General features: G+C 43.3%; 6 protein-coding genes across 16 annotated transcripts in view; 3 read left to right on the top strand and 3 right to left on the bottom strand.

Annotated features, from left to right (window-relative positions):
- Window positions 1-18,399, top strand: part of PEA15 (proliferation and apoptosis adaptor protein 15) — a 34,501-nt gene extending 16,102 nt beyond the window's left edge. The window contains exon 5 of the transcript XR_014296559.1: window positions 18,257-18,399. The gene's annotated coding sequence lies outside the window, so the exon portion shown is untranslated. The remainder of the gene's footprint in view (window positions 1-18,256) is intronic.
- The window catches only part of DCAF8 (DDB1 and CUL4 associated factor 8), a 44,286-nt gene extending 5,734 nt beyond the window's left edge, over window positions 1-38,552 (bottom strand). Inside the window, exons 1-12 of one of the 8 annotated variants that reach the window (XM_082651893.1) lie at window positions 38,292-38,503; window positions 37,330-37,402; window positions 25,876-25,993; window positions 23,977-24,051; window positions 19,950-20,620; window positions 18,843-18,983; window positions 17,660-17,754; window positions 12,580-12,690; window positions 3,795-3,867; window positions 3,211-3,268; window positions 2,591-2,698; window positions 1,080-1,210 (exon numbers count right to left, since the gene is read on the bottom strand). In XM_082651893.1, the coding sequence (XP_082508019.1) occupies window positions 1,080-1,210; window positions 2,591-2,698; window positions 3,211-3,268; window positions 3,795-3,867; window positions 12,580-12,690; window positions 17,660-17,754; window positions 18,843-18,983; window positions 19,950-20,620; window positions 23,977-24,025 (1,437 nt within the window). In that variant the 5' untranslated portion in view covers window positions 24,026-24,051; window positions 25,876-25,993; window positions 37,330-37,402; window positions 38,292-38,503. Of the gene's footprint in view, window positions 1-1,079; window positions 1,211-2,590; window positions 2,699-3,210; window positions 3,269-3,794; window positions 3,868-12,579; window positions 12,691-17,659; window positions 17,755-18,842; window positions 18,984-19,949; window positions 20,621-23,976; window positions 24,052-25,875; window positions 25,994-34,373; window positions 34,401-37,329; window positions 37,403-38,063; window positions 38,248-38,291 lie in introns of those variants that run through there. The other 7 variants (XM_082651890.1, XM_082651889.1, XM_082651891.1 and 4 more) reach the window with 7 other exon arrangements.
- A 12,449-nt stretch (window positions 38,553-51,001) lies between these two features.
- PEX19 (peroxisomal biogenesis factor 19) lies at window positions 51,002-57,862 on the bottom strand. Of its 2 annotated transcripts, none has more exons than XM_082660753.1 (8): window positions 57,756-57,862; window positions 56,254-56,363; window positions 55,656-55,821; window positions 55,133-55,218; window positions 54,758-54,919; window positions 53,851-54,027; window positions 53,640-53,684; window positions 51,002-53,471 (listed from the first exon to the last, which is right to left on the bottom strand). In XM_082660753.1, exons 1-8 carry the CDS (start codon window positions 57,823-57,825, stop codon window positions 53,388-53,390), a joined length of 900 nt encoding a protein of 299 aa, XP_082516879.1. In that variant the 5' UTR covers window positions 57,826-57,862; the 3' UTR covers window positions 51,002-53,387. The 2 variants fall into 2 exon arrangements, with proteins under 2 accessions (XP_082516879.1, XP_082516880.1); XM_082660754.1 differs by having other exon boundaries at window positions 51,002-53,419.
- Window positions 57,863-60,991: 3,129 nt separating this feature from the next.
- Window positions 60,992-111,491, bottom strand: COPA (COPI coat complex subunit alpha). Of its 2 annotated transcripts, none has more exons than XM_082656635.1 (33): window positions 111,366-111,491; window positions 108,497-108,610; window positions 108,235-108,308; window positions 104,442-104,522; window positions 102,567-102,643; window positions 101,729-101,838; window positions 96,425-96,534; window positions 94,976-95,075; window positions 94,241-94,376; window positions 93,479-93,561; window positions 81,454-81,604; window positions 80,451-80,517; window positions 79,425-79,500; window positions 77,456-77,538; window positions 76,494-76,633; window positions 75,844-75,929; window positions 75,590-75,755; window positions 69,554-69,716; window positions 69,305-69,451; window positions 68,346-68,535; window positions 68,128-68,223; window positions 66,886-66,974; window positions 66,569-66,692; window positions 65,610-65,699; window positions 65,320-65,429; window positions 64,839-64,916; window positions 64,607-64,675; window positions 63,909-64,045; window positions 63,461-63,647; window positions 63,252-63,362; window positions 62,772-62,933; window positions 61,916-62,110; window positions 60,992-61,652 (listed from the first exon to the last, which is right to left on the bottom strand). In XM_082656635.1, the coding sequence occupies exons 1-33, from the start codon at window positions 111,403-111,405 to the stop codon at window positions 61,593-61,595; spliced, it is 3,702 nt and encodes a 1,233-aa protein (XP_082512761.1). In that variant the 5' UTR covers window positions 111,406-111,491; the 3' UTR covers window positions 60,992-61,592. The 2 variants fall into 2 exon arrangements, with proteins under 2 accessions (XP_082512761.1, XP_082512762.1); XM_082656636.1 differs by having other exon boundaries at window positions 75,590-75,728.
- Window positions 111,492-111,576: 85 nt separating this feature from the next.
- Window positions 111,577-126,534, top strand: NCSTN (nicastrin). 2 transcript variants are annotated; one of them, XM_082669541.1, is made up of 17 exons: window positions 111,577-111,715; window positions 112,951-113,055; window positions 117,021-117,144; window positions 117,576-117,697; window positions 118,122-118,267; window positions 119,019-119,169; window positions 119,464-119,573; window positions 119,833-119,985; window positions 120,657-120,761; window positions 120,945-121,022; window positions 121,890-122,062; window positions 123,534-123,636; window positions 123,751-123,846; window positions 124,153-124,240; window positions 124,505-124,659; window positions 124,899-125,111; window positions 125,740-126,534. In XM_082669541.1, the coding sequence occupies exons 1-17, from the start codon at window positions 111,631-111,633 to the stop codon at window positions 125,860-125,862; spliced, it is 2,130 nt and encodes a 709-aa protein (XP_082525667.1). In that variant the 5' UTR covers window positions 111,577-111,630; the 3' UTR covers window positions 125,863-126,534. The 2 variants fall into 2 exon arrangements, with proteins under 2 accessions (XP_082525667.1, XP_082525668.1); XM_082669542.1 differs by lacking the exon at window positions 125,740-126,534 and adding an exon at window positions 125,222-125,506.
- An 11,014-nt stretch (window positions 126,535-137,548) lies between these two features.
- Window positions 137,549-137,950, top strand: NHLH1 (nescient helix-loop-helix 1; the record flags this gene model as incomplete). Its single annotated transcript, XM_082647839.1, has 1 exon — window positions 137,549-137,950. The coding sequence occupies one exon, from the start codon at window positions 137,549-137,551 to the stop codon at window positions 137,948-137,950; it is 402 nt and encodes a 133-aa protein (XP_082503965.1).
- Between the last annotated feature and the right edge of the window lie 4,861 nt (window positions 137,951-142,811).

Raw genomic sequence — 142,811 nt, 5'->3', positions numbered from 1 at the left:
CACTTATATTCAAGCCATAGAAGCTTTGGGTCTATACTGGTCCCAGGTCCCCAAAATTTAGAGGAAACCAGAAGAAAGTCTGAAATAGCCTCACACCAGGATAAGAGACACACAAGAAGAAATGGGATCCCAACTGCAATGAACCATTCTAAACTCTAAAACCACTCTGGATAAACCTCATCAAGAGATGGCTGGGTTCTTTGTAGCTCCCCACAGCTTAAGAGGAATGAAAGAAAGAATAAGCATCTCAGCCATCCCTTAGAAGCTCTTAACAAGACTGTCTTGGGTAGTCAGTAAAATGCAGTTGCCCAAACTGCCTCTTTCTTATCTTCTGCAGTCTGAAAACCTTGTAATAGAAAGCTACTGAATCCTTCTTGACACTAGGTCTCAAAAAAGAAAAAACAAAAAAATTTATGGTTAGCTAGATACATCCTAAGAGCTGACCACCTTTCACTCCCCAACTCACGATCCTCAGGCTTCCTTTTTGCCCTATCTCTATGGAGGCTGTCTGCAGAACTCAGAGGACAGGCAGACTATGATATGATCATGGGTTGTATAGCAGTCAAACAACAACAACAAGAAAAATGGTCGCGGGGGTGAGCACGTTTCTCTCTCCCTATATATACATATATATTATGTGTGTTTGTATCCATATATAGACCATATTCTGATTCTCCCAACTGTCAGAAAAAATGCTCCTTCTAGCTTGTATCCGCTAATCCAGGATCTATTCAAGATCACTACTTAGCTACCTACTACAGTGTGTGCCTTGAACGCTAATGCTTTTGTTTTGGAAAAGGTCCATGCCTAAAGATACCTCACTCAGGCCAGAGGTTCTTCCCTAAAATCCCTTTCTCCTCTTAATAAACCATGCTGTAGAGGGGCAGAAGACAGGAAAGGGAAGAAAATATTCCATTAAAACCTCAGCACCCCCAGACTATACTGTCTTTTTATTTAGCTGGCTAGACCTCTAAGACGTGGTATTACATTGTCAGAGTGAGAATTCAGTGGCCCTGCTAAAGCCTACCTTAATGACTGGAGAGAGCAGAGAGCCAGCCAGCCCAGCACACCATACTCACCACGCCTCCCTTGTCCCCCTCCATGAACTGAATGATCTGGCAGGATGATTTCTCCCAGAGGAAGATGTGCCCGCAGTCACTACCGCTCACCACAAACTCACTCTTGGGGCCATAGAAATTGACGCCTTTTACTGAAATGACAAATGAAGGAATAAACCACATGAGAGTTGGCATCAGGCCGACATATATTTACCTCACAGGAAATTTAGTTATTCACAAATCTAAATCAGCTAAGAGCCAAAGAATTTCTTTCACTTTCACAAAACAAATCAAGGGATTATGCATGTATAATAGACAGAATAAAAATCACACCAGTTCCAGAGACTATTTATATTCTCCTAAAGAGGTCCATAGAGCTGAGGAGTTTGCAGCCCTTAGCAACAGCCTCAGTCTCATTAGTTTGCACCCTACGGAGCAGCCATAGGCCTCACTAATGCCTCACCTGTCCCAACCTGAATGGCCCCAGGTCTGCCCACTCCTAGGCAGCACTGTCCTATGCCCTAGGATTATCCTTGGTATGTGTGCTTCACTGGTACCTTGTCAATGCTTCCTGGGTCATTAGGTGACCTAAGACTGATGAAGGTATATGCCACAACTGCCTATAAGAAGCACCTGAACTGTGCGTGTTACCAAGACTGAACAACAGGGTTCCCCCTGAAATTAATAAGAGAAACCAGGAGTCCCAACTGCTACATCCAGTTCCATACCAATCATGAGACTGGAATACTTCCTTCTGTATGCCCAAGGACTAAGATCCAAGTACAGGTTTTTCCCTCTCCTCTCACCAGCTCAAGAGAAAAAAGGAAAACTAACTGCTCTCCCCAGTCAACATTATGACAGACATCTGACAGGAGCACTAATAACAACAAAGAGCAGTGATTCCAACTTTTCTGTACATTAGAATCAAAGGGAGCTTTTTAAAAATCCTAATCAACGTGCACCCCATACCAATTAAGTCAGAATGGATGGGTATGGAAGCCAGGCTTCAGTATCTTTAAAAGATTGTCAGGTGACTTCATTGCACATCAAAGTTTGGGAACCACAGACAGAACAAAAAGGGCCAATCGTCACTGCAAACTTGGGTGAGGTGCTATCACCATTTCTCCTCTTCTGCCTCATTCAAAAGAATTATTCCCCCCTCTTCCCTTTAAGTACAAGCTCACCCCCCTATTTTAGGCAATTCAGTACCACTAACGAAGGAGGGCTTTCCCAAACTCCCTAATAAGTCTTTTAATCCTGAAGCTACCTGAAATCATAAGAAAAATATAGTCAGTCGAGTCTCCTTACATCCAGACCAAGTAACATCCCTGTAGTGGTGAGAGATGCTCCCGAGCCCTCTCTCCTCTAGCACAGGAGGGACTATGAAAACTCCAGCCCAATTAGGCTTGTTGTCACTTGGTGACAGATGGCCTACTCCTTTAGATAGTTCTTATTTGTACAACCTGCATGAGATACTGTGGTTCTTCAAACCAACAGACTTGGGGTACAGAAACCTAGAAAGACAGTCTCACCTGTGGCGTTATTTCTGTGGCCCTTATATCTCTTAATATACTGGGCCCCATCACTGTGAGAGGAGTTGAAGAGGTAAATGTCTTCATCATTGTAACTGGCCAGGAGCTCTGCCAAGAACAAGCACACAGCAGTGAAGGCAAAGGCTGAAAAAAGCTAGGATCAGGAGTTGGGGGTTGGGGTGGGGCTTCTTGCCAGTAGTGCCCCCTCCTAATACCCAGGTATAGCACCCATCTTACTCAGTTGGAACAGCAGGCACTTCAGGTGTCTAGGGTAGACTAGGAACATGCTGCCAACCCAGGGGTAGCAGAATGCCCAGGAAGATCATACCCATTAATTCAGGAATGAGTCAAAGGCATAAGAACCTGCTCAACCAAATAGCCTGGGCTTTAGGACAAGCCCTGCCAAATATCATCTGCAGCATTCTGCAAGTGCCTGGCATCTCCAAGGGTCATCTGCTGCATCCTCCCGCTGTGTGCTCACCATCAGCAACTACTCCCCAGCTGCTCCACTCGGAGCTATAGCACAGTGGTGAGCACTGGAGGGCACATGCCTCACTGGCTCAGCAGCTCCCTAGACAGAGGGGGCATGCCAGCCTAGGAGCTGGGCCCTGCTCACGTACCTGTGCCGTCGTGGCTGTACACAAGACAGGTGATGTTTGCTTTGGACTCACTGTTCACCTGCAATAAGGAGCAGATACTGACTGATGCCCCACCCCCCCATTTGTTATACCACCTTCAGGAAACAGGTTTTCCTTCAAACTCCCCTATATCCTCTCCCAGAGATAGACAGATAGAGATAGAGACAGAGAGAGAGAAAAAGAGAGAGACAGGGAGAGAGAAGAAGATAGACAGAGAGATAGAGACAGGAGAACAACTGATGAAACTTGACCACCTCGGGGGGAGAGGTCTTTCTACTGGTTGTCTTCTGTGTGCTAGCCATTTCATATATACATTATCTCATTAGGCCTTACCATCATGGTACAAGGCAGTTATCTGTATCTCTATTTTGTCAATAAGAAAACTGAGGCTAACAGAGGTAAGGTGACTGCCCAAGATCACAAAACTGGTAAGTGGTAGAGCCAGGATTCAAATCCAGGTGTCTGACTCCAAAGTCCAAGCTCTTCCCACCATACCAACAAGTTTGGGGGCAGGCTTGGGGTTGTGTCAGGGAAGCCTGGAGCCACTGGCCCTTCATGAATCTTACCAGGTGATGAGGGCAGAATTTCTTGAGTACTCCATTGTTTTCATTCTCATCAATTTTCCTCTGGTCATAAATCCTACGGTGGAAGAAGCAATGAAAATGTCAAAATTTACAAACATCCCTTGAAGAGTTGCAATTTGATGTAGTGGCAGGAACACTAGTCAGCTGGATGTCAGGACAGATAAAGGACATTCCCCAATTAGGCTTCTGGCTCAGGTTCTTCCTCAAAAATCTTCTCCCACCCCTCTTCCAAACCAAAACTCTTATCCAGGTACTTCTCATTTCAAGTAGTAATTCTAAATTATATTATTTTGAAGTGGCTTATCTCTTCTCTCAGCTTTTATATCATTTACTGTTTATCTGCACTGAAATAACATTATTATAGAGCCTTTTGCATGCATGTTGCCTCCCCAATACGGTTTATTACTCTTGGGCAGAGACCATGCTTTATGTAAGTCAGTGGGTCTTGAATCCCTTTTTGAAATTTTATTTGGCTAGTTCTTCCCAAAACTATTACAAACCAACACCTATATCTCAAGACTCACTCTCTCCTTCCTTCATTCTCATCAAGCATCAAACTACCTTCACCTTCCTCATCTTTCCAATCCAAACTTTAATCATTTGTGCAACTATTTATGACACATGGATTAGGCGCCAAGTATTATGCCAGGTGCTAGAAATATAGTGAGGAACAAGACAGATCTAGTCTCTGTCTTCACCCATCAGTCTCCTCCAATCTCAGAGTCTCATCCCTCCACAGCTGCTCTTAATCTCATCCCTCCAAGGACCTTGTTTGATTGATTAGTCCATTTCTCACTGATTAGTCCTCTTCCTCACCATTGTCCCATTTCTAAAAATCCTTCCACTGACCTTTCCTACTCTGGCTTTTCCTGTCCTTCCCCCCTGTAGTAGAATTACTGAAAAGAGCAATCTGCATTCAACATTTTCACTCCCTCACCTCCTATTCATTTCTCATTCCATTCTAATCTAGCTTTGGCCTTCAACTCACTACTGAAGCTTCTCTGGCTAAAGTCATCAGTAACCTAACTGCCAATACCAACAAGATACTTTTTTAGGTCTTTCTCTCATCTTGACATTGTTCATTACTCCTTCCCTGAAACATTTTTTTCCCTTGATTTCCAACCACCCTTTAATGTTGTTCATAGGCTTGTCTTTTGTCTACCCCTTAAATGCTGATGTTCCTCAAAGGTCTGGTCTTAAGTACTCCTCTGATTCTACATAAGGAAATTTTAAAACCTAGAGTTCAAGTATATGTGAATGCCCAGAAACTGTGCTTATGTGTATTTTTCCTGGGAGAAGAGATCATGGTTCTCCTTATATTCTCAAAGAGGCCAGAGACTCAAAAGGGAGGAAGAATTCTGCTCTATACTTTCTTTTGGTAATCAAATTCCATTAACACTTTACCACCTATATGTGGATATGTCTCTTAAATCTGTGTCTCCAGCCCACACTTGTTCTGAGTGAGCTCTAGATTTATATCCACATGCCAAATGAATGTTGTAATGGAATGCCCAAAAGTAAAATCATTCTCCTTTTTAAGCTAAGATCATTCTAGACCTACCCTTTCCCCGAAATCTTTGTTAATGGCACCATCCTAAATTCAGGTGGCCAAACCAGAAATCAGGTCCTTTCTCGATGTATCTAGTTTCTTTCCTGTCGATTTGACTTCCTGGGTATATTTCTTGACTGTATCTGCTTTCTCCACCCTTAGGCATTTTTTGCCTACATTATTTATAGTAACCTTCTGATCTCTTTGCTCATACTGTCACCAGAATTATGTCTAAAATGAAAAATTTAATGTAAATTCCCTGCTTAAATCTCTTCAGTGATTTTGTACTTTCTATTAAATAAAGTCCAGACTACTTAGTATGGCTGCCTATCACTTCTCCAAGATCCTATGCATTATACAGAAAACAAAAAAACTATGCTTCCTTGAACATACCATGTCACATCTTGTTATCCTAATTCTACACATATTGTTCCCTCTACCTGAAATACTTCCCATTTGCCTTTAATATTTCCTCTGTGAGAAAGAACAGCATAGTGAAATGGTTTCCACCATATTTAAGGCATCTGAACTGAGTTCAGATACTATGCTACTTACTAGATGAGCAATACTGGGTAAGTTACTTAATATTTTTAATCCCTATATATATCTGCTTCTCCCAAATCCTCCTTGAAGGCAGAAACTATGTCTAGTCAAGTGTGTACCTAGCACACAACAGATGCTCAGTAAATGCTGGATGAATAAATGAACGAATTAAGTATTCTCCATAATCCACTAATATCTTGCATAAATAGACTATCCAGGAAATGTTTTTTAAATGAACCAATAAAAAAATAAGACAAACAGGAGACTGCTGTACTACCAATTACTACTCTTCAGCAAATATAGCAGCTGATAATCAGATTATTTTCCCTCTAAACTAAGTCTAAATCAACAGCTCTCAAACGTCACTAAGACATCATTATCTTCCCAAGTCATCAAATTAGTAAAAAATTTTAAATATTCAGTATCTTGTTGTATGGACCATTCCATGTTCCTCTGTATCCAATGCTCTTCTTTATGAGGAAATCTTTACCTACCCTCCTCTCCTTTCTTCCATAAGTATTTATTAAGAACCTACTATATTCTAGATATGATGTTTGAGACTAGAGATTGGCAAACTTTTTTTTTAATTTTATTTATTTTATTTAATTTTTGGCTGCGTTGGGTCTTTGCTGCTGCGCGTGGGCTTTCTCTAGTTGCGGCGAGTGGGGGCTACTCTTCGTTGCGGTGCGTGGGCTTCTCATTGTGGTGGCCTCTCTTGTTGGGGAGCATGGGCTCTAGGCACACAGGCTTCAGTAGTTGTGGTGCACAGGCTTAGCTGCTCTGTGGCATGTGGGATCTTCCTGGACTAGGGCTTGAACCCGTGTCCCCTGCAATGGCAGGTGGATTCTTAACCACTGTGCCACCAGGGAAGCCCCAAACTTTTTCTTAAATGGCAAGGCTGTAAATATTTTAAGCTGGCAGGCCATCCAGTCTCTGTCACAGTTTCCAAACTCTGCCACTGTAGCATGTCATGGATATATGTGAACAAATGGCTATGGCTGTGTTCTAATAAAACTTTATTTACAAACACAGTGTAGACTGCCAAGCCCTGTGCTAGACAGTGGTGATACAAATACAAAAACAATTCCCCTATTATCTGCACATAGGACAGGACCTTGACATTAAAAAAAAATTTTTTTTTTAATTTTTAAGACTATTTTCTTAAAGCAGTTTTAGGTTTACAACAAAACTGAGAGGGCAGTATAGAGGTTTTTCATATACTCCCTACCCCCACACATGTATAGCCCCTCCCATTATCAAAATCATTCATCAAAACGGTAGTTTTTTTTTTTTAAACCAAGGATGAACCTACACTGACATGATAATCACTCAAAGTCTATAGTTCACCTGAGGGTTCACTCGTGTACATTCTACGGGTTTGGACAAATGTATAATGACGTATATCCATCATTATAATATCATAGAGTACTTTCATTGCCCTAAAAATCCTCTGTCCTCTGCCTATTCATCTCTCTTGCCCCACCCCACCCCTGGCTACCACTGACCTTTTTCTTATTTCCACAGTTTTGCCTTTTCCAGAATGTCATACTGTTGGAATCATACAGTATGTAGCCTTTTCAGATTGGCTGATTGGCCTTTTTTTTCACTTAGTAATATGCATTTAAGGTTCCTCCATGTCTATTCATGACTTGATAGCTCTTTTCTTTTTAGTGCTGAATAATATTCCATTGTCTGGATATACCACCATTTATTTATCCATTCACATACTGAAGAACACCTTGGTTGCTTCCGAGTTTTGGCAGTTATGAATAAAGCTGCTATAAACATCCACGTACAGGTTTCTGTGTGGACATAACTTTTCAACTCCTTTGGGTAAATACCAAGGAGCCTGACTGCTGGATTGTATGGTACCAGTGTGTTTAGTTTTGGAGAAACCGTCAAACTGTCTTCTAAAGCGGCTGTATCACTTTGCACTCCCACTAGCAATGTATAAGAGTTCCTGTTGCTTCACAGTACTCACCAGCATTTCGTGCTGTCAGTGCCCTGGATTTTAGCCACTCTAATAGATGTGTAGTGGTATCTCACTGTTGTTTTAATATGCATTTTCCTGATGACATATAATGTGGATCATCTTTTCATACACTTGTCATCTGTGTATCTTCTTCAGTGAGGTGTCTGTTAAGGTCTTTGGCTCACTTTTTAATTGGGTTGTTTTCTTGTTGTTGAGTTTTAACAGTTCTTTGTATATTTTGCATAACAGTCCCTCATCAGATGTGCCTTTTGCAAGCATTTTCTCCCAGTCTGTGGCTTATCTTCTAATTCTCTTGAAAGACAGTGTCTTTCACAGAGCAGAAGTTTTTAATTTTAATGAAGTCTAACCTATCAATTACTTCTTTCATGGATGCCTTTGATGTTGTATCTAAAAAGGCATCACCGAGGGACTTTCCTGGTGGCCCAGGGGTTAAGAATCTGCCTGCCAATGCAGGGGACATGGGTTCAATCCCTGGTCCGGGAAGATCCCACATGCCATGGAGCAACTAAGCCCGTGTGCCCCAACTACTGAGCCTGTGCTCTAGAGCACACGAGCCACAACTACTGAGCCTGCATGCCACGACTACTGAAGCCCACACGCCTAGAGCCCGTGCTCCACAACAAGAGAAGTCACTGCTATGAGAAGCCCATGCACCACAACGAAGACCCAACACAGCCAAAAATAAATAAATAAAATAAACTTTAAAAATAATAATAATAAAAAAATAAAAAGGCATCACCATACCCAAGGTCTTCTAGGTTTTCTCCGATGTTATCTTCCGGAGTTTTATAGTTTTGGGCTTTACTTTCAGGTCTATGATCCATTTTAAGTTAACTTTTGTGAACTGTGTAAGGTCTATGTCTAGATTCAGTTTTTACATGTGGATGTCCAGTTCTTTCAGCACCATATATTGAAGAGACTATCTTTTCTCCATTTGTTGCCTTTGCTTCCTTGTCAAAGATAACTTGACTGTATTTATGGGGGTCTATTTCTGGGCTCTCTATTCTGTTCTTTTGATCTATTTGTCTATTTCACCAATACAATGCTGTTTGAATTACTGTAGCTTTAGAGTATTGATAGGTCTTGAAGTTGGGTAGTATCAGGCTTCCAGCTTTGTTCTTCTCTCTCAATACTGTGTTGGATATCCTGGATCTTCTGTCTCTCCACACAAACTTTAAGAAGCAGTTTGTCGATATCCATAAAATAACTTGCTGGAATTTTGATTGGGATTGCACTGACTCAACAGATCAAGTTGGGAAGAACTGACATCTCCACATTATTGAGTCTTCCTATACCCTGGACATTTTAAATCAAATAAAGAATGGTTTCAGCACTGTCTGAACACCCTTACTGCATTCCTCTCCACAGGCCTCCAGGTGCCCACGAATTTGTTACCTTAAGCCTCTCTCTTCCCTCCTCACCTCCTCTTCCCCCAACTTGCCTTTAATCTAGTGTTCTCTCAATGTTGCTGATAAAGATAGGGGAGCAAACTGACTATTTATTGACTGTGTTTTATAAACCAGGGCCTATACCAAATCCTTTAGCAATAAATTTACATGTCAACCAATCACACTGCCAAATCTATCACAGGATTCATTCACCTGATACATTCTCTTTTTCTTCACTCCTGTAAATTCTTAAACTAACCTAAAAAGGATTTAGTGGCAGAAACTCAAATCTATACCACCCTCCATTTGCCTACCTTTTTTCTTTCTCCCTGCCCATCCCCCCATTTTGGTCATATTCAAAAAAGCATGACTCTCTTAAATGCTCCTTCACAATCCTAAACTAAAATTCAGTATTTATGATGTGAAAGTCTTGAGGATGAGTAAGCTATTTCTCTGTATTCCCCTAAAGGAATTCCTTCAAGCTAGTGAAAGCTAATGGTGTTATGATATAAAATATTCAGCAAAAGTATTTTCAAATTTGTACTGGCAGGTGAGCCTAAAGTTCTTTCAAAGAAAGAAACAGAAAAGAGGAATTCCAAAACATTCAACTGGCTGAACTGAAGAGGTGCCAGAGAAATTGAGGATGATCAGAGAAGAGCTAGGGTGTGGAAGGGCCATCTGCTCATAGGCGATCAGTGTGCCTCAAAATATACACATGCTTTTGTCGTGTAAACAGCCTATTACGTGCTGAGAATTTGGCATGTACAAAGGGATAAAGGATATTGAGGCTGATAATAAATAGAAGATCTGAGTATTTCTCCTTGTGATGAAATGCTAAAACTAATTTCCAGCCCCACTCTCACCCTGAGAAAGTATTAGCTCTGGATAAAAACATTATCAATTGCAGTTCTCAATACAGCCAATGCCTCCACTCTCCTCCAAACATCAAGGTCCTAGTGCTTGAATTATCTAGAGACACAGACTTTTCCATGAATCCAGAGCTCTAAGCAGGAAATGCAAATTTAAAAATCAGTAAATGCTTGATTTGGAGGAGGTAGCACCTGAAAGTTCTGACAACTACTACCCCTTTTTAGATCAACAGCTTATCTTAAAAAAAAAACTACTGCTAAACATTTGCTATTGATCAATAGAGGAAAGGAATTTAGAAGGCAAGGGAAACAGGGGAAGAAGAAGAGAGCAACAAAGTTGCCCAGTTCTCTTGTGGCAGGATTCTTCAACAAGTTAAGATCATCTCTCAGGTATTTCTAAAAATTTAGTCCCATCCCTGTGATTATTAATAAAATTAATTACAGAATACAGTTATAAAAATATCCTCTTATTTAAAAAGGAAGATGGGACTTCCCTGGTGGCACAGTGGTTAAGAATCCGCCTGCCAATGCAGGGGACACGGGTTCGAGCCCTGGTCTGGGAAGATCCCACATGCTGCAGAGCAACTAAGCCCGTGCGCCACGACTACTGAACCTGTGCTCTAGAGCCCGCAAGCCACAACTACTGAAGCCTGCATGCCTAGAGCCTGTCCTCCCCAACAAGAGAAGCCACTGCAATGAGAAGCACACGCACCAAAACAAAGAGTAGCCCCTGCTCTCTGCAACTAGAGAAAGCCTGCATGCAGCAACGAAGACCCAACACAACCAGAAATAAATAAATAAAATTATAAATAAATAAATAAAAAGGAAGATAATGCTTTTCATCCACCACCAGGAAAGCATAAAGTCATTCATTCTTCTAGTGATGCTTTCCTTCCTCCCTTTCAAACTGATGATCTGTTGGCAACCAAAGAAAGATACTTAAAAATAGGCCAATTGCACCATCAAAAAATCTACAAACAACAAATGCTGGAGAGGGCATGGAGAAAAGGGAACCCTCTTGCACTGTTGGTGGGAATGTAAATTGATACAGCCACTATGGAGAACAGTATGGAGGTTCCTTAAAAAACTACAAATAGAACTACCATACGACCCAGCAATCCCACTACTGGGCACATACCCTGAGAAAACCATAATTCAAAAAGTCATGTACCACAGTGTTCACTGCAGCACTATTTACAATAGCCAGGACATGGAATCAACCTGTGTCCATCAACAGATTAATGGATAAAGAAGATGTGGCACATATATACAATGGAATATTTTTCAGCCATAAAAAGAAACGAAACTGAGTTATTTGTAGTGAGGTGGATGGACCTAGAGTCTGTCATACAGAGTGAAGTAAGTCAGGAAGAGAAAAACAAATACCGTATGCTTACACATACATATGGAATCTAAAAAAAAAAAAGTGGTTCTGATGAACCTAGGGGCAGGACAGGAATAAAGATGTAGACGTAGAGAATGGACTTGAGGACACCGGGAGGAGGGGGAAGGGTAAGCTGGGACGAAGTGAGAGAGTGGCACTGACATATACACACTACCAAATGTAAAACAGCTAGTGGGAAGCAGCCGCATAGCACAGGGAGATCGGCTCGGTGCTTTGTAACCACCTAGAGGGGTGGGATGGGGCAGGGGAGGGAGATGCAAGAGGGAGGGGATATGGGGATATATGTATGCATATAGCTGATTCACTTTGTTATACAGCAGAAACTAACACAACACTGTAAAGCAATTATACTCCAATAAAGATGTTAAAAAAAAAATAGCCCAATTGGATAGGGATGGGATATAATTGTGACAAAGGGCCAGAAGGAAACTAACTGAATCCATGAACTCTGTTTTCCTCAGGATATATCTCAATAGACAGTGTTACAAGAAATGTTCATAGTAACAAAGATATACTATGAACAAAGATGTTCATAGTAACAAAGATATCACTAAAGATAAAGAAAAGTGGTTCAGGATACTGGGAGCCAAAAACCTGAAGTTCACAATGAGTACTCCCAAGTCAAATTATTTCTGTATCTGAAACCAGCATTCAAAATTTCTAGTACGTGTTAATTTACATATGAAAAATGGTGGAAAATATTTACTAAGAGAGCACTTGCTAGTAAACCTGGGTTTATGCCTAGCTGCTATGTGGAGAACTTGGTCAATTCATCAAACTTCTTTAGAACTTGATAATATCTGTAACATGTTAAGCCATCCCTCAGAGATTGCTACATTAGGGAACAGAATATGTCAGAGGAAGTTTAAAGTCTTTGGAAGATGGCAAAAAATTAAAGATGGTGGTTAATGAACTCCTAGGCAATTCATAGCTTTCCATAAGGTAGTAGTACACAAGCTGGTAGTACACAATACATCACAGTCTCAAACTCTCAAAGACACAAAAGAGCCACAGACTCACCTTACAAACTGATCTCGTCCACCCACTGCAAACTGGTGGGTATTGGCAGGATTCACATAGATTGTATACAGCCCCACCTTCTTCTCCTTTTCTTTTGTCACCACCAGTTTCCTTCAAGAGTAGAAAAGTATAAAAGTTATATTCTCCAAAAGATCCAGATAGTCATGGCAAGTGAGAATAAAGACAGTAACGCACACACAGCTAATAAGAAACCAAACAGATTCTCACTTGGAAAGAAAGAAAGAAGTGGTTTTGTTTGTTCGTACATTGGAACAAGAAAAAAAACAAAACCCACCACCATATATATTTACTAAATGCTACTTTGGAGATGGAAAAAACATGTAGTAATTTTCTGGTGTTCCTCAAGAAGTATAAATTAAAGGTGTATGTAAGTATTGCTCCTCATTAGCCTTAGCTTGAGTCTAATATGATGACAACCAATCATTAAAGAGACAATACTACCCACATCTTCCTATCCTTTACTTGTAAGTACATCTTCCCAATCATCTGGGAGCAGGGAGTGAGGGAAGGATGAATCACAGAAACAGTGGATAGAAAAGACCTTAAGGGGGACTTCCCTGGTAGTCCAGTGGGTAAGACTCTGTGCTCCCAATTCAGGGGACCTGGGTTCGATCCCTGGTCAGGGAACTAGATCCCGCAGGCATGCCACAACTAAGGAGTCAGCATGCCACAACTAAGGAGTCAGCATGCCACAACTAAAAAGTCCAAACGCTGCAACAAAGATCCCACGTGCTGCAACTAAGACCCCACGCGCTGCAACTAAGACCCCACGCAGCCAAAATAAATAAAAATTAAACATTAAAAAAAAAAAAAGGAAAAGACCTTAAGGTCAGAATCTATCTCCCAGATTCCAGAGAAGTGTCATTTAAAACGCAGCTTTAAAAATGCACGATGAAAAACAACAAGCAACGGTTAATACAAAGGAAAACAGTATTAGTCTTCCCTTATTTGAAGCATATTAGGAGCAGAGGTTCTTGTCAAGACAGCTGTTTTTAATGCTGAAAAATTATTTCTAAAGTATTCTTCTGGTTGTACCACAAAAAAGGGTGATTCTTAGGAGGGCATGGGACCCCGAGGAAACCTTTAAAATTTCAGAGTTTTAGCCAGAAGATTTTGGCCAAAGAGCCATAATTTTGTCCCACCTTAAGGGTGGCCCTATTAATACTCCTCCCAGATTGAAGCGTTCATCCTGTCAAATATGACATCATAAAGATTAGTAAATTCATAGAAAAAGGAAGACAGGAAAGGAAGGGACTGGGCTTTAGCTTGCTTGCTTTTTTTTTTTTTTTTTTAACTGCTGAATAATATTCCATTATCTGGATATACCACAGTATATCCATTCACCTACTGAAGTACATCTTGGTTGCTTCCAAGTTTTGGCGATTATGAATAACAGCTTTCATTTTTAATTCTAAGCTTTTGCTCATTTCTGGTGCTTACAGAAAATAAAAAGAACTATAACTATGACAATAAGTTTCTTTGTAAATGATGTTAGCATCCTCTCTGAATGGTCAAAGTCACTCCATCCTAGACTGCTCTAGGCAAAGGAGAAATTTAATTTTAAAATCTCTGCAGCCTTCCGTTAAAAGAATAGTGTACAAAAAAAAAAAAAAAAGAATAGTGTACAAAGGTCATTAAAAATAAATGTCATTAGGGAAAACACAAATACACACATACCCAAAACACAAGGCAGAAAACAAGTCAAAAAAAAGTTTCAGGAACAAAATTAGCAATGGAGAAGAGGCAGCTCTAATTTGGGCTTTAGATATAGAAGAGGAATAGGAGCAGCTGCTGCTCTTTTTCAGAGAAACATCTCATTTCCTCAGCAATTTGGATTTTTAGGAGAGGGTCAGACAAACATAACAGTTACCATGCAGAAGCAAAATGAAGAAAGTGAGGGGATAGATTATGAAGTACTGGCTCCACTGTCATCTAATCCTGACAAAAAACTCAATTTTCTATGCCTCCATTTATTCACCTAAAACAAACAATTCTCTCTCCTAATGCATAAATGCACAGAGCACCTTGAGCCCTGTGGGGAAAATGCAGAGGTGCTATAAAAATGATTGATAGGGCTTCCCTGGTGGCACAGTGGTTGAGAGTCCGTCTGCTGATGCAGGGGACACGGGTACGTGCCCCGGTCCGGGAGGATCCCACATGCCGCGGAGCGGCTGGGCCCGTGAGCCATGGCCGCTGAGCCTGTGCGTCCGGAACCTGTGCCCCGCAACGGGAGAGGCCACAACAGTGAGAGGCCTGCGTACCACAAAAAAAAAAAAAAAGATTGATAATGGCAGCAGGAAAAAAAAAGTTTTGACACCAGAGCAAGGCAGCACACAAACCCATATGAAACAAATTTACCAAATTCTGCCTTAAAATTTGCAGTCTTTAGCGGGCTGGTATGTTCCAGGAAAAAGGGAACAACAATTACAGATCAAACCAACGGATTCCTCTGAAGAATATCTCAAACTAGCTTCCGCTGGCTAAATGAATATCCCACCCACAGCTCCAAATCCAACTCCTCCTATGATGTTAGCCAATATCACCAGATTCCAGAATCTCAGCTATTATGTACATACAAAAGAAAAACTCCCCTATGCCAACTTCACACAAAAAAGTGTCTCTGATATAAGCAGATGTTCAGGCACCAGCTTAACACATACGGATACACATTCTAGCCATGACCTTCACATTCAGTCCTCATTCTAGCCTTCCACTAATTCAACCCCTAAAGCAAAAACTTTCTTAAGGCCAGGATCTGGACCTCCTCCTACTCTAAGTTTCTCCTATGTTCCCCCTTTTAGTTTCTATCCCACCTATTACTGCTTGCACCTAGATCCACTGATCAACTCTCAGCCAGATTTTCTGCTTACACCTTTTCATTACACATTCAATAATCTGCCAGTCATGTACTCTGCCCATTACTTGAACCAGATTCCCAATTTCTTGTGGCCTAACAGTAGTTTTCCTCTGAACCTGATCCATAGGATCTCATTCAGCTTCACAACACTGTACCAGAGCAGACCAAACAAACTCATATCATTTTTTCCATCTTTGCCCTTCCACTCCACTCTGGAAAACTTGCTGATGTTCCATTATCAGCACAGAATCATGGAACTGGAGAACTGAAAATAACAAACATCATTCAGTTTAAGAGATTAAATGATTTTCTCAAAGCTATATAACTGCAGGCTAGTACTAGAAGGCAGATCCCTTGTCACCCAGGCCTGTTTGCTTTCCAGGAGAAATCCATTCATTATCTCTCAATCTTCATCCTCTTAAGTTTTATATAAATAACCAGTATATCCTTTCCACAAGCCAAAAACATTTCCATCCTTTAACCACTATTTTAAATTCTTCACTTTCTAGACAACTTTTTGTATACTTATCTCTCTAAAAATAAAAGTCTAATAATAATCAGCCTTAAGATTATATTCCCTATATTAACTTATATTTTACTTGTATGCTATGTAAATTAGGGACACCCCTTACTCAATATTGGTATTGACATGTAAGATCTAAGATAATTTTTAAGGGGGGAGAGTTCTGAAAAGTTGAAATCTTGAGTTCTTCCTCACTTTGTGATCCTAGAATAAACTTCCAGAATGGCATATTAAAAAAAAAAAAAGATAGTTTTTAAGACTAACAATACAATAAATAATGTAAATAATCTATCAACTAGGCAGTCGTTAAACAAACTGTGGTACACCAATGCTATGACACAGATGTCATGGTTAAAATTGAGGTAGGCCATAGGGACTTCCCTGGCGGTCCATGGTTAATTAAGACTTTGCCTTCCAACGCAGGGGGCATGGGTTCAATCCCTGGTCAGGGAGCTAAGATCCCACATGCCTCTTGGCCAAAAAACCAAAACATAAAACAGAAGCAACACTGCAACAAATTCAATAAAGACTTTAAAAATGGTCCACATAAAAATAAATAAAATGTTTACAAAGAAAAAATTAGGTAGGCCTTTTTGGTCTGATGTAGAAAGCTCTCCAAAATACATCATAATGTGAAAAAAGTAAATTGCAGGAACATATGTGTATGTAAGTTTATATACACGTACAATTATCCCATGTTGGAGGGAAGAGTGTACATGTATATAGTAAGATACATAAATGTATACAAAAAGGATTGAAAAGGTATTCAAAATTTTTAACAATGGTTATCAATAGCTAGAAAAGTGGTAGGCAGGGGAGGTATACATGAGGGAGCATTTACATTTTGTCCATATACTTCATTATTTGAGTTTTTAAAACAAGATATATTTGTTTATTATAAGAGCAATAAAAATGAAAAAAGAAAACTGAAATAATTAGTAGCTACAATTCAATAAGTTCCAACCATGGTGCCAGACACTATGCTGAGGTATCAAACACATTTATCAATAATCCTCACAGAAACGAGAAAAAGAGAGAATAAGACTGACTGATTATACCCATAGTGAGGCTGAAGAAACTGAAGTTCAGAAAGATTATATAGGTCATTACTAGTAGTGCCCAAGTTGAGATTTGATCTAGGTCTGCCTGGATCCAAATAAGATGCTATGCTCTTTCTATGATATCACATAGCTAAAAGGGGATATAATTTACCTATGAATCTCTGATTCAAGTAAAAATGAGCTGTGATATGATAGAGTTCTACTACAACTACCAATATTTTTGTTCAAGAATTATCATTTAATTTTTACATTTCTACACAAAATTGAAGTGAAAACTACATAGGAGCATATCTCTAAGTTGCTAGGAACATGCTTCTTGTGGGGAAGCTGAGTGGCACCCAAGTGAATGGAGAGTGGAAGATCATCCAGTTATTAAAGCCCACATATAATAAGATAACTGAACCCTGCTTTAGAAATGAAGACAGGCGAATAGTATTTTACTGCTGAGAAAGAGACAACAACAAAGAAATAAGGAATTGCCCTAAACTCATCTGTTTCTTATCATAAATACAAAGGAACCATTCTGATGGACCAGAGAGTTGAGCATTACCTAGGACACATGCAATATTTTCAAAGCCAAGAAATCCAGTTCTGTAAAAATACTATTGCTATACTTACGAAGCTGGCCGGTCTTGTCTGAGGTCAATGGTGAAGACAACTGCATCTTCACCTGCAGATAGGAACGTACAGGGAGAGTCTGGTTCCAGGGCCAACTGAAGGAGAAAAAAGGGAAAGCATGAGGTTTCTAAAGATTAAAATTAGAGGTTGTCTAACTCATTCCTTTATCTTTACAAAGGGCTGCATTTAAAATGTCTCAGCAAGAGAAACATCTGCCTTTTTTGTTGTAAAATCCCAGGAAAGAAGATAATTTAATAAGCCCATTCTCTCTTGCTCTGTGTGAATTATTCACAGCTTGTTTATTCTATACAAGTCAAAAGGACAGGTGATTTGCTATTTTAATTAAGTCTCCAAGGGATCTGAACAGTGATACCAAAGGAAAACACCGCCATTAGGGCTCATCCTCAAAATCAATTCCACACTCTCAGGTGGGGAGAGAAATGGCACCCAAGTTTCATTCCCTACAGCTTAGTTCTAAAAGTTAGTTATCTAGTGGGTTGGGGGTAGTCTTAAGAATCAAAGAAATAGGTAATTTTCATATTTCTTGAGCCATGGGGGAGGAAAGCATACTCCAGGTCCACCTACATATTTGCTTAGGGTTTGTAAAAAAAAAAAAAAAAAAAAAAAAAAGAGGACCATCCTCCTTCCACGGCATGGAAGAAAACAGTGCCTACTCTGAGACTAGGCAGCTCTTGGCTCCTCACGGGCTGCCATCATGATTATTTGGCCTATATTCCCAGCTCTAAATAGGGCTTCCAGAAATAGTACTGTTTATGCACTGAGAGTTGTGAGCAGAAAAGCTGGAGCTCTCACATATGAGAAGCCAACAGCTAGCACCTTAGAGCTGTTAAAATGTTCTAAATACAATAGGAGTAAATTTTAAAGGTTTGGAAGGCACAGGAGACCTCAAGGATCTCCAAACCAACCATGGCTCAGCTTAGGAGTTAAGTATTATCAGGTGAATGTTCCATGTGCAAGATCTAGAGACCTCTCAAATACTTGCCTTCTGAGAAGTTTAGTGTGGCTGCTTTTTCTCCCATCTTACCTACAAATCCTAGGACTGAAAGAAGTGATGGAGGTGACCACAACAAAGGGGACACAGTGGACAGAGATACTGGAGGGCTTTGGCTGAGATCCACAGAGGAGTTGAACTGCACAACCTTTGGGGCAAGGGCTTACTTACCTTGTGGGATGCTCCCTTGTGCTGGGCCACACGCTTTGTATTCTTGCAACACTGTGTAGCAGACAACTCTGCTACCCGAACCTGCCCATCACGGGCACACATGGCCAGGGTGGAATCACCACTGTTAGGAAGGAACTTGGCCTGGGATGTTAAGAATAAAAAAAAGGGACAAGAGAAATTGAAGAGGTGAATTTGAGAGGGAAAAACATGATGACAACCCCAAATCATCCACTTTTGCTACACAACAGCTGGAAACTTAGACCTCCTGCTCTTATACAGTTGGCTCAAGTCCAATTTCTTCCAAGGGTTAAAGGAGAGGAAAAGAAAAAATTTCTGATATGAGAGGATTTCTGTTGCTTCTAGAAGGCTGAACTGGTATGAGTGCTCAGGTGAACTAGGACTATACCCAGTAAGAAAGAAAGGTAAGGGAAAAAGGAGAAAATCTTCCTTGACTCAGGAAGTAAACATAAACTTGCTACAAAGAAAAAGGAAACTAGAGGGGATATTGGGGAAGGAAAGAGAACATGCTTAGGGATAAATGGCTAGTACCATATGATGGATGGGGCTGGCAAGTAAAACTTCCAGAGAATACAATAGTAACAATATTTATCAAACGTTTATTAAGTACCAGGCACGGTTCTAACTGCTTAGCTTCTACTGTTATTTAATCCTCATAATCCTGTATGTTATTAGCCCTATACTATAGGTAAATAAACTGAAGACAGAGGTTAAATAAACTTGCCCAAGATCACATAGCTAGTTAAGGGGTTGGACCAAGATTTAAACTCAACTAGATTGGTTCAAGAGCCTCTGCTCTTGTATTATAACGCCTCCTAGCATGGCACTTAGTGCCTTCCTGATGATTTCCAAGCACCCTTTCTATTATAATGAGGCTTCTAACAGTCTCTGTGCTCAAGGAAACAAAAGGGTGCCATGAGTCTTTCAGTGTATTTAACTCCTCTAAGTCATTATGGGAGCCAAGGAAGGACCGAGTCCTGATATCTAATTCCTACCACAACTCACTATCACTCCTACTCCAGGCAGCAGCTCAGGTTTGTCTAACTCGTGCCTGATTTTCTCAGTTGCCAATCTGCTCCCTCGCCTCACCTGGAAGACATTGCTTTTGTGGCCGCTCTCAAAGTCCAATACTGGCTGTCGCCGTACCCAGTCCCAAACCACCACTTTCAGGTCATCGCTGCCACTGGCCAGCCAGGTGCCGCGCTGGTTAAAGTGCAGGGTATTAACACAACCAGTATGGCCCTCAAGCCCATGCTGCAGGCGGAAACGCTGCACAAAGACTCTTGCCCCACAAGCCTCATACACAAAGCGGGCACTTGAACCCAGCTCCCGCTCCCGAAGGGCAGGAAGGGCTTGCCAGCGAGGTCGGGGCAGGACTGAGGTCTCCGAGGACACCCAGTCCTCCAGGGCCCGCTCATCATCTGATGAGTCCTGGTCACGGTTTGCCCGCTTGCGCTGTACACGACGACGAGGATGCTCTTCTTCCTCCTCTTCTTCATCCTCTTCTTCCTCTGAGCGGTCATGGACTTGGTTTTCATCATTGATGGAGTAATGGCCAGTGTCCTCCATGCTGTCAGAGTCCTTGTCTTCACCTGAGCTCTCTGTATCTGTGCCTCGACTTTCTGTGCTGGTGCGGTTGGGGCCACCATCATCCCCGGTCAAGCTCAAGCTCAGGTCTGAGGCCTCCACTTCAATGCCTGAGGATGTCTCCCTCCCCTCCTCAGCACCAGACATCTCCTCTGGACTGCTAGACAGGCTTCCTGCATGTTAGTGAGGAATGGGTAGGTGAGGGGGAAAAATAAGGAAGTAAGATAGTGACCAGAAGGATTCCCACTCCTTAGTCTAAAAAATCATCACACCAAAAGACCCAGAAACCAACTTTGGTCAAAATGTTTTCATTACATATGCTTATAAACAGTACCTTCTGAGAGGGAATCTTGAAAAGATTAAAACCAAAGTCACACACAAATAAAGAACTGCAGGACAACCAAAGATTATAATAAATTCTCAAGAAGCAAAGCACTGGCAGATTTTATAAAAGTATGCCTGATACAACTACCTTAGGCTCTATTTTGCTAGATGGGCATCCATTAGTTATAGCACATAATTAAGCTGAACGTAAGAAAAAAGAACAGCCATCCCTGAGCTTCCCTGGTGGCACAGGGGTTAAGAATCCGCTTGCGAATGCAGGGGACATGGGTTCAAGCCCTGGTCCAGGAAGATCCCACATGCCGCGTAGCAACTAAGCCCTTGTGCCGCAACTACTGAGCCTGCGCTCCAGAGCCCGCGAGCCACAACTACCAAGCCCGCACACTGCAACTATTGAAGCCCGTGCGCCTAGAGCCCATGCTCCGCAACAAGAGAAGCCACCCAATGAGAAGCCCGTGTGCCGCAACGAACAGCAGCCCCCGCTCGCCACACCTGGAGAAAAGCCCGCACGCAGCAACAAATACCCAACGCAGCCATAAATAAAAATAAATAAATTAAAAAAGAACAGCCATCCCCAGCAAGAGTTGGACTATTTACCACTTCGAGAAAGCACCACTACCTCCCACCTCTTAAACCCTACAGTTTCTTCCCCCAAGGATCCAGAAGGAAGTGCAAGGGACAAGTGGAAATTGTGACCATTTGAGTGGCTTCTTGCTCTCTTTTTTGCTGATAAATGTATTCTGCCTTACTTCCATTAATTTAATAATCGTATTACTAGTTTTAGATATAGGAATTCTAGTGAGACAAAGTTTTATCAGGAAGCATAAATAAAATTGATAAAAAGCAGGGCTACTACAGCAGGACCTGAAAAGAAAAGTTCATATTCTAGGTCTGCCATATTGGTAGTTATAAAATAACTGGGTCACTTTGAGCAATATAATCCCCAAAATTAGATACTGAATTCTCCTATCTAACAGCCAAATCATATTCTAGTGAGCACTTTGGCAATTATCTAGGGCCAAAAGGACCACAACTTCCAAACTAAGGTCAAGATGTAAAGAAAGGAAGGGGGTGAATGAGGATTTTAAACCTGCTCACGGCCTCCTTTCCTCAGATGACAATAAATTTTATCTTGCCAGAAGTAAAGGCTATTAGGTAGGAAAGGCTGACCAGCTATGTGTGACTGGTATAAGCTATTCAACTCCAATACCACATTGATGTTTAAGGATTCAAAATGGGAATATCTTCTTGCTTAGTCATCTGGATTAGAGCAATAATTTCTGAAGATCTTTGAAGCAATGGAACCTCTTTTCAATGAACTCTTAGGCAAAGCCCAATAAAGAAAACAGATAAACAATACACACACTTTTTGGTTCAAGTAGTGACAGAAGGTTGGGAGACACACACAAACAGCTCTTTTCAAATAGCACCTCAACTAAGAGCACAGTGTGAAAACGACTAGGAACTGGAAGAAAAAGGGGAAAAGTGCAGCAATTTGCTCCCAGGAACTACATTTGCTGAGGCTGCTGTATATGCTGAGAAAGATTAATAATTGTGGTTTTTGAAATGAAATTGAGTTTGAGATTGGGAGTGGTGAGAAGGGATAAAATATCACACCCATCACTTCTGTGAAGAAGAAAAAAAAATGAAACATCAAAACTCCTAGCATTTATTGTTAAAATTAAGATGACTTTGGGGGCCCTACCACATTAAGATAAGGGCCAGAGCATATCGCAAGCTCAGCAAGAGGACACTAACAGTCAATGACCAAGATAATAGCTAGGGGTTGGCAAATTTTTTCTGTAAAGGGCCAGATAATAAAAAGTTTAGGCTTCTAAACTTTGGACCATATGGATGTATGGCACAACTACTCAACTCCACTGCTGTAGCACAAAAGTAACCATAAATACTATGTAAATAAATGCAGCATGACTGAGTTCCAGTAAACTACAAAAACAGCAGCCTGCAGGCCTGTGGATTTAGCCTGCAGGCCGTAATTTGCCAATCCCTGATCTAGCTAATGGCCAAACTCCAAATCAATTGTATACCTCCAACCCTCTAGAATCCTGTGCCTTTCAACTAAGCCTAGTGAAAAATCTGAATCACTCTCCTTTAGAGAAGATAAATGAACACCAGTGGTAAGAAAAGAACAAAGGGGCAATAAAACATCATGCTGAAAATCTCCCTTTCCCTTACTCACTTCATTGCTCTACCAAACACGTCAACTAGAATTTAGACGATAATCTTAAAACTACAAGGTGCTGAGGAATGCTGAACACTATACTGCCCAACTATATCCATTTGAAGGACCTTCTCTAGTTTGGAAGTTGGCTCAGAGTGGATGCACTGGTCAAATAACCCAGGTAGTAGCTATACTCTACCAGAATCATGATATTCTGCCTTCAAATCTGCAGTAGACCCAGTGATTTAATACTTGGTAGCACTGGTGGAAGGAAGGAAAGGAAGCAGGGAGGGAGGGAGGGAAGGAGGAAGGGAGGGAAGGAGGGAGGGAAAGAAAGAAAGGAAGGAAGGAAAGGAAAAAAAGGAAGAAAGAGAAGAAAAGAAAAAGAAAGAAAAAAGCCCCAACTGCAGCTATTTATAACTTCATCTCTTATCTAATTATCTCTACTGAACTATGATCTACTGTGAAAAGAGACCTCTCCTTATAACTGGGGAGCCTTGCCTTCCCAACAACTCCCTTGGTTCCACCACCAATTGGATCTTCTTTTTCTCCTTTATTAACAGCATCTCCTAGGTTTTGTCCACCCTTACAAAATTCCAAACCACTTGACCTCTTAGAGGGACAACTCTATTATTGATCTTCTGAAAACAATCAGATAAAAGCTGAAGGAGCAAAAGTACCAGGTAGTCCAAGGTGTTTCCTGTGTAGTTTCCTACACTCAAAACAACACAGGAAGAGTTCATTCTTTTTTTTTTTTTTTTTACATCTTTATTGGAGTATAATTGCTTTACAATGGTGTGTTAGTTTCTGCTTTATAACAAAGTGAATCAGTTATACATATACGTATGTTCCCGTATCTCTTCCCTCTTGCGTCTCCCTCCAAGAGTTCATTCTTAGGAAAGATTTCCTTCCCTCCGCTAAAATCCAAGTCTCCACTCTCTTTGCGGGAGGAGGAGAACCTCAGTCGATAGTAAAAATAGCTTCACCTTCATTATGGCCCCTTACCATTAGCTAAGTCTGTTTTGCCATCTGTGCTGCTCCCTTTGCTGGACATCTTGAATGATGTTTACTGCAGCCAGCCTGGATCGAGAAGAGTAAGAAAATGAAACAATTAGGAAACAATCTGGGAAAGATGATAAAAGGCACCAGGAGATTTAACAATGTACAGCCTTTGTCATTTTTACAAAATTGATTTTTGTGTGTGTTCTCAGCAGGGCTTCTCAGCTGCTGAAAATTATGCCAGATATTATCCCCCCATGTCTAAATTCCATAAAGAGACATATCTTTGGGAGGCTAACTGCCATTTCTTCTCACTGAGTAATTGGCAGTGATTTTTCAGATGGGAAAGAAGGAACTGAAATAAATCCTGGAACAGCAGGTCTATATCAAGTGACATGTATTGCAAGCAAGCAGAGTCTTAATTCAAAAAGCTAGCTTCAGCACTACCCTCTAAGGCAAAAACTTTCTGTTGTAAATAATCATCGTATGTATCCACAAACTCTATGAAACACTTGCCTTCACAACATGAAGAGGAAGGTCAGACTCTGAATATCATTTCACACACAGAACAGCAGAGATAGAAGAAACTGAGCTCTTGGGATAACAGCCTGAGCTTTATGGTCATTCAGATGCCTAGCTTCAAACATACAGGCACAGATATTAACTAAGGATTATAAGAAGCAGAGTCAAATTAGAACTCAGGAGTATCCTACCCCTAAAAAAGAACCTAAAAGGTTTTTTCTTCCCTTTTATGACTAGTAAGTCAGTCAAGTGCAAAGCTGGAAAAGAAAGTGCAACATTTCCATTAAAACCATCTCAGTCCATTTCATAAAATGGCAAGCACTATTTCACCTAGTTCCACCAACTTTCACCAGGTTTGTCTGTTTAGCAAAGCCCTAACTAGGAGTTGGGGTACCTAGCTTTATTCCTTTTATACCACTATAATACAGTCATTATTTTTTCAGGGCCTCACTCCCACCTCAAGCAAAGTCCAAAGAGCAAAGAATAATATTATTCAGACCAGAATTTTGTTAAGCCCTTTCAGTGCCTTGGACAAAAGGCACTGAAAAGACAAAGTATGATTATGACTCCAGTCCTTGTACCCAGGCGCACTGGCCTCTAATCTTTCAACAGTCCTTTCATTCCCATAACAATTATCCCAGAAGCAGCCCCATCCTTATCTTTACCCGCTTCTCTCCTCTACAAAAATCCAAGTTGCTTCAAAAAATTTTTTTAAAGTGTCCTCTGCCAAGAGACAGCTGCCCAAAGCTTGCTCACATTAGGCCAGGGTGGGGGAGTAGAAATAATGCAAGAGCAGGACTGAGGCTGAATTTGAGGGAGGGACACCTGGAAGGGTGATGATGAAAGACAATGCCAACAAAAAACAGATTTGTGAAGCCACATAAAGAAAAACAGTGAAGAGCTGTTTGCAGAGCAGGCTGTTTTCCTCCTCCTACTTCAGTGATGTATTTTTGTACAGCACTGCTCACACAACACTTGTTTTTTTCCTCTCAGTAGTCCCTGTTTATATTCTTCAGTAGCTCAGCAATATCTTCTTCCTCACCTAGGGTTTAAATTAATTACATTAATTGCAAAAGTTCTATGAAGCAGGGAAAACAACTGTACTACTTTAAGATTTAAAACTAAGGTCATAGGCATACCTTATGGTCAACTGAGAAGAGAACTGATGCCTTCTCACCTCCAGAATCAAGACTGTCAACCACACCATACTTCCCATCTCACTGTTATCCACTCCTAGAGAAGTATTGAGCAGCTCCAGAGACCCTTTCTCAAAACTGAATCTCATCAACTTCTACAGAAGCCCAGACTGCCTGAACTTTAGACTCATAGTGGCTCTAGAAAACACATTTGCTAGGCAGGAGGTGCCAAATGCCTAATGCTTACCTAGCTCTGAGAACCACTTCTCAGAAAAGGAGAGCCATGAGGTTGAACCTATACCCAGATGTTGTAAAGCTCATCTTCTGGGACACTGGTTTAAGGTTCTTGCAAGAAGCGATCTTTTCTTTGAGGAAAAAAGTTCACAGAATTTATTCCTAAATTCAGAAACAGAACAAAACCTATGAATGCTTATGTCAACTCTGTTTAATCACCAAGCTGATAGGCAGAGAGCTTCTAAAAGTCACATTTTAGGGGCCACAGAGTTTAGTATAAGTAGTCCTAGGCTGAAAATTGGAAGTCCAGGGTTCTAGTACTACCTAAGTTATTAACAAACTTTGTGATGTGACCTTGGATGTGCTGCTTAATCTTCTCTGGGCTTCATTTTCTTCTTTTGTAAAACAGTATTAGTAATTCCAGAGATGGTACAGTTAAACAAAATTATATGTTAAAACTTCTGCAGAAGGACACTCTTAGAGCAGTGATCTCAAAACTGATTATGAACTTCTATCAGTGAAAACTCTGAGCATGAACCCACATTTAATCAATTCACATTAAATATTAAGCTTGATTTTTCTAGAAAAAACTTAAAATTTCAACATTCCCTCCCTATACAGCACTGGATCATCTTCCATATCCCTTGGAGTACATACATTCCCATTTTGGGGGATCACGTCTCTAAGAAGCCAAGAAACTTCGATGACACTGATAAAATACAATTACTTTGGGGATGAGTTGTTATCATATAAATGTCTGTCAAAATGAAGAAACTTAAAACCACCTCAATTCTGGGGTAGAAATTAGAGTAAGTGCCCAAATTAAAGCAGGCTAAGGTGCTATGACTGTGCCCTAGGTCTTAAGTACAGGAGTCACTCTAGAATTTCTTCCATCACCAAAGAATACAACCTTATAAATCTGAGGTAGGGACCATATCTGATCCCAAACTTAAATTACCTTCTTCACTCTTTAATGCACTCCATTCCCAACAAATCCACTGTTTTTACCTTGATCAATTTCCATGTAAAATCCAGTCCAGAGCAAACCAATCTGAGCTTGGAAGAGCTGATGAGCTCACTGCCCCAGGTAGCTGGGGGAGTTTAATTAGATTAGCTCTACTGCCTGTACTCTAAAAATAACCATAACCCCTGCCAAAGTGAAGGTTAAAGAGTAAACTATTGGAGGATGGGGAAAAAAGACCCAGGTGTCATTTTAATTTCTACCTAAGAAATTCCAGTGACCTAGATTCCTCCTGTCTTAATAAGAAAAAGGCCTTAAATTTTAAACCAAATACATGACAAAATATTAACTAAAAATCAAGCAGAGGGGGAGTTAAAACAGGATGTAAGAGTACTTCGTGGAAGAGGCACCAAACATCTCTTGTTTAAAACCAATGGGGCTGCTTTCTTATCCTAATATTGATGAAAGATTTATACAAGAAACCGGGTATACTAGAACAACAGGACATCCAAATTTAAAAAAAAGAAACTCGACTTGGACATTGTACAATATACAAAAAGTAACTAACTCAAAATGGATCATAGACCTAAATGTAAAAGCTAAAATAATACAACTTCCAGAAGAAAAACAAAATAGATAATCTTTGTGACATCAGGTTAGGCAAATATTTCTTTTTTTTTGGCCACACCGTGAGGAATGTGGGAGCTTAAGTCTCCTGACCAGGAAACGAACACGTGCCCCCTGCATTGGAAGTACAGTCTTAACCACTGGATCGCCAGGAAAGTCCCCTAGGAAAATATTTCTTAAGATAGAATGCAAAAAAGCACAAACCATGAAAGAAACAATTAATTAACTGGACATATCAAAATTAAAAATCTAGTCTTCAAGAGACACATAAAAAAACGAAAAGACAAGCAATGAACTAGAGGAAAATATCTGCAAAAGACATATTTGAGGGCTTCCCTGGTGGCGCAGTGGTTGAAGAGTCCGCCTGCCGATGCAGGGAACACGGGTTCATGCCCTGGTCCGGGAAGATCCCACACGCCGCGGAGCGGCTGGGGCCGTGAGCCATGGCCGCTGAGCCTGCGCGTCCGGAGCCTGTGCTCCGCAACGGGAGAGGCCACAACAGTGAGAGGCCCGCGTACCGCAAAAAAAAAAAAGACGTATTTGACAGCAATCGGAATATATTTAATTTCTCTCACAACTAAATAACAATCACTTGAAAAAGATGATCAACATTATTAGTCATTAGGAAAATACAAATTAAAACCACAATGAGAATCCTCTACACACCTATTAGAAGTTAAAAATTTTTAAATAATAATAATGAAAGTTTACTTTATCAAGTGCTTACAAGGAGTAGAGCAACTAATGTCTCACACACTGCTCAGAGAAAGGTAAAATGGTACGTAGTCACTTTGGAAAACCGTTCGGCAGTTTTTTTTAAATAAAGTTAAACATACACTTACCATACAACCCAGGAATCCTACCCAGGTATGTACTCAAGAAAAATGAAACTACATATCCACCTAAAAATCTAAATGTAAGTGTTTTAGTGGCTTTACTTAGATGCATCAAAAACTAAAAGCAAGTGGTTTTCAGCCAGGTCATGGATAAAAATTGTGGTCCATCACACAATGAACTACTGACATATACAGCAACATGAATGGATCTCAAATGTGTTATGCTAAGTGAAAGAAGCAAGACTCTAACAGCTACATAACATGACTCCATTTGTAGAACGTTCCAGAAAAGATAAACTATAGGGACAGAGAGCAAATCAGTCATTTCTGGGATTTGGGGGAAAGGAACTAACTACAAACAGTCATGAGAAAATCTGCTGGAATGATTAAAATGTTCTATGCCTCCATCACGGTGGTGTTACATGACTATGCATTTGTTAGAATCCAAAGAATGGGTCAGTGAAACAAAAGGTAAATTTTACTGTATGTAAATTATCAATCAATCAATCAATCTGGCCAGAAAAGAGAATGAGAGAGTGGGGGGAGGGGGGGAAAGAATCATGCAAAGTGTTAAATGACAGATACAACCCAACAATTAAAAATACTAGATTCTCAAGCCTGTGACTATTAATAGAAGTTAGCTAACACTGGTCAATAGGCCACAATAAAAGAGAGCAAAATGTCTGGTCTTCTTGCTTGAAAATTAAAATGTGGAAGAATTTTTGCTGCAAACAAAGCTGCCTTATCAGAACCACATTAAAGGCAAGATGAATCCTGAACTCATAAAAAGTCTTCAACCCTACTGTCTAGGTGACAACTAAGAATATCAGAAGCTTAAAGTAGTCCAAAGTAGTTCTAACGGTTGTACTATTAATTTGTATACATACGCTTTTTATTTTTATTTTTTAAATTTCTCTCAAGTTCACTTTAACTCCTTTGGACTCTAGGGTCTATGGAAACTGGTCTGATAACTCTACCTTACCTCAGGTTCAATGGAAACATCAACTTGTAAATAATATTTCTGTCCTTGATCCCTTTACTAAGACCTGAACTCATGCTCAGTGAGTTCCCTTGAGTTACATAATCTCAGCATTCTCTTGGGTCAGTCCAGCTGGGTCAGTCCAGCTGCCTCGTTTGGCATGTCTCATTCTGCAACTGAAGTGCCCAACTCTCTTACACAGACACCCATGTTTAAATGAGACAAGGTTTCAGAATTTCCTCTTAAAGTGAAAGGTGATGGTAGAAACTACTTCAATTATTAGTAAGACATATCTGAGAGCCACACAATCCCTGGTTCCTCTTGGGAGGACAGATGTCCCACACCACTCATGACTGAACAGCTGTTCAGGGTTGATCTCCATCCAAAGTACAAATTTGCTTTTCAGTCTTAGGTCCCACAGTCCATCTGGAATCAACCAGTCCTATTTTCTCCATCCCCAGTTTTTGCTTTTAAGCTGAAATGGCTCAATTTAAATTCATTCTCCTTACCTTACTGTTTTTCTACTTCACAATAAACACTTCTCCAAGCCAACTTTCCCAACTCCTGCTGCCAGCCCCAATCTAATAGTACAGTGTTTATTAATCAGAGAACTTCAGACACTGAATTCAAAGGATGACCCCAAGGAAGTTGAAACTCATACTGTATAAACATGTTTACAGGGGGGCAGGCCTTTAGTTCTAGGCTACTCTCTATTAAAGTACTCGGAGGAGTTAAATATACTACACTGTCTCCTCTGGTAAACGGGACAGAGGAGCAGAAACTATAAACGTTTCTGGATCAGGGAAATTAATCTCTATTCCTATCTTGCAGAAGATGTAACAGCACTGGGTAGCCCAACTGTATAGCAGCTCCAGCCTCCCTTTTTTCTCTAAATTATAGGCCTCTGGCACCACCCAGTGGCCCATTTGTACAGAGACATGCTAGTAATGCAACAATGTACAAGGCAATACAGGATCTACAAATATAAATAAGGCAGTCATAATACCTTTTGTAGCCAATAAGCAATTAGGAAAACAGGTATACAACTATGATACAAGAGACACAAGTGTCAGTACCATCTTAAAAAAAAAAAGGAATCTCCTAGCAGTCCAGTGGTTAGGACTCAGCTCTTTCACTCCCATGGCCCGGGTTCAATCCCTAGTCAGGGAGCTAAGATACTGCAAGCCGAGTGGCATAGCCAAAAAAGGAAAAAAAAAAAAGAAAATATAAACAGAATGTTGTTGTAGTTCAACAGAGTAAAGGATTATGTTTAGTCAGGGAGAAAGGAAAAGCTTCTATGGAGAAATTAGCTTTTAAACTGGACTTTGAAGGAAGGAGAGGATTTCAATGGGTAGAACTGAGGAAGCTATCCCATCAGGACCACCATGAGAAAAGACATGGAAGATGAAAAACCTGATTATGTTCAACAAAATACATGGGTAGTCTGGCTTGGCTAGATGCTGGGGTACAGTTCATTAGTTAAGAAGTACAGTAGAAGGGGTGTGTGTGTGTGTGAAGTATAGTAGAAGGGGTGTGTGTGTGTGTGTGTGTGTGCAGGAAGATTTTGTTAAGGATAATAAGATGGACTGAAATGTACAGTTGCCAAAGTTAAGAAGCAATGAGATCCTGTCTTAGGCTGATGGCAGAGGAAATTAAAAGAATGGGGTCAACGTGTGAAACACTGTAGAGGCAGAATGATAGAATTTGGCTCAATAAGCAGTAACAAAGCTCAAAAAATAAAAAAGACAAGTTTGAGTCTGGGTGCACAGAGGAAATCTAGTGCCATAAACGAGAGACTGGCATGTGGGGGAAGAGAGGAATTTGATTTTGATTACGTTTAAAATCCAAGTTGACGTCAGGAAAGTAAGTGGAAAATCAATGTATGTCTGAAATCTGAGAAATAAATTAGGGCCAGAGATACAGGCTTGAGAATTATTTGTACAGATAAGCTTCAAAATCAAATCCCTTGTAAATTATACCTCACTAAAAAGCAAAAATAAATTAAGGACTCAAGAAAGGAAAAAAATCTTGGGGAATACCTATCCTTCAAAAAAAGAAAGAGGGAGAGAAATGCTCAGGGAAGTTGAAAGAGTAACAGTTTTAAATGACTTGGAAGTCAAGAGAGGAAAAGGTTTCAAGAAAGTGGGAATGGTTCTTGTTTCAAATGCTACAGAGTACAGAAAGGTGCAAACTGAGAAAAGGCTGTAAGACTCAGAACTGCTTTTCCATGGAATTACCTCAGGAATGGATGCTGGTTTTCTCCCTATTCAAGTATCATAAAATAAAAGGATTCAGCTATCTCTTCAGTTAAGTCCATTAAAATTATTTCCATAAAAAACTTATTAGGCTACCAATTAATCATAACCTGAGACTCATGTTTAAACAATTCAAAAATGTCTTCATTCATATTGTCATTTGGACAGACCTTTTATACTTTAAATACACTTTTATAAGAAGTACTGATGGACTTCCCTGGTGGCACAGTGGTTAAGAATCCGCCTGCCAATGCAGGGAACACGGGTTTGAGCTCCGGTCCGGGAAGATCCCACATGCCGCAACTAAGCCTGTGCGCCACAACTACTGAGCCCGTATGCCACAACTACTGAAGCCTGCGTGCCTAAAGCCCACGCTCTGCAACAAGAGAAGCCACTGCAATGAGAAGCCTGTGCACCGCAACGAAGAGTAGCCCCCGCTCGCCGCAACTAGAGAAAGCCCATGCGCAGCAACAAACACCCAACACAGCCAAAAATAAACAATAAATTAATTAAAATAAAAGTACTGATCTACCTTTCAGCTCAATTTGCTTCATCACTTGGCACTGAAGAGCCCTGGTTTTTTTTTTTTTTTTTTTGGCGGTACGCGATCCTCTCACTGTTGTGGCCTCTCCCGTTGCGGAGCACAGGCTCTGGACACGCAGGCTCAGCGGCCATGGCTCACGGGCCCAGCCGCTCCGCGGCATGTGGGATCCTCCCAGACCGGGGCACGAACCCGCGTCCCCTGAATCGGCAGGCGGACTCTCAACCACTGCGCCACCAGGGAAGCCCTAGCCCTGGTTTTTAAAGACAGCATATGGTATAAGGGAAAGAAAAGAGGTTTGGTGTCCGTCAGACCTCAGTTTGAATTCTACTTCAACCATCTACCCTTGAGTTTGTTTCTTCTTTTGTAAAATGGGACAATATCATTACCCTGAAGGAGCTGGTTTAGAGGATTAAACACAACATTTGCAACTGGCTGTCTGTACGTGGTAGGCATCTATATTATTTTTCTAGCTTCTCATCTCTGATTTCAGACTGCATTTCCTAGAGAAGACTGGGCTTCTTCACCACTCAACAATGATCCTCCAAACACTGTACACAAATCAACACACAGCTCCAAGTCTATAAAATCTGCTTACCTACTCTCACTGGCCTTTTAAAGAATTCAGAGAACTCTGTTAATACCTTCTTTTGAGCACATTCATGTTCTATGAACTGGGGTAAAGCAATATACACAGGAGCCCACAGCATAAGTCTCTTTAAGTCTTCTCCCTTTCTAAGGTTCAGAAGATAGCCAAGATGAGAACTTCAGAGCAATCATCACAAATGATGATGAGGAAGGTAAGAATTTCTACATCAACTATACTACAAACAAGGAGCTCTGTTCCTCCATTGGATGAATGCCTTCTCTCCCTGTCGGTAACACCAAATGCCCTGTGTTTATAGTTTATTGGCTTTAATTCTACTAACAGTATTTCAGAGTATGTTAGGAATGCACTAAGTGCTATCTCTAGCAACAGAGCTAAGGAATGTTTTATAATAACATTTAAGCACATTCATCTCAATTTAAATCATTTTAAGGAAAACCCATTTCTTAGGAAATTTCATTGTGTTTCCACTATGAAATGATTTATATCTACATCAGAATCCAGTCCCCATTACCAGTTTTTGCCATTCACATTTCAAATTTTTCTTAAATTGTCTGAAAGGACACTACAGAGATGAAAGGGTACACTTATGATAAAACAATAAAGAAAGAGAGGTTAAAAACATCAAGAAGTGCCCTCCTATCTGCACGAGACTAGAGAACAGAGTATAATGTGGGTCCTAAGTAAGGTTAAAAACATACGTGATAATGTGGCAATGCTTAAAGTGCACCAGAGGAATATAGCCTCTTGGCTACCACTAGAGGTAAATCCTATAATAGCTTTCAAGATGGCTAACAACAACAACAAAAAAAAAGATGTGAGGCAAGCATGGATGCTTCACATTAGAACTTGCCCAGACCTCCTTAAATAGTATCCTCAGAGGATAAGAGCAAATATCTAACCTCTCAGATACAATGAAGAAAATTTTTGCAATAACCCAATCCATTTAGACACACTACGATTCATTAATAAGATGCCATCTTTGTCAAATTAATCATTCACCATGCCCTGTTTGCAAACTCAGGGCAGCCTTAATTCATTAGTTTATCTTTGGCATACACATTCCTTGGGTTAAGGCAGTACTTGAGAAACTGGGCTTCTGGCCCAGAAACTATGTCCTGTAGAGGTAGAGATAAAGACTGCTATAAAGAAGTGACCAATTCATAAAATGTATCACACTCTAATTTTTAAAGACCTTTCAAGGACTTTCTTCTCACTCCAAGAATAACTGCATCAGTAAACAAGAACAGGTAGCCCCTTTTTCTGACCAATTTTAACAGTGATGAAGTTTCTTGGATATACTCACAAAAATGAAAGATGAAAAGCTTTCAATATTACTGTAAAGCTAATCTAAAATCACCAGCATTTGGCTCTGAAACTAAGATATACATAGTCACTACTTCCATGACTGTTGCTGATTCAATTCTTTCAGTTGCCTGGGTTCCAAATGGCTGAGGGTAAATAACAGATTACCTTGGCTCACTGATAATCTGCTTTAAAACAAAAAAACTAATTCAATCTTAAAAACTAACACCAATGTGATGCAATAAAAAGCTGTTTGGATAACTCTGTCTTTTATAATCTGGACACTTCCTAGACATGTTTAGAATAACTTTTCTACAGTAGAAATAATCCAGAAATAAATCTATCTACTGAAAACAAAGGTCAACCCGTCACTTCATGATTTTTAAAGCCTGTAACTCACCTGATAGAATACAGGACCTAGACCATGAAACTCTGAAGATCTCAGTCTCCCACAACAGGGCATACTTCTATAGAACGTCTTCTATTGGAGTCCGTTTGCTTTTGAAATGCCAGTATTGTTTTAAACTGGCAACAAAAAGACATTTCTTTTAGCTTTCTCTGAAGACAAGCTTCTGTCTTAGGTTGATCCTAGTCAAAACTTAGGATCATAGCACTGAGGCTGATTCTTATACATTTAACAGGCTGCTGAATAAAATGCCCTGTCAGGTTGGTGGTGGGAACTAAGGTCATAAGCATACCTAGCCTCCCACTGCAGCCACGGTAGGAAATACTTCTTAGTAAGGTGCAACAATTCTTATGCAACACCCTGAAATATAAAATATCTTCAGAAATATAAGAATTTTACAGTTATGGTCTAAAGACTAAAAATATTGATTCACTGTATACACAGGTGTCACCTGGAGCATAAAATGTGAAGCCCTTCTTGGGAGTGGTGATGGTGGGAGTGGGTTCTTACCCAGCACATACAGTAATAAGGAACAGTCAAAATTATGCCTCTTTCAACATACTGCCTTTTCTCCTCCCACACCCACTCTCGCCCTGCTGAACACAGAACTCTAGACCTCATAAATAACACAAACAATAAAATGCACCTCACTACCCTCCACCCCAAGAGTCTTTACCTTTGAACAGAGAGAATTTAGACCCTAGATGGTGGTAATGAAAGTTGGTCAACTCTAAGTTGATCACTGGCCTAAATGAACACAGTTGCTTTCATAGCAATGTTATTATCAACAACTTTCTTAATTTTCATGTGCCCTTACCTCCCTCAAAAAGATGTGAAAGAAAAACCAACAAGAGGTTAAAAACTTTTTATCTGTGCTGTCATATTATTAAGATGGTCCAGCTGGGGAGATGAAATAAAAAACTCTGCATTCCTAACTCCCTAGCCCAGATTTATTTCAGAAAGAAAGGAGACCTTTTCATGGTCTAGTTCTTTGATTAGCTATTGATGAGGACCACTGCAGAGCCCAACAGCTTGGAAAAAAAATGTATTCCTTCTATGGCAAAAAGGAAAAGGCATAAGAGGTAGCTGGAGCTGAGGTGGTGAACAACACTGAAGCTGGAAGGAAAGGAATTACAATACTTAGGTCAACTCTGATTAGGTGAGCTAAAAGAGAGACCAAGAGGCAGGAGCAAAGAACAAAGGAAACTTATTGATGTTTAATTTAAGAATGCATTTAGAAATATACATACATCAACATCTAATATTCCTGTCCTCTGGTCTTGAACTCCCACCAGACTAAACTGAATCATGTTCAGAATACAACCCTAGGTGGGCACCTACAAAGAACACATCTAAGCTGACCAATTAAAAATGAATCTGAAGGGCTTCCCTGGTGGCGCAATGGTTAAGAAGATCCCTGGTCCGGGAAGATCCCAAATCCCGCGGAGCAGCTAAGCCCGTGCGCCACAACTACTGAGCCTGTGCACTAGAGCCCGCATGCCACAACTACTGAAGCCAGCGCACCTAGAGCCCATGCTCCGCAACAAGAGAAGCCACTGCAATGAGAAGCCCGTGCACCACAACAAAGAGTAGCCCCCGCTCGCCACAACTAAAGAAAGCCCACACACAGCGACAAAGACCCAACGCAGCCAAAAATAAAAATCAATTAATTTTAAAAAAATGAATCTGAAAAATTAACCAGAAAAACGTGTTCAAAAGCAAAATGCAAAGAAGTGTAAACTAACGTATAACTTATTCAAAGCTATATCAATGATGTGCAAAGAAAAGAGAAAGTATTTTTTTTAGTGTCCATCTTGGGCTAGGCATAATTTAAGACCTTTATATAATATTCCTCATATAATACTGACAATGACACTAGGACATAAGCAGTATTATCCCACTTTTACAGATGTGGAAATTAAGACTCAGAAAAGTTTAAGTAACTTGCCCAAGGTCACATGGCTAATAAATCTTAGTACAGTATTTAAACCCAAACCTACCCAGTTCTAAAGACTGTATTTTCCCCTTTTTATCTTATTGATACACACACATACTGCCAATAATAATCTTATTCTAGTTCATAATGAGCAATTTCTAATCAGAACACTGTGTGGAATAAAACTCACCAATGTCACACTCAAACTCTTCCTACTACAAATCATAAAGATATTAAGAATCAGCCAGGCCTACCTTCCAGAGCCACTCAGCTCTCCCGTCACAGCCTATGAAACTCAACCACAGCACTATTCTCTGCTACCAGAAATCCAACACCCTTACAAAAATTACGTTTACAAGTATGTCCTAACTCCCTCTGTGGCACTGGCCCATGCTGCTGAATGCACAGGATGATTCCTCTGCTAACCAAGAATTCTTCAGACCAGATATAAAAGAGCACCACTACTTCTTTTTTTTTACCCAAAATTTATCACTGTGTCCTGAAAAGTTGGAATTCTGAGGTGGATTGGACACAGTCACCAACTAAAGGCAGCACCACTCATCACTCACTAGTTTTTAGTTAAAAGCAGCTAAATATTCTCCATAGCAAGAAATGACAATCTAAAGTCCTGAGAGGCAAAGAGACTTGATTTGACAAAAAGCTAAACAGAACTCAGGCAAACTAGTTCCCAGCTTTTAACAGTGTAAGAAACACGATCCGCACAAAGGCAAAACACAAGGCAAATGAATAAAGAAAGAGGGAGATACATTCACTTCTAGGCTTAACTGTAGTCATGTGAAGATATACAGCAATAGTTTAGGACAGAAAGTCAAGAGGCGCAGAGCCAATTAAACTTGTAAAAGTAATTTAACCAGAGCTGGAACAAAGCCAAGAACAATACCCGACTCTTTGGGAAACTGTGGTAGGAATTTTATGACTAGTGGTCAGCACTTGAGCACCAGGGTAGGGTCTGTCTTGCACTCAGGAATTTAAATGCCTTCAACTCCTACTCACCTTTCCTCCTTTATCACTGAAGTAGGGCCAGGCTGAGCTCCTGAGAAAATAGGTCTGTAGATTCACTGAAGGACTGAGAAAAGTTAAAGTTTAAATGGCAAAGGTGTCTCTTCTACTAAACATAATAAAAAATATGTATGAATACGTGTTAGTATTTTTTAGACCTCCTCAGAACTATTCAGAACCACCGTAATTTATCTAATTCTGACTACTGAACAAATAACTTACAGTTACAGAAATTAAAGGAACCAGGCAAGTAATCTCCCAGCTCCACTAAAACGTATAAGTCATTTAAAAGGAAAACCTGAATCTTTTCAACGCTAACCCCTAACCAAACCTCTCAACAAGAAGCCACAGAGCAGGGGGTAAATCCCGGAGAGAACGTGATAGCGCTAATGCCGGTTTGTTTACAGAGACTCCAGCAACAATCATATGAGTCAGAAACTCAAGCCACCAGATGCTTTCCAACTAACAGGGACCAAATGGGACCGTTCTACGGTGTCCTGAAAGATTTAGGGGTGAGGGGAAGCAGGCTACGAGAATTACATTACAAAAGGTACAGGAACAGACAGCAACAACTGACTGCGGGATAATCTTGGACCTCGGCCTTCCGTACAAGGTGCTGGGCCCGAGAACTCGGGATGGGGGAGGGGGCACACTGCGCGGTGGTCCTGAGGTGACGGGGAAACGCAGGGGAAGCCGCGTCCCCCCATCTAAAGGGGAGAAAAGCGCACACAAATGGGTCACCCGACGAGGCAAGACGTCCCTGTAGATTGCGGGGCAGGCTCCTGAGGTCAACACTGGGGCTGACCTGAGGGAAAGGCAGCCAATCCTCCCGGCGGTGACTCAGGTCAGGGGAAGAAGCCCTCAGCCCTGGGAGCTTGGGAAAGGAGTCAAACCTATCTTGAAGAGGAGTGGGCCAGGGGAGAGGGGAGCAGGCCAAGCCGGAACGAGACACGGACCGGGTAGGTCAAGGGGGGGGTGTCCGGCTGGGGCAGTTACAAGCACGGGAGCCGGCGAGGCTCAGCAGCCTGCTTCCTGTCTTGGGTCATCCTTCTGCCAGAGGCTGCTCCGACTCTTCCACGCCCAGCCGCCCCGTCCACTGCCGCCACCACCGCCGCCGCCATCTTACACTGGCCAGCGGCCGCCACCACCACCGCCTCCGCTCTCTGCGCTTGCGCCTGCGCCGCCACGCTTTCCGGCCCCGTTTGCGACGATGTGCTGGAGAAGACTGGGGGAAGAGCGGTCGCGCGAGCTCTCCGCTCCCAACCCTCCTCGAAGGACGCACAGGGGGCGGGGCTTAAGACCAATGGAAAACGGAGCGAGGGGCGCGTGCGCAATACTGAGGAGGCAAAGAAGTTGTTTTCGCAGTGTTTCGGGCGGCTGACTTTGATGCTGAAAAGAAATACGAATTAGACGTCTCCCGGAATTGTGGTGGAAATCAGCTTTATTTCTAACAGGCTGGCAGGCAACCTCCTGGGCGACCTCCATTTTTGCCCTGTTTTTTTATACTGAGAACAAGCAGTTCTCTCCAGAAGATTTTTTCTGAAAACCCCATTTCCTTTGGGGTTGACCTTGTTAAGTGGTTTCTATACCCACGAGAACCATTTACCCCCGAGACCTCCATTTTCCTTTTTTTTTTTTTTTTTTTTGCGGTACGCGGGCCTCGCTGTTGTGGCCTCTCCCGTTGCGGAGCACAGTCTCCGGACGCGCAGGCTCAGCGGCCATGGCTCACGGGCCCAGCGGCATGTGGGATCTTCCCGGACCGGGGCCCGAACCCGAGTTCCCTGCATCGGCAGGGAGATTCTCAACCACTGCGCCACCAGAGAAGCCCATTTTCCCATTTTTTAATAAGGGATTCAGAAGCCTGAGGTGTAGCTAAGCTGTTCAGGAGGTTCTTTCCTCTGAAGGGGGGTAGTGTGTTGAAGTTACCCAAGAATTGGACGGGGTATGTACACTCTGCCTCGTTCTGACACCTGAAGGAAGAGTGCAGAAGGCCCCTGAAAAGGTTACTCCCAGCTGCCAGGCCAGGGGGTTTCTAACCAGTAGGCCAGGGTGAAAGGCTCCTTGTCACCTCTTCTACCGCTACCATCCTATTATAAGTCATTATATATTACCTAGACTATTGCAATAGACACCTAGCTGGTTTGTGTACTTCCATTATTGCCCTGCTAGTTAAATAAAGGCAGCCAGAGTGACCTTTTAAAATGTAAGCCAGGTCATATTATTGCCCGCTCAAAACCTCCAAAAGCTTCCCATCACACAGTAAAAATCAAAATGATCAAAAGGGCCTCCAAGGAAGGCCCTACATGATGTGGCACCTATTTCTCTGATTTCATTTTCTCCCATACTACCTAGCTCTGCTCTAGCCCTTTTGGCCTTCTTGTTGTCACTCCAACCAAAGCATGGACAGCCCCAGGGCTTTTGCACTTGTTCCCTCTTCTTAAAATGTTCATCTACCATATCTTTACTAGACTTGTTCTGTCCACTTAATCAGATATCTACCCAAATGCTACTTCCTCAGAGACACAGCTCTTAACTATTCCAACTAAAATTGTACACTACCATCTTCCTCTGTTCTCTCACTCTGCATTTTTTCATACCATTTTTTACCTATAACACTTAACCTATAATATATTTGTAATCTGACAATACTATTAGAATATAAGCTCTATAAGGGCAGGGGCTATGTCTTTTTTCATCTTTTTAACCCCAGCACCTAGGAGGGCTAGGACACAAACTATCTATTGCCCTACCATTCTATTCATTCTTTCATTTACTCCATCAACAACTATTGGATTCCTGCTACGTGTAAGGCCCTCTTCTAGGTACTCAGGCTGCAGCAGTGAACAAAACAAACCAAGATTCCTGCATTCATGGAACTTATTTATTTGCACAAGGGTTGAGAGTGTAGGGGGAGGAGAGGGGCACACAGACAATATTAAATTATGAAGAGTACTGTAAAGGAAAATAAAGCAGGGTAAAAGTGGGTAACCTGAGTAGGTGTGCTCTTTTACATACGGGGTTCAGGGAAGGCCCCTCTGCTGAGGTGACATTTAAATAGAGATTTGAAGTGAGAGAATAAGTCATACACACTAGGGAAAGAATCTTCCAGGTAGAGGAAAACAGTAAGGTAAAAAGACTTGAAGCTTGAGTGTATGGTGTATTCAAAGAACAGCAAGAAAGCTAATGTGGCAAAAGAGCAGGTAGGAAATTAGTTTGGAGAAACACAATGGGAGCCAGATCACTTACGGAGTTATAGGCCGAGAAGGGGACTTTGGATTTTATCCTAAGAGTACTAGAAAGCCATGGAGGGTTTTGAGTAAGAGTGACATGATCTGATTTATAAATGAAGAGATTCATTCTGGTTGATTCTTTGAAAACTACCGGCAGGGAGGCAAAATAGAAGCTGAAAGACCAGTTAGGAAGCTATTGCAGAAGACCTGCAAGACTACTGCTGCAGTTGAAGTGGTAGGAAGTTGTTGGATTCAGGATGTACTTTGAAGGTGGCAGAGGTGATTTGCTAATAGATTGAATATGGGGTACAAGAGAAAGAGTCGAGATATCTCAGGTTTTTTGACTTAAGCAACAGGACAAATAGTAATGCCATTTACTGACATAGAGCTCAGGGTGGGGGTGGGGGTTCAGAAAGAGAGTTTTTTTGGGAAAATGTCCAGTTCTATCTTAAACTGGTTAAACTGGAGATGCCTATTAGATTTCCAAATGGAGCTACTGAGTAAACAATTGACATATGAATCTGAAGCTCATAGGAAAAGAGACAATTGGTGGTATAAATTGGGGAGCTATTAAGGTATAAATGGCATAGATAGCACTAGATGGGGAACATTCACTTAGTTAATGTGGAAGAAAAGAGAAGCAGTCTATAGACTAAGCCCTCTAATCCTGAGGCACTCCAACTAGTAGGGGTCAGACAGAAAACCCAGCAAAATTTATTTAAAAGGAGCAGCAAGGAAATAGAATTTAAAAACCAAGAGAACAAGGAATCTTAGAAAACAAAAATTTTAAATGTTTCAAGAAGGGCACTATAAACTGTCATTCCTGTTTGAGAATTTGAGGCTAAGATGACTGAAAATCGACCACTGGATTTGGAAACATGGAGATTATTTAAGACCTTGACAAGAGGGACTAAAGTGGAGCTATGGAGATAAAAGACTCTCCCTCTGTGGTGTGCTTTCTGCGCTCACTGCTTTGATAGGCACCATTGCTATTACCATTAAATCAATTGCTATTACCAACTCTTCTTTTTCTTATTTTGGGCGTTCCTATTGCGTTTGAGGTTGTGATAATCATTACCCCTTCTAGATATTCAATCCCACTGATTTCTGTGACACTACATTCCATACTTCTATTTATATCTCTCTGACCATTTATTTCATGAGATTCTCTTCCTCTTCATTCTACATTTTTTTCCAAAGTGATCTTATCCATTCTTACAGTCCAAACTACTATCCACATAATGATGAATCCTACGCCTTTATTTCCAAATCAGGATTCTCCTTCAAGCTTTAGACTGGCATACCTGATAGCCAATGGCACTTTTTAAAAAACAGCTTTGGGGGACTTCCCTGGTGGCGCAGTGGTTAAGAATCCGCCTGCCGGGCTTCCCTGGTGGCGCAGTGGTTGAGAGTCTGCCTGCCGATCCAGGGGACACGGGTTCGTGCCCCGGTCCGGGAAGATCCCACATGCCGTGGAGCGGCTGGGCCCGTGAGCCATGGCCGCTGAGCCTGCGCGTCCAGAGCCTGTGCTCCGCAACGGGAGAGGCCACAACAGTGAGAGGCCCGCATACCGCAAAAAAAAAAAGAATCCGCCTGCCAATGCAGGGGACACGGGTTTGATCCCTGGCCCAGGAAGATCCCACATGCTGCGGAGCAACTAAGCCCATGCGCCACAACTACCGAGCCTGTGCTCTAGAGCCCGCGAGCCACAACTACTGAGCCTGCGTGACACAACTACTGAAGCCCGCACGCCTAGAGCCTGTACTCTGCAACAAGAGAAACCACCGCAATATGCAATGAGAAACGTGCACCGCAAGGAAGAGTAGCCCCCACTCACCACAACTAGAGAAAGCCAGTGCGCAGCAACGAAGACCCAACGCAGCCGAAAATAAGTAAAATAAAATAAATAAAAAACAGCTTTGTTGAGATGAAATTCACATACCATACAATTCATCCATTTAAAGTGTACAATTGAATGGCTTTTGGTACATTCACAGATATGTGCAACCATCACCACAGTCAATTTTCAATCATTTTCATCTCCTCAAAAAGAAACCCAGTCCCCTTTAGGTATCACCCCCCCCATTTTCCCATCCCCCACCAGCCCTAAGAAACTAGTAATCTACTTTGTCTCTATGGATCTCCTTATTCTGGACTTTATTATGAATGGAATCATATAGTATGTGGCCTTTTGTGATGGGCTTATTTCACTTAGCATGCTTTCGAAGTTCATCCATTTTGCAGCATGTATCAGTACTTCATTCTTTTTCAGAGCCAAATATTATTCCATTGTATGTGTTCATCCGTTTATCTGTTGATGGACCTTAGGGTTGTTTCTGCCTTTCGGCTATTATGAAAAATGCTGCTGTAAACGTTTATGTATAAGTTTCTGTGTGGACATAAGTTTCATTTCATTTCTCCTGGGTATATACTTAGGAATGAAATTGCTGGGTCATATGGTTAACTCTATGTTTAATCACTTGAGGAACTGACAGACTGCTTTTCAAAGCAGTTTTACCATTTTACATTCACACCAGCAGTGTATAAAGGTTCCAGTTTCTCCCCATCTTTGCCAATGTTTTTTAAGTTTTTGACTCTAGACATCCTAATGGGTGTGAAGCGGTATCTCACTGTGGTTTTGATTTGCACTTTCCTGATGACTATCAATGTCAAGCATCTTTTCATGTGTTTATTGGACGTTTTTGTCTTCTTTGGAGAAATGTCTATTCAAATCCTTTACTCATTTTTAAATTGGGTTATTTGTCTTTTTATTATGGAGTTATAAGAGTACATATTCTAGATACAAATCCTTTATCAGTTACATGATTTGCAAATATTTTGTCCCATTCTGTGGGTTGTCTTTGCAATTTTTTGATGGTGTCCTTTGAAGCACAAACTTTTTAATTTCGATGGGGTCCAATTTATTTATTTTTTTCTTTTGTTGCTCATGCTTTTGGTGTCCTATCTAATAATTCTTAGCCAAATCCAGAATTATGAAGGCTTTATCCCTATGTGTTATTCTAAGATCTTTATGGTTTTAGTTATTACTTTTAGGTGTTTAAATTATTTTGAGTTAATTTTTGCCTATGGTGTGAAGTAAGGATTGAACTCATTCTTTCCCATGTGGTTACCTAGCTGTCCCAGCACAATTGTTGAAAAGAATATTCTTTCCTCATTGGATGGTTTTGGCACCTTTGTGAAAACTCAGTTGACCATAGATGTATGGGTTTATTTCTGGACTCTGAATTATACTCCACTGGTATCTATGTCTATTCTAGCTATGTGCCATCACCACATTGTTTTGATTACCATTGCTTTTTTCAGGATTATTTTCTTATCCTGAGTCCACTGTGATTCCATATGAATTTTAGGATTAGCTAGTCAATTTCCACAAAGAATTCAGCTGGGGTTCTGATAAGGGTTGCATTGAGTATGGAGATAGGGAGTACAGACAGTCCCCAACTGACAATGGTTTGACTTACAATTTTTTTACTTTATGGTGGTGTGTAAGTGTTAAACATTCAGTAAAAACTGTATTTTGACTTTTGATCTTTTCCTGGGTTAGCAGTATGATCCTCTCTCATGACGCAGGGCAGCAGCAGTGGGCCACAGCTCCCAGTCAGCCACGCGATCACGAGGGTAAACAACCAATACACTTGCAACCATTCTTTTTCACTTTCAGTACAGTATTCAATAAATTACATGAGATATTCAGCACCTTATTATAAAACAGGCTTTGTGTTAGCTGGTTTTGCCCAACTGCAGGCTAATGTAAGTATTCTTAGCATGTTTAAAGTAGACTAGGCTAAGCTATAATGTTTGGTAGGTTAAGCGTATTAAATGTATTGGCTTAAGATATTTTCAATTTATGATGGGTTTATCAGGACGTAATCCCATCATAAGTCGAGGAAGACTTGTATGGACATTTTAACAATGGCAAGTCTTGTGCTCCATGAACATGGGGTGTTTTTCCATTTATTTACATCTTCCTTCTTCCAACAATGTTTTGTAGTTTTAACAGTATAGTTTTGCACTTCTTTTGTTAAATGTATTCCTATTCTCCCCCTCTCCCAAGTATTCCATTTTTTAAAAAAAATTAATAAATTAGTTTATTTTGGCTGCGCCGGGTCTTAGTTGCGGCACGTGGGATCTTCCTTGTGGCATGCGGGATTATTAGTTGTGGCACGTGAACTCTTTGTTACAGCATGTGAACGTTTTGTTGCAGCACGCGTGTGGGATCTATTTCCCTGACCAGGGATTGAACCAGGGCCCCCTGCATTGGGAGCGTGGAGTCTTACTCACTGGACCACCAGGGAAGTCCCCTCCCCCAAGTATTCTTTTTGATGCTTTTGTGAATGGACGTTTTCTTAATCTCACTTTTGGATTGTTCACTGCAAATGCATAGGAATATAATTGATTTCTGTATATTGAACTTAAGTCCTGCAACCTCGCTGAACTCATTAGTTCTAATAGCTTTTTAGTGGCTTCCTTAGGATTTCCTATATCATGACATCTGCAAATACAGTTTCATTTTTTTTTCCCTTTCCAATCGCAATGTCTTTTATTTCTTTTTCTTGCCTAATTGTCCTGGCCAAAACCTCTGGCATAATGTTCACTAGAAGAGCTGATATCCTTGTATTGTTCCTGATTTTTAAGTATGATGTTAGCTGTAGATCTTTTGTAGTTGCACTTTATCAGGTTGAGGATATTCCCTTCTGTTCCAGCCAATGGCACCGTAACATTCCTAAATTGAACTCACCTTTGCTCTTTGCTCTACCTTCTGTCAAACTCAAATCTCTTAGTTGCCGCCACTGTTCTCCTTAGGCTGGATTCCCTAGAAGCAGAGTCCAAGAAAGGAATTCTGTGCAAGTGGTCTATTGAGGGAGTGCTCTCAAGTAAAAGCTGGAATAGAGTGAGTGAAGCAAGATAGGAGAGGGGGCAAGTTAGGCAAAGATATGGGTTCAGCAGATAAGTTTAGCCTCCACTGGAAACTCTTTGCACATAAATGGCACATTTGTCCCACCTTGAGGAAAGCAAGAAGGAATTCTGTACCCCAGTATCATTTGCTGATAACACAATTACTGATTACATATCATCACTGATAATGCAATCCCTATCAGAATCCCATCTGACTTCTTTGCAGAAACTGACATCATTCCATTGGCTGTGGTGTTATCCCTGGGAAGGCACAACCTTCCAGGAGTTTCCAGAAGTTGGTCCTGTTGGCAGAGGGTGATTCTCAAGAAAATGCAGCAGTGAGCTATTAGCAGCTGACACTCACTTCCTGGTAAAGGGGATCTGGACAGGGTACCAACAATGTCTACTACAGTTCACCTCTAGCACCGCTCAGATCCATTTGCTTTGTACATTAAGTTCACTCTCTCTACGCAGTTTCTCCAGCAATCAAGTTAGTCACAATTTCTGGAAACACAAGACGAGTTGCTGCAGTTGGTCCAGAAACTGCAAATGATATTCACCATCTTCCTTCTATGCCACCCATTCCAGATTCATCTCCCTCTTGACTACAACTTCTGTTAGTCTAGATGGCTTACCTAATGGGGTGATCCAGACCTTCATCCCTGAGGGTTCTGAGCCCCTGGAGATCATGCCCTATCAGGCCATAATTGTTTACTTATTCGCAGTTAAAACTGAGTATAGTAGGACCAAAAGACAACCCAGGGATCACATGTGCATCAAACACATTCCTCCTTGCATTCATAATGTAGCAGCAATCCTACCTCCTCATAACAGAGTTAATTATCCCAGACAGTATGGCAACTTCTTCCTTTGCCTGATAGTTTGCTGACATTAGGAGCCCAGAGTGACCAGATGACAGCCATACCTTTAAGTTTATTGAGATTCTTATGCGGTGCCTGGTAGAAGCATCCCCACTCTGAGAAACAGGACCTCCAGACCCACAGAATTTAAAGTTGCAGGGACTCCTAGGAAGTACAAATTCCTCAAGTGGATCACTGGAAGTGATGTTGAATAGGGTCACTCCTATTTCCACCCCTTGGTTGCAGAGCCCATGAATTCTACCTCTTGGGGATAAAGCACCCTATTATGGTCATGTAGGTTTATACTGTATTGTGAAGGACAGCACTCCATCCCTGCTGGCACCACAAATGCACCTTCAAAAGGCCATCTCACTACTGTACCAGGTCAGAGGCTTCTGGGTGATAAGGTATTTGGTAGGAACAGTGGATCCCACTGTCATGTGCCTGTTGCTGTACCTGCTTTGCCATTAAGTGGGTACCTTGTTCCAAGGCATTATTATGTAGGACCCAGTGCTGGTAAATCAAACATCTCTGAGTCCTTGGATGGTAGTACTGGCTCAGGCACTTATAAGCAAAGCAAAATATATATCAGTCCTGATCAGAATACACTGTTGTCTTTTCCAGAATGGAAAAGGTTTGATGTAACCAACTTGCCACCAAGTGGCAGGCTGTTCTCCTTGAGTAGTGGTACTTAACAAGGGGATCAGCATTGTTCTTTGATGCTGACAAGATGGACATTTAGAAATAGCAGAGCTAAGTCAGCCTCGGCTAAGAGAAGAGTCCATGTTAATAGGCCAAAAAACAGCCTCCACCTCTGCCACCGTGGTGATTCTATTTATAAACACACTGTGCAAGAACTGGGATAGCTGAAATTTTCCTAACTAAATTATCCTATCCATAGTTATAATTTAGCACCCTTCTGGTGAATACTTTCATAAGTCCCCCTCTCATAAATCCACCCAAATGCTCTTCACCAGACCCCATTTTCCTATCTTGCTCCTTCTGGGCCTCTGACCAACCAGCCCACTGACTGTGAGTTCATGTATATACTTGCCTCCAGCCACTACTCTCTCCAAAGCGGATGGTCAAGTAAATTGCCTAAAGCCCTACTCATTGAGAGAATTTCCCCTCATCACTGTCTTTCAGGACCACTCAGGAAGAGGCGATTGAGAAGCAGTAGTCCATACTTGGCTTGCCCTAACATGATCAAGACAAAGCATCCACAAACCGGACCTGGATTTTTTCCTCCTCTGTCAAATGGTTGAAGGAATTCTTATGTTGCCATAGGCATGAGCTAAGAGAAAGGTATTAGGGCAACAGATGCAGGTAATATGGAGGCCCGGGGCCCTTTGTTCAATTTAACTTACTTGTGCCAAATTTGCTTGGGCTTCTTCCAAACTGTACAATTTCCATTTTAATATGTATTGCTATTGTATCCACCCAATCTTATGATTTGAAACATCTGACAATAACAGGCTGTTTATATGGGCAACTGGTCACATAGTCACTTGATATTTCGTGGTTAGGCACTGAATCTCTATCAGGACCTAACAGTATGCCAGGAGATGCTTTGCAATGGTAAAACTTTCTCTACTGCAGGAAGCATCACCTTACTCCAGAACCCAAGAGGTCTGTGCTGGAACTCTCCTACTGTGGATTGCCAGAGAATCCACACACATATTTTCCTACCACAGATACCTCTAGTACCATGGAATTTTCTGGGTCTTATGGCCCAAGCAGCAGGACTGCTTGCATCATAGGCTGGACCTGCTGTAGAGGCCTTTCTTGCATTCCCAAGTTCAAAAATATGCTGCCTCCAAAACTGGAATATGCCTACCAAGGTATTTTGCTACTTTCTTATGGTAAAAGACACAAGATACAATAACTTACCTTTACTAGAGAGGATGTCCCAGAATGCTCCAGATCACTGGACACCTAAAAACCTAACCAACATGGCAGGGCCCTGCATCTTTTGAAGAATTTCTCTCTCACCCTCTGGAGTGTATGTGTCTCACCAAGGAATCCAGAATACTTGACACTGCTTGTTCCTCAGATCTGATTAGCATATCCTTAATACCTGAGTAGCATAAGCTTAATAAAGCAAACAAATGTGATATTCTACAGAATATCCAGGTCCTTTTGGACTATACTGTGAAAGAGAGAAAAATTAACATAGCTCTAGATCAAAACCACGAACATAGGGACTTCCCTGGTGGCCCAGTGGTTAAGACTCCGAGCTCCCAATGCAGGGGGCCCGGGTTTGATCCCTGGTCGGGGAACTAGATCCCGCATGCATGCCGCAACTAAGGAGCTGGCAAGCCACAACTAAGGAGCCCGCCTGCCACAACTAAGACCTAGCACAACCAAATAAATAAATAAAATATTTTTAAAAAAAGAACTGTGAACATATACTGTTGCCCATCACTTGCGATTCCAACTGCTTCTGATTCTTCCTTATTAGTATTGAAAGAATATATTCACTAGATCAGGAAACTTTCTGTAAAAAAGGCCAGATGGTACATATTAATAGCCACATAATATATCAGAGGCTGCGTCACTCTCCAGTAAAGAAAATACATCTGGCCTCTTGCCTTCTGAGATGGCCCACACTCTTGTCTGTGAAGTGTGTTTCTCTAAATATATCCACTTTTTACCTATCACTTTCTCTCACTGAATTCTTTCTGTGATGAGACATCAAGAACTTGAGCTTCCTTAAGTCCTGACACCAGGAAAGAGAGCTGATGTTTTCTCAGACTGAGTGTGGACTCAACATGTCTTTGCAGGTAAAGTGTCTCGTTAACTACACAGGCCAGAGATGAAGCTTGTCTGATGTAAAATTGGTTGTGTTCAACAGAAAAATATCAAGACCTACTTGTAAGGGCCAGAACAGCTCCTGCTTGCCAGTGGCTGCTTTTCTATTCTATTTCTCAGAATAAATGTATAAAATCATATTATGAAGTTACAATGCAAAAAAAAAAAGTAAGAAAAAAAGAAAATACATCCATCACAGTACTACAATCAGGACTACTAACTGCTTAAGTTTCCAGCAGTCCATTGTAGTCCATTACATCCCACCCAATGTTTGCAAGGACCAGAATGGTGAAACTAAATGAGGATATGATGGGGACCAACATCCCTGCACCCTTTTAAGTTTTTAAGAGTGTAACGAATTGCTGCCATTTCCCCCAGAATGCAATATTACTTTTTATTTATTATTTTGGCAGAGGTGCGGGTGCAGTTTCAGGGACTTCTACTTGGGCTCTCTGCCAACTACCAAATATGTCCATTCTGATTATCTAGGGAAACTGGAAAAATGACCATAAAGTGGATTTTGGGACCCACTGTGAGACAGACCTAGGCAAGCACTCCATTTATTATCTGACCCTATATTTTCCTACTGTAATTGGGGTGAGGTGGGGCGGGGGGAATGCAGGAATGGGAGGTACTGTGATGGTGCTCTGGGTCCCTGGTATCAGTGTAACGCAGACCCCGTATCCCTGGTTTTCCAACTCAAAAATTTTGGGTAGTCTTCTTTCCCTAGTGTATGATTAACTAAGTAAATTGTGCATTCAATTGATAGATTGAGTCCGACAACTGTCTCAGGTCTATAAACTAGGCAAGGAATTGTGACTTTTCATTGAAGTTACTGACCTCAGCCTTCTGTTCAACCATTCTTGGTCACTCTTAATTATATGTAAATCAATACCCTACTTGACTGTCCATCTATATGGTCCCTAAGACCACCCACGTTCCATTAGCCACCTCCACCTTGACCGTGCTGCCCTTATGGAAATTCACCCACCCTGCTTCTGAGAGTTAGGTGTTGCCATTTGGCCTCTGCTATCAGGGCCAAATGCTAGGATCCTATTAGCCCCACCACTACCAAGGAAACCAGTTCTTAAACATCCTCTTCCATCAGCCTCCACCCACAGAGACAACCACTTCTTAACTTCTCAAACATGCTGGTGACCCCTTCATTAGTGCCTTTCTTTTATACAAAATTTTCCTGAGGCCTTCCTGAGAAACATAGTCAGCAGGTGGGTTTTCCAGTGAAATATACATTCATTCTTGCATGCACACTTCCTCTAAGCCTTTTGATCATTTTTCATATGGTCTGTCATCTCTACTTCATTTACTGTGGGCCATCGTTTCTCCCAAGCTCCCAAAAAGCCATCTCAACAGCACATTATAAGCACCTCATGGGGCCCCTGCCAGGATGTTCCAGAATCATAGGAACATAATTATCACAGTACTAACTTGATTCTTAATTAAACCATCCAAACAATTACAAATTTGTTTTCTAATGTACAGAATTTTGGAACAAAGGGGCACTTCCTTTAAAGTTTGAGAGCAGCATAAACACTTTACAGCTTAAACCTAAGCTTTGTGATGGTTATTTTAAGCAGCAAAGGAAGGCTAGAAAAATACTAGAAACGTCCTTATAGCGACACATTCTTGCTGAAGAAAAGGTTCAGTAGAAGCAACCCTCACATGGAACAAGTATAGAAATGTATCCCTTTGGCTGATGCAACTGTGGAGAGACTGAGGAGGGCCCTAGAGCAGTGCTACTCAGGTGGTTGGAAATTTGTACTGGTCTGTGAACAGTTTTTCACCAGTCTGCGACAAGAATGAGTTAGAAATTAAATGTGTTCAGAAACCTTTTAGCATTTTGTTTTTTATTTTTATTTATTTATTTATTTGGCCGCGTCATGGGGCATGCGGATCTTAGTTCCCCAACCAGGGATCGAACCCATCCATGACCCCTGCAGTGGAAGCTCGGAGTCCTAACCACTGGATTGCCAGGGAAGTCCCTAGCATTTTGACTGCTATAATATCCAAATGCATCATCAGTGGCCTTATCCTGTGGAAGAGGTCTGTCAGTTTGGTGTTGTCAAACTTGTGTGGTGGGTAGCCCACAGTGTGAACTGCACATATGGAACACATATTGGTGGACAAAGGACAGGATACTTATAAAACAAAAAACCTGGTCCTTTACCACAGTTTGAGAAGGACCGCTCCATCTTTCCACAAGTCCTAGAATAATTCAAATAGTATTTTTGGAACAGAGAGTAACCTGAGGTCAATTTGTTCATGTTCAATCAAAATCAAAATGAAAATGAATGGCCTGGGAACAAAACTAAGGTGGCATCTGTTTAGGTTCCTGGCGTAAGCCCTGGCCAGGCCAGCAGAAGTGAGAATGTGTAAAGGAAAACTGGCACATAGCTCAAGGTGCAAGGCCCTTTCGTTCTTCCCTCCTTTTTCTCTTTCCTCATCCAGTTTTTGCTAGTTATAAGGAGAGAATTTTGGCCATTCACGTCCTGTGACCATCATCACAACTCTGCCTGCACTTTCCCATCTCTTGCAGAGGAGTCGAGTCTCAGATTCAGACCCGGGCTCTTCTGTACTTTAAGGTACAGTAGCTGGACCTTCCCAAACAACCTCAGGCCTTAAGAACATTTCCTTCCTCGCCAATACCACAGAATGTGTGGGATATTAAGGGGTGAAAAGTCTTAATCCAAGGGAAAGTGACATGTCAGGAGCTCAAAGTGCCACAAATTTGCTCTGGAAGTTATTTTCTCAGTGCTGAACCAGGACAGCCAGCTGGTCTGATCAGAGTATCCACCAATATGTGGCAGCCAAGGTCTACAGATTCACTGGTTCCCACAGAGAAAAGCAAGGTCAGCTCAAAGAAAAATAATTTAGTAAACATGTTAACAATATATTACTAACATTAATAATAATACTGTGAAATGTTAAAATACAATACCAATCGAAGGGCTTCCCAAATTGAAATATTCAGAGAAAATGAGGAAAGATGGCCATTCAGTCTCCTTTGCCAACTGAGGTGCAGACTGAGCTGGGGAAGGGAAGTGGTGGTAGAACCCAGTAATGCAATGTTATGCTAACATTCCTCACATGGCAGCTTAGAGAAGCTGAGGAAGATTAGGAAAAGACTTGGATGAAAAACAGGCTCAATCCCTCACTCAGAATATTTATTAGTCAGGAAAAAGGACCCAGGCTGCATCCCACCCCCCCTTTCCCAAGCTACCTCCCTGAATCAATGAACAGGATTCAAAGGAATCAGATGTCTCAAATAAGCCAAAATGTATCTGGGGAAGAACAGTAATTCATTTCCTAGACCTGACACTATAATTATATACATTTGCCAGGGAGATAGGGGGGCCAGTGAGGGTGGTGGATGGACTAGATGAGGGGAAACAGGATGGGCCCTTCTTTGTCACAGTTTGGGCTCAGAGAAGGGTTGGAATAAAGAGGTATTTAAAATAGAGAGATGAGAGGAGAGGCAGGGGGTAAAGGAAGGTCAAGGGCTGAGTTCACCCAGATCACATAGCATTATAGAAAGAACAGGGCAGCTACTTGAGTTCTCAGGCTGGAACAGGCAATTGAGGACTCTGTACCTGGAGAGAGGAGAATCCCAGGGCTTCTCTTTCAACCTACTGTGAAAGAGTAGCATTTTTATGCAAAAGCCCCCCCACTTACTTTCCCTTCAGAGAATTCAGGACAGTCTGAAGGCAAGAGGGTGTGGTGACAGACCTAAACCCCCAGCCTAGGCTAAGTTTCTCCCCATTCATTCCCACAGGTGCTGCCCAAGAGAACTATAGAAATATAGAGTCCTAGGACTCTGTCCCTGCTCCCCAGGTCCAAGACAGGGAGTAGACACAAGGCACGAAGACCCTGGGTACAAAAGTAACTCAGTGTGGCCCTGTATAACATTATTTTGGGAGAGGAAAGAAGGTGCATGCCCCAAAAGGGACACCTTCCTTCACCTGGTAGGTAGCTGGGCCTTTGCTAGCAGCAGAAACCACAATGGAAAGGGTTCACAGAAATGATCTGCAGAACAGGCCTTATTCCTAGAAAGACAGAGAAAAAGCCTCCGCTGGTATGGCACAATCTTGGGTGGGATGACAGATGGCAGTGGGCAGACCACTCCTGTAGACGACACTCCTGCCTCAGCTCCCAGTGGTTCTGCTGACTCCAGACGTTCCCCCACGGCTGGGAATCAGGGAAGAAAGCATGTTGTGTTTCACATGATCAGACACTGTTCGCCATTGGCACCTGGTGGGCCCGAGAGATTGAGGGCATCCAGGTCAAAGTTGAGGCCAGGAGGCTGGAGAAGAGATGAAGGGACTCAGATAACTCCTCCTATTTCAGAAAGTTAGAGCTTTTGAAGGTCCATCCCCAGCAGCCACAATTATCACCTTAGGTGAAATCATTAAAGGTTACAAAATACTGGAAACCGGGGCTAAGATTAAAGTATATGAGAAGGTATACTCACCATCTCCCCAGCAAGCTCTTTTGGAGGATGGCCCAAATCCTGTAGCTGGAAAATAAGGAAAGAGGAACAAGAGATAAGACCATGCTATGTGGCCTCTCCTGTGTTCCCTCCTCCACCTTGGCTGGGCAGGGAGGCATCCTTCCAGGACACCTCCTCCACTGAACACGGAAGCAGATAGCAGCAGCGGGCAGACGGCAAGAGGAGGCCTTACCTGCTGCATGAGATCCAGCACCACCTCAAAACGAGCCTTTTGAGTGGCCTCACTATCTGTGGGGGTTTCTGCCTCAAACTGCTCACATATTTTGCCCATGACACTGTGTTGTTCCTGATATTTTTCAAACTGCTCTGGAGGTAGAGATTCTCGGTGAGTCTGCAACCATTCTGGATACTAAGCAAAGAGAGAATGGGTGGGGAGGAAGTAAGTGAACAATGAATAAGTAAGGGCAATAAAATATGAGGAAGAGTAAAACATGAAGGGGACAGGAACATAGGAGAAGGAAAAGCTAAATCAGCGAGTTCAGCATGAGAAGTAGCACTCACTTCAATCAGATCACCTGGCTGTGCTAGCATTTACGGTCACCAGAGGACAGTAAACATTTCTGTGAAGAGCCAGATAGTAAATATTTGAGGCTTTAAGGGCCACATATGATCTTTGTCACATATCCCTTCTTTTTTGTTTGTTTTAACAACCTTTAAAAATCTCTTCAGTGACACTATAAGCTCTGTGATGGCAGAGACCATCATTTAAACTACTCTTAAAAATTGTTAACAGCATAAAGCCAGTAAATCCTCAGTGAAACCTTATTGGAGAAATTAATGAAGTTGGAAATGCAAGAAAGGTTTATCAGACAACAACAGAGACTTAGACCAATTTACAGAAAACTAGAGCTGAAGGATTTCCCCTTCTACCTTAAACATCCTCAGTATGGTAGCTTTATTCTCTTGGAGATGCAACTCCTCCCTAACTCTCCCCCTCCAAATAAATAAAGGAGAAAAAAATAGATGAACCTGTACACTTGAGTTACTCTATCTCTGCAGGCTCTAAATAGACAAAGCAGCTCACAGGAGCTGATACAATGGGGAACAAAGAGGAAAAGCATAAATAGAAGTTCACAAACCTTTTCTGTGATCTCCTTCAGTGACGGGTACAGCACATCCTTGGACAGGAGGTTCTGCATGATACTCTGCATGATGGGGAGGATGGTCCCTTCCCCATCTCCTTCGTCCATGCCCAGCCCTTCCATGGCCTTGGTCAGCTCCTCTTCTGACATGCCAGAGTTCTAGAAAGGACAGAAGGGAGGTGAGCAAGTATACTACCTTCTTGGGATGCTCACCAACCTTTCAGGTGGGAAAGAACTATTTAAACTTGCCTGTAGCAAAGTAGTCAGGCAGGGACAGACTTGAGATGATACCCAAAAGTCTGCCTTTTGAGACTCTGCTGGTGAAGTGTCTAGGAGTGGGCCCCCTGTGGTTCCCTATCTCTTCCCCCTCACCTGAAGGTCAGTGGCATTCTTGGCTAGTCCACTTAATGTCTCCTTTAGGCAAGAAGTGAATTCTTGTTGGGAAGTCGCATCACTGCCTAGGAGAGATGAAAAGAGCCAAGGTCATTTAGGATTTTAACTGTTTGCTTGCCTAGACTGACCTGGTTACCAGCTTGGATATGGAGCATTTATTAGGGAATCACTAGCACTCCACATCTTTGAATACTCTATGGTTATCTTCATAGTTATTTTCATAAAACTACATGAACTGTGTGTCAGTTTGTTCTCCACAATGACACCCACATTAACACTGTGACCCTTAAAATGGTCACTTTTTAATAATCTTTTCTGTTACTTTCCAACTTATCTCATGCTTTTCATTAAACAGGGTCTCATGCCTCCTCCCATCTCCTCCCCCATCCCATGGCAGTGGTATCATAATTGCTGTCAACTTTACAAAGTTTGGTGTCCTCAAGCAACAATGACCTAGGAGGTTTGCTCAGACATGTTCAGTTGTCTGGGGTCCCCTCCTCACCTACTCTCCCAGCAGCCTCTGAGAGCTTTTGGAACTGTTCTACCAGGTGCGGCTCTTCCTCAGCCAACTCCTTCATTGCTTTCTCGAACTCTGCAGTGGCTTGGGAAGCCAGCTCGCTGTCAAACAGTTCCTGGAAAAACTTCTCTTGGGAGGCGAAGAGGGCATCCTGCAGGGGAGAACGTGGCCTAAGTGCATCTCTTACTTGGCACTCCACTGCACAAGGCCTCTGACAAAAGTCACAGGCAGTGGCTCTGGGAAATGCAGTGCTTCCCTCCTACCCACCTTCACTGGACATTCTGACTACCTCTCTTACTAAGAGCAGCAAAAAGGTATCTGGCCACTGAGGGAACGGTATGGAGTGTCACTCCCAATCCAACCATTTAAATCTGCTCTTTTCTTAAAGAACTTCCTTGAGATCCCTCTACTCAATCTGAAGTCCCTGTTTCACAAGGACTGAGGCCTGCAAGAGCACTCAGCAATGTGAGGCCAAGGCACCTCCCCCACCTCCCCTCTGGCCTACAGGGGCCTGCCCAACCTCTGCTCAGAGCTGCATGCCCACTGCCCGCCCCCCCATCCCTTAAGTGGGTGGAACGTATACTTTGGCAGTGTCTCCCGGCGATCTCTTCTGGGACCCCGAAGCATCAGGGGCTGTGGCGGTAGGAGGGGGTGCTGGAGAGGGTTTGGCCTTATCAAAATCATCAAGAGCACCTTCAGAAACAAGAAACACGGCGTGTATTCGGGGATGGATGAGGATGCAAGGCTGGGGAGTTTCTGGGCAAAGCATTAAGAGGACAATCTTTCAAACTGTCAACTTTCCTAAATTTTCTCTTTTTTGAGTCTCCCTTTCCTGACCCACCCCTCAATAAGCCTCCCACTTCCCACCCCATTACCTAATTTATTGTCATCAAAGGGGAAGAAATCTCTTAAGGTGGAACAAGCATCTCTCTCAGAGCTGGGAGGAGAGAGTTAAAACTTCTGCAGAGACATCTCCATCTATACAGTTCCTTCCTAGAAATCCCATACAGATATCCAAGGGGAGCAGAGAACACAAATGTCCTTAACCCCCTGAACTCATTCTGGAGCCCTAAAGGGAATCATCTTTGGCAAGAAAGCTGAAGCCACAAGATGTTTCACCTAGCTCCCCATGGGTCCTGGTACTAGTATGAACTGAGGGACTCCATATTACACTCCATGGGAGGGCACTGAACTCCCTTATCTTCCAGTTTCACTCTCCCTCCCCAAAGCTCTTAGAGCTCCCTCTGGCCTCCTCTCTGCAGACTCACAGTCACTTAGCACTTCTCACAATTTCTGTTCATCTTTCCGCCTGCCCACTCTGTCTGTGACTGAGCAAGAAACAAAAAAATATTCACCTCTTCCCTGAAAAGCCTCTGTCCTCACCACCATTCTGCTTGCCAGACTGTAAGTGTAAGGGGAGGGCAGCGGCCCCACTCTGGGCAAGAAACAGGGCTAAGGAGGAAAAGTACAGCCACCCTCTTTTAAGAGGGTGAATTGTCTTCCCCAGAGGCCGTCTCACCCTGTTTTTCAAAATAATGGGAAGGGAGTGTGTTTGAGCTCTGACATGATGAAAGAACTGGAAAGGGGCCTGGTGAGAGAAAGGTGAAAGGACTGGGAGAAGGAAAGGCGTGTCTTCTGTGTTAAGGAGAACAGGACAGTGCACAGAAGGACGCACTTCGGGCTCGCTAAGAGTTAATGGGAGCGATCCGGGGATGTCCGGTTCGCGGCCCACCGAGGACCGAAGGCTGCTGCCGGCGGGGAGAAAGTCAGACTTTAAGAACTTACTAATCTAAAAAGTAAGGGGAGTTTGGAGTGGGATCGTGAAACATCGTCCTCTGGGTTAGTTTCCCCTCCAGCAAGGAAATCAACAGTCTGGGCCGCTCAGGGACCCAAAGCGAGCTCCTCAGCTCCCGCCGCGAAAGAGAAGGTGACCCAGAGATTATCTCGGGGGTCGCAGACTCTCCGCCGCCGACCAACCTTTGGAGAACCTCTCCTGCTCCGCCCCAAATACCTCAGGTTCACCTAACCCCCTGAAGGGATCCTTACACCCGCCCCCTTCGGGCCTTTCCCATTACGGGTTCTTACTTTCCAGAAGCTCTTCCAATTCCCGGTCGGCTTCAGCCCCAACACCACCATCCTCCTCGGCCGCGGCCATCTTGCCACCTCCGCCGTGCCGTAGGAGGCAGGACTCTGCGCCCCACCCCCCGCGCCCTCCCCCTCTGCCTCGTGCAGCCAATGGCATTGTTGGCCCGTGCCGGGCCGCCATTTTTAAAGGGACAGGAAGCTTCGATTCTTTTTTTTTTTTTTCTTCCACTCTTTCTCTAGGGACGTAGAACCAACAGAGGGGAATTTATTGTTACCTTCTGCCAGGTTTCTTACTGGCTTGGCCTCCTTTCTTTCAACTGCCCGCATTACCTGGCTTATTATTTCTTCCTGAACTGTGGGTAGGCCAAATTGGGACAAACTGCCTACGAACAACCAGAAGCTGTGCATGTGTAATCAATAACGATAGTTAACGGCATACCCAACATGCTAGTTTCCTCTCACTTCCCTCAGTATTTTACTCAAACGTCATCTTCTCTGAAATGCCTTATTTGGCCTCACTAAGTACAATTGCAACCCCTCCCACACACACATATACACTTCCTATCCACTTTTCCTCTTTATTTTTCTCAACACTTACCACTATCTGACATACTATATATTTTATTTATTTATCGTTATCTCCTCTCAAGCCCCTTGGAATTTAAGCACCATGATAGCAAGGATTTTCATCTGTCGTGTTCACTGCTGCATCCCCAGCTCCTAAGCTAGGGACTAAAACTTGGGCACTCATTCGCTGCTCTTTGCTTTCCCAGGCCCTGATGAGGCATGTTTCTCTGCAGAATCTAGTGGATATCTCTGATTTCCCTGCACCTCATTAAAACTGTCACAGTGCCAATAACTTAGAACTCAATGTTGGTTAATTAAATCAGTCAGAAAAAGCGACTCTTGGACCTTGGACTAAGCAAGGAGGCAACTGGAATGTAGTGGTAATAGACCTGCCTTCCCTGACCTATCTCCTTTTCTCTTCGCAGAACTCAGTCGAGTGTAGTTGGAGGACACTCAGATAGACAACTCCAGACATCCCTTCCCTCCTCTGGAATTGTGCTATTCAGATCTGTGAGAATGCATCAACTGCCTGACAAACCTATCTCAGCCCTTGGAAGGCATCTGCTGTTGTTTAATATCCTATGCTGGGCACAGTGGAGGGCAGAGAGAGAAATCAGGACCAGCCCTTGCTGTAAGGTAGTTGACTGGGGATTAGGCTGGAGGTAGGATTAGACATACACACAGTAAGTATGGCACAAGGTTAAGTGTCTTATAAGAAGTAAGGATAAAGTACCATAAAGTTTAAAAGGGAGAAATCACACTAAATGAAAAAAGTTATGTCATGACTTTCATCCTTAGCTTCCAAAACACACACTTGAGTACTTGTGTCAAGCACCAGTTTAGGTACTTACTCTTTCCTTGACATACAGGGCACAGACTTTTAAAATACCTGTGCAAAACCTACTGTGTTCTTCCAGGCACAAGTACTGTGATTTGGGAGAAAACACTCTGGAGTCAGAAGACCTAAATTCCAGTCCCAACTCTTAAATTGCTTTGTTCAAAACCCTTCACCACTCTAGGACTCATATTACAAATATGTAACATTACATTTGGGACTCTAAGGTCCTTCCCTGATTAATCTCTTTCTCCCAAACATCTGTAACATCTATTCCAGGTTAACTTTCTCATTCAACTCCAAACTGCTTACATGTGTAATCTCTAATATGACTATATCAAGCACACATTACAGGTATTTATATTGGCTTTACATTAATATGGTAATATCAGTATGTTAATAAGGAAAACATCAGATGGTAAATAAAAGAATTAAGATGGAGTTGAAAATAAGCACGATTCTTCCTTTGCACTATTTCTTAAACTTGCTTTACTATTGATAAGCCTAACACCTCATCTCAGTATTTACTCACCTCCCACCTTTCACGTATAGTGAACACTGTTGCAAAACAGTATTTTACAACATTTTCTTTATATCACTCTCTCAAGTAAGGACTTAATGGCTGTCCACTGTTTATTAACCAACTTCAAATTCTTTCCTGGTATTTAATTATTTCACATGTATCCATTTTGTTTCCCCAATTACATAAGCTTCATGAGGACTGTCCACTTTTTTCATATCCCTCAGTTCAGAATGTTTATGTTGGTATGCAAAATTAATTTTATAATTTATTTTAAATTTACAGAAAATTTTTGCCATTTTGCCAAATTTTTCATCAACTTGCCTATGGTTACAGAAAGAATGTTTATAACTTGAGAAAGTGTTATGAAAATAGCGTGCAAATTTTTGAGAGGGCAGGCTTAATTTGGGGATTCTGTTTAAGAAAGTATCTTTTAAAGCTAAAAAGATACAAAGCCCTGCCCTCTTTGACAGCAGGAATTACACTTATAGTTTATCCTCAGATTCACTTTCCACATCCGTCCAATGTATGTTCAAGTTGCTCATTGCAGCACTGTATATAATATCCAAAGAATGGAAATAACTCACATATCCATGAATAACAAGGCAACTTAAAATCATTAGTATGCTTCCATTTAGGTATAACAGGGGGATAGGGAAGAACATATTCATAACTGTTTGTTTATACATCAAAAAATCTCTGGCAGGATATAAGGAAGTTAACAATGGCAGTTACCTGTTTTGGGGAAGGCGATAGGAACTAGGTGGCTGACGAAAAAGGTGGGAGGAAGATGTTACAGAATAGCTTTTTACATTTACTGATTTCTGAACTATATGAATGTATTGTTTATTGAAAACATGAATTTAAAATGAAAAAAAGTATATATTTTAATCAAAGGCACAGTACATCACTCTATGGAATTAATCTTAGTACATGACAAGCAAAATTCTGTATTGCCATTGTAATTGCTGTACTATATACAATGTATTACTAATTAATCACATATATATCACATAAAACATCTAGAACAGTACCAAGTACATGGCAGGTGCTCAATGTATACACTCTATAATTAGCAATAGATGGAAGGTTGCAGTCAATAATGGAATAGGGGAACTACTTGCTTTCTACCATTCTCACAGCAATTCACTACATCCTATGAAAAATATGTACTTTAAAAAACATATAGGTATTTATTACCTTTGTAATTAAAAATAATTATTGAAGGAAAGGTATCTGCTTTGATGGGGCAGCTACATGGAGTAAGTAGGAATATGACAGTATCCAGGAAACAAATGGCAAGCCACAAAACTCTTGTAGAAATTTATTTATTTAGTGTGAGAAACAAAATACAAGAACAATCTTTGTAAAGAACAAGTCAACAAAAAGTGATGTCCATTTCTGGAAAATCAAATAGTTTCTTCTCAGATTTTAAGTTTCTGGCCACACAGAGGATATCTGCCTCGGAGTTTAAATGCCCAAGGAAAACGGGGATGGCTGACAGCTTGTTATGACTGAGTAAAAGATGCTATCTTATTTATTACATCTCATTCCTTTCTAACAAAAAGTACACAAAGGTGGTGGGGAGGGAAGGAATAAATATAGCAGGAATTTATTTCACAAATGTTCATCACAAATGTTCTTTGAAAGATCTAAGCTGGGAAGGCAAGGCCAATCGTGACCACAACTGTAGTTACCTTGAGATGAGAGGTCCTCAGAGGCAAAAAAAAAAAAGGTCAGGTTTAGACATTTTGATTAGCCATAGAAGAAGAGAAAAGGACATTAGGTTTTAGGGTAGAGAGAGCTAAACATCAATAATATGAAGGGTAGTTGAGGAAGAAGGAGTTAGAAGGATATAAAGACTAACTGTCTGCGGGAAAACACGGTGCTTAACCCTACACACATGAAGCAGGCCTTAGCGAAACTGCAGAGGGCTGATCCTTAAACCAATCACATCTTTGCCAATCTCTGTCACCTATGGAAGAAGAAATAGAAGAAAGTTAGGGATTTGTGAAGGTGAGAAGCCTAGAAAGCCTACTCCCTCCACACCTCAATGAGCACAGTAGAGTGGTTTGTTATTGTTACTGACTGGAAGGAGCAGTGGGAAGTTCTACCCTCCTCCAGTGTCACTGCCTCAAGGTGTGAGGGGGAAATACAGGAGACAAAAAGGACCAACATGCTAGTTGGTCCTTCCCTCAAGACAGAATTCTAGATGTATTTCTCAAGGACAGTACTTACTGTAGTGACCCTGCAGATCTGACCCTTGAACTCAGGCGAATAGCAGGCCCCACTGAGTGGACATTTCTCCACTGGCTTTCCACGGTAGATGGGCCGATAAGATGCAGCACAGATGTCAAAAGGGTTGTGCATGTCATAATTGAGCTGGTAGGCATCTGTGGGGTTCTTCTCACAGGCAGACAGGATTTTGCGGGTCTAAAAGAGTGAAGGAATATTTTATTTACAAGGACTGAAAGCTGCACACCACAACTCAAATGATCTCATCACCATAGTTTAGTAGTTTCTTTGATGTAGATGCAATTGTACTGAATGAATACAGAACACGTCCTCTGTATAGGTCATATGTGAAGGGGTAACAGTTGCCATTCCTGTTGTATCAGGCTTTCTCCTTCTCTATCCCAAAGTGGCTCCATGGATCTAGACCCATACTCCTCCACTAAGTCTGAGAATTCTCAGGGTTAGCCCTGAAAGGGTTAAAACTGGCTTTCACTGCACAACTAGAAAACTTTTGGAAAACACAAGTCATGGGACATGTATATGGAGGCTAGTGGTGGTGGTGAGGGGAAATCTAGAACTTAAGGACAGGACTGGGTTGATTTTCAGGTACAGAGGACCTGTTCCATATTGCAGGTCACACTCTCACAGTGGTGCCATGTCTGAGTAAGATATTAGTTCAGTTTCCAGGAACAAAAGGAGGTCCCCATGCCAGTAAGTAGAGGATGGTATTTTGTTGGCTCTTTTTGTTGAATGCTGTTATACAGCACTTTGTTTCAGAGACAAGGACCTTGGTCTTCGACTCCCTCCACGTAAGAGCAGATCTAGTTCCCCTACACTCACTAAAGGAGTTCCCATATACCTGTTGAGCCACCTCTGGCTTGGGCCCGAGTTCCAACAGGCGCCGAGCAAAGGTGGCAGCAGTCTTAAAGTTCTTGAGCTTGAAGAAGAGGTTGAGGGCTGTACGCAGCACCAGGATCATGTGCACTGGCTGCAGGTTTGAGTGGGTGAAATAGGCTGCCATCTGGTGGACAGAAGGAGGAACACATGCCATGCTGATGCTAAAGCTGGGATAGGTCATTTATAAGGGGTCACATATGCATTAGAAACACAGCAAAACAACCAAATAAAAACAGGACTGGCTATAAAGCAGAGAAATCTTCTGCCTCCTAGTTATGGAGGGCTGATGAGATGAGGAAGACAGGTGGAGAAATATATCCTTTCCTCACAGAAATGGGCCCAAATTTCTCTTACTCCCCATATTGAGACCTAAAGAATTCAGACCTAATAGTGGGTAAAAGGGAAGACGCCTCTGTACTGCTTAGAGGCCCAGAGGTCTTACCTCACAGATGCGCTTCTGCTGTTCTAGAGACTCTTTGGGCAGCTTCTTCCTTTCTATCTCCATGGACAAACCCACAATGTACTCACGGCAAATGGTGATGAGCTGCTGAGCCTGGAGAGGGGGCAAAAGAAGGTCATGGTACAGAGGCAAGAAGGTGGGGGTGCCCAGCACTATGACAAGTATGACTATGACACTATGACTGCTCTTACCTCTGCAGTCTCCTGTTTATTGTCCACAACAAGAAGTGGCACACTGAGTAAAATGGAACGGAATTTTTCCACAGCCTCCTCAAACTTGCCCACTGTGGTGAGCTGGTAGCACAGTTGCAACCGTTGGATGAGGTCATTAAGCTTCAGACCCACAGCTGGTACACCATTCTTCAGCCCTGCATCCTTCCTGAAAGGGAAAGAAGACAGGATGATCAGGGGCCCACTAGGACTTAACCTCTTCTTCCGGCAACATGATCACAACACCCTACTGAGAAAGAAACTAGGGAAATGGATGCAGCAGGTGTAAACCAAACCTGACAGAGTGCCAAGCCAAAGATCTTTTCCTACTAGGAAACCTCAGCTCTGGGACAATTCTGTCTCTGAGGTTACCATCTGAAATATCTACCCTAAGTTGGAACAGAGAGAAGCCAGCAGCAAGGGACCTTACCAATTGCGATTAGGGTAGCCATACATGGAGGGCAGGCAGGGCAGAGCCTGATAGGTGGTACGGCCTCGGGCATAGGTCTGCAGGAACAGTTGCTTGTAGGGGCCAAACTGGGTTACCCCTACTTGGTCATGAAGGAGCTGGAATACAAGAGGAAAGAAACATAAGATTTGGGCTCTGCTACTTAAAAACTAGTTGACAGTGGGCAAGGTACTTAACTTCTCTGTACTTGTTTCCTCATCAGTAAATTATATTTAATTATAGGATCTACCTCATTTAATAATACCCATAAAGCATTTATGATAATGCCTGGCACACAGTCAACACTGAATGTTAGTGGCTGTTGCAGTTGTGGTTGTTTTTGTTATTGCTACGATAGCAGATGGCTTAGTGTTCAAAAACTACACCTGTTCATTAAGGGGTGCTCACTTCACTGATGTGAGCCAGAAAGCACGCTATAAATGGGTGGAAGATGGCTGGAAGAATCCACCTTACGAGATTACTAAGCCAGACTGAAAGCACGTAAGAGGAAGGCCTTATGAGGCAAGTTTCCTTAGGCAAGACCAAAGACTTCCACGTTAAATATACACCTCTGCCCTTGTGGGTATAATAATTTCCATTTGGTTAAGATGAATCAATCATCCCCCTGGGACCGTAGGCAAGGCACACTCAACAAAAGCCAAGGTAGCTTTAAGACTTACCCGCATGGCTGTTTCAAAAGAGCCTGCCAGGATGTGATCAACTGGAAGCTGAGAGTTATTGCACCAGATCTAACAAGAAACAGAAAACCCAAGATAAGTGAAATTTTGGTCTTTCTCTTCCCAACAGTCCTACTCTATATCTGTAATAGAAGAGTGTCGATATTCTTTACACATTAATCAAGTATAGCCAGCTCAGAAACACTTATCCCTACAGGACTGTTTCCCTGCTTACCTGAGTTGGGCTGGTTCCCTTAGTGGGGGGCACAAAGAACCCATCCTCAGCCCCACCAGCTACACCAGGGGGTATATCCTAGGGGAAAAATAAAGAGTGAGTCATTTTTTAAGCCATTCAAGCAATTTGCCTTGATAAATCTAAACACAACTCTACCTTATTCCCAGCCTCTGTTGGGGAAGAGGGGTGGTGGTTGTGAAAGATGACTCTCAAAATAGGAGAAGCTTTCCCAGTAACAAAACGATACACCAAAAGCGCCAATCAGGCAAAAAAGCTTGCTGCCTTTTCATAAGATGACACTGGCACTACCCTAGTTAATCTTATTATTCTTTCTTTCAAATGGGAGTTAAGCATCAGACTAGGAGGATCCAGACCCCCTCCCGTTCAGGGACCTCAGGACAGGTGTTGGGGGGGTGATAAGGCCACCGGCCTCCACAGGGAGAAATGGAGAGAACCTTACAAGGGTGAAAATTCCACATACCAGCTCAGGAGGAAGCTCCAGATCTTCTTCCACGTCCCAGCCACCTCCTTCTTCCTGTCCCTTGCCAAGAGCATCATCCCCCAAACCTTCTGTAGCCTCCACAAACCCATCTGTAAGGAAAATCCAGGCTCAACATAGATTCTCAAAGTGACACAATTTTAGCCAAAGGAAAGAAAAACACTGGGATCCTTGTTGGTCCTATGGTCCAGCACCCTGCAGAACTGCCCCACAACCCAGTCCCACTCCAGGGAGCCCATCTGCCCAGAACACTCCTAGAAGAACATGCATACCTTCGTCCAGCTGCAGCTCCGCATCCTCTCCCCAGCCCTCAGTACCAACGGTGTCAATGTCAATGTCAGCAGCCAGTGCTCCTCCCTTCCCTACAGAGGGAAGGAACAGAAAGGAGGAGCTGGTTACAGCCAGCTAAGTCTAAGATATGGCCTCCTCTGCAGGCAAACTGTTGCATCCTTACAGAAGCAGGTGCCAATGTTGTGTCCACTTACTGTTTTTGTTTATTTTTGTGATATCTATATTATGCTAACCTGGTTAGCATAGGTTTCACAGAGAGAGGGAATAGAAGAGAGATGAAAACAACTGGCCTTCCTGCTACCAAAAACTGCCTCAAACAATTTCTTACTAACCAGCCTTTGGTGCCAACTCTTGGCATTTCTTGCTGAGATCTTTGCTAAGTTACCACCACTACAGTGTGTACAGGGCATGAGGACAAAGGCTAGATGAGAGGATATGGAAGAAAGAGCAGGACTGGGCACGAAATGCCCAAGGGTCTAGTTAGGCTCTCAGCTGGGAGAAACAAACTAGTAGACATAGCCGAGAAAACAGGAGTGTAAGGGTGGGAGTGGTAGTGGGTATACCCACGTGACAGAATTGAGGTAGCTGAGTTATACCTTAAGATTGTATGTCATGAATGATAAAACACAGAATGGAGAGTATGACTACATATATGGTAAAATCTAAGAAAATACACCAAAATGTTAACAGTGGTTGTTAGAGCCATGGACTAAGAAACATCTCTCTTTTTCCCTCCTATCTTCCAAATTTTAATGATGCCATAATGCTTTTATTTAGTTTTTAAAAGACTTTAACTTTAATTGGCATCTCAGTGTTGCATGAGGCATCACACAGAAAAAAGGAGAGAGGAAAAGGATAGAATAGTTAATGGTACTCTCTAGGACAGCTTTTCAGAAAACAAGCACACAACAAAAATGCTATGGAAGAAGTGGGCACTTACCCTTGCTGGCAATGGAGCCTTCAAAGAACCCTTTAGATACAGTCAATAAGGGCCAATTGGTATCCAATGGCATGATAGGTGCAGGTGGCTGAAGCAGCTTGGCATTAGGGTCAATGTCTGGGATCTGAAAGATAGAAGGTTAAAAGCAAACAGCTCTCAGGAACCATCTAGGGAAGGTTATGGAGCCTCCTTTGATCTCATTTGTTTCTCTGCCTCTCCTGGTAACCAGGTGGGGAGTAACATTTGTAGGTTTAAATAGTCCCAAGATCTCAGAGTTAATCCTGTAATCAGAGATACTTATGTAAATAAAGACTCACTGCCTCCTTCTCTGGGTCAAATGTCTCCTTCAGGCTCTCAGCTTCTTCATCTAAACCATGGGTAGCAGCTGTGAGATAGGCCAGTGACTCTGTTAAGAAAACAGACTTTGTGGTATAGGTACATTTCCAAGTGAATACTGGTGTCCTGATGTCTGCCTCCTGGTCAAGTCCCTGCATAAGTCCTTCCCTTCAGTGTGGGCTGGATCTATTGACTCGCTTCTAATGAACAGTATGTGGGAGAAATGATGGGATGTCACTTCTGAGATTAGGATACAAAGACTATGGCTTCCATCTTGGGTGCCCTCATTTGCTCTAAGGGAAACCAACTGCCATACTGTGAACTGCCCTATGGAAAAGACTACAGAGCAGAAAACTGAGGTCTCCCAGCCAATAGCCAGTGAGGACCTGAGGACTGCCCACAGCCACAGAGCGAATGTGGGAGTGGATCCTCCCCTACTTGAGCCTTGAAATGTCTGCAGCCTTGGCCAACACCTTGACTGCAGCCTCATGAGAGACACTGAGCCAGAGGCACCCAGCTAAGTCATGCTGCAAACTGAGATAATCAACATTTGTTGTTTTAAACTACTAAGTTTTGGGTAATTTGTTATATAGCAATAAATAACTAAAACAGTTGCTTATCCTTAAGATCTATCATCAGTGTTAACAAGAACCTTGGACTCATCCCAGTCTGCTCTCTCTCACATCCCCCCAACCAGTCCCCTTCGACAAATCACGTTGGTTCTACCTTTAAAATATATGCCGAATCTGACCATTGCTCACCCATTCACAGCTAGCACCTTGGTCCACACCACATCTTTCTCCTGTCTTATTCCCTAAGGTATCTCAAGTGCTAGTATAATGCTTGGTATACAGTGGGTTCTCAAAAAATACCCCTTAAATATAAAATGAATAAATAAATGGGCGAAACCTCCAGATTTGAAGTAAAACAATAAAACTCTAATGGCATTCAACCAACCACATTTACTACGGTATCTGCTCCAGGACCTTTTAAAACCCATTTCCCCCAAGATATTAACTATTTTCCTAAGAGTGCCTAGCCAAACTATATTTTCTGGCTGTCCCTCCATTTGGCTTTGAAGAAAGTCTCTGAGCATGGTAGGAGCATGCAGTCTTGAAAAAATGTGCAATGAAGGGAAATCCCTCACTACTACATATGAATAACTCACCATAAAGAGAAAATACTTCCTAAGGCCCCAAAGGAAGTGAGTCCTGTATACTTACTTTGCCCACAGTTCTTCAGGATCCGTACCCGCTCTGACACGTCTCCCAGGTAGAGGGCATTCTGATAATGGCCACTCATGTCCTTTCGGATCTCAGCTGCACCAAGTCAATAAGAGACACCAAGTTAGGTCTTCTCTCTCAAGTTCTCTCTTGCCTCTATTTGCCTTCTTCCTTCCCCCAAGGACCCCTTTTCCCATCCTTAGTTTCTGGGGTCTCACCAATTTTCATCATCTTGCGAAGTTTCTCTAGATTGCCAGTGATAAGGTACAAGAAGGAAAGTTTGTCAAAGTTTTTGGTGCGCTGATAACACATTTCCACAATCTGGTGGTTCCCCTGTAGTAAGGCCACTTCTCCCAGCTTTTCCCAGCAATTCTTGTCATCCAGTGCTTTGGCTGCTTCCAGAGCAATCTAAAGAATCCCCAGAGTTAGAATTAACAGGTTGGAGGTTATTGTGACTCAAAACCAGGGACTACAGTCAAAACGTCTGTCTCTAAGTAAATCTCCCAAGGAACTCTTTACACTTTCAATCCTCCTAGCTTTGTTTTCAATCTAATAGTACTGAAAATTCAATCAACAAATAAGATCCCTTAGGATCCATGGATAGAAGAATCACATCACATTATCCTCCTCCTCAGAAATTTACTTTTACAACAAAATCATCTTCTAGCAGTTGCTGATTCCATAAGGCCAATTCTTGCTTAGCTATCATATTTCCCATTTGCCAGGTTTGAAGATCCACAGGGGCTCCTCAGAAGAAATAAGAAGGAAGTGCAGAAGTAAGAAAGTCAATTTTCCTTAGGCTTCTCCCCATTTAAAAATAATGCCTATAGACTCTAGGCCTCAACATTTAATAAGTACTCCTTCATCTAAGCCGCCAGTTAGCAAGTCAAATGTCAAGGAAATAATGAAATTTTCCAAATTCTATGCTATCTTGGTTCTGTTCTAAAAGTTACTGAATTCAGACTAACTCAGAGCGACAACAACAATAGAAATGCTGGGGCAGAAGCAAAGATGGCCAAACAGCAACAGGAAGATAGCTCAATCTAACAACTAAAAAAATTCTAAATTCCATTATATTGGCTGAAGAAGCAAGCCCAGAATAATGTCTTCCCAATGCCACCCTAACCCTCTCACCTCCTCTACAACAATATGGGGCTTATAACCATACTTCTCTCACCTCAATGTTTCCACACTCCAGTGCAAGACTAAAGCGAGTTTTCTCATCTTTGACGAAGTGCAGTGCCACTTCAGGATATCCCTTCTTCTGGAGATACGCAATGATAGACTGGCCTACAAGTTTGGCGTTCCTTACCATGTGTAGTACCTAGACATTTGGGGAGGGTTAGGGCAGGAAATAGAGATCACTTATAGGAAAAAAGGAGTGCTGCCCTTCTCAATACTCCTAATATGCTTCCTCATTTCATACCTCATCATATTTTCTGTTGATCAGGGCCAGCTTGAACTTGAACTCAGTTGGATCAATGGTGAGCACCCGAGGACGACACTCTCTGTCTAGGCAATATACATTGTTGCCCTTCACCCGTGTGACATAGATAGGTAAATCCAGAGTTCGGATGATCCCATAGTCCCTAAGAATAAGAGTTAGAGAGCACAGCTTTAAGTCAGTGTAAGAGTAAATCCAGCCTGTAGGGCTTCCCTGGTGGCGCAGTGGTTGAGAGTTCGCCTGCCAATGCAGGGGATACGGGTTCGTGCCCCGGTCGGGGAAGATCCCACATGCTGCGGAGCAGCTGGGCCTGTGAGCCATGGCCGCTGGGCCTGTGCGTCCGGAGGGAGAGGCCACAACAGTGAGAGGCCCGCATAGTGCAAAAAAAAAAAAAAAAAAGAGTAAATCCAGCCTGTAAAGAAATAAAACAAGCCTAGGACCCAGCCTTTTATCTTCTCATTACCCTTTTGTCAAGTGCCATTTAAACAATAGTATAGATAGGAAGTGATTCAAAAAAGAGCAGAACCAAATTAATTTATTTTATTCTCTTGTATGAAGTGGGAAAAGATGGGGCAGATGGTATGATTTCTCTTTATAAGCTAGTACTCTAGGATCTAACAGACACAGGTATCAGAACCAGACCTAAAAGTTAAATCTTAAGTTCTGATATATAATCACTAGGCCACTATGAACAGTTAAATCCTTCCTTATAAGTTATAAGTGAAAGTGGAAGAGAGGTAGATGTGAAGACTTCTGATGTACAAAGAAATGATGCAAAGCACATAATATATATATATTTTTTTGCGGTACACGGGCCTCTCACTGCTGTGTTCCCTCCCACTGCAGAGCACAGGCTCCAGATGCGCAGGCCCAGTGGCCATGGCTCACGGGCCCAGCCACTCCGCGGCACATGGGATCCCCCCGGACCGGGGCACGAACCCACGGACTCCCATCCACTGTGCCACCAGGGAAGCCCAGCACATAATATTTTAAACTGAATAAAAATTAAAAGTTTACAGATTAAAACTTGTGGCTATAGCTAACACAATACTTGATGGACAATTTATAGTGTTAAGTGCATATACTATATTAGAAGAAAGACTGAAAATTAATGAGGTCTACATGCTTAATATTAGGAGAAAGACTAAAAATTAGTAAGCATCCAACTCAAAAACTGTATGGTTCTTTTTTTTTTTTTTTTTGTGGTACGTGGGCCTCTCACTGTTGTGGCCTCTCCTGTTGTGGAGCACAGGCTCTGGACGCGCAGGCTCGGCGGCCATGGCTCACGGGCCCAGCCACTCTGCGGCACATGGGATCTTCCCAGACCAGTGCACAAACCCGTGTCCCCTGCATTGGCAGGCAGACTCTCAACCACTGCGCCACCAGGGAAGCCCTTATGGTTCTTTCTAAAGTTAAAACAAAGAGTGTACTTAGAAACAAAAAATAAAGTCAATAGTACAAATTAAGAAATAGAAAACAAAAGTACAATAGAGAAGTTCAATAAAGGCAAAAGCTGGGTAAAACTGATAAACCTCTCATGAAGCTAATTAAGAAAAAAAGGATGGGAACTTCCCTGGTGGTAGAGTGGTTAAGAATCCGCCTGCCAATGCAGGGGACACGGGTTTGAGCCCTGGTCCAGGAAGATCCCACATGCTGCGGAGCAACTAAGCCCGTGTACCACGACTACTGAGCCTGCGCTCTAGAGCCCGCGAGCCACAACTACTGAGCCCACACACTGCGACTACTGAAGCCCGTGTGCCTAGAGCCCGTGTTCTGCAACAAGAGAAGCTACTGCAATGAGAAGCCCATGCACTGCAACAAAGAGTAGTCCCCACTTGCTGCAACTAGAGAAAGCCTGCGTGCAGCAACGAAGACCCAACACAGCGAAAAATAAATAAACAAAATAAATAAGTTTCTTTAAAAAAAAAAGAAAAAGAGGATGAAATGGCAATAATAGGGATGCAAAAAGGGATATCACTATAGATCTTGCAGAATGAGGATATGCATAAATGTTTTTAAATGATCAAATTCCCAGAAGAGTAAAATTTACCAAAATTGACTAAAAAGAAACAGAAAACTCCTACAGTCCTGTAATTATTACATAAAATTAATTGAATCATATTTTCAAATCCTCCTATAAGTACCAGGCCTGAATGACTACACTGGCAAATTCTACCTACCATTCAAGGAAGAATTAATTCCAATCTTATACAAACTCAATGAGAGAACAGATGAATAAAGTATATTATTTTGCTTATTTTATGAAATTAGCACTACCTCAATACCAAAGCCTGACAAGGACAGAAAGGAAAAGGGAAATCACAGGGCAATCTCACACACATATATATACAAAGATGCAAAATCCTAAACAAAATATTAGCAGACTGAAACAAGCAATATTTGAAGAGGGTAAAACATCATGACCAAGTCAGATTTGTATAAGGAATACAATGTTGGTCTAACATTTAAAAAAAAATCAATTTAATTCACTACATTAATCAACAAAAGGAGAAAAACTGCATGACTACCTCAATATATGCAGAAAAGGGGTTTAAAAAAATTCAATATTCATTTGAGATATAGCGAAGAAATTCCTCAGTAGATAAAAAGTATCTATAAAAAAATCTACAGCAAGCTTACATAATGCCAATACACTGAAAAGTGACACTGTAAATTGGGAACAAGACAAGAAAGTTTGCTATCACCGTGTTTATTCAGCACTGTGCTGGAGATCTTGGTCAGTGCTGTAAGACAAGAAAAATACATAAAAGAATAAGCGCTAAAAAAAAAAGAATAAGTGCTGGAAAGAAGAAACAAAAGTGTCATTACCTACAGATGCTATGAGTATTTGAAAAGAAAATATAAATAAATTAATAGAATTAATAAGAGTCTAGCAAGGTCTCTGAGATAAAATTAATTTAAAACTTAGTTATGGGGCTTCCCTGGTGGCGCAGTGGTTGAGAGTCCGCCTGCCAATGCAGGAGACACGGGTTCATGCCCCGGTTCGGGAGGATCCCACATGCGGCGGAGCGGCTAGGCCCGTGGGCCATGGCCGCTGAGCCTGCGTGTCCAGAGCCTGTGCTCCGCAACGGGAGAGGCCACAGCAGTGAGAGGCCTGTGTACCGCAAAAAACAAAACGAAACAAAACAAAACAAAAAACCCCCAAAACAACTTAGTTGTATTTCTAAATATCAGGAAAAATTATAAAATTGAATTTTTAAATGGATACTATACATTTATAAATAGCATTAAAAACTATCAAGTGCCTAAGAATAAATCTAACCAAAGAAAATGCAAAATCTCTATGGATAAAATTATAAAGCTTTATTTAAAGATGTTTCAGAAGCCCTAAATAAATGAAGAACTACTATATCATGTTCACAAATTAGGAAACTTAATATTGTAAAGATAACAATTACACCCAAAATCCCCAAATCACATACAGATTCACAATCCCAACTGAAATCACAATAGGGTTTTTTGCTTTCTGTTTTTTTGGGGTTTTTTTGCCATGCCGTGAGGCTTGCAAGATCTTAGCTCCCGGGGCTTCGCTCGTGGCGCAGTGGTTAAGAATCCCCCTGCCAATGAAGGGGACACAGGTTCGAGCCCTGGTCTGGGAAGATCCCACGTGCCATGGAGCAACTAAGCCCGTGCGCCACAACTACTGAGCCTGTGTGCCACAACTAGTGAAGCCCATGCGCCTAGAGCCCATGTTCCTCAACAAGAGAAGCCACTGCAATGAGAAGCCCATGCACTGCAACGAAGAGTAGTGCCCCCCTCACTGCAATTAGAGAAAGCCTGCATGCAGCAACGAAGACCCAACGCAGCCAAAAATAAATTAATTAATTAAAAACAAAAGAGAGAGAGAAAAATCAACTTTTAAAAAAAAAAAAATGATCTTAGTTCCTCAACCAGGGCCCAGGAACTCTCGTTTGTCTTTTTTTGTTTTTCGCATGGAATTTCACAAGCTAATCTAAAATTTATACTTTTTCAAGACAAAAAATTACTTGAAAATATGCCTTTTCAAGGCAAAACTAATTTGAAAATAGCCTAATAACATAAAAAAAAGTAAAACAAAGTGGGTAAGATTTGTGGAACTGCTTTACCAGTTGTAAAGACTTACAAGACTATAATACTTAAGACAGTGTAGAATTCAATCAGAGACAGACCACAAAAAACAGATTCTTGGGACTTCACTGGTGGCACAGTAGTTAAGAATCCGCCTGCCAATGCAGGGGACACGGGTTCAATCCCTGGTCCAGGAAGATCCCACATGCTGCAGAGCAACTAAGCCCATGTGCCACAACTACTGAGCCTGCACTCTAGAGCCCGCGTGCCACAACAACTGAAGCCCGCGTGCCTAGAGCCTGTGCTCCGCAACAAGAGAAGCCACTGCAATGAGAAGCCCGCGCACTGCAACGAAGAGTAGCCCCCGCTCGCCGCAACTAGAGAAAGCCCACGTGCAGCAACAAAGACCCAATGCAGCCAAAAATAAAAAAACAAAAACAAAAAACAGATCCTTACATTTTTTTAAACGTGATTCATATATCACAAAGATGGCTCTGCAGAACTATGGGGAAAGGCTGGTTTTTTCGATACATGATGTTGGTACAAAACTGAGTGTCCTTATGGAAAAAGTAAAGCTGAGCTCACGACACCTCACACCATACAAAAAAATCAACTTCAGGTAGATTATAGACCTAGATATAAAAGGTAAAACTATAAAGTTTTCATAAGAAAATATAAAAGAATGCCTTTATTATCTCGGAGTCAACAAAGATTTCTTAAATAGGACACAAAACCTGATATCCATAAAGAATAAGATTCATAAACTCAACTACATTAAACTAAGAACTTCTGTTCATTAACGGATATCAAAAGAGAATCAAAAGACATACTATAGAATGGGAGGAGATATTAATATTTGCAACACATAGCCCTGATAAAGGACTGATATTCAAATATATAAAGAACTCCTATAACAAAAGAACAAGGATAACTCATTTAAATAAAGGATAAAAGACTTGAACAGAATTCATAGAAGAGGAAATCCTGATGGATGGCTAAATAAAAAGTTGTCCAATCTCCTGGGGAATCAGAGAATAGCAAAGTAAAATTACAAGATACATTGCACATCCACCAGACAAAAATGAGTCTGACAAAGGCCAAGTGCTGGCCAGTGTGACAAGCAAAGAAACTTTTATACAACACTGGTTGGCATGCAAATTGGTAAAACCACTCTCACATTACCTAGCAAATGTGAAGATAAGCACGCTCTATGACCTAGCAATTCTGCCCTAGAGAGAAATGTATGTGCATATGAACCAGAATTCATGGAAGAATGTTTAAAAGAACATCATTTATAATAGACAAAACCTAGAAATCACCCAACTATCCCTCTAGAATAGAACTGATAAACTGTAGCATATTTATATAATAGAATACTATACAACAGCAGAAACAAATAATCTAGAGCTACAACATGGATGAATCTTACAAACGATATATTGAGCAAAATAAGCAAAATATGAAATAATACATTCAGCATGATTTAATTTACATGAAGTTCAAAACCAGGCAAAATTAAACCATTATTTTAAGACACACACTGGGTGGTAAAATTGCAAAGAAAAGCAAGAAAGAAATTATCATAAAAGTCAGAATGTTATCTTTGAGGAAGAGAGAGGGATGTGATCAATAGGGACCACATGGCAAAGGGCTTCTGGGGTGCCAGAAATGTTCTATTTCTTGACTTGGGTAGCAGTTACACAGATGTTCATTATGTAACTATTTGCTATTTCATATATTTATAACCTATGTAATTTTCTATATTTGTGTCATATTTCACAATTTTAAAAGAGTTGAAAAAAGAATGTTTTGATGCTCCTAGCACATATATGCCAGACAAAGCTTTTCCATGAAGACAGTTCAAGGAGGACTTCAGTATGTCTCCTGAGACACGACAGTGATTTTAAGAAGCCACTTTCTCCCATTCTGTATCTCAGATAATCAACTTACCCAGTGGTGACAGCATATTTGATGTGGTTGCTTGTGGTATAGATAAATACCCCACTCTCATCCCAGGCCCCACTCTTGACACGAATGTTCTCATGAATGTTACATAGAGCCTCCAGTTTGCGGTTACAGATCACAATGGCTGTAAGAGGCAAAGGACATGAGTGCTCTGCTGGACAGGGTGAGTGAAGTAGACTGGCAGGGATGGGGAGGGAGGGACTGGTCTCTAAATCAGGGTGGACATAATGAAGACTTACCATGTTTGGCCAGTAGTGCTACATGGGACATGTCTGCTGACCAGATAACATATTTCACCTTGGAAATCTTCACAGATGCCAGAGTCCTGGGATAGAGAGAGAAGGGCAAATATGAGTGAACCTGATTCCCTTATTCCAGGTTATGACCTAAACTCCTTTTCATCTCCAAATTAATGTAAACCGAAATTTCTTAAAATAATACCAAATAAACATTTTCTGTATTACAGTTCAGTGACTTAAACATTTGGCTCACATTGTATACTTCCCTCTTCCTCAACTCCCTGCCCCTCATTCCCATGTATTATTAGGGACTTGTGTATGTCTGTTTTCACCAATGGACTGTAAGCTCCTTTAAGTACAGGAACTATGTTATTCATTTCTGTGTCCCTATTATTCTAAGTCGCAAGAGCATTCTTTGTTCAGATAAATGCTCTGAAAACAAATAAGACCCTTGTTGTAATGCTAGTGTGTATGTACAGGATGGAGAGTGATCACAGAGGAAAAAAAGTGGTTAGAAAGAGTCTTGGAGTTACAGCACAAGAAGTGGCTAAGCCCAGGTCAAACTCACTTGGGGGAAGAAAAGCTCCCACTAAAGATTTCCACTCTCCCCCACAATATGCCTGTCTGCTTAGGGGCATCTGACATGTTACCGCTTCTGCTGTACGTCAAAGAGCGTGATGGATTCTGAGTCTCGAAGCAGGAGGTTGCCTGTGCCAGCGTAAAATATCTCATCACAGTTGGGCACCTGTACCTTTTTGGTGATCTCATTCTTCAGATTCTTGATCAGAAGCTGAAATGAGTACATAAAGTGGGGTTAAGAGAAATACATGTAAGATGATGCCAGCTGACAATGTCCCTCAGCAATTATTCCTTAGCTTCAATAAACAAAGTATTTTTTTTTCTGTCTGTCCAGTTCAATCACCACTCTACGTAGACCACTCCAACTAAGATCCTCTCCAAGGGTCTTAATAGCTTTTTTTTTTTTTTCAATTGAAATATCCTGAGAAGTCCAACTAAAATCTAAATTCCTCAACCAACCAGGGACAGAATACAGCACTTCTGAGGCTTAAATTTTTGTTAAATATTTTCTTGAGACAGCTTTGCTTAACTTTTTTAGGACCCATTACATTTTAAGTACCATCAGAGGTAGTAGGATAAGAGGATCTACTTCTTATCTATCTCACCTATTTCATTTTTTTGGTGTTGAGGGGGTGGGGACTTGCCACGTGGCTTGCAGGATCTTAGGTCCCAGACCAGGGATCGAACCGGGGCCCCAGCAGTGAAAGTGCCAAGTCCTAACCACTGGACCTTCAGGGACTTCCCAGCTCACCTATTTCAAATTTGATGTTTTTTGGCTCCTGTGTCATCAAGAGTGACTTTAGCTTGGTTCTTAAGCCCAGAGCCACAGTGATAATCCACCCAATCAAATCAATTTTAAGGCCTTTTTTTTCCCAAGGGGTTTGGGGTAGAGTTAAGGAGAAAGCAGCCAATACACGAGGACCACAGCTGCCCAGGGCAGAGTAAGGGGAAAAAAAATGCTCTTTATTCTGCAATACACAGGCCACTGCCACCACACTCTCCAAATTAATTTCCCTTTTTAGTCTTAACTCACCGAATGCATCCGATCTAGGACAGCAAACCGATTGCGAGCAACCCAAACAGCTGTCAGGCCTGAGGACCGTTTCCCTTCAGGAGCTGAGAAGAGCAAAACCAAAGGGCAGGAACATGTAGTAAGCTACTGCCAGGTGACAGAGTCAGGTGCCACGAAGCTGCCAGTCTTGCTGGCTGCCATGTTGGCTTTGCCAGTTCAGCTGCTTCCTAACTTATTCAGCCATAACCTGAGGCTATTGTCAGTGACTTTTCCCCACCAGTTCCCTCCAAACTCCAACCTCCACCCCTGCCAAGCCTCTTTTCTCTAGGCCAAGTGACTGCATTTCAGCCAACACCATATACTGGCAGAAGGACCACCCCCATCTTGGGAGACAGCACATTCCATCAAGCTAACGAGCAGGGCCTCGCTGGCCAAGCTGCGGCACAAAGCAAGCAGCCTGTGAGTGTCTTGGACCTCCTATCTCAACAAGCTGGAGTAGAGACAGAGCCCCCTCTCCAGGACGCAGCTGCTCTGCTGCTTTTAACATGCAAATGCAGACCTCCTAGTAGAGTAGAATGGGGCAGAGTGCTCCTAACTAAATCCAGGCAGCTCTATGCTGGGCAGTATTTAGCACCAAGCTGATGCTCCATAAATGTCAATCATTCACTCAACAAAGTTACATGTTTCTCAGTTCCCAAACATTTCACTGGATGATTAGAATTCCGAATGGGTACTCCACACTCTGGGAAACTTCAAAGGAGATACACAGAAGGATGCGTGGAAATACTACTTTATCTATTAGTATCAGCAAAAAACTGGACAATACGTGCTGGCCAGCCTTGCCAGGCCACCCCTTGACAACCAGGGGTGTCAGGCAATTTACAAAATTAATTATTATCATAACCAACACTCCCATTTTCCAGGGGCCGAAGAACCACACTATTCAAGCCTTTCCTCTTTCTCTTCCGCTGTGCTGTACCTTTATTCCTTTAATAATTATTATCTCCCTCAAAAAAATGGAGAAGATAAAATAAAAGTGGTTATAAGACAAAACAAAAATATTTTAGACTCTATTAATTGTAAACACATGGGGAAAAGAAGGGGATGGGTAAGCAGGACCAAACAAAAAAAATTGGTCAGAAATGGCTTGACTGATTAATTTATAGGGGAGACTTTGATTTATGGATATCAAAGACATACAGGTTTTCTCTCTTTCCACCATGACCACACTTATAGGAGAGTGATGATATTAGCAGCAATGACACAGTGGCACCCACAATAGGACAGAGCTAGCAAAATATTTCTCAGAATCTGTTGATTCGGTCTAAAATATCATGAAAGTATGGTACTAAAAGTGGGGACCTGAGGAACAAACCTCTGACCTACAAACCAACTGGAGGGAATACACTAAAAGGAGCATAAGTGAGACTCAAATCTATTCTGAGAATGTTTTGTCAGCAAGTTCTAGCAGAAAGGACTAAAAAGGGATGGTGGTGATGGAAGAGGTAGGCAGGGGTCTCAGCTGGATCCGGGATCCCTGGTGCGGTGAGAGGCTGTTAACAGCCTCATCTTTCTGACATGCAAAAGGAAGCAAATCGGATCTGGATATGGATAGGAGAGCATAAATCCCTAGTCCCAGGATGAGACACTGCAAGATTGGAACCATGTTTTTAAATAAATGAAACTACCAGGGTGAAAGTCACATCAGCTGACAATAAACTAGGATAACATGCTGTGCTGAAAGAGAAAATGGAGAGTTTCTAATAACCAAATTATAAAATATATATATCTAGTTGGAGTAATAAAATGGAGAAGGAACATGAATATTTCACACCACAGTTGCCTCTGATGCAACTGTCAGCAGCACCTGCCAACAGACATGAGTGATGTGGCCATGGCCTAGGGACAGAATGTGAAAAACTTGAAGAGGAGTGATGATATGGGTGAGGAAAGCTAGGAGCAGAGTCGGGTATACAAAGAGAATGCCTACCATCAGGATTCTGGGAGTCGGCATCCTTGGGGATGGTGTACAAGTCATAGGTACTATTCTCTAAATTACTGGCTCTCTGTAGAGGAAAGGGAGGAATTGTTAGTAAGAGAGCACCCAAGATACCAGTTTACTCTGACATAGAAAACAGCACCATTATACAGACAGCAACCTGAAACTATACTTTTCACACCTTTCACTCAGAAGGCATTTGAACGTTTCTACAGCTAAAAATTATAGGGCTCGTTGCCAAAGAATTCAGCATTCATGTCACCTTATTTTTCTTTTATCTTCCAAAGATGTAGATATCTTTTGAATGAAAGCAAGGACTGCTCTCTATTCCACAAATTAACAGACTAAGACCCCAATATTCCAGTGCCCCACCTGAGTTTATTCATCAACTTAAAAGTCTGTTTGAAGGTAAAAAAAAAAGACATCAAAGAAAAAACATTAAAGAAAAGTGCCAGGAGGAAAATATGGGGCTGTTAGATATTGAAGAAGAACTGGGATCAGACACTAGACGTCATATCGGGAAAGACAGGTTTTCATTCTTCTGACTTGGCAATGAAGGCACTAAAATTAGAATGCCATTTCTTTCTTTTTTTTTTTTTTTAATTGTATGGCAAGAAATGTGGAGGGCTACTTGATGACCCCCAAAGGTAACACCACTGAAAGGAACTCTTCTCAAAATCAGCTCTACTATTTTCACCCAAATGGAGGGAATCAAGATAAGCATCTCCTTTGAATAGGATATAGTCCCAAACATTCTTTCAAATTACTTTCCGTGATTTGGGTGATTCATCCCAACGCTCCATTAAGTTTAGAAGTTGTTAGCCATATGAAAGATGTAAGTACACAAACCCTTAACATGTTTATGACAGCTGAAGCCTACCTGGTTTGAGCCTCTGTTTACTGTTTCAGCTCTCTCAAAATGACCATTAAATGGTTTCAAAGAAGCCATTAGAGATCCTCTAAGGGCATGAGAAAGAGACCTATGGGAAATGAGGAGATCCTAGGAGGTTTACTTACTGTACACAGTAGGACTGCATTTTCTGCTGGATTGTACGACATGTTGAACACTGGAAACTTGGAACCACTAGAGATATATATATACAAAAAACAGAGAAATTAGTAAAAAGATATAATGACAATAGGAAAAAAGGAATTACTCCTACACCTCCTACTTACCTCATCTTTACAGATATACTTATCATTTTTATAATCAGAAATAAAAATAAATGAATGTTGCATCTATTTCTTCCTTCCTTTAAGGCTTAGGGACTCCCCTATTTCAGCTTTGAGCATAGAGTTTTAAAAAAGCACACCTAGTACAAGTCTACTTATTCAACAGAAGGTATGGCTAGCACTCACTGTAGTGAGTGGGATTGATTCTTCTTGGGTACAAATTCCTACACATAATTGCAGTGGATACCACAGAGTAACATGATGTGATTTGTCTCTGGCTAGTTTCTCCTGTCCCTTGGAGTGATAACACAAACCGATTTTTTTATTGTAGTAACGCTGGAGGGTGGTTATCAAACCCTTATGCCAAAGCCTGCCACCATGAATGTTTCAGCATGCTGATACATCTGGCTTTCCAAGAGGATAGTTCCTTTTGCCAGGCACCCTAGATATTATCATATCTTCAGAGTTAAGAGTTTCCAGAGACATCTATTCTGGTTTAGAGTTGCATGCATTTTGCTGAAAAGCAAAGGGAGAGGTATAGAAAAAAAATGCTAAATAAAGGCAAAGAGGCCTGTCACCAAGTTGGGCTACTCTCAACCAGGAAACTTTCCCTGGTTTTCAAGACACCTGGCAAGCTTGGCAATATGATTTCCTTTCCACAGGGTCTCTAGCATTGTCAGCAGGGAAGCCCCCATTGGCCTCATGGCCACCACCACGCTCCTGGGGATTCTATCTGTGACAGGAGATGAGATCCAAAACGTTGTTAAAAGAACAGACTCCAGTTTGTGAGTATTGTTTCATGGTAACAGATGAGACACTTTGGAGGGAAGAAACAAGTCTGATTTACCTCCGCAACTGCATCACAGCTACATCTTTGGAGCTGTTGAAATCCAACTGACGTAAGAATCGGTCCTTGACATAATGAAGCATATTGCCATGAACAGCATAGGCTGGCCGTTCCCGTTCCAGTTTAAATACAATCATGCCACCATCATGGCCTGGGCCACAGGGAAAAGGGAGGAAGAATTAGCTGTAGGCAAGAAAGAAAACTGGAAACAGGAGATACACAAAGATGACTACTGTATATGTATGCTAAAAACAAAGTTAAGACACCTAAATGCATTCTTTATTTGCCTAAATTCTCACAATTCTTGGAATCTTTATTCAAGTAAACACCTGTAAATCATTTACCAATACTCACTCTATCATACTGCCACATTAGACAAAACCTCCTCTATGTTCTCCTAACTGCTTTGTACAAACCTCCGTCACAGCACGTACCATTCTGCACTGTAATTGTTTAGGTATATCATCCCCAGTATACACTGAGCTCCCTGAAAAGAGAAATTACAATAATTTCCATCCTTCCCCAGTCACTATCAAATAACAAACATAAAAAGTAAGTGCTGAACAAATGGATGCTAGTTTAAAAAGCCTTTCTGGTTCTGTTTTTTAAAAATGTTTTGCTTTTCCCTACTAACATTATCCATCACTCAGAAAAACCTTCAGTCTTTGTCCTCCTAGTATACACTCCACACATAAATCAGATCATGTCACTTCCCTACCCAACACCTTCCAATGGCTTTCCATTCTTTCAGAATAAAGTCTTAAATTCTAATGGCCTACAAGGCAATGCCCAATCTGGCTTGGTCTTACCTCCTATTACTTAGCCCCTTACTGTGCTCCAGCTGGCCACTCTGATGTTCCTCAAACATGTTAAACATTTCTCATATCACGGTCTTTGCATTTGCTGTTCCCACTGTCAATGTATTTATCATTCTCCTTCACTTTCCTGAACACCCAATATAAAGCAGCAGTCCCTACACTCTTCCCTCTCTATCCCACTTACTTTTGCTTAACTTTCTTTTAAAGCAGTTTTCACCATACATTGTTTTATATATTTATTGTTTTATGGGTCTACCTCCCTTCACTACAAATAAAAGTTCCATGGCCTCAGGTGTAGTGCTTTCCAGGGACTGCCCCACGCCCACTCCAGCTCCAGGTACTCCACCAAGAGACCACACTCCCCAGGGACTATGCCTGCCCAGATGCACTCCAGCCCCAGCAAGCCTGCCAAAGCTGCCAGGTGCAAACAATCTACACAGGAATGCTTTCACCCGTTAAGGCCACTCCTTAAAAGACCAGGAGAGGTAGCTGTTTTGCTTAAATTCATAGAAACAAAAAGTCAAACAAAAGGGAGACAGAGGAATATGTTCCAAAAGAAACAACAAAATAAAGCCCCAGAAAAAAACCCTAATGAAACAGAGATAAGTAATTTATCTGATAAAGAGTTCAAAGAAACAGTCATAAGGATGCTAACCAAACTTGGTTGAAGAATGGAAGAATTCAGTGACAACTTCAACAAAGACTTAGAAAATGTAAGAAAGAACCAATCAAAAGTGAAGAATACAAAAACAGAAAAAATATGCTAGAGGGAATCAACAGCAGATTAGATTATATGGAAGAACAGATGAGCAATCTGTAAGACAGAACAGTGGAAATCACCCAATTGTAACAGCAAAAAGAAAGAATTTTTTTTTTAAATGAGGAGAGTTAAGGGACTTCTGGGACAACATCAAGCATACTAACTTTCACATTATAGGATTCCCAAAGGAGAAGAGAGAAAGGGACAGAAACCGTATTTGAATAAATAATGGCTGAAAAGTTTCCTAACCTGAGGAAGGAAGTAGATATCCAGGTCCAAGAAGCACAGAGATTCCCAAATAAGATGAACCCAAAGAGATCCTCACCGTGACATATTATAATTAAAATGGCAAGAGTTAAAGATAAGGAGAGAATCTTAACCCATTATTGGCCGGGGGATTTTTGCAGAAACTGGTGCCTGTGGCCAGCGATTTGTTACGTAAGTGAATACTGAAACATCCACGTTTGAGTATAATTATCAACAACTGTTTTTGCACTTAATGTATTTTTTTGAAACTTTGTACATGTCTTACTAAAGCATTCTAATATTTCATTAGAGTGTGATAGGCAGTACAGCAGGCACCTCTGTGCAGGGGAACAGAACATCTATTACAAATATATCCTGTTTCACTGTGCTTTCCCCTGGAAGAGCAGACTCTACATTTTCTGGCGGCATTGTTTTTTTAAATTTTATTTATTTTTGGCTGCATTGGGTCTTCATTGCTGCACACGGGCTTTCTCTAGTTGCGGCAAGTGGGGGCTACTCTTTGTTGCAGTGTGCAGGCTTCTCATTGAGGTGGCTTCTCGTTGCAGAGTACAGGCTCTAGGTGCTTGGGCTTCAGTAGTTATGGCACGCAGGTTCAGTAGTTGTGACTTGAGGGCTCTAGAGCGCAGGCTCAGTAGTTGTGGTGCATGGGCTTAGCTGCTCTGCGGCATGTGGGATCTTCCCAGACCAGGGCTTGAATCTGTATCCCCTGCACTGGCAGGCAGATTCTTAACCACTGTGCCACCAGGGAAGCCCCGCAGCATTTTTTTTTAGTCATGTGGGTATTATTTCCTCTAGAATATGTTCTTTTATTTTACCTGATAGTTGACAAGGTGGATCTTTGTGGAGGGCTCTTTTAGAAACACCACAAGAAGGACCAGGTGCGGGACTACCACTATATTCACCAGAATGGTCAATTACCCATTCTCTAGCTACTGCTAACAAAAATTGCTTGTAAGTCATTTTATTCTGTGAATTAAGGCTACAATAAATTTTAAATGCATTGAATAAACTGCAATACTGAAATAGCAACCCACTTTCTTAAACCATTTTCAAGTTTTCCAGAGGATATTGCAGTTTGCCAGGTATTGACTGGATCAATCAACTCCTTTCATAGATTTATTATACTCTAATATACAAGTGGGCTTAGTCATCTGATGGTCAGTCCTCCTGTCTTCTTTTCCTGTAGATGCTATGGAGGCATAATGAATAGTTGTCACCATGCAGACTAGCCTTTTGTCTTTCCATATAAGAAAAATCACTTTTCCCGTCCATAAGAATGTCATTTCTTCCCTCTGTAGATTTTTACGTTTCTCTTAATTGGTTTGGTAGACCATGATTCTCTCTTATAGTCCCACAAACTCTGATTTTATTTTTCAACAATATTTCAGATGTGGACACACTGTTGTAACAATTGTCTTGGTAAATACGGTGCCATGAACCAAGATAAGGCTGTTATAAGATTGTTTCTTGTAGTTTCTATCCTTCACCCATGTAAATCTCAAGGTTGCATATATACCCAGTTTCACTTTTGTTAACCATCCTGACCAAACTTATTTTGTAAGTTTTCTGGGATTATAGGTTTTGAATCTGAGTCGTCCTCTCCACTTTATCACTGCCTCATCAAGCGATAGCTCTTGTTTGGGTATACAGATCGATGGAAATTTTTGTAGAAAATAATCCAAAAGAGGTTTAACTTTTGAACCTCTGTCTGCAGGAAGTGGAGTTTCTGAGTTATTGTTAAAGTGAAGAAACATCATTATTTTTTCGAACCTTCTTCTCGTCATAATCTTTGGCAAGATAGGTGTTTCAAGTAAGGGATCAGTCGGCCAATATTCTTTCCAGTATGACTTTCTTATTTGTCCCATCAAAATTATTAATCCATGGAAGCAACCTAAACGCCCATTGACAGACGAGTGGATAAAGAAGATGTGGTACATATACACAATGGAATATTACTCAGCCATAAAAAGGAATGAAATTGGGTCATTTGTAGAGACGTGGATGGACCTAGAGACTGTCATACAGAGTGAAATAGGTCAGAAGGAGAAAAATATCATACATGAACGCATATATGTGGAATCTAGAAAAATAGTACAGATGAACCGGTTTGCAAGGCAGAAATAGAGACACAGATGTAGAGAACAAACGTATGGACACCAATGGGGGAAAGTGGCTGGATGGAGCGGTGGTGGGATGAATTGGGAGATTGGGATTGACATATATACACTAATATGTATAAAATATATAACTAATAAGAACCAGCTGTATAAAAAAATAAAATAAAATAAAATTCAAAAAATAAATAAAGGAAGCTTCATACCTCTTAAAAAATTATTAATCCAAGAAACTTCTTCATGTCACTATTGGTTACATCAGTCCATTTTAAAGCCTTATCATACTTTTTATATGCTTTTTCATTCTGTTGGTGATATCAGTTTGTTTGAGAAGCAACCAACTCAAAAAAGTTGTTACCAAAAATTAATTCTGTTATTTCACTAACACTTTGCAAATTATTACATTCAATAGTTACACCTGACACACCTGTAAAGTCTTCTAATTTTTATGAAATGTTGTCTGCAATCCACTCTTCTGCAGAAGCAAGGGAGCATTCTCCAGCACCATGAGTTTCATTTTCACTTTCCATATCAGAATCAATCACTAAGTTTTTTTGTCTTTTTGTTGGTCTAACATTCACATTGTCTGAATCAGAACTATATTCTGAAGAACCATCATCTTCTGAGACACTAGTATATATGTCACTTGGACAATCAGAGAAAGTATCTGCATAAAATTCACCGAAAAATTCTTCTTCACTCAAAATCTTGCGATGCATCATTTTTGAAAATTTTATGGTAACAAACTTGTGTTTATAATATACACAAGGTTGGAACAAAAACCTAATGGAGCAAAATGCAAATGGTATCGACAAGTTGTATAATGAACGCTTGATCAATTTTAAGCTCTAACAACTTTGCATGGTGATGTTAATTGTATCACTCTCTAAAAACGTATTGATACGTCTCCAGTCAATAACATTCAGGTAACAAAAGATGTATTAATACATCTCTGGTCAATAATGTGTTAAAGGCAGCAAGAGAAAAACAACTAATCACATACAAGGAAAACCCCATAAGACTCTCAGCTGATTTTTCAGCAGAAACTTTACAGGTCAGAAAGGAATGGCAGGATACATTAAAATGCTGAGAGGAAAAGACTTACCACTTAGCATCTATCCAGCAAGGTTATCATTCAGAATTGAAGGAGAAAGAGTCTCTCCGACAAGCATAAACTAAAAGAGTTCACTACTAAACCAGCCTTACATGAAATGTCAAGGTCTCCTTTAAGCAGAAAAGAAAAGGCAACAACTAGAAATAAGAAAATATATGAGGGACTTCCCTGGTAGTGCAGTGGTTAAGAATCCACCTGCCAATGCAGGGGACACGGGTTCAAGCCCTGGTCCAGGAAGATCCCACATGCTGCAGAGCAACTAAGCCCGTGTGCCACAACTACTGAGCCCACGCTCTAGAGCCAGCGAGCCACAATCACTGAGCCCATGTGCCACAACTACTGAAGCCCGCACACCTAGAGCCCATGCTTCACAACGAGAAGCCACCGAAATGAGCAGCCCATGTACCGCAACGAAGGGTAGCCCCCACTCACCGCAACTAGAGAAAGCCCATGTGCAGCAATGAAGACTCAACACAGCAAAAAACAAATTTAAAAAAAATTTTATAAGATAAAAAAAAAAAGAAAATACATCAAAGGAAAAATCTCACTGATAAAAGCAAATACATAGTAAAGGCAGTGGATCAGCCACTTAAAAAGCTAGTATGAAAGTTAAAAGACCAGAGAACAGTTGACCCTTAAACAACATGGATCTTAACTGCACTGGTCCACTTACAGTTCTCTTTCACTAAATATGTACAATAATACTACACAGTCCACTGCTGGTTGAATCTGCAGATATGGAACCACAGGTACAGAGAGTCAACTGTAAACTTATATGCACATTTTAGACTGCACAGAGGGTCAGTGTCCCTAACTTCCATGTTGTTAAAGGGTCAAGTGCAGTATAATCAACTATAATTACAAAAAATAGTTAAGGTATACACAAAATAGAGATATAAACTATGAAATAAAATACATAAAATGGGGTACATGTAAAAATGTAGTGCTTTTACAATGCCTTTGAACTTAAGTGACTATCAGCTTAAAATAGACAAATATATATACACAGTTCAATATTTATGAAATTCATGGGAACCACAAACAAAAACTTACAATGGATAGACAACAAATAAAGAGAAACAAATCCAAATGTAACACTAAAGGAATCCATCAAACCACAAGGGAAGAAACCAAGAGAACAAGACAGGAACAGAGAAGAACTACAAAAACAACCAGAAAAAAATTAACAAAATGTCAAAAAGCACATACCTATCAAAAATTACTTTAAAGGTAAATGGACTAAATGCACCAACCAAAAGACTTACAGTGGCTGAATGGATTAAAAAAATAAGACCTATCTATATGCTGCCTACAAGAAACTCAAGTCAGATCTAAAGATACACATAGACTGAAAGTGAAGGGATGGAAAAAGATATTTCATGCAAATGTGAAAGAAAAGAAAGCTAGGACATTACTCATATCAGACAAAATAAACTTTAAAACAAAGATCATATCAAAAGGCAAAGAAGGGCATTACATAATGATAAAGGGGTCAATCCAACAAGAGAATATAACATTTGCAAACATTTATACACCCACCATAGGAGTACCTAAATATATAAAGCAAATATTAATAGAAATAAAGGGAAAAATTGACAATAACACAATAATACTAGGGGACATTACACCCTACTTACATCAATGGACAGATCATATCAACAAGGAAACACTGGCCTTAAATGACACATTAGACCAGATAGAATTAATAGAGAGAGAACAGTCCATCCAAAAGCGGCAAAATACATTATTTTCAAGTGCATATTGAACATACTCCAGGACAGATCTCATGCTAGGCTACAAAACATGGCTTGATAAATTTAAGACTGAAATAATTTCAAGTGCTTTTTTCACCAAAACAGTATGAAACTAGAAATCAACTACAAGAAAACTAGAAAAAACACAAACATGTGGAGACTAAACAACATGCTACTAAACAACAAATGAGTCAACAAAGAAATCAAAGAGGAAATCAAAAATACCTGAAGACAAATGAAAATGGAAACACAAGTGTTCAACATCTATGGGACATAGCAAAAGCAGTTCTAAGAGGAAGTTCATAGTGATACAGTCCTACCCCAAGAAACAAGAAAAATCTCAAGCAATCTAAAAGTAGATTTAAAAAAAAAACAGGGCTTCCCTGGTGGTGCAGTGGTTGAGAGTCCGCCTGCCGATGCAGGGGACACGGGTTCGTGCCCTGGTCTGGGAAGATCCCACATGCCGTGGAGCAGCTGGGCCCGTGAGCCATGGCCGCTGAGCCTGCGCATCCGGAGCCTGTGCTCCACAACGGGAGAGGCCACAACAGTGAGAGGCCCGTGTACCGCATTAAAAAAAAAAAAAGAAAAAATGAAGAACAAGCAAAGCTCAGTGAGTATAAGGAAGAAATGATAAAGATTAGAGCAGAAATAAATGAAATAGAGACTAAAAAAACAATAGAAAATACAATGAAACTAAGAGTTGGTTCTTTGAAAGATAAAATCTACAAACTTTTAGCCAGACTCATTAAAAAAAAAAAGAGAGCTCTAATAAAATCAGAAATGAAAGAGGAGAAATTACAACTGACAGCACAGATATACAAAGGACTGATTGTAAGAGAATACTACAAACAATGATATGCCAACAAATTAGACAACCTAAATGGATAAATTCCTAGAAACATACAATCTTCCAAGACTGAGTCATGTAGAAACAGAAAACCTGAATAGATCAATTACTAACAAAACTGAATCAGTAATCAACAAACTCCCAAAGAACAAAACTCCAGGTCCAGATGGCTTCAAAGGTAAATTCTATCAACATTTAAAGAAGAGTTAATATCTATCCTTTTTGAATTATTCCAAAAATTGAAGAGGAAAAAACACTTCCAAACTCATTTAATGAGGACAGCACTACCTTGATACCAAAACCAGGCAAAGATTAAGAAACCAAAAATTATAGGCCAATATCCCTAATAAGCATAGATGCAAAAATCCTTAACAAAATATTAGCAAACCAAGTACAATGATACATTAAAAGGATAATACACCATGGTCAAGCACAATTCATTCCAGGGATGCAAGGATGGTTTAACATCCATAAATCAATGTGATACACCACATTAACAAAATGAAGGGTAAAAATCATATGATCATGTCGATAGATGTAGAAAAAGCATTTGACAAAATTTAACATCCATTTATGATAAAAACTCTTAGCAAAGTGGGTATAGAGGGAAAATACCTCAACATAATAACGGCCCTGCGTGACAAACACACAGCTAACATCATACTCAATGGTGAAAAGCTGAAAGTTTTTCCACTACGATCAGGAAAAAGAAAATGATACCCACTCTCGTCACTTCTATTCAACATAGTATTGGAAGTCCTAGCCACAGTAATTAGGCAAGAAAATGAAAAGGTATCTAAATTGCAAAGGAAGAAATAAAACTGTCACTATTTGCAGATGACAATACTATATAGAAAGCCCAAAAGATTCCACAAAAAAACTATTAGAACTAATAAATTAATTCAGTAAAATTGGAGGAAACAAAATTAATATACAGAAATCTGTTGGAATATCAGAAAGAGAAATGAAGAAAAAAATCCCATTTACAATTGCATCAAAAAAGAATAAAAAGCCTAGGAATAAATTTAACCAAGGAGGTAAAAGACCTGTATTCTGAAAACTATAAGACACTGATGAAAGAAATTGAAGATGACACAAATAAATGGAAAGATATACCATGCTCATGGATTGGAAGAATCAATATTGTTAAAATGTCCATATTACCCAAAGCAACCTACAGATTCAGTGCAATCCCTATCAAAATACCAATGGTATTTTTCATAGAACGAGACAAATACTCCTAAGATTTGTATGGAACCACAAAAGTTGCCAAATCACCATGGCATTCTTTAGAAAGAAGAACAAAACTGGAGGTATCATGCTCCCAGACTGGAAACTATATTAGAAATCTATAGTAATCAAAACAGTATGATACTGGCACGAAAACAGACACATAGATCAATGGAACAGAATAGAGAGCCCAGAAATAAATTCATGCTCACATGGTCAATTAATCTATGACAAAAGAGGCAAAAATATACAATAGGGAAAAGGCAGTCTCTTCAATAAATGGTGCTGGGAAAACTGGATAGCTACATATAAAAGAATCAAACTGAACCACTTTCTTAAACCATGTACAAAAATAAATGCAAAATGGATTAAAGACTTAAATGTAAGACCTAAAACCATAAAACTCCTAGAAGAAAGTGTAGGCAGTAACCTCTTTGACATCAGTCTTAGCAATATTTTTTTGGATATGTCTCCTCAGGCAAGGGAAACGAAAATAAACACATGGGACTACATCAAACTAAAAAGCTTTTGTACAGCAAAGGAAACCACCAACAAAACAAAAAGGCAACCTACTGAATGAGAGAAGATATTTGCAAACAATATATCTGATAAGGGGTTGATATCCAAAATGTGAAGAACTCATACAACTGGGACTTCTCTGGCAGTCCAGTGGTTAAGACTCCACACTTCCACTGCAGGGGGCCCAGGTTCGATCCCTGGTCAGAGAACTAAGATCCCACATGCAGTGTGGTGTGGCCAAAAAAAAAAAAAACCAATCATAAAGAACTCATACAACTCAATATCAAAAATCAAATAAGCCAATTTAAAAATAAGCAGAATACCTGAATAGATATTTTTTCAAAGAAGACATATAGATGGCCAACAGGCACATGAAAAGGTTCTCATCACTAATCATCAGAGTAATGCAAATCAAAACCATGAGATACCACCTCACATCTAACAGAATGGCTATTATCAAAAAGACAAGAAACAGGGCTTCCCTGGTGGCGCAGTGGTTGAGAGTCCGCCTGCCGATGCAGGGGACACGGGTTCGTGCCCTGGTCCGGGAAGATCCCACATGCCGCGGAGCGACTGGGCCCCTGAGCCATGGCTGCTGAGCCTGCGCTCTGCAACGGGAGAGGCCACAACAGTGAGAGGCCCACGTACCACAAAAAAAAAGACAAGAAACAAGTGTTGACATGGCTTTGGAGAAAAGGGAACCCTTGTGCACCGTTAGTGGGAATTTAAATTGTTGTAGCCACTATGGAAAACAATATGGAGGTTCTTCAAAAAAATTAAAAATAGAACTACCATATATGATCCAGCAATTCCACTCTTGGGTATTTATCAAAAGAAAACAAAAACACTAATTCAAAAAGATATATGGGGCTTCCCTGGTGGCGCAGTGGTTGAGAGTCTGCCTGCCGATGCAGGGGACACGGGTTCGTGCCCCGGTCTGGGAAGATCCCACATGCCGCGGTGCAGCTAGGCCCGTGAGCCATGGCCGCTAAGCCTGCGCGTCGGGAGCCTGTGCTCTACAACGGGAGAGGCCACAACAGTGAGAGGCCCGCGTACCGCAAAAAAAAAAAAAAAAAAGATATATGTACCCCAATGTTCTTTGAAGCACTACTTACAACAGCCAAGATATGGAAGTAACCTAAGTGTCCATCAATAGATGAATGGATAGAGAAGATGTGGTATACATATACAATGAAATATTACTCAGCCATAAAAAAGAATGAAATCTTGCATTTGCAACAGCATGGATGGACATGGAGGGTATTATGCTAAGCAAAATAAGTCAGAGAAAAATAATTACTGTATGATTTCACTCATATGTGGAATTTGAAAAACAAATGTACAGGGCTTCCCTGGTGGCGCAGTGGTTGAGAGTCCGCCTGCTGATGCAGGGGACATGGGTTCGTGCCCCGGTCCGGGAAGATCCCACATGCCGCAGAGCGGCTGGGCCCATGAGCCATGGCCGCTGAGCCTGCGCGTCCGGAGCCTGTGCTCCGCAACAGGAGAGGCCACAACGGTGAGAGGCCCGTGTACCGCCAAAAAAACACAAAAACAAATGTACAAACAAAACAAAATAGAAACAGACTTTTTTTTTTTTTTGGTGGTACGCGGGCCTCTCACCGTTGTGGCCTGGTCTTATTGTAGTGATCATTATGTATAAAAATATCAAATCAGGCTTTCCTGGTGGCACAGTGTTAAGAATCTGCCTGCCAACGCAGGGGACACGGGTTCGAGCCCTGGTCCGGGAAGATCCCACATATCGTGGAGCAACTAAGCCCGTGAGCCCCAACTACTGAGCCCGTACTCTAGAGTCCGTTAGCCACAACTATTGAAGTCCATGCGCCTACAGCCTGTGCTCCGCGACAAGAGATGCCACTGCAATGAGAAGCCCACGCACCACGATGAAGAGCAGCCCCCACTTGTCGCAACTAGAGAAAGCCTGTGTGCAGCAACGAAGACCCAACACAGCCAAAGACAAAAAAATAAAATTAAGAAAAAAAAAATCAAATCACTATGTTGTGAAACTAATAAAATATTTTAAGTTAATTATAACTCAAAATAAGTTCTATAAAGTAAGAGACATTGTTTTATGCACTGCTAGAATACCAGCACCCAGACTAGGGCTGATACTCAGTATGTATTTGCTAAACGAATGAATAAAACTCAGCTTCTAGCTCCTCAGTCTAGGAACCTCAAGTGTCCAGTATTAGCCTCTAAGTCTCCTAGGAACTAATCAAAGAGAATGGGCTTTAGGTGAATTCCCTGGAGGTCCAGTGGTTAGGACTCAGTGCTCTCACCGCCAAGGGCCCAGGTTCAATCCCTGGCTGGGGAACTAAGATCCCACAAGCCATGCGGCATGGCCAAAAGAAAAAAAAAAAGGGAGAGAATGGGCTTTATTATTAAATGAATTTTGGTGGATAAAGAACACTATACCAAGAAGGTAAGGGAGTTAAAAAGGAGAAAACCTTCAACTAGGTGGCTCTGAGACTTCTATTTTTCCTTGTCATCCTACTATGTACTTGCTGGAGACAAAGCTAATGGAGAATCACTCTCAAGTCTTATAAACTTTGAACCAAAGGAAAAAAGAAGAAATGGCCTTTACCTGCTGCAAAGAGGTTAAGGTTAGGGTGGGCAGCTAGGACCCAGAAACGATCATGGTCCCTGCGGAAGGTCTGAACCCCAGTCCTAGGAAAGTAAAAGGTACACAAAGAAAAATATTAATTTCCAAGGAAACTTCAGCCTATCACATACAAGAGTATTAAGTGGTAGGCCAGCACACTGATTAAAAAGCTAAATCAAGGACAGTGAACTGCATATTCTAAATAAAGACAGTCATGATAAATTCTACCAAGGAACAGAAAGAGGACTTCAGGGACTTCCCTGGTGGTCCAGTGGTTAAGATTCCAAACTTCCAGTGCAGGGGATTTGGGTTTGATTCCTGGTCTGGGAATTAAGATCCCACATGCCACGTGCAGCATGAACAAAGGAAAAAAAAAACAAAAAAAAAACAAAAGAGGACTTCAAACTGACTCTACTATTTTGATATTACAACTCGCCCCACTCATCATAATTTTCTACTGTACTGTTTTCATTTAATATTTCTTATTTCTGTAGCTACAGAAGAACCTGCTTAAATTTAGAGGAGAAAAAGAACATACACAGAAATTTCTATTTCATGGAAGATTTGTAAATGTTGGCTAACACTAGGTCCTTTCACGTTTTCATAATATGTTATTTGATTTTTCTACATGCTGAGGATGATGAGAAACAAAAAGTATTCTAATCTAATTTTTAAAAAGAGAGAGTAAGAGAGAGAAAGGAGCTTTCCCCTGGGTTTGGTCACACACCATTGTAACCCCCTTACCGCTTAGACATGTCCCAGACTCTGATACTCTTGTCTTCAGAATTGCTGAGGATCAACTCTTGGCGAGGGTGGAAGACAGCACAAGATACATTGTTGTAATGGCCCCGGCAGGTATCAACTTCCCATGCCTTTGATTCTGAAGGACAAAGAAGAATTAGGTCACTACAACTCCCTACTACTTTAAGTTTGGGATTTCAAATTATGACATCCTCTAACCAAATGCTAGGTATTACTACAAAATGTTAAGTTACCAACTCCTTTCAAATAGGGCAATTTTCTTCATTTAAGACTCTGAATCTTTACATATTTCTTTGTTATTTCATTCTCACCCTCTTATCAATTATAACACCTCTTCTCTGTCATTCTTTATCTCCTTACCCTGCTCTGTCACTAGCTGCCACTATAGAATAAATGGACTCTTCATGGGGCAGGAATGTTATCTGGTTCAGTCATCACTGTTATCTTCAGAACCCTGAACAATGGTTAGTACAAAGTAGGTACTCAATAAATATTTGTTGAATAAATGAATTCTTATTTTTAATTATGTTCACACTCCTCAAAATCAGGATGCCATCAAAGAAAAAAAGGGAATAAGGCAATTGTCATGCTCCCAGGATTAGCTTAACAACCTAAGGTAGGAAAATGGGTCACTAAGTCTGGAAAACCTGGCTACTTCACCTTGCTGGCCAGCAGCCAATATTTTAGGTATGGTGATACTGTCACTGGTTCACTCACCGTTCATGCGCCAGATCTTCACTTGACGGTCATCTGCCCCAGATACAATGAGGGGCATAGTGGGGTGGAAGGCAGCCCAGTTAACTCCACGATCATGACCCTGTACAAAAAAGGTGGTTCTTCTAAACGAAAAAAGTCGTTCTTCTTTATATCTGTTACTCAAAGCAAACCAATGGACCATGCTAGTGGTTATAAACGATGTCTCTGATTTTCACTCTTCATGTGAAAAGACTCAAGGGACTGCTGCTCTAAGATCTGACCATGAGAATTACTATATCAATCTATCTAATATTATTCCCAAATTCTCATGGGAATTCCCAAATCCTTCTACTCCCAAATTCAGCTTCATTTGCATTTGGGATATGCTACCTTGTTTTGTTACTTGTCTACTTATATTTTATTTCTCCAACTAGTTATTAGCATCTCAAGAATAAAGCCAATTTTATAATTTAATGAAGAAATTCTCAAAGTGTGCTCAAGAAACTCTTAGATGAGCTCCAAGAACCTTTCAGGAAATCTGCAGGGTCTAAAACGATTTTCGTAATAACACCAAAACATTATTTGCCCCTTTCACTCTTATTCTCTCATGACTGCAGAGTTTTCCAGAGGTTACATGACATGTGATGATGTCACTGCTTTGGTGGCTAAAAGACTTTATCCTTATATAGTCCATGTTTTAAGAGTTCTTGGTTTTAATTTCAAATATGATAAAAATTGAGATATGCACATAAACAAAAACTCTCCGGGGTCCTAAATAACTTTTAAGTGTATAAAAAGGTCCTCAGACCAAAAAGTTTAAGAACTGCTGATTTTAAGATATCTTTTACCCTATTTGTAAGTTTATACTCTGTATCATAACAGAATCACAGATAAGGTAGTTTCGAATTAGCAGTATTTTTGAGAGGTACCATTCTGCGGTGAAAAGCAGCTTGGTTTGGAGTCAGATAGATCCAAGTTCAAAGCCTAGTTCTTCAACTTAGTAGACTTGTGTAGACTTTGGTAAACTACTTAATTTCCGTAAATCTCAATTTTTTCATCTGCAAAATGAGGTTAATAATATCTCTACCAGTAGATAGCTGTAAGGATTATTTTTTAAAATCTAGTTTGTTTCCCTTATGCTTTTCTATTTTCCCACCATGCATGCAAGTTATTTACACATGGTTGGTTCTCAATAACTTTGATGAACTATCCTCCCCTTCCCCTTCAAGAGGCTTGACAATGGGCTCTGCTTTGGGATGGTGATGGAGCTTATGCCAGCTTTCATGTTTATAAGGTAACATGACTCTCCCTCAGGTAGCACATAAGCTTCATTTCTCTGTTGGCTCACCCACTATTCTATTTTCAGTGCCTCAAACAGTGCCTGGCACTCAGTAAACCCTGCATAAGTCTTTGTTGAAGGAATGAATAAATGAACGGCATATTGTCACTGTTTCCCTGAGAGATAAGTACCTCCAGTACATGCTTCACCACTGCATCCGTAGTTCCAAACAGATCAACCCCAGTTATTCCTCTCACATCCGACTCCACTGCACCAGGAGACAAGTTTTTTTTCCTTAGACCTTTGAAGGGGTAAGGAGAGGGATGAAAAATGTAAACATAATGTTACCAAAAAGAGCACAGTGACAGAAATGCAGAAAGGTACAGTGATAGACTAACATTAAGGAAAAAGAAGGGAAAAAGAAATTTAGAGAGACTAAAGAAAGATGCAAGAGCTTCTATCTATCTCTTTCTAAAACCGTTCGAGGGACTTCCCTGGAGGTCCAGTGGTTAAGACTCCACGTTCCCACTGCAGGGGGCACGGGTTCAATCCCTGATTGGGGAACTAAGATCCTACGTGCCGTGCGGTGCAGCCAAAACAAACAAACAAAAAACAAACAAAAAAAACCTGTTCAAAATAGTGAAGTACATTCACTATCTTCTCTTCTCCTCCCTTAACAGACCCATTACTAGGACTTCTTCCCAGAGGAGGACAATCCAAACTTCTGACATAGCTAATTTCTTCAACAAACCTCATCTCAAGAGCTGTCTACTTGAGATAACACCCATTTCCATTCTTCAATATTCTTGAAATTTGGTCTCAAATGGTAAACATTCAATTTCTACTTTCAACTTCATGAAATCTATAGCAACTTTTCTTCTATCATCTCAAAAAATTTTAAAAGAAAAGTCATTTGGGGAGGACGCAGCTCAGTGTTTCTCAAACTAGAAGCTTCTAGGCAACTCATGAGGAAGTTCCAAAGGAGTTAAGGAAACTAAAACTATCAAATATAAAACAGCTTATTTGGTGGATGATATTGTAAAACTACAAATTGTGCAAAAAGTGTACTCATATCTTCTTCTTGACTCTTGAGCGTGGGACAAAAATTATTAAAACTGTCATATCCCTTTAAACACTTGCTCAAAAGACTGGTTATAGATCTGAATATATGTATCTTGCTATTAAAACTTTTGGAGACTAAAGGGAGAAATCAGCCCATAATTCAAAAACAACAGAAAAGGACTTCCCTGGTGGTGTAGTAGTTAAGAATCCGTCTGCCTATATGTATACATATAACAGATTCACTTTGTTATACAGTAGAAACTAACACAACATTGTAAAGTAATTATACTCCATAAAGATGTTAAAAGAAAATTAAAAGTAAAAAAAAGAATCCGCCTGCCAATGCAGGGGACACAGGTTTGATCCCTGGTCCAGGAGGATCCCACATGCTGCGGAGCAACTAAGCCCATGTGCCACAACTACTGAGCCCGTGTGCCACAACTACTGAAGCCCGTGCGCCTAGAGCCCGTGCCCTGCAATGAGAAGCCACTGCAATGAGAAGCTCGTGCACTGCAACGAAGAGTAGCCCCCACTTGCTGCAACTAGAGAAAGCCCACACACAGCAACAAAGACCCAACGCAGCCAAAAATAAATAGATAGATAGAAGGATAGGAAGAAACCAGACGAAACAAAACAAAAAAGATAAGGAGAGTCTTATTTGTATAGGGCCCACATTTATGGCTCAACCACAACCTGTCTTTAAAATTTGATATTTTGTGCTATAGTCAGAACCAAAATTACAGTAACACTACTACCTTACAGGTGAAAAGCACTTTGTGTTTTCAAAGCTGATCTGGGTAACGACGCTTCGAGGTAGGCAAGCAGGGATAATTATACCAGCTTACAGAGAGAAAATAGGATTGGGACTAAAATCCTATCTTTTGGAGTATTTGGGGGTGGGGGGAGAGGAAGATGAAACTACCTGGCACTTATAAAGTAAAAAGAACAAATATCTGTAATAGGGGGGAAATAAAAGCTATCACTTAAAATAAAACCTACATAGTTTTAAGCCTAAATTTTGGCACCTGTAAGAAAATACAAAAACTTAAGTTCAATGATTGTATTTATCTCCATTGTTTTAAAATTACAATGTATCTCTTCTAGTACAATGGCACCTAAACATCAGCATTAGAGAAGCAAGTGCCTAAAAGGACATGACAGTTTTAATTATCTTGTACTCTGTCCATGATAAGCATTTAGCCAACAGGTAGAAAGAAATAAAACCAATGCTTTAAAAAAAATTCATTCTCCTAAGGTTTCAAAAATACATCATCATAGGGATGTCTCCTTTCACTTATTTCATTTATCCCTTTAATGGGATCTGTCAACTTTTTAATGAGTCTGGTGCAGGAAACAGATTCAAAGGAAGATACAAAGACAGACAGCTGCGAGGAACTTCACCTCCAATAAGCTTCAACAAACACATTAAAAGGAAAGCTGTATGACAGAATGGAAGCCTTTGTTGCACTTGCTTGTAATGATCCAGGAAAAGGGGAAGAGCAAAAACAGAGAGATGAATAGTGACAGGCAGTGAAGATACTTAGAGAAGAAATATTTGAGCCTTCGACAAGCTACTCACTAGGACTGAACGACAGATGGAAAATTTCTACAGCAGCTACTCAGATCCAGAGGGAGGGGAGGACACACTCAGAATGGACCAGTTTGACGCACACTTCCCAGTGGGAACCAGGGGAAGTAGTAAAAAGAGAGGGATGAGGACAGGATTTGGCAGCAAATTAATACTTTTTTAGTAGTCATTTCAAAGATTAAGGCTGAATTATATGGGCTTGACATGCAAAAGTATAAGCACATTAAAATAATTTCACTGTCAGTTTACCTGGAAGCTCAAGCTAAAAAAGTAACCTATCTTTTAAATCTAGGTTGTAAATATATTCCCTTTTAAGCAAATATTTTTTGCCAGGCTAATACAAAAGATCAAGTTAAGCTAAGCCCTGTGGGTTAATCCTAATGGGAGGGGTATCAAGAAGACAGGTTTTCCTTTAAGACCTCTGTTTTCTTATTATTTACTTAGTTCAGAGAGTGTCCCCCTTCAAAGAGAGTCACTCAGAAAGATTAGAATTTTCACCAGTCCTCTAAATTTGAGGGTTTTTGTTCTCTGACTCAGAACTAACTTTTTCCCTCCTGGAAACACTGGAAATATTAACTCTGGTTCCTAACAGAGCTGACTGCTAATTTCTCTTCCTGTGTTCAGATTTATTTGAACCCAGGCAAAATAACTCTGCTAAAAAGAGTATGCTGACTTCCAGAAAAGGAAAGAATGCGTAAGTCTAACCAAAAGCTCCTTCCACTTGGTTAAATACCAAAGCATCTCCTTCCACTCTGGTTAAAGGGTTACTGGAAATCAAGAGAGTTGTGAATACAGAAAAACACTTAGAATGGTAAAGAGAGAATTAACATTAGTAACATTAGCATAAAATGTCAGTATCACATATGCTAGGTATAGCAATTGTAATGTTATTATATAGTAATCCATGCACTTCACACATTCAAGAGCAAGCATAAACCCAATGGGGTCAGACCCTCTCCCTCTCTTCTCTGATTTTAGGGCCTTTGATTCTGATGCAAATACGTTTTCCTACAAAAGTGAAGAAAAGGATTTCTTGCCTTGGGCATTTCATGATGACCAAAGAGAATCCATTCACCTAAGTGCCCCAAATTGCTTTAGCTAGGCCACAGGGAACCTGCTCTGCCAGAATCAGGTGGCATAAACAGTACTCTTAAGAGTGGAGCAGTATAAGGCCCCTCCAACCCGATGCACTATGAAAGAATTAAGCCCCAGTGGCCAAACCACCAGTCTATGCATGTAACAAATGAACTTCTCTATGATCTAGAATGGCATTACCTGTATACCATTCTTAGAAGAACTGAGAAAACAGTCACTCAAAGTGTTTGAGTAGCACATAATTCTCCCACAGATCCCCAGTTGGGAAAGGCTATTCTAAGTAATTGCCCCTGATCAGCTGGAACAGCATGACCCGGGATCCAACCCCATCAGGCTCCCATATCCTGAGACAGAGAGGGTGCTTTGAATGCGTGCACAGTGAAAAACCATGGAAAGCCATAGCTAGGTTACTGCGGGAGTGAAGAGTAAGCTCCCTGGTACTAGCAGTGAGGAGAGGACACAGGCTCACAGTGCCTGTACCTAACACCTTCTGCTGGCATGGCTGGTCACATCTGGGTGTACTTCAAAAAGCCTAGCCAGTCTGACGAAAAACTGCAATGGCAAAAGCCCTAGCAGAAGAGAGGACAACTGCCCTATCTCCAAGACAGTCTTGTTTATACCACTCCCTTCTAATTCTGAACCTTTGAAACTGCAAACACAGCATGATGCAGAGGTTCTACTTCCAACTGTCCTCATCTTCCCCTTGGCTTGTCTCTATACTACATGAATCTTAAACACCTGCTATTATAACATTTCAAATGCTACACCCAGGAATCCAAATTGTCTATCTTGCTTGTTAAAACAGCAAGTATTATACTGCCCCAGCCCATCATGCCACAAGGGAGTTGGGAAAAGTTATCAACTTTCTTTATTACCACAAAGAACCAGGCAAGGACCTATGAGGAGTCCTTCCTTTTACAGAATGAAAACAGTGTTCTGTGGTCTAGTCATGGACCTTTCAGAGAATCCAATCTCTAAGAATTTCTAAGGCAACAAACAACTAGAAACAATTCAGGAAGTGATAAGTAAATTTAACTGGGCAGAGAACCATAGCGTTTAGAATTTCATTTCCCTATTCCATTTCTCAACAAAGCACTTCCATTTTTCCAGCATGTCAATCTCATAGGTACAGTCCTTCCTCTGCATTTAAATTCTCAGTTCTCCTCTATAAAGCACTAAAAATTTAAATCCTTATCCCAAAATCAAGACACTGTATACAAACTGTGAAAGGAGGGATTATGACAACACTCCAAAATCTACAAGTTATTTTTCATCCTAGAAGTCTGCCAGTTAAAAGGTTTTCTGGACGTGAAAATCCCTCGTCCAACCCTCATGCTCCTTACACTAGAAGATATATAATAGAAGGATTTTCCTATTTCTAAATGAAGCCACAGGATCCAAGAGCCCTGCTTCCCTGCACTAATCTACTCCCAAAATTTATTTTTGTCAAAGATTTTTTTTATTTTAGTGGAAAGCTCGATTCTTAATCAAATACTCCCTAAAACTGAACTAAAAGGTGAAATTTTCTTCAACGTAAAATGGATTTTCTAGAGCAGCCACTTTTCTTAGAATACCTCTAACACGAAGAACCGTCAAAGCAGATTTAATACCCTCAAAATCAAAGACACTATTACATGAGAACAGAATATTCTAAGTTTTCCTGTTCTAAGCCAACTACCCTCACTATTTTAAGCAATTGCAGTTTTGCGCCAGACACCACTAGGTTGTCCCCTGAACTTGGGCAGCTCACCAGAAATATCCCAAACGCGCACAGTCTGGTCCAGGCTGGCTGATACAACCAGGTCTTCTGAGGGGTGGAACTGAGCACACATTACATAATGATTGTGCCCCGTTAACACACTGCAAGAGGAAAAAAGAAAGACAATACCAAATTAGAGGCAGGAATCTACAGATTCCTACATGCTAAATACCATGTTCCATATTGAGCAGATGCAGGTCCAATTATACTTTTTTGGAGGCAAAGGCAAGTCATCCTAACAATTCTGAACTAATAATAATAAGCAAGGTCAGCTGTTCCAAGAGTGGCTCTCTTCTTGCCTGTAATGTTTTAGTATCTACATATTACTAACTTCAGGAGAACTGAGACTGTACAGCTTTCCTCTCAGATTAAAGATGCATTAAAATACTAAAATAAATGAAATCTTAGTAATTCATACTGGAAGCTATGTTAGATTTTAGTGGGGTATCCCTCTTAAAGGCCATAACTTTAAATGGTCCTTACATACTTATGGAAAGCTCTACACCCAAATACAAAGCAGGACAGAAGTCTAGATCTTGACTCAGGTTTCACGGGAACAGAACTGAAAACCAGCCAAAAATTTTGTTCTAAAAGCCTAGCTATATGACCTCCTTTGCCTGGTAAGAAATGACCAGTAAATCCAGGTTCATATATTACTAATGAGATTGCTTCTGTATTTATCATTTTATACACAAGAGTGTCTTACAAATATAATCAGTAATTAATCAGCGGACATAACCCATTAGTGAAGGGAGATGATTATTCTGAAGAGAAGCTGATTATGAAAATACTAGGAAATGAAAGTTTTTTGAGCTGTCTCCTGCTTTACCAGACACAGGTCCTAGATTGCCAGTTCCACACTCGGATGGTCTGATCATCTGAAGCACTCAGAATCCAAGGATATTCCTGAAAAATATTCCAGACAAAGGGTTTGAACATGAAACAAATGTGTTCTTCCAGGCTGCTGTAACCCATTTCTCTCTTCGGAGGAAATATTCCGTTGCCTAACGTCTCAGCTAGTTTCTAAGCGATTTTGACTTATCAGGCTAGTTATCTATTCCTCCTTACCATTCTACCAGCTTTTCCCAGCTTTGGCACTTTCAGCTATAAGGTTTAAGAGTGGAAGCCAGACATAATAGGTTCTCAGAGGCAAATAGTATAAAACATATTTACATTTACTTTTACATATGTGCATATGTATATATGATTTATATTTATAAATAATCTTGTAAATTAAGATCTTGTGAAAGGATTTCTTCTCTTTAACCCTAAGATTATAATATTGTTTGTTTTTTAATAAATTTATTTATTTATTATTATTTTAAAAAATTTTTGGCTGTGTTGGGTCTTCCTTGTGGTGCACGGGCTTCTCATTATGGTGGCTTCTCTTGTTGCGGGGCATGGACTCCAGGCACGCAGGCTTCAGTAGCTGTGGCTCTCGGGCTCTAGAGCACAGGCTCAGTAGTTGTGGCACATGGGCTTTAGTTGCTCCACAGCATGTGGGATCTTCCCGGACCAGGGCTCAAACCCGTATCCCCTGTATTGGCAGGCAGATTCTTAACCACTGCACCACCAGGGAAGCCCCTGGAATACTGTTTTAAAGTCTGACTTCTCCCTGTCAGACCATCCAGTCTCAAAAAATTCCCAAGTCTCAGTAAACAAAGCAGAAAGTAACGTGTAAAAACAATTCAGCCCTTTTAGAGTCTTCAAGCTTTTTAAGAAAAGGAAGTATTTCTTAGTCACAGTTGTACCTCCAGTGTTCAGCAACGAACTTAATAAGCACAAGGTACACATATACTTATTAAACTGAAAAAATAAAAGGAAATAAGCTTTTCATAACTTTCCAGCTGAATGGCAACTTGTTCTAGGCAAGAGCCTTCAGCAAGCCCTGAATGGCAATGACGATTAGTTCCTTCTGAGTAAATTATCTTATTGAATGGCCCTCATTCTCAAATGTTTCAGCTATAATTTTAGCATTCATCGTTTCCTATTCTATCCTAAAATTTTTTTAATTTTAAAAAAGGAAATAAAGTATTATTAGCCAGGAATTTATTGCTTATTTCATTATATTCTTTCTTACTTAATTCAAGAGACTTAGTTTACTCAGAGTCAAGGAATAGTAGAATTCTAATAGCATATAATTATAGAGAAATCCAGTCAGGTTGGGACTAGATTAAAAGGTTGGGAGTCTCTAATCTGTAACTCAGTATCTGTCTACTGTGATACCTAACAGATCAAGAAAGGTAGTAAGCTTGGCTAAAGGAATAGCCTCTACCAGACCCTAAAATCCTAGGATAAAAGCACAGGATTGTTAATGTTTCAAAACATTTGTTAACTCATCAAAATGGCATCTTACCTTGACCTTCCTCTAGACACACTATTTAATAATACCCTACATGTGATTAGCCTGCAAACTTTTGTGTGCTAGCTCAGCAAACCTAAAATCAAATCTCTGCTTTTCCCTACAGAGAATCAATGCCTTCCTCATAAAGCCCACTGAATCCAATTAAATTAAATTCAAATATAACCCTGAGTGCTTCCTCTTGAAGAAGGAAACAAAGCAGAAAGGTCAACACCTCACAGATCCTAGAAGAACAAATAACATAATTCTGTTATCAAAGCATGGATGCTTGAGGAGCAAGTAGAAGATTCCTACAGGGAAACTGAAGAATGCTCTAAAACAAGAGCCACAATGGCTACTTACATGATGAAAAAACGTAGTGCGGATGTAGTCTAAGTGCCCAAGCAATGTGAAGAGACAGCGCCGAAGCTTGTAATTCCAAACCTGCGAAGAGAAAAATTCAACTAAGGAATAGGACATAAGGTCTTGCACCTCTATAAGGCCCAGGTTTCTCAATAAACAAGTTTGGATTTATATTTTGTCATTTTTAAATAGGTAAGAATCTTGATAGGGAATCTTGTTTAAGGTTTGAGGGGAAAAGACCATGAATGAAAATATAAGTCAGCTAAACAAAATGTGGGGAGGGAAAAAGGGCAAGGCTAGGGAAACCTAAAGATAAAATTATGGAAAGGTTTTTCTTTTTTTCTGGTAAGAAACCATCTGTATTTGATAACGTAAGACAAGATGCTTATCTAAGGCTCAACTTGAAATTCTTCTTTCTACTGCATTATTGTGTTCTTCGCTTGAATACAGATCCCTTACTTAGTGCTTACCTATCACCTTAGCTCAGGATAAGACAAAGTAGGATGGATATGACTGCAAAGGAAACAATGATATAATATATAGCATCATCTTTTGTTAGACTCCTAACTTGATGGCAAATGATGCCCATATATTCATGGTCTGTACTCATCTATCATGCAAACATATTTTAACTCATCACTATGGAAAATACTGCATTGCTCAGTTAGGCTGAGCTAAGCAGAAAAACATCATATTCAGATAAGAAATTAAGCCAACTACCAAAGTATCAGGCATCAATGGACACAATTGAGGAAGACGCTGAAACCAGGACCATAAGTGTACAACAGCTCACACTTCCCATCCAGAAAAACTCCCAAAAATGTAAAAATAAGAGGTCAGATGCCTTTTTTTCCTTCTATAACATTTAACGCTTGTTTATAATCTATCTAGGCCAGCTTGTTACTATTCTTTCCTATTTTTACTTAAAAACTGTTAAATTTTCTTTCATAAATCACAAAAGGTAATCCCATTTCCTGTAACAAATTTGAATAACCCTTAAGTCTGATTGTCCAAAAAAGAATGTAAGCTCCCTAAAGGTGGGGTCCTTGTCCATCATGCTCAACCTAACATAGCAGCTAACACTTAGTACATGCTCAAAAGGTATGTGCAGCAGAAATGAGAAAAGGTAAATAACATGAAAAGTGAAAATATTCCAGTACCTTCACCTTCATCTGTTGAGTCATCTATAAATAAATATACATGTACACAGTGGAGTTTGAGTTTCACACAAAAATTAGATCATACCATAAATACTATTCTGTAACTAGCTTTTTTTTTTTTTTTTTGCGGTATGTGGGCCTCTCACTGTTGTGGCCTCTCCCGTTGCGGAGCACAGGCTCCGGACGCGCAGGCTCAGAGGCCATGGCTCACGGGCCCAGCCGCTCCGTGGCATGTGGGATCTTCCTGGACCGGGGCACAAACCTGTGTCCCCTGCATCGGCAGGCGGACTCTCAACCACTGCGCCACCAGGGAAGCCCTGTAACTAGCTTTTTTTCCTCTTATAGAGTTCAGTATTTTAAACTTTCATATTTCTAGCTTCAAACTGTCTTGACTCCTTTATAGTCCTCTATCAAATTCCAGCACTGTGAATTCTGAAAGACCTATAGGGTTTTTAGACCTTGGCCATTTGTAATTCCTGTCTTTCTCTTTGTAAATCAGGATTACACTAATATTACATTTATCTGAGTATAGCAAACAATATTATGGTCCATAAACATAACTTTTCGAGACAATCCCACTTTCATTAGAGAAACATAAATTTAAACCACAGCATAATAGCAGTACACACCCAACAGCTAGCTAATTTCTTCATTTAATAACAGCTCTAAGATATAACTCAAATCCCATCTAATTCACCCATTTAAAGTATAGAATTCAGTGTTTTTTTTAATACATTCATAGTTGTTCAACCATCAGCACAATAAATTTTAGAACATTTCATCACCCCCAAAAGAAAACTATACCCATTAGTAGTCCTCATTTTCTCCCAACCCCCCACCAAACTCCAGACAACCATTAATCAACTTTCTGTCTCTACTGATTTGCTCTACTGATCTGGATATTTTGTACAAATGAAAGATAACTCCTTTTCAAAAATTTAATGATTTGGGGAAAAACAATTTTTTCTTCAATGTCACTCAGTCTTTCTCTTAAACAGATCATAAGGAACCCAAGTTAACCATTATTAATATCTAATGGTCATCACTCTACTAGAAATATTACAAGGAAGTGATACCCTTAGGAGCTTTTGAGGCCTACCAGGTGATTTGAGCTTCCACTAACTGCCCCCGGGATCAGTGCCTAAAACCTAGAAACCAGAAAGAACTGTCCTTCCTATAATTCTAATGCCTCTTTTCTCTACAGGCAGCTGTCACTTTTCATGCCTGTCACCTAAGTTCTTCTGTATAATTTATAACTCCCTGAGGTAGCTTATGAAGACTATTTTTTTCATGAAGTAAATTTTTCTGGTTCAGTTAGATGCAACCATCTCCTCTCCCATTTATTTGTTTGTTTATTCATTTATTTCTTTATGGCTGCGTTGGGTCTTCACTGCTGCGTGCGGGCTTCCTCTAGTTGTGGTGAGTGGGGGCTACTCTTCGTTGCGGTGCATGGGCTTCTCATTGCAGTGGCTTCTCTTGTTGTGGAGCACAGGCTCTAGGCACGCGGGCTCAGTAATTGTGGCTCGTGGGCTCTAGAGCGCAGGCTCAGTAGTTGTGGCACACGAGTTTAGCTGCTCCGCGGCATGTGGGATCTTCCCAGACCAGGGCTCGAACCTGTGTCCCCTGCATTGGCAGGCGGATTCTTAACCATTGCACCACCAGGGAAGTCCTATTTATTTATTTATTTGGTTGTGTCATGTCTTAGTTGCGGCACGTGGGCTCCTTAGTTGCGACCGGCAGGCTTCTTAGTTACAGCTCACGGGCTCCTTAGTTGCAGCTCACAGGCTCCTTAGTTGTGGCTAACCAGCTCCTTAGTTGTAGCACACGGGCTCCTTAGTTGTGGCATGCATGTGGGATCTACTTCCCTGACCAGAGATGGAACCCAGGCCCCCTGCATCGGGAACGTGGAGTTTTAACCACTGTGCCACCAGGGAAGTCCCCCATCTCCTCTCCATTTTTAATGTTACTGCCTAAGCTCATGCTCTGTTCATTTCCCACACGGACTTTTGTAAGAGTCTCCTAACTGGTATCTGCCTCTTTTCTCTATACTGCCACTCAAGTAACCTTTTCAAAAAAATGTGAATCTGATGTCACTCCTCTACTTAAACGCCTTTAATGACTCATTGTTTTTTGTATGATAACATCTAAACTTCTGAGCACTACAAAGAGATACTCCATAATCTGGCCCTTCTCATCTTCTGCTCCTTCTCTCACCTTTTGTCCAGATTTTATCCACACAAAACTAATTATAGTTTCTCAAATGTATCCAGCTATGTCATATCTTTTTGTCTTTGTACCGACATTGTCCTTCCCTATTTCACTTTGGTTATCTCTCTATTGTATTACTCACTAAACTGTACATGCTATTATTTGGCTATATATTTAACTCCTCCATTAGAACAAAAGCTCTTCAGAGCAGAAACCATTTCTTATTTATTTTTGAATTCCAAAAATATAAAACAGTGCCTGCTACACAGTAAGCATTCAATAAATGTCTGCTGGATAAGTGCTCTGGATAATGTCAAAAGCCTGAGCTCTGTATGAATGAGATGTCTGGGTTTTTAGTCCCTTCCATAATTCCCAAACTTCACATTGCCTGTCTTTTACTCCCAGTCATGACAGACCCTCTATACCTTAATCTTATAGTCATCTCCTCCAGAGACAAACAGTGGCTGCTGCTTATGGAAGTCAATGCCTCGTACTGGACCTGGGGAAGAAGGCAGGCAATACACGTTAAAGAGAGTTATGCTTCCTAGTCTCTAAGGTGATTCTTATTCAGAATTTTCCAGTTCTATCCCTCCCATGCTCTATAATCCTAAAGAAAGTTGAAACTACTCCAGAAGACAATAAGTATTTATATCTCTTTTAGCTTCCTCCTAGAAACTGTTATCTTACCATCATGTTCATCAAACTTGTCAATGAGGGTACACATCCGATAGTCCCATAACTGAATGACCCCATTGTGTAAACTGGTCAGGATCCAGGGTCTTTTGGGGTGAAAACTGAGTCCTGGGGGAAAAAAAACAGACAATGATCCAATGAGCTAAATAAGCCCCACGATGTCACCTCCTGCCAACTCTGATAAGAAAACAGGACAGCTAGGTTGACCCTGGGTTCATACATTCATTGACTGGATGCCACACATTGTGAATTTTATGGTATTAACATGCTGGATTTTTTGTTATATTTCTTTAGATACCGTTGGGCTTTGGTTTAGGATGTAGTTACTTGGAATTAGTTGGTCCTTCTGAGGCTTGCTTTTTAAGTTTTGTTAGGATGGGTCCATAGCAGCCTTTAGCTTAGGTCTAATTTGGCACCACTATTAAAGCAATACCCATTTGAAATCTCTATATCATGCCCTGTAGTATCAGGAGGTCTGTATTGGCCAGTATGTGAGCTCAATATGGGATTGTTCTGCCTTCTCCTCTCTAGTGGTTCTTTCCCAGGCTTTGGGTCATTTCTTCACATGCATGTGCAGATTAGTACTCAAAGTCCTGACAGGATCCCCTGCAGAACTCTACGGTTCTCTGTGCAGCTCCCTCTTCTCTAGTATTTTGCCCAGCAACTTCTAGCTGTCTTGACTTCCCTGAACTCTAAACTCTGTCTCCTCAGTGAGACCACGGGGCTCTTCCCCCCTCCCTGTACTGCAGCCTGGAAACTCTCTCCAGGTAGTAAGCTAAAACAATCATAGGACTCATCTTGTTTATTTCCCTTCTCTCAAGAATCACTCTCGCACTGCCTGTTGTCCAATGTCTGAAAACCTTTGTTTCACACATTTTGTTCAGTTATGCAGGTATTTAAGGTGGGAAGATAAACCTGGTCTCTCTTACTCCATCATGACTGGAAATGGAAGTCCACAGAAGTAACAACTGCTAACAGTTTGGACTGTAGTCTTTCAGGTTTTTAATGCAATCCATATCATTTTATGAAAATGGAGATACCATTATAATGTTCTGCAAACTTCTTTCCTCACTTAACTATATACAATGGATCTCACTACATTTAAGTACATATAAATGTAGACTCATTCTTTTTAATAACTGCAAGGTATAAATGCACCACATTTTAAAATTATTCTACTCATGGGCATTTAAGTTTTTTCTCCTAACTTTTATCTACCAGAAAATAGGACCTAATGAAGATGCTTCCACACATAATCTAGCCTATTTGCATTATTACTGATTTAGGCTAAAGACTGGAAATGAGATTGTTCAGGAATAGGGTATGTGTATTTAACATTTTGGTAGATACTATCTGATTGCAAAAAGACTGTATCAACATACAGTCTCACCAAGTTTCTGAAGGTACCCATTTTGCACACATTGGTCAACATGGGATGTTATCACCTATTTGTTGTTTTGCTTGCTTTACTAATCTAAGACCACTTCTTTCATTATTAGTGAGATAAAGAGTATTTTCATTTATTTATTGAACATTTTAATTTCTTCTTCTAAACTTTCCATTAGGTTGTTCATTCCCCCCCCCGTTATATACAGGAACACTCATTAATGGATATTTACTCTCAAATATTTTGATATCCTCCCCCCCACCCCGACTTTCCTTCCCTACTGCCCGATAAGAAATTAGGAGCAGAAGAGAAACTCGAGGATTATAAAGACCCATTTCAACCATCCAGGAATTCTTAATGGTACTCTTCTTCATAACCAAGATTCCCAAGAGACTTAGAATTTGCTCAGAATCTATTCTTACATTAATAATGGCATCCAGTTTCTGAGCTATTGAGTCTACGCCAGTCACCTTTCATATAGTTTCTCATTTCAATTCTCTCTATAAAAGAATGTTAATTATTCACATATTACAGATGAGGAAATAGATTTAGAAATGTTAAGTTGCCCAAGGTCGTGCAGTTCGTTACCGAATGTTTCAGGATTCCAAAGCAAGCCCACCTGACTCCAAACAGCAAATTTCTAACCACTTTACTATGCTACATTTAAAAATTTTTTTATTTTATATTACTAAATATTCAAGATACAAATCTTTTCCCCAAGTCTCTGCCTTTCTCATTCTAACATTCTAAGAGACTACTATTGCAATTTCAGTTGTTTGTCCTCCACCTCCATCCACTGATGCACAAGTTTTAGAGTTGTCATATTCAGGAAATAAAAATAAAGATGCCCAGTTAAATTTGAATTTCAGATAAAAAGTGAACAATACTAAAAAGTTATTCGCTTTTTATCTGAAATTCAAATCCAATTAGGCATCCTCTATTTTATCCGGCAACCTGTGCAAACTGAGACTTAACAATGTCCTGTTTCCAGGTAGGCAATAGAGCCCAATGGAGGCACTGGATGTTGATACGGTGCAGCCCAAGGCCTCCTTAAGAGAGGTAGCCAGTGCTCGTCTCTGAAAAACCTAGAGTTGGACACGAATAGGAGAGGTCGAGACTCGATCCCCAGGGCCACTCTCTACAACACAATCATCAAAAAACCAACAGGTCACAGGGCCTTGGGAGCAGAATAAAAGTCGCGGCACAGGCCCCAGGAGAGGAGGGGAAGAGAAGCGAAGCTAAGGAACCTCCTGCGGTTCGCTAACCACTACAGGAAAATCAAATCCCGAGGGCACGCCAAAGAAGACAGGACTTCAGGTGAACCGCCCGCCAGGCCTAACCTCCCTCGGTCCCATCTTCCTCTGGTTCGCACGGTGGGCCCAATTCAGCCCGTTAAGTCTACCTTCTCTCTCTTCCCCGGTGACAGCGCCCGCCCCTGACATCCAGCCTCCGTTCTCCCCTTTTAATCTCCATTACCTTTGACCCGCGCACTCTTGGTCTCGAATTTGGTTAGCATCCTTCAGATCTCCGGCTTCGACCTGTTAATCCGAGCCCTGACACTCCCTGCTGTCCTTTGGTTGCCTCCACGTCAGCGTCCCCCAGCCGCGACTCCCGGAAGTTCCCCAGACACGAACTTCCGGCCCCAGGAGCTCCGGGCCACAGAGACGGCGCCATTGTTGGCCTAGAGAGGCCACTGCCGGACAAGGAGGGAACCAAGGCTTCCGCTCAACCGAGACGCAAGATGGCCACAGATGGCGGCGGTTATGTGGCCGACCTGGGAAGTCGGAGTCTCCTTCGCCTTGTGTCTTTCTGCGTCCTACTGGCAGGTGAGACCTACCCCGCCCGTGAGCTCCAGTTTGTAAGAAGAATCCTCCGGATCTGGCCGGCCCGAGCGCTGCCGTCTCCCTTCTGGTCCCCGCCGCCCCTCCGTCCCCCCACCCTGTAAATCCTCTTTCTCTTTCGTTCCCACGACAGAAGTTCCCCCTTTGCCTGGACCTGAAGGTCCCTTCTCCCCCGCGGCACGTCGTGTAGACCAATTTCCTCCTCCAGGCCTCTTCCTGGACTTCCAGCCTCACTTTCTCTTACTTTGTCCGGGTATCTCGTTTCCCCCACGGCCCCAGCCACCCCACGCACAATCAGAAAGGACAGGTGTTAGTTAGCGTTCAGCTTTCTTCCCAGTGCGTTTAGACTTTTAAGATAAACGCGCTTGGTTCTGTGGGTGCATTGCGGCGCTTAGGAAGGTAAATGCCTTATTTCTTTCTCTGTTATTCCACTGTAAACCCGCGTCCCTGTCCTTCACCTCAGTTTGTCCCATCAATAAAGTGAAACTAAGGTAAGATATTAGTTCTCTTAACTGTCTATGCCGTGAAATAATGACTCAAGAAACTTTAGCCATTTATAATGTGCACAGGTGTTTGCTTACACCCATTTATTTTCTGGTATATGGCTTTCTAGTTGGTCAAGCCCTAAAATACAAACATGCCTGTTTATAACCACGACGATATCTTCCCCCAAATTGAGATTGTTTGTTTTAAAAATCCCCAAAGGAGAAACTAGCTGCCTCACACTGTGGGCACACAGAAATGACTTACTGATGTTAGATTAACTGACAGTGTGTTTGGCATAAGTTTTCTCTCCCAGTTCCATTCAGACCCCTGGAAAAACGTCTCAGGATTTTTTTGCTGTTGTGATCTATATTCTTAGACTGGCACCCATTTATTAACTAATTAGTCATGTACATACAGAAGAGAAAAGCAGAAGTGTGGTTGTCCATGCAACCAGAAGCAGGTACACCTGAGGTTAAATACCTTTCCTTTGACAAATCAAGTTTTTTGTCTTTTAGCTTCAATGTCAGTTGCTTTATGATTTGTAGTAACTCTTTGTGGTACATAGCTGGGTGCATTTATTTGTTCCAATAATGTGCCCAGGAGGTGAGAAGAATAGACATTAGTCCCATTTTAGAAAGTATGATATACTCAAGCCATACAACAAATTTGTGACATGATGAAGGCTAGTACCATTGTCTCTCAATTTCTTCTTATACTTTTTATCTTCTGATCAGGTTTGTGTGAAGGAAACTCAGTGGAGAAGAAGATCTACATCCCCTTAAATAAAACAGCTCCCTGTGTCCGTCTGCTCAACGCTACTCATCAGATTGGCTGCCAGTGTGAGTTGAGGTTGGGATTTGTGTTCGTGGCCATTGATATTTCAGTCTGTGCCCTAGGTATAATAATCCAAGTCCTGCTTGGGAGTCGTAGCACACAAATTAGGCGGTGTGGGTAGTAGGTGATAGAGAACCATTTGTCAAACCAGGTGAGATAGTTAATAAGAGCAAACATTTAGGAAATGCTACATACAAGGTTCTTACATGTACATCTCATTTAACCATCACAGCAACCCCATAAGTAGGTCCTGTTATTACCCCATTTTACAAATGATGAAACTGAGTCTTAGTGAAGTTGAATAACTTTTCCAAGATCATTCTGCTATTAAGTGATGAAGCTTGGCTTTGAGCCCCAGTGGTCTAAGTTCTAAACCAGGACTCTTAACCACCCAGTTGGTTAGATAGAAAGTTATAGTCTTTTGTAAGGAGTAAAAGCCTCTTATTCTGTGAAGTCCACTCATCACCTGCACTCTGAATGCTCTTTTTGGAACCAAAATGGGCTTCCTTAAGGCAGTGAACTCTTTGAAGAAGAAGGCATCGAGAAACCAAATAGTTACAAAAGGAAATAGTAAAGGGTTTAGATTTGTCTTTATGTTTTGTAAATGTGTTCCAAGACAGGCTACCCTGTCAATGTGGTACAGTTATAAAACTATGAGAGGGAAAAAAGTTGTAATCTGAAGGCTGAATCCCTAGTTCCTTTGCTGCTTAACCTGTTATCTTCAGATTTTGTTCTGTGGATAGTAGCTTTGTCAGAATGTAGTTTTGCAGGGATGCAGGAAACTTAGAGTCAGATCTTGACTTCTTCGTCATCAAATTGGTTACCTCCGAATTTATTTACTCCTGTAAAAATGGTTAGAATATAAGTGCACAAAACTGAAAGTCAGACTGCCTTTAATAGGTGTTTATTGATGATGCTGAGTGTGGTCTCAGCAGGACTGTGTGATTGTCTGAAACCTTCCAGTTTGGTTGGAGAAAAGTAGACAGTGGGAAGTGAAGGACTTGCTCAAGGTGGCAATTACTAGTTTTCTAGCCATCCTTCCCCTAGCTATACTCTACATTAATTGTCCATATCCTTACTACAGGAAATACTGGGAGTAGGTTAACTGGTTCCAAACAGTCCCAAATTAATTTTTTTTTTTTTTTTTTTTTTTTTTTGCGGTACGCGGGCCTCTCACTGTTGTGGCCTCTCCCGTTGCGGAGCACAGGCTCTGGACGTGCGGGGTCAGCGGCCATGGCTCACAGGCCCAGCCACTTCGCGGCATGTGGGATCTTCCCGGACTGGGGCACGAGCCCGTGTCCACTGCATCAGCAGGTGGACTCTCAACCACTGCACCACCAGGGAAGCCCCCAAATTAAATTTTTGTTGGACCTTGTTTTGTTTTGTTTTTTAATATTTATTTATTTTATTTATGTATTTTATTTATTTTTTTGGCCATGTCAGGTCTTTGTTGTGGCGCACAAGCTTCTCTCTAGTTGTGGCCTGCGGGTTTTCTCTTCTCTAGTTGTGGCGTGCAGCCTCCAAGGCATGTGGGCTCCAGAGCACGTGGGCTCGGTAGTTTGAGGCACGTGGGCTCTCTTGTTGAGGTGTGTGAGCTCAGTAGTTGTGGCGCATGGGCTTAGTTGCCCCGCGGCATGTGGGATCTTAGTTCCCTGAGCAGGTATCGACCCCGCGTCCCCTGCATTGGAAGGCGGATTCTTCACCACTGGACCACCAGGGAGGTCCCTGGACTTTGTTCTTAAACTAGATTTGTGAGTAGAAGGGAGCCAGGTCCAGTGTGGGCTGAGATCAGACTGCTGGTCTTGCTGGAACCCCAGTCTAGTGCAAAAGGCTAGGCCCACATCCTCCTGAAGCTGAGCTCTAAGATATCCCCTTTGGGAATGAGTCATTCTGCTGCATGTTCTTAGAGCAGCCCTGTGGGAAGCAAAGCAGTAGCCTCTAGAGATAAAGCCTGGTGCCAACACAGTGGGGCTGGACTCTGGACACTTCCTCATTAAGATCTTGGTTCCTTTTCAACATACTTATTTCTCAGTCTTACTTCATATCTGTCCATCCTGAGCAAGCTACACCCGCTTAAATTTGGAGAGAAAGACCTAGATTTGATTTTCTGATTCTGATGCTCTATTTCTGTTGGACCCTTTTAAAAGTGTTCATAAGGGGCTACCTGTAGCTTTCTTTACTTTCCTTCCTTTCTTTCCTTTTTTACTCTTTTCCTACAGTATGAGATGAATAGGGGTGGAAAATCTCCTCCTCATTGAAGGACCAGAGAAAGTAAATAAGTTATTTAAGACTACACAGTCACCAGTGGGAACCCAGTGTCCAATCCAGGTTTTTTCAGGCCTGTGTTATAGCTTGTCTTCTTCCTGTCCTCCTTGGAGCTGAAGTTACATATTTTTTATCTGCCAGATGAGCTTTTCCTTTTCTTGTGTTTTAAATGCTGTGGCACGCACTGTTGTCTGCTGTTTTACTTAGAACTGCCATTTGGTAGCTAAATCTTTACCAGAGTTATTCCAGATTCTGATTTTCCTCTATGTTTTATCACTATCAACATGAACTTCTGAAGTATTTGCTATATATGACTTAGTTGAATGTTGGGGACCTGCTTCTATATCTATGTTTTACCAGATCCCATGGGAGAAAAATTCTTCGTAGCTGGCAGTCTGAAAAGTATCTGTGGTTTTTGTCTCTTGCAAGTTACAAGTATTCCAGTGTCTTGGTTTAGAGCCATAATTCTCATGCCTACTAAAGGACCATGTGATGTGTTTTGAAATTACACATGCTTGGGTCTCACCTTTAGAGATTTAAATTGAGTAGATCTGAGGTAAAGCACAAGGATCTCTATTTTTTAAAACTCCAAAGTGATTCTGATATGTGGCCAGGGTTGAGAAATACTGCTCTAAAACAATTTATGAGTAACACGTCCAGTTTTGAGTGGGGAGAAAACTTGTGGGGAGACCCTAGGATGTCTACATGGATCACTAGGGACTTGAGGGTATTGCTACATAGAACTCAAGTCATTCTGGACTGGATTGTCCATCCTCTAGAGCGGTGCCTTCCAGTCTTTGTCATGAAACATATAGAAAATGTTATTTGGGACTTCCCTGGCGGTGCAGTGGTTAAGACTCTGAGCTCCCAATGTAGGGGGCCCAGTTTCGATTCCTGGTCAGGGAACTAGATCCCACGTGCATGCCGCAACTAACGAGCCTGCCTGCCACAACTGAGACCAGGTGCAACCAAATAAATAAACAAATGTTTAAAATAAAAGAAAATGATATTTGTAGAGCATCCTGGGGTAATGGATGAGTCTGCTCCTGGCCTGGGGTGACCAGTGTAGGGTTTTTGGAAACCCTCGGTCCCCAGCAATGAGAGGACTCGATATCAGCACACCTAATCTATTCAAGGCCCATCGTTTGGGAAACTATTCTACAGAACTCCTTGAACTTCTTGATTAACCTTTCCCAAAACTGGCCAAAAGCAAGTAAAGTCATTTCCAAATAGGGCAAAGGAATGGAGATCCAAGGAGGCTATGAGGTCAAGGAAATCTACACATATGTTTTCACAAAGGAAGATTCAGTGCTAGAACTCTAAGCTTGAGATCTAGATCCTGCCATTTCATGGAGAACATGCATGTGTAAAGACTTTGGTGTCTGCTGTTACAGAATCTTGTATATGTGGCTAAATGAGGTTGAGGGAAGAGGGCAAGAAAATGAAGATCGTCGAGCCTTTCTGACATTTAACAAACAAGGCCTCTAATGAGTAGACTTCGGGCCTCTTTTGTCCTCCATTCCCTCCTAGTAGCCTTCAAATGGAGCCAGGGCAATTCAGCCTTTCAGTTACAGTCCAGAGTTGGCTGCATTACGCAATGTCTTGTGACATTTTGTGGGGGGCATAAATGATCTGCAGAGTCAGTGAAGCAAAGTCAGAATGGTCAGCTGTGGGTGCTTTAATTTGTCCCATTCTGTTCTGGCAGCTTCCGTTAGTGGGGACACAGGGGTTATCCACGTAGTACAGAAGGAAGAAGACCTACAGTGGGTGTTGACCGATGGCCCTAACCCCCCTTATGTGGTCCTGCTGGAGGGCACGCTCTTTACCAGGTAAGAACTCTGTCTTCCTGCTGAGGAAATGCATCCAGAGAGCGGAAGTGTCAGTGAACAGTCCTCACACTTGTGAGTGAAAACTTCCCTTGGCTGCCCTGGTCCGATCAGGGCAGGGGGTGGAGTGATCCTCTGAAGAAAAGATGGGCCATTAAAAGGAATCGTCTCGGTGACCTTGTAAGTAGAGCTCTAGTTGAATACGGACCCCAGGGAGGAAGAAGGGGTGCACAGAGACAGCGTAGATGAGATTAAGCCCTGAGTTCAGATCAGGTCATGGTTCTCACTCAGAAGCTAAGAGACCGAAAAGACAAGAAATGAGTCGACAGTGTTGATTCCCCTAACTCCCCATTTGTTTCCATCCTAGGGGGCAGGATGTCGGGCTGCCTGATAACCTTCCTGCCTTTGTTCATGGCATTGTCACCCTATTCCAGGAATCTGATGGAGAAGCTGAAGGGGAGAACCAGCCGAATTGCTGGTCTTGCAGTGTCTTTAGCCAAGCCCAGTCCTGCCTCAGGCTTCTCTCCTAGTGTGCAGTGTCCCAATGATGGGTTTGGTAAGAGCCCCAAGGGATCAGGGGAGCCTGCTGTCACCTAAAGCTCATTGTTGCTTCATTCTCACATCTTGGAGGGCTTGGGAAGAGGTGTGCGTCTGTCTGTGTATAGTGTGAGCAACTGACTCAAACAGAAGATTCGTTTCTTTGTCTTTACCACTCATCCCTTCTCTCTCTTGCTCACCTTTCTTCTGCTTACCTTCCATCCTCCCTTTTTGTCACATGCTCAAATCCCTGACTGCCCAGCTTAGGGCTCCCTGATACCAGTGTCTGTTTTACTGTACGTGGTGATAGGTTGATACTTGCTTTGAGTCGCCGCCTCCTTCAGAACTCTTAGTCCCAATCCTATGATATCCTAGCCCACCTTCCTTACCTGGTCCCTGAGGCCTTGGTGTCCCAACATCCTATCCCCTGTCCTCCCTTTCAGGTGTTTACTCCAACTCCTATGGGCCAGAGTTTGCTCACTGCAGAGAGATAGCATGGAACCCCCTGGGCGATGGCTTGGCTTATGAAGACTTCAGTTTCCCCATCTTCCTTCTTGAAGATGAAAATGAAACCAATGTCATTAAGCAGGTAATGACTCTGCCAGCTCCTAGCAATTCCACTTAGAAAGAGAATTATTTTTTAGGCTCTTCTCCTGTTTAGAGAGAGTCTTATTCTGCTAGTACACCCTCTGAAAAACAGTTGCTCCAGGAAGAGCCAAGAGGTTTATTTTTCTCACATTCCCCTGTCTTCTCTCCTGCCTGAAATTATAGCATTAAATATAACATTTAGACTGGAAGAAAACATAAAGTATACTTAATATGAGATAAGGTATAGAGTCCTGGTTAAGAACCCTTAGTGTGGTAAGAAAGAGCATTGGACTAGAAATTGAGAGATTCAATTCAGTAATTTCTGAAATTCTTTTTAGCTCTAATGTTCTCTAATTCTAATCTAATGTTCTCTAATTTTGATACATAGAGCAGTTAAGAGATTTGTCCAAAGTTACATGGTGAGTTGATGTGCAAACATCTTGAATTTCATTTTTCATCTCTCAATTTGGTGCTCTTTACAGCAAATCACATTAGGAACAGTGGCTGAAGCTCCGAATTGGGGCAGGCTGTTGGTATAGGGTAATTTCATCTGCCCCAACTAAGTCATTGACTCTGTGCCCCTTGGCACCTCTTGGTGAGTTTTTCTCTTTGACCTTATAGCTCCTGTGGTTGTACCAGGACAACTTAGCTCAGGGACAGATGTGGGAATGGAGCTGGGCCCTCCTCCTTCTGGGAGTTATGGGATGGACTCCACAGCTAGCTGCCTCATCAGGGTTCATCTCCCCTTGTAGTGCTACCGCGATCACAACCTGAGTCAGAACGGCTCAGCACCGGCCTTCCCACTGTGTGCCATGCAGCTCTTTTCACACATGCACGCCGTCATCAGTACCGTCACCTGCATGCGACGCAGCTTCATCCAGAGCTCCTTCAGCATCAACCCAGGTAGGACAGGTCCGAGGCGAGCTGGGTGCCCTGGGGTGGGGAGGAGGGGTCAGGCCAGGGAATGTGGGTGAGACCACTATCGAGATAGAGTGGGCACAGGTAGGGAGCACTGGGTGGGAGAAGTGGAAACAGTTCTACACAATCGAGGCAGCTTGTCCCAGAAGTGGACGGTGGCAGAGAAACCAACGTGGAAGAGTGGAGACAGAAAATGACTTACAGAGAGGTCTTCTGGGCCTTCTCTGTAGCTATCTTCTCCCTTACCTGTTGATCTCTCACTGTCTGTGTCCTGCTCAGAAATCGTCTGTGACCCCCTGTCCGACTACAACGTATGGAGCATGCTTAAGCCTGTAAATACCTCTGAGACGTTGGAGCCCGATGACAAGGTTGTGGTGGCTGCCACCCGGGTGAGTGTTGGCCCCTGATCAGGGTGAGCGGGGCTGGCACAGAAAGGGCAGGCAGGCCTGTTTTGGGCATATGAGGTGTCTGAGTTGCTACAGTGGGGAGCCTCAGACAGAGAGGGATCTGGGCTGTGGGACTCTGGGGTCCTAGCCATCGCCGCAGGACATGAATATTTTCTTGGCCAGAACAGGAGAGGGGGATTGGGGCCTGCCCCGAATTTCCATTTTCAAAGTGTACCTCCCCTGCCTTGTCTGCCGTGCCCAGCTGGACAGTCGTTCCTTTTTCTGGAATGTGGCCCCAGGGGCTGAAAGTGCTGTTGCCTCCTTCGTCACTCAGCTGGCTGCAGCTGAAGCTCTGCAGAAGGCGCCCGATGTGACCACCCTGCCCCGCAATGTCATGTTTGTCTTCTTTCAAGGGGTGAGGGCTCTTTGGCTGGGGTGGGATGGCTGGGAAGGAGCGGGTGGTAAAGATGGGAGTGGCCATTGTTTGGGGAAGATCTCAGCACTTGACTTAATTGTTATTCACCAGAGAGCTTCTAGATGTGTCTATGTGTGTCTCCCTTTCAGATTCCCCTACTGTAGGAAGCCTTTGCACCCTGACCTGGAATTGGTATACTGCCAACTCCCTCACTCCCCCACGGATACGGTCTATTTGAAACATTCTTTTACATTCTCTGGACCCTTTCCCTGCCACCTCCACCCAGGAGCCCTGAGGCTCCTGCCTCTCCCCACTGCCACCACAGACTGGCCCTAGGGTAAAGGAACAGCAGCCGTGGCTCAGTCGGCCGAGGTGGGGGAGAAGCAAAAAGCAGACGGTTAGCAGCTGATGTTTGCCTTGGGCCTCCACTTAGGCTGCTCTCCCACATCTGGGCTCGAGAAGTCCTGTGACACATACATGTGAGGCATAGCCACAGCTGGGAGCTGGGGTAGGGAGGAGGGCAGAGTCACATGACTAAGCTGGACAGCAGTTGAGATGACACAGACAGTAACCTTTGTAGCTACAGCTTTGATGATCTGGCCCCAAGGCACTGAGACTGCCCTAACACTTTGGAGTCTCTGTTCCCTTTCCCACCCATCTCCATCCCTCAGGAAACTTTTGACTACATTGGCAGCTCAAGAATGGTCTACGATATGAAAAATGGCAAGTTTCCTGTGCAGTTAGAGAACATTGACTCATTCGTGGAGCTGGGACAGGTGTGCAGCATGTATCCTCCACCCCTTCCTTCCTACCTCCTAAAGCTTCACCTCTGCTGTTCTCTTGTACCCACTGCAGGTGCCACCACCTCTTCCCTTGACTTCTGATCCCACTCTTTTCTCCCCGATATGGGCCAGAATGGGAGACTAATTATAAATGTTGCTTCTTCATCTTCCCCTCAGGTGGCCTTAAGAAATTCACTAGAGCTTTGGATGCACACAGACCCCATGTCTCAGAAAAATGAAACTGTACAGAACCAGGTAATCTGAGCATCTCTTCCCCTCACTTCCCCTTTCAACAGCTCAGAATATGGGCACCCTCTCGCCCTGGCCCTATCCGCACCAGCCTCCACGGCCTGTGAAACAGGACCTTAGGTTGGGTGTTGGCCAAAGGGTGAACACCCGGCTGTTACAGCTCCCCGGGAAAAACCATGAGTTCAGCTCCTGTCACTGGTTCCCTGGGATGGATGGTCCTCTGATCATTCGGTGCCTAGTGAACTATCACTGCCCATTAAGGACAGGATGTGAGTGGCTCCTTTCTCTCCTGCTGCCCCAGGGACCCAGCTGTCCTGGCTGCCCTTCCTCATCCTGGCTGTGTAAGACTCCCTACCCAAACTGTCTTCCACTTTCCTCACTCCTTGTTCAAGACCCTCTCTCCCTCAAAATAGGTCTGTTTTTTTCCCTGAGGTCCTCTTCCTGCCATGCCAGCTTCAGTGTCATCCCTGCTCTGGCTTCTTACAGCCCTTACAGAGTGGACTACTGGTGTGGCATTCAGCATTGTTTTGTATTAGTTTTTGCTCCTCCAGTTCTACACAGCAAATAATAAGTAAAACATCAGCTGAGGATAAGACAGTGTCCTGAGGACAGTGGGGTTTACCTGTAAATATGAAAAAAAAGAACCCACAGGCCTCTTACTTCTCTGTGCCGTAAGTTAAACAGGATGGTGGGAGCTGCAGGAAAATTCAGAGAGCCTTGATCCCAAAAGGCTTGAAGGATTTAGATCTAGGAGAATTTAAGGCTGCTCAACAGATTGGGGACTTGAAGTAGAGAGTGTTTCAGGTCTAAGAGAGACCTTTCCTGCTTCCTCTCCCCAGTGCATCCCATCAGCTAATGCCCCTCATCCCCCAGGTGGAGGAGCTCCTGACCACCCTGGAGAAGAGCGGTGCTGGCGTCCCTACTGTAGTCCTCAGGAGGCTGAATCGGTCCCAGCCTCTCCCACCATCTTCTCTGCAGCGATTTCTTCGAGCTCAAAACATCTCTGGCGTTGTTCTTGCTGACCACTCTGCTGTCTTCCAAAACCAGTAAGAGTCACCTAGCCTGCATCCTCTTTGTTCCCAAAGAGAATCTGTTCTGCAGCCAGAGGTCCATAGAGAGAAATGTCTCTGTGTCAAGAGAGATCACTGCTCGCCCCTGTCCCCACACGACCCTCACCAAAATCTCAGGTCAATCTGTGTTCTTTGCTCAGTGTCTTTTTCACATCTAACCTGGTCCCCGCGTTTGACTTGACATTTCATCTTAGAAAACAGTCCTCACCCTGAGCCCTTTCCTAGCACAATCCTCCTCATTTGTGGTTCCACCTCTCCAAAGCTCTCCAGGGGCCTGAGTTCCCCAGGGCTGCCAGCAGAGGGCATCATCTCAAACGCGCGGCGGAATGATGTTGGAGGTTCTTTGGCTGGAGCACAGAGAGCTGTCCCTGCTCTCTATGACCCGCCCAAGGGTGCCTATGGCCCGCCCAAGGGTGCCGCAGACAGTACTCATACTCTGTGAAATGTAACATGTTCTTGCCATGTGGTAAGTGCGCGTGGTTCAGTGTCGGTGTAAAAATGTCCCTACAGCTGAGGGGGCTCCAGCAATAAAGGATGAGGCCCTGGTAATCACCTCTTTCCTGGTCCTAGGCACCTCTAAACTGCCCCTAACTTGAGGCCTAGGGTAACAGGGGACTTGACTCAGGCTGGATTGCTAAGCCCCCAGCCTTCCTTCCCTTCTCAAAACAGGCCAAGTGAGTTTCTGAGTAAACATGCATAAGCTCTGGTTCTCCAACCCCACCCAGTAGCACCTTCTCATTTATTTAGGGCGGTGACGGTTCTGATACATAGGGTCAGCTCTCTTCTCCAAACCTGTCTTCTGTATCACTTTGTGGTGAGGGGTGATTCATCATTTGAACATATGTTGGACTTGGCCGTGAGGCTGACCTGATTCTGTGGGGGGCAGGCATTCAGTGATGGTAGAGGCTGGGAGCGCTCTCCTCTTAGCTTCTCTTCTAAGATCTGTCTTGGGGCTTCCCAAGGAGCATCAGGGTGGCTTGACCCAGTGTAGTGTTACATATTTGTGGACAGACCTGCTCGTCCCCCTCTACTCCCAGCCACCTTCAGTATGAATGTACATTGAAACAATCATATGATTGCTCTGATAACGTATGGCAGGGTTCTCTGAGAGTCGTCTTAGCCACCCTCCTGTATCTCCGACCCAAATGACACGGAAGTGTCTCTTACGTTTAAAGATCTCCCAGGAAGGAACGGTTCCTGCATTGTGATCTTATTTACCTTTTCTATCTTGTCGGTCAGGCGAGTCTTTGTATTTAAGCACTCCCACGCTCACTCCTACTTCGCCATTCTCTACGCCTTTTCAATGTGGAATCCTGATTTTCTCTCTTCCCTCCTCCCTGTATGAGGAAAACTGAGATCCCAAGTTCCTGCAGAAGGGACAGTTGAGGGAGGAAAGGGCAGGGCCCTGGCTGAGTGCAGCCAAGGCTCATGCTGGCTTTCCTGGCAGCTATTACCAGAGCATTTACGACACTGCTGAGAACATTAATGTGACCTACCCTGAAGGACAGAGCCCTGAAGAGGACCTGAACTTTGTGACAGATACTGCCAAGGTAGCACCCACCCGGGCTGGGTGGGAGCGTGGGGAACACAGTGCAGACGGCTAGCATGTTCGTGTTGGAGGTCAGAGAACCTGGGCCATTCAGCCACCTCCTCACCTACTACAGGCTCTGGCAGGTGTGGCCACGGTGCTGGGACGTGCACTGTACCAGCTCGCAGGAGGAACCAACTTCAGCGACACCATTCAGGCCGATCCCCAAACGGTAAGAGCAAGTGGGCCCTGGCTCCTTTCCGTCTGTTTACACAGCAGGCTACCCCATCCTTTATCCTGGTCCCTTGCCTAGTTTCCCAAACCTTGGCGTTCAGCGGCCCTGGATGTGCAAGTGAGGATCACTGATGCCCCAGAGAGCTCTCGGGTGAGCCTCATCTGCATCCTGTGACCAGCCACCGTCTCCCCAACCCCAGTGTCTGGCCAGTCTGGTTCCTACCCCATGACTGGATCTCCACTAATAGTTCTTTCCTTGGGCTCCAAGTCACAGGGGTCTCTCTTCTCCCTGTCCCAATCCTAGGTTACCCGCCTGCTCTATGGGTTCCTGGTTAGAGCCAACAACTCGTGGTTCCAGTCTATCCTCAGGCCGGACCTAAGGTCCTACTTGGGTAAGCACCTGGTGTGTGATGGGACCCTTAACGAAGGGAAGGGATAGAGAAAAAGTCATCATTTTGATTTAATCTTTCCTTTCTCCTTTTTCCTATTTTCTTTACCCCCTGTTTTCCTTTCTTCCTCCTGATATCTGTTGGATCGTTTTCTCTTAACTTTCTCTTCTCTGGCTCCTGCCTGTCCCTGGGCTCTTCCTATCCCTGCCCATCTGCACCCCACCTTCCACCCACCAAATCCTCCCTTCCCTTGTGGTATCTGGTCAGGTGACGGGCCTCTTCAGCATTACATCGCCGTCTCCAGCCCCACCAACACCACTTACGTTGTACAGTATGCCTTGGCAAATTTGACTGGCAAGGTGATCGACCTTACCCGAGAGCAGTGCCAGGATCCGAGTAAAGTCCCCACTGAAAACAAGGATGTGAGTGGTAGTGGACATTGGAGGCGCCCCAAGGGTCCCCTTCCCTTGGGAAAGTTGGTGGATCTCCTAGGCCCAATTGGACCCAAGAGATTGGGAAGGAGAGGTGGAGGGTTGTAGCCCTTTGAACTTGAGTATTGAAGAGGCAGTAACCTGGGTAAAAACGGACCATCTAGAGGGTAAAGGGAGTGAGAGGGAGAGGATCCTGTCAGCCCGTTTGCTGTGGCCTGTCTTCTGTGCAGCTGTACGAGTACGCTTGGGTTCAGGGCCCTCTGAATTCCAATGAGACAGACCGGCGTCCCCGGTGTGTGCGTTCCACGGCACGACTCGCCAGGGCCTTGTCCCCTGCCTTTGAATTGAAGCAGTGGGGCTCTACTGAATACTCTACATGGACTGAGAGCCGCTGGAAAGACATCCGCGCCCGGATATTTCTGATAGCCAGCAAAGAGCTGGAGGTGAGACACGGGTTGGGGAGGGTGGGGCGTGGGGGAGGTGGCAGAGGTCTATTTGACCTCTTTATATTGCCTGTTGTCTCTTACCCCCTTCCATCTCCCATTTGCCCCAGATTTGCCACAAAAACCTGCTGCAAATCTGTCCCTGGTCAGCCAGCATGCGCCATTAGGAAGCTTGTCTTCACTGATAGTTTACGTATGTGTTCATTCTGGACATATGTTCCCATGGAGACCCAAAGAGATATGCCTTCCCCTGTGGACCCTATGTAGCCCTTCCGCAGCTCCACTCCCATCCGGTATGTCCACGAGCCATCGCTAGGACGAGTCAGTCTAATAACTTACTGAGCACCTGTCACAAGTGAGTCAGTCACGTAATTGGCCACAAGAGAATCAAAGTCGTGGGCCCTACCTTCTGGATGCTTAAAATCTAAGTGAAAAAGGCAGAAGCAAGGACAGAGGTACTTTACTCCTCTTTTCAAATGGGGAGACGTTGCCCATGATTGCTCAGTACTTGGTGCTTGGAGCCAGCTCTGGAATTCCAGTGCCCTGGCTCCCAGCCCCGAGCAGTTACCCACAACTACACTGAGTTCTGAGAGCACCTTTCTCCTTCCCTGCCCACCCCCTCCTGCAGTTTATCACCCTGATGGTGGGCTTCGGCGTCCTCGTCTTCTCTCTTGTCGTCACCTACTGCATCAATGCCAAAGCCGATGTCCTTTTCATTGCTCCCCGGGAACCAGGATCTGTGTCTTACTGAAGAGGACCCCAGCTTTTCCTGCCAGCTCTGCAGTTCACTTCCTAGATCATCTATCCCACTGGGACATAAACCACTAGTTTGTCACTGGAACCTCTCTGGGCCTGGCTCGGACTGACATTAACATAAAGTGGAACTGCCCAAAAGAGACAGTGAGAGAGAAACGAGTTACCTGCCGCCCCCATCTTCCCCTTCCCATCTCCCCTTCCCTGTGTCTTCTTCCTCACCCCTGCCAAATCCTGGGATGACAAATAGAAGCTTCTTGCTCCTGTTTTGACTCCTAGCTACCTACCCTAACTTTCCCTTCTTCAGGATCCCTCTTCTTTTTCCGTCCCACCTTATACCTCCTTCTGCTCCCCGCCCCTCGCCCCCTTCCTGACCAGGAAGGACATGAAGGGGTGAATGCCAGGAACAAAGTGCAAGGAAGCCCTGAGGAGGACAGGAGCCATCTGTAGGCTGAGCCTCCTGTCTCCCTCCTGCTGTCCCGTCTCAAGGCCCTTAGATGGCACGTCAGGGTGGGTGTGCTGCTGGGTGGGTATCCCACCTCCAGCCCACAGTGCTCAGTTGTAATTTTTATTAAGCTGTAATATCTATTTTTGTTTTCTTTTTTCTTTTTGTGTGTGTACGTGTACATGTATACAAATATATAAATAACGAGTCTCATTAAAACAGACTCTCCCACATGTCCTGTACCATTACCTGTTATTCTTCCTGAGCCCCCTTGTTCAGTGATCCCAGATTGGAGTCGTGGAATCGTAACCTCACATGCTCTCTTCTGAGTCCCCAGAGAGCCCGAGTAGTAAGGCTCTGTCAACAACAGTGGAAGTTCTGGCAGAAGGGTTCCTTGTGGAGCCCTGGAATCCCGGTTTCCCTCTACAAGAGCGACGTTAGCACGGTTTCTTCCCACTTTGTATTCGACAGACATTTCTCTCCTTATCTGAGGCCCGGGCTGGGGTCCAGAGATGAAGGGGATACAGCAGCCTTGACCCTTGAGTAGCTCACATTTGGGCTAAAGGGAGAAACATACACTCACAACTAGGTGTAGTAAATGGAGAAATTGCAGCCTCTCCAGAGTGCTTTGGTAGCACATGGAGGGGTTCAGGGCAGTGGGGGTGGCATTTAGAAAGGCTGCAGAGAGGAGGAGGCACTTGGGTGGTGATTTAGAGCTCACCAGGTGTGGAAGCATCGAGCCAAGAAAAGGCATGGCTCACGCTTGAGAATGGTAGGTTGTTCAGTGTTCCCGAGCCGTGAGGATCCGCAGGCAGGCTGGGGCCAGGTCACAAAGGCCCTTGGGTGGCACGCTAAGCGGTTTGTGCTGTCAGTGGGCGTTTGGTAGACCAAAACAGGTAGTTTTGGACCCTTCTAGAAAGGGAATCTCTGCTCTTTGGAGATACTCTCATTCCCTGGGTCTTCGCAGAGGCAGAATTCTGGAGGATAGCAGAACTGCTAGATGATGGGCAGGGGCTGAGTCAACTGAGGGGGGACGCGAACCGGTGGGAGTGGCGCCTGAAGCCAGCCTTCTCCGCTAACTGCTGGCCAAGGGCCTGTCTGCAACGTGCCTGAAGACAGCAGAGGTGGAAAAGAACTGGCCATTTTCAGAGTCCCAAGCACTCCTCTTAGTTTCCTGATTAGACTACCTTTTCAAATCCTGCTGAGAGGAGGTGATTTTTCTCGAGGTTTCTCTCCAAGTTCCCTCAGGGGGCATGTTTGGGATTCTGGGGTGTGGAACTATACCCCGCTGCTTCCCCTCCACCACACCCCTCCCAGTTTGAGCTGGAGAAGCTGTGCACTGTGCTGGCGGGAGTTGAGCACAGCTGCCACCATCGCCTGGGCCCACTCCATGCCTCCCTCGGCCAACAGGTCTCCCAGTGGACAGAGCGCTAAGCTCCCTCATCCTGCTGGCAGCTTCTGGAAGCGAGGAAGTGGCTGAGAACCAGTGAGAGGGCTGGACAGGGAAGCAGAGAGTTAGGCAAAATCAGTGGATGGGGTGGGCAAGAGAAGGGTACAGGATGTAGGGTTTTCTGTCCTCCGGTCTCCTCCTGGGGAGGAATCTTCAGCTTGTCTTCCGCCTTCCATGCTACCCCTACCTCCCCCTCCCCCCCCCAAAAAGAAATTACAAAACCAAAAAACATGTCTCCTGAGGAGACCAGGCTCCATGGAAGGGGCAATAGACCCCCAGATAACCCACTGGGGCCCTCTTTCTGAGACCACAGTCTAACTCCTCCCCAGCCACCTCCTGTGTCCTGGAGACCGCATGCGATTGGCTAGCAGCATCTTAGGGCCACAGACTTAACTTGTTAGCCTCCCTCTTCCTGCTTGCTCCAGGCCCTGCTTACCTCTGTGCCACCTGAAATTTGTCATTTTCCAGCTCCTCCTCTGCCCACAGGGCTTCCCTCCCTCCCTAATCCTACCCACTGCTAGTTCTCACGGCACCTTCTCTTCCACCCAACCTCCGTGGACTGTTGAATAACAGACCACCCTGCTCCAGGACCCAGTCTGTCCTGTCTCTACCTCTTGTGACACCTGGTCCCTCGAGACTAGCACTGAAGGCTTTTCTATTAGCTGGTTTCTCTTTCCCAGCTTCTCTGAGTAAAGGGTTTACTCTTTTCTGTCTCCCACATCCCAGAGGCACATCCTGGGAGGAGATGATTTTCACCCAGAGTCTGGTGTTCTGTACCAAGATTCCACCTTTTTCAAGATGACTTTGTTTCTTCCAGGGACCATATGATAAGCCCTGAGAAATTGTGTGTATGGCCTAACTCATTTGATAGATGGGGGAAACAGTAGCCCAGAGGAGTGACGTGGCTTGCTCAAGGTTACACAGCATATTAGAGCAGAGACTGGAACATTTCTTATATCTGCACTGGTAGCTACAGTGGTAATAAACATTTATGGAGCCTGACTACAGGCAGGGCACTCTGTCCCAGCATCGTAAAAGGGTATGAGATATAGCACCTTCCCTTAGAGACTTAGGATCCAGAGTCTAGATGGCTGGATGGGACATGACACGAGATAAATAACCAGGCCAGGCAGCATATGTTCCATGCAAAATCAGTGCTATAAAAAGGTTCTACCCGAGTTCAAAGGATGGCGGGTTTGCTTTGGGTGGGGCCAGTAAGGAGAAGCTTCATGTTGTTGTGGGAAGAGCTCAGGACCAGATTTTCTGGAGTGCCTCTAATGCTCTGTGTGACTTTGGAAAGGGCACTCCCCTCTCTGGGCCGCAGTGTTCTCATTTGCACAAAGTGGAGTCAGAGGAGGCTGCTGTCTGAGGCCCCGCCTTGCTCTGACAGTCAGCCTCTCTTCCCTTCTGCCTTTCATCCTAAACCCTTCAGGGCAGCGGATGGCTTGAAGGGTTGGCCAATTCATGAGCTTTTGAAGGTAGTTAGAAAGTTCTCCCACTGGAGAGGGAGGCCTGGGGGGCACTGATTGCCCTCTAACCCGGGGACAGTAGACTGCGGGTAGTGGCATAATGTGGTAGAAAAGCCATCCTGAAACTCAGCATCCCATCCTCAAAAAAGCTAGGTGGGAGTTGTTGAGTTGGTGGGAGTTTGGGAAGCAGAGAGCCTTCGAAGGTCAGGGTCCATGTGGGCCTCAGGTCAGCTTTTGATTCCTTTCTGAGTCCCACACTCAGAAGGTAGAGGGGTTGGCACACTCCTGTTGTTGAGAAGGGCAGCTGGAGCCCCTGCTCCCAACCAGAAGAACATGGGACAGGAGCGGAGGAGGCATCTCAGGAGGCTTGAGGAGATGATGCAACTGTGAGTAAATCTTAACCAGCCTCTGGCTCTGGCTGGCTGGCTGCTCAGGGGCTGGGGACCAGGACCCTAGGGTCCCCTGTCTCTCCCCCCATCAACTGAGGAAGAGTTAGAGAAACTGGAGGGGAAAAAGGAACAACAGAGATGAAAGAGGGTATCTGGAAAAGGAATAAATGAGTGAAGGGCAAGTGGAAGTAGGCAATCCTTGATGGGCTGAAGGAGGGAAGGAGGCTGGGAGTGCTCTGAGGGAGCTGAGCCTGAGGGGAGAGAGGCCAGGCGGGTGTGCTGCAGGGGTGGGGGGAGTGGGCCCAGAGCTGGTGGTGACAGATGGGTGGACACAAAGAGGAGGGCTTCGGGGAAGACAGATGGATGGGGGAGGGAGGAGGAGAGGTGGGGGGGCAGTGGTCGGAGGAGGCCTAATGAGATTGGGATGGGCTTGGAGCTGGGGAGAGGTGAGCAGAGAGGAGAGAAGAAAGGAGAGGCTGCCTTAGGAGACAAAGGCGACAAGGCCTAGGGGGCCGGGGGTGAGAGAGGGCTCAGGGCCTGGCGCTGAAAAGGGGCTTCCAGCAGGGCTGGAGGCAGAGAAGGGGACAGATTGTGGAGACCCGCTGTCACCTAGAGGCACAGAGAGGTGGAGACAGGGAAAGACAGACTGAGGGAGAACACGTGGAAGCAGACAAGGAGGGAACTTCAAAGAGGGAAGAAGACCCAAGATGAGCCACCGCTTCCCAGGATCATAACAGATCCTGCCCAGGAGCTCCTGTGACCCAGAACACACATGATAACACCCCTGCCCCGGGCCACTCCCAGGACGGGTTGCACAGTGTGGCACAGTGAGGGTTAATGCCGTCTGCTCTCTCTGCCAGCCGCTTGCCTGGTTGGGTCCCCAGGGCTCCCCACATATGTCACCCCCTCTCCTGCCAAACCGACGGCTTCCCAGCTCCTCCAGGCCCTGCCCCCACCCTCAAGGACCAGGCCCCCTGCCCCCATGTCTTCCCTACATCCCAACCTCACTCCCCCACCATCTAACTCACAGGCAGGCAGTGTGGCGATGAAAAAAGATGGGGAGTAACAATCTGAAAAATTGAACACCTATCAAATGCAAAATAACAATAAACCGCAGAGCCCCACTCATCCTCCCACCCCCTCCGCATCTTCCTGCCCTGCTTACAGCAAAGACCCCAACACAACTCCCAGGGTTCTCCTCCCCCCGCGGGGCCTGGAGCTGCCGGCAACCTGAGTTGACCTCAGAGCTCTCCCCAGCCTCCCTCAATCATCATGCCTCATATACACGCATGGACGATTTCTTGCCACCTTTGAATCACTGCACAAATGTAAGGGTTTGGGGTACCTAGCACTTTCCCACGCACGGTGGGACAAAAGCCCTACAAGGAAGGCAATATTTTTCCCATTTCACAGATGACAAAATAGGTTCAGTCAAGGTTAATGATATGTCCAGGGGATCCCCCGGTGGTCCAGTGGTTGGGACTTCATGCTTTTGCTGCCGAGGGCCTGGGTTTGATCCCTGGTTGGGGAACTAAGATCCCACAAGGCTGCGCAGCCGAAAGAAAACGGTTAATGATGTGTCCAAGGTCACCAGGACTCGGACCCAGGTCTACTGGCCCCAAGTTCAGTAGAATTAGTAGTTCTTCCCACCATGCCATGCTTTTAGCTCCTCCTCTTTATCATACACTATGTCCTTTTTAGCTACACCCCCTAGGTGCAAAAACTGAATCCCTGAGTGAACACTGGGGCTGGGGGCCCCAGAGTCCAGGACCCTGGAATGACAGATGCAGAGGAGGCAGACAGGGGTGGTCCCAGAGCACTCTCCCACCCCCATGTACCATCAACCCTCAGCTTGCACTGGGCACAGCCTGGGCTGAGTGCTTCAAGGATGGAGGTTGCAGGGTTGAAGTATCTGAGCCGAACTGCCTAAAAGGAGGGAGGCCGGGAGCAAGGATTTGGTTTCTCTCTCCCATCTCCACCCCACCAAGGTTCCCTTCTGCTTCTACGGTCTCTCCAGGTTCTGTTTCTGTTTTTCTCAATGTCTCACCCTTGGGGAACCAGGCCTCCCCATTTCAGTAACAGTCCCTCATCTCTATAGCTGTTTGTCGTGTCTCCCCTCCTTGTCTCCCTGTCTCCGGTATTTTTTTGTTTCCTCACAACTGTCTGCACTCTGCTTCCCACATGTCTGTATATCTCCACCCTGTGTTGGGGCTTCCCTCAGGACCCTCTCCCAGTATCAGTACCTGTCCATCCCTGAATATCCATGTTTTCTCCACGTCCATAATTCACCCAGGTCTGTGTCTCCCTAACCATCTCCTCTTTTCATGTCTCTCCCCATGTCTCTATCCCCCTGTATCTTGCATCCCCGAATCTTCCACAAAGCCTTGGCAACCTGGCAATTCTGCTCCCATCTTCTCTCTTCTATCTCTCTGTCTCCCCTACGCCTCCATCTCCCCATAACGAGTCTTCCCATTTCTCTGTATCTTCCCCATGTCTGTAACCTCATGACTCTGTTTTCTCATCTTGTTCCTCTCTGTGTGTGTCTTGACATCTCCCCACGTCTCCCCCTTCATTTCCTCTGTTTCTTCTCCATCTCCCATTTGTTCCGTATCTCTCCTCTCCTCCATGGCCCTCTCTCCTGAGTCTCTCTGTCTCCCAATTTTCTTGGATGAGGTAGAGGGCAAGAGGGTGGGGGAGGTAGGATTGTTGTTGCTGGGGGCTCATTAGGTAGAGATTGGTTTTTAATCAGCACCATGGCAATGATGATGCAAGAACTGCGATGCCACCTGATCCCCTGCCCCCCAGCCCCCCTCCTCAAGCCTCCTTTCCCCTCCAGCTCAGCCAATCTGCTGGCGCCTGGGCACCTGTCTGGGCCTGCCCAGGTGGGAGTTGGCACCTCCCAGACCTGGGGGTGGGGGAGCTTGGGGAAGAATTACAGGACTCCCCTTAGGGAATGCCTTACCCTGGAGAAAGCCCAGAAAAGGTTGATCGGCAACAGGGAAATGGCAAATGCTTCCAAAAGCCTGCAGGTGGACTGTGCTCCTACTAAGGTCCAGACCCATTACGTGCATTATCTCGCTTAATCTCCGTGGCAACCTAAGCGGCAGCTATATTTAATCCCATTTTACAGAGAAGGAAGGTTGAGGCTCAAGAGGTTGAGTTACTCATCCAAGGTCACACAGCCGACAAAGCTTTCTTCACTGTAGCAGTGTAGCCGTCTCTGCAGTCCTCCCAGCCATGGTTCCTTCTTGATATTCACAGAGGTTCAACGAAGACATTCAACAGCTGAGTGGGGAAGAGAACTTCAGATACGGAAATGTAGCCCACTGCCTCTGTGCTTCCCTTGCTCCCTGCTCCTGCCACCCTGTATCTCACACACACCACACACACACACACACACACACACACACACACTCAGACACGCATGCACATGCACACACAGGCTGGAGGCAGCTGAGCTATTGATGTGAACTTAATCAATGCCCATTTGCATATGATTTTGCAGCTAGTTTTCTTATTGCTCATTTGATGCCCCGGCATGCTTGAAGCCTGCCTGGGTGCCCTGCCCTCCTCCCCCAGTGTCCATCCAACCCTGGTTCCTCCTCTCCCCGCACTCCTGTATCCTGCTCCTTTTAGCCTTTACCTCTTTCCTCCTGAGAGCCCCCAATTCCCAGTGGGTCAGGTTGGGCCAGCCAGCCTAGAAAAACTCCTTGTAGGATCTGTGTCAGGAATCTGACCCCACTCCTCCCCTGGTGATTGGGTAGGTGGGAGGCTGGAGGCTGGGATAAGAGGGTGTGGGGTGATTGAGTCCCAGGGTGACAAGGGCAGGGGCCTGAGCAGTAGCCACAGGCAGCCTGGCAAAGGGGCTGGTGGGAACCAGCTTTACGAAGAATGAGAGCTTGGTGAGGGCAAGGACTCTAGGGAACCTCTTCTGCGTTTTCGTGCTGTCCACTTGCCCTTTTCTCGATCTCCCTGTTAGTACCTTGGAGAGCCTTTTTCCCAGGGAAAAGGAGATGTGGGAAGGGGCTGTCAAAGCCCAGCTGGGACTCAGAATGGGACCATGGCACTTAAACCTGGCTTGCTGGGGGCCTCTGTCCCTGCCGCCTCTGGTGTGGGAGACTGAGGGGTTTCATCTGTGATCCTGCCCTGGCTCTCGCCCCAGCCCCACCCCTTCCCCAGCTCTCCATTTCTTGCTTATGAAATATGCATGGAGAACAGATGTCCCTGCTCCCCCACTCCTCGCCCCCCCCAGGGCCAGCCCCACCCCCAGCTCCCAGGGGGGTTCCCAGATCCCTCTGCCAATGGCTGCCTGGCCTTACTGTTTAATATTGATAAGGGGGGGGGCTGGGCCAGCCAATGGAGAGCTGGGGGTGTGTGTGTGTATCTCCATATATATACATAGGGCTGGGCCAGCTCAGGTGTGTATGTGTCTGTGAGCGTGTGGTGTGTGTGTGCGTGTGAGTGCGGGTGTCCCCAGTACCTAGCCAAGCTCAACCCCTCCACCTGGGCCCTATATCCCCAACATGTGTACCCCTCTCCTATGCCCCGGAGCCTGTACAGCCACGCCACGCTGCCCCGGAGAGGTCTAGAAAGCTGGTCAATAACTTTGCAGACGGATGAGCTCTGAGCAGCCAGAGGAGACTGGGGCTGTCAACGCTGCCCCCCTGTCCTGCCAGCTTGGATCCCCTCACAGGCTCCTCCTAGGTAAAGGGGGAACCAAAGGCTGGGGAGGGGTGGGCGTGTCCCTCCCACTCTCTGGCTCAAGTCCCCTCCCAGAGTCTCCCTCTAGTTTTCTCTCACGCTGTGTCTCTCTCTGTCCCTGCACCTCCCTCTTCCCCACTTCTCCCCTTTGACTCTTTGTGCCTATCTATTCTCAGTCGGGTTGGGGATGGCAGAAGTGGGGCAGGAAGTCCTATCCTGGATGCTTGGAATTCTGATCCTCGGAACCTGCAACTTTGAAACCAGAAGTGGATTTTGGGGTGAGGACTGACTTGATGGGTGAATAGAAGCTGCTGCCAGGACTGGAGCTGGGGAAGACAGTGGGTCCAGGTGGAAATGGGACTGGGGTCAGATTGGGAGCAGAAGAGGGGAAGGGAGGGCCAAGTGATCAGGGATGAAGGAACATGGGGACCAGGCAGGGCTGTGATAGACGTGCCGAGAGCCCCATAGCTGAATTCCTGGGTCATGGAGGTGGGGAGTTGGAGCACTAAACACATACTGGGAGGTGCTGACTTCGGGGCCTCCCACGCTATTGCCATCCATCCCCTCATGTTCCTTTGGACCCTGGAATATGCGGTGTGTTCTAAATTTCAGCACTCACCCCCGTCTGTTTTGTGTTATGGCTGTGTGCGTACATGCTGTCAGATGTTGATGATCTCACACCCCCAACCTCAGAGCTTACTGTTAGTGGACTACTCATTTGAGCCTGTTTTCTGCATGGTGGGGCGGGGCAAGCCTGGGGAGTCCTGACCCCTGTGAAGGTGTCCATCAGGCGGGAGAACCCGGACTGGTGAGGAAGGGGATATGGTGATTGCGAAGGAACCTCTGTGCTTCTGTTTCTACCACTTTAGTCCGGCTGAGCTCACAGTGAGTGGCCCACTGTTCCCACTTGACATTCTCCCACAGCAAAGCCCTTTCCCCAGCCTTCCCCCAGACCATGTTCCTGCTGCCTCTTCCTGATTTCCTCTGGTCCCAGGGACAAGCAAGCTTCGCCAAGCCCCAAATGGTGGCCTCCAAAAGCTACCCCTATCCGTCTCTGCCCGCCACATCTGAACTGGCCTTGGGCTGGGGGAGGATGTGGAGTGGAAAGCTGATTATGTTCCCTTTCCCCAATCTTCCTTGCAGAGTTGCCAAAACGGCCAGGGAATGGCAAGGGTTGAGGGTGTTGAGGACAGAGCTGGAGGAAGGGACTGTCCTGAGCAGGGGGATTGTGGCCAGAGGAGATACCTCCCCCTGATTCTAGTGGTCGGGGTGGTAGGATCTGGTGTCTGCAATGGTCCTGTTGTGGGGTTTGGGGGCTGGGAGGGACTGAACTGGGCAGCTGTGCCGAGCTCCATATGCCCCAGTCCACTCTACAAAGGGCAATCTGTGTGTTTATCATCCTCTCCCCTCCACACACACATACAGAGGCAGCCAGGGTGGAGACAGGCCCTGGGAGGGAGGGGATGGTAGGGCCAAGGCTTGCAATGCTCCCCTCACAACTGGGAAAGGTTTAGAGCCACAGACAATCTCTCTTGCAGCTGTGGCTCCAGTCTCGCTCAGTTCCCCCCCACCCCTTTTTAATTATTAAAAAAAAATCATTGTGATAAAAACATATAACATAAAATTTACTCTTTTAAGTGTACAGTTCAGTAGTGTTAAGTATATTCACATTGTTGTGAAACAGAGCTCCAGAACTTTTTCATCCTGTAAATCTGAAACTCTATACCCTTTGAGCAACACCTCCCCTTCCCCACCCTCCCCTCAGCCTCTGGTAAGCACCATTCTACATACTGCTTCTATGAAGATGAATACTTACATATATCATATTAGTGGAATCATACAATATTTATGTTTTTGTGACTGACTTATTTCACTTAGCATAATGTCCTCAAGGTTCATCTATGTTGTAGCATTGTGACAGGATTTTCTTCCTTTTTAAGGCTGAATAATATTCCATTGTATGTATATGCCACATTTTCTTTATCTGTGTATCTATTGATGGACATTTGGGTTGTTTCCATATCTTGGCTATTGTGAATAATGCTGCAAAGAACATGGGGGTGCAGATATATCTTCAAGATCCCAATTTCAATTTCCTTAGACATAAACACGGAAGTGGGATTGCTAGATCATATGGTAATTCTATTTTTAATTTTTAAAGGAACCTGCATACTGTTTCCATAGCAGTTGCACCATTTTACAATCTCACCAACAGGGCAAAGGGTTCCAATTTCTCTCCACCCTTGCCAACACCTGTTATTTTCTGGGTGTGTTTTTTTTTTTTTTTGATAGTAACCATCCTAATGGGTATGAGGTCATATATATCTCATTGTGATTTCGATTTGCATTTCTCTGATGATTAGTGATGTTGAGCATCTTTTCATATGTTTGCTGGTCATTTATATATCATCTTTGGAGAAATGTCTTCAAGCTCTTTGTCCAGTTTTTAATCTAGTTATTTAGTTTTTTGAAGTTGAGCTGTGGGAGTCCTTTATAATATTCTGGATATTAACCCCTTACATCTATATGAATTGCAAATAACTTCTCCCATTGCCTTTTCATTCTGTTAATTGTGTCCTTTGATGCACAAAATTTGTAGGTTTGATGTAGTGCCATTTGTCTATGTTTGCCTTTGTTGCCTCTGCTTCTGGTATGACATCTAAGAAATCATTGCCAAGTCCAATGTCATGAAGTTTTCCCCCTGTGTTTTCTTTAGGAGCTGCAGTTTTAAGTCTTACACTTAGGTCTTTAATCCTCTTGCTCAGTTTTATCCTGACCCTGTCCTTCTCATTGCTTCTTCTCCTTTCGAGTTGCCGACTTTCTGGATCTCTTCCCTTCTCTCCATCTTTCCTCTTACTCCTTGACACCATGGCCTCCTGCCTGTCTCTCCTGCCTCACTGCCTCCACCCCCCCCCCATGTTTCTGCTGTTCTTTCCCCAAGCTTACAGTACCTCCCCCTCTCCCAGCCCATCTTAAACCTTCCTCACCCCTCCCCATCTCTGAGCTGTCGCCTCCTTCCTCCCTCTGCCCTTACCAATTTCCCCTTCTCTCTTCCAGGCTCCCGACCAGAACGCTGACCATGGAACCCTGAAGTGGCTCTCACTTCCTTGAGCTCAGTGGCAGACCCCACCACCCCAGGCCCTTCCTGCCCCTCCCGCAACCAGCTTTCAGGCTCCCAGAGGGAGGGGTGGGGAGGGGATCCTGATCTCACAGGGCGAGGGGCATCCATCATGATGCTCAACTCAGACACCATGGAGCTGGACCTGCCTCCCACCCACTCTGAGACCGAGTCAGGCTTCAGCGACTGTGGGGGCGGGGCGGGCCCTGACGGGGCGGGGCCGGGGGCGCCGGGAGGGGGCCAGGCTCGCGTCCTGGAGCCAGGAGAGCCGGGCCGGAAAGACCTGCAGCACCTGAGCCGTGAGGAGCGGCGGCGCCGGCGGCGCGCCACAGCCAAGTACCGCACGGCCCACGCCACGCGGGAGCGAATTCGCGTGGAAGCCTTCAACCTGGCCTTCGCCGAGCTGCGCAAGCTGCTGCCCACGCTGCCCCCCGACAAGAAGCTTTCCAAGATTGAGATCCTGCGCCTGGCCATCTGCTACATCTCCTACCTGAACCACGTGCTGGACGTCTGAACACTGCCTGCCTCCCGCCCTGGATTCACTCCTCTCCCCGGGGCTTCGCTGGGGTCCCTCCTCACCGCTCACTGCTTAGAACGGCCTCTCCTCCCTGAGTCCCTGTACCTTGGCATAGCATGTACCCACTGGCCCTGGGCTCAGGCAGAGTGCCCACCGGTTGGTCGATTGGTCGAAGGAGACTTCCTTTTACTCACCTAGGCAGCCGGAGGGCTCTTCTCGTGGGTACCTTCTACAGTTTGTGTTTGGGACCCAGCCGGTTAGAAATGTTTTTGCTTGGGTGGTGGGTATACAGTCTTGGAATCTCCCCTTGGCTTGCTCATGGGCTGCTGCCTCTTCTACTCCTACATCCAAATTTTCAGAGACACACCCCCTTCCCCAGACCCCGACTCTGTCTCCCATCCTGTTTGCACCCTGTTGCAGCTTCTCCTGCCCATGGTAGAGGGGCAGCATGGGAACAGGAAAGGGGAAGGCTGGGGTTAGAGGGTGTGGGCTTTTTCTTAGACATCTCAGTCTAGCCCTTGGGAGGCAGGGGCATGGTGAGGTAACTCCTGTGAGGGGAATCTCAGTAGCTGGGGATTATGGAAAAACTCTTCCTGTTTTCTATCTTGTTCCTGAGGCTTAGCATATACAGACCTCGGATCTTACTTGGTAGTGAGTGCCTTGCCCTCTCTGAGCTATTTGGCCCCCTCCCTATCTCCTCCCACCCCAACCATCCCAATTTTCTTCTTCTTTGTGTGCAGCTAGAGAAAGGGGACCTAGATCTTGGGGTAGGGGGTGATGTCCCCCAAATCAGCCCAGAGCATCTGCAAAAGGCCCAGGCAGTGAGTGGGCCAAATCTCATGTCTGCTTCCTCCATCCCAGTCCACCACAAAGATGTGCAAAACCCACACTGATTCCTCCCTCGGATGCAGGAGGGATGCCCTGTTGTTGCCCTCTGGGAAAGCTCAGCTCTCCCGACCCTAGGACCTGTTTATTATATTTTTTCTGCTTCCTTAAGCTGCCTTTATTAGCAAGGGAAGATAACCCCCTACCCCATCCCACCTCGTGGCTCTCTGCGCTACCCCCACGTTGCTGAGCGCCCCCTGCTCAGTAGCCCAGGGTCCGTGGCAGAATGAAGGGCCTGAGGACCTGCGTAGAAGAGATGAGCTCACCGCACTTCCCATGCTTCCACCTCCCTCGCACCAAACTCCTAGCTCTACAAGGATATTATTTATTTACGTATTTATTTATTTATTCATCTATTTATTTACGTATTTATTTATAAATATTACTATTTATTGCCGAGTCGTGCACTTTGGGGTCGAGTGAGGGAGCTCCTGGCTGTCCTAGCCAGGTCTCTCTTGCTTCCTCCCTAGTTATTCCCTTCCCTTTCTTGCTCCTTCTGTAACTCCAGGTGTGTGTGGGGATCCCTTTTGCTCACCACACCCATATCCCTTCCTGGGATCCGTCTGTCCTGACACCCTAGTCCTCTGGGATGGCGCCCCTCCCCCACTTCCAGGGCTCCTGGATCCTTCTTCAGCTCCCTCCATCCCCAGACAATCCCACCCCAGTCCTGCCTGCTCCTTTTCTCTCTCCAGCCCTCTCCCATGACCCTCACTTCTTCCTAAGACCCCCAACAATGGGCCCTAAAGGTCTGTGTCCTGTGTCCTGTGTGTGATTTCCTCCTGTTGCAGTTCTGATTTCATACAAAAAGAAGAATTAAAGTGACCTCGTTCTAGCACCAGGTACAGCTGTGGATTATTCAATTGGGTTGGGAAGCTGGACTGCAGGTTATGATAGAGTGGGCATTGAGGGTCCCAAGCTTTGAAGGCTCTCCTGATGGGATCACGAGAGCTCACTATGGTGAGCAAATGAAAAAAGAGAGAAGGGGTCACAGAGTAAAGAGGTGCAGGGGAGGGTGTAACAGGTCCCAGGCCTCTCCACCTAACGTACCATGTACTTCCATCTTGGCACCCACTGAGTGAAACTTTCTGACCCCTCTGATGTTGTGCTTCTGCTCCTGGTCTCTATGGATCAGGGAAGGAGCTGAGTGTCCCAGTGGAACCCAAGTTAAACATGCGTCTGTGGGTCCACGTTGCTGGGTTATGAAACATTTCATGCCATGGCTATGAAACATGGCCTTCCCCATTATTGTCTCTGAGCTGGATCAAAATTCCTTGCATTCATGGTTCTTGGCCCATTTTGTGTTCCCCAACTTTCAGATACTCGAGAGAACACAGTGGAGGACATGGTACTAAGAGAAGAATAGGGAAAGGGATAAAAAGTAGTGCTGAAGGAATATCAAAGGAATCCTGGAAGGGACTCTAAAATCAATTTATAGATGAGGAAACTAGAGCCCAGAGAGGAGAAGGACCTTGCCCGAGGTCACACATTTAGTTAAGGGCAGAGAGAAGGTTCAAACCCAGGTTCTTTTTGTCCTATACTGCCAATGCCCCTCTGCTTCTCTGAAATGAGCCAGCCTGACAGGTGACACTCTATGGACTCCCTATTTTAACAGGAACTTTGATAAACTAGAGAGTATTCAGAGTTGTGCGGCCAAGAAGACAAAAGGTCTGGAAACAACTTCACAGAAGGAATAGTTGAAACACTGAGGATATATGTCTTTACCAGAATAGATTTAGGGACAATATGATACCCATCTTCAAATATTGAAAGAAAAAACAAAAACAGACATTCTATGTGGTCCCAGGAGGCAGAACAAAGACCAGTAGGTGGAAGTGATAGGAAACAGATTTTTAACTCCAAAAAGCGTTGCAACATCTGGAGCTGTCCAGCAGTGGAAGCGCCTGCCTCAAGGAGGAGGAGTCCAAATAGGCTGAAGAAAACACTGTAGGCAGAGCTGCCAGGGAGCCATTCCTGCCGGATGAAATCCTGGCTAGGTGAACTTGAAGATCCTATCCAAACTTTAGAAGGCTGAAGGCCTTCTGAGAAGGCTGAATGCCAACACTGGGAGGAAGATGCTGAGATGTCCTTCAGTCTCTGAAGGGTGCTGTTTTCATCTCTGATGGGCAAAGAATGACATCAGCAGCAAGAGGGGTTTGAGTTAGACTTAGGGAAGAACTCCCATACGGGAAGAGGTTGACATCTTCCCTTCCCCATCTGATTTAGATGACATGTACTCTGCCCAGAACCTGGCAAGAGGGAGGGCTGAACAGAGACCACGGAGAATCTGAGGACTACAAGGGGCCAGGGTGGGAAGGGAGCACAGAAATTGCTGAATCCAACACTTTTGTTTGAAAGGCAGGTGAAATGCTGTCCACAAAGGTGATGGGGCTCACCCATGATGGCGGACTGGGGTTACCTGGCCCCAAGTGCTTTGCGCCTTCCACCGCACAGCAGCCTCAGTCTGCTGAGCGCCCTGCCTCCCTCTCATCACTTTGCCCCGCTGGAAAGCAGAAGGGGTTACTGGGCCCCCCCCCTCAGGGATCCCTTAGGGCCTGGGGATGGTGAGAGGGGGCGGCTGCAGCTGTTCTACTGCTAGCTCCGAATTTCTTCAGATAATCAATTGGCCTCGGCTGCCGTTCTGCTCCACAGGATGGGAGAAGGAGGTGGGGAGTGGAGGGGGAAGGGAGCAGGGGACCAGGCCCTGGGAGAGGAGACTGTCAGGGAGATAGAAATCCCTGGATGAGGGTAAAAGAGAGCGCTCCGGGTCTAGCACTCAGGGAGGAGGGAGGAACGGAAGGTTAGAAGAGGATGCATCTGGGGGCCCTCATTTCACAACCACCAAACCCCAGCAAGTGGGCCAGTGGGGTGGGGGAGGGGCGGTTGGGGAGCACCTGGCGAGTGGGGCTCTGGCACCTCACCCCTCCCTCTTCTAGCCCCTCCCCATCATGCCCCTTCGAGCCTTCCATGCCCTCTTCCATCCCCAGTTACCACTGGCCTTGACCCTCCCATGCTGTCTGTCATAATTGCTCCCCTCTGACCTTTTTCTCAGAAAATCCCACCCCCAGTGACAGAGCAGAGAGCAGGGCCCCAGGGGTTTGAGGGAATGGGGGGGACTTCTTAGCCACTCCTCCCTCTCCTCTCCTTCCACACACACACACACACACACACACACACACACACACACACACACACACTGTGTAGGCTGCCAGGCATATGGCCCCTTTGTGCCCACACAATGGAGGCCCTGCCTGTGCCCCTTTCCAGTCTGGGCACAGGGCTCCTCTCCCTCATTTCACCCACCTTCCTTCCTTCCCAATGCAGTGCCCGACTTCTTTGCCTTCTCTTCTTCCTCTTTCTGGAAGGCCCCTTAGTCCACCCCCTTCCTTCATCTTTCTGACTCTTTCTTGCTTTCTTATGTCCTTTCCTAAGCTCTTGAAATCCAGCTGGGTAAGGATTGGGGACAGAAGAAAGAAGCTAACAGGAAGGTTAGTCCTCAAATGCTAGTTTGCCAGAGAGAAGAAGGAAGAGAGCAGAGAGGGAGTTGGGGAGAAGGGAGGCAGTGTGGTGGCCGTAGCAGAAGCAGCAACATTGTGCTAGAGGAGAGAGAAAGCTCATACCTGGAAGCCGGAGGACATGTGTCCCAGCTCCATACTTACCTTTTGCGCTTTGTGCCATAATGAGCAAAGCACATGCCTCCCTGGGCCTCAACTTCCTCATCTGCAAAAAGGGGAAGATAATAAGACCTGCCTCAAAGGCGTGTTATGAAGGTTAAACGAGATCATTGTGGCAGTGCTTAGCATGATTAGTTCTCACTTAGGGTACCTCAGGGGCAGCAAGTACAAGGGCCAACCTGTACTGTTGCACAGTCTGTGCACTGTACAATGTGCCAGGCCAGGGCAGTGAAGGGGCCTGATATCCAGCCCTTGTTCCACCACACCAGTTGTGCCACTGGTGCCAGTGAGGATGCATGCAT

This window comes from Grampus griseus, assembly GCF_964374135.1.
Source record: "Grampus griseus genome assembly, chromosome: 1".
In the NCBI taxonomy this organism is placed as follows: domain Eukaryota; kingdom Metazoa; phylum Chordata; class Mammalia; order Artiodactyla; family Delphinidae; genus Grampus; species Grampus griseus.
Note: the sequence above shows the minus strand (reverse complement) of the source record. Positions and strands in the feature narration are given on the sequence as shown.

What these genes read in the sequence shown, in the direction of transcription:
- PEX19 (XM_082660753.1), bottom strand. Translation starts at nt 57,825, where the DNA reads ATGGCCGCGGCCGAGGAGGATGGTGGTGTTGGGGCTGAAGCCGACCGG. An exon ending in ATTGGAAGAGCTTCTGGAAA is followed by an intron (nt 56,364 to 57,755) that starts GTAAGAACCCGT and finishes TTGTTTCTGAAG; the next exon opens with GTGCTCTTGATGATTTTGAT. An exon ending in CGCCGGGAGACACTGCCAAA is followed by an intron (nt 55,822 to 56,253) that starts GTATACGTTCCA and finishes TCTCCCCTGCAG; the next exon opens with GATGCCCTCTTCGCCTCCCA.
- COPA (XM_082656635.1), bottom strand. Translation starts at nt 111,405, where the DNA reads ATGCTAACCAAATTCGAGACCAAGAGTGCGCGGGTCAAAG. An exon ending in CAAGTTTGATGAACATGATG is followed by an intron (nt 108,309 to 108,496) that starts GTAAGATAACAG and finishes CTTCTTCCCCAG; the next exon opens with GTCCAGTACGAGGCATTGAC. An exon ending in TGGAGCTTCCTCCTGAGCTG is followed by an intron (nt 64,917 to 65,319) that starts GTATGTGGAATT and finishes TTTTTCCCCTAG; the next exon opens with GATATACCCCCTGGTGTAGC.
- NCSTN (XM_082669541.1), top strand. Translation starts at nt 111,631, where the DNA reads ATGGCCACAGATGGCGGCGGTTATGTGGCCGACCTGGGAAGTCGGAGT. An exon ending in TCATCAGATTGGCTGCCAGT is followed by an intron (nt 113,056 to 117,020) that starts GTGAGTTGAGGT and finishes CTGTTCTGGCAG; the next exon opens with CTTCCGTTAGTGGGGACACA. An exon ending in GTGTCCCAATGATGGGTTTG is followed by an intron (nt 117,698 to 118,121) that starts GTAAGAGCCCCA and finishes CCTCCCTTTCAG; the next exon opens with GTGTTTACTCCAACTCCTAT.